The sequence below is a fragment of the Mus caroli genome, unplaced genomic scaffold (genome assembly GCF_978045245.1).
Source record: "Mus caroli unplaced genomic scaffold, Mus_caroli_1 scaffold_9, whole genome shotgun sequence".
In the NCBI taxonomy this organism is placed as follows: Eukaryota; Metazoa; Chordata; class Mammalia; order Rodentia; family Muridae; genus Mus; species Mus caroli.
In genome coordinates, this window is record NW_028227264.1 from 95,257,838 (window position 1) to 95,402,016 (window position 144,179).

General features: G+C 43.1%; 3 long non-coding RNA genes across 8 annotated transcripts; 1 reads left to right on the top strand and 2 right to left on the bottom strand.

The window, feature by feature from the left end:
* The first annotated feature begins 37,748 nt into the window (after positions 1 to 37,748).
* On the top strand, positions 37,749 to 84,038 carry LOC147002720 (uncharacterized). The gene is made up of 3 exons (XR_015048546.1): positions 37,749 to 37,890; positions 45,124 to 45,258; positions 83,936 to 84,038. It is a non-coding gene; the product is annotated as an uncharacterized LOC147002720 (long non-coding RNA).
* On the bottom strand, positions 46,547 to 53,140 carry LOC147002721 (uncharacterized). 2 transcript variants are annotated; one of them, XR_015048545.1, is made up of 3 exons: positions 53,002 to 53,140; positions 50,114 to 50,180; positions 46,547 to 46,967 (listed from the first exon to the last, which is right to left on the bottom strand). It is a non-coding gene; the product is annotated as an uncharacterized LOC147002721 (long non-coding RNA). The 2 variants fall into 2 exon arrangements; XR_015048544.1 differs by having other exon boundaries at positions 50,007 to 50,180.
* On the bottom strand, positions 59,312 to 77,671 carry LOC115032148 (uncharacterized). Of its 5 annotated transcripts, none has more exons than XR_003837793.2 (3): positions 77,435 to 77,671; positions 61,716 to 63,517; positions 59,312 to 61,036 (listed from the first exon to the last, which is right to left on the bottom strand). It is a non-coding gene; the product is annotated as an uncharacterized LOC115032148 (long non-coding RNA). The 5 variants fall into 5 exon arrangements; XR_003837794.2 differs by having other exon boundaries at positions 77,422 to 77,671; XR_015048456.1 differs by having other exon boundaries at positions 61,716 to 62,086; positions 63,424 to 77,671.
* Positions 84,039 to 144,179: the final 60,141 nt, after the last annotated feature.

Genomic DNA, 144,179 nt, shown 5'->3' on the forward strand with positions numbered 1-144,179 from the left:
ACCTAGAGCTGTGCACATGCTAGGCTGATGCTTCTTTGAGCTCCACCCCCCAGGTCCTTTCTCAGCATTAAGAACAGCACCGAGATCAGCATAGGGAAGATACCAGAGGCTCAGTTTGATGCTGGGCCAGGAAGTATTTGCTAACAGTTAGGAACCCAGTGTTAGATGGGTGATGTATCAAAAGCCAACCAGGAGTGTTTGTGTACACCCGGAGCGCCCCTCAGAGGAGGTTCTTGAAAGCCCTAAGGGTTAGGGTCACTTGTGAATTTAAGATTCTTGGTGTATGAAACTAACGTGTCTGTGATAGGACATTCTTGAGGAGAGGAAAGAAAGCCGGATACAACCTGACTGCCTCTCTCCCTGCTGATCAGAGCTAAAGGACTATATAATTAATTTATGGTAAAACTGAGATTTTTTTCCTGTTTTTATGAATAAAATAGGGTTTTGTTAACAATTCTGTGGGATAAAAGGAGAACACCAGCAACCAGAAGCTATGCTAGCTGTAGAAGAATATGAGAGAGAGAGAGAGAGAGAGAGAGAGAGAGAGAGAGAGAGAGAGAGAATATGAATGGAGAATGACTAGAAATAGCAGAACCCCATGCTAGTCCATTCAACTTCTTGAGGCTAGACCTTCAAAGAGGTTCTGATTGTGATGGGTTTTGGTGACAGTTGTTGGAATCTGATGGGCAGGGAGAATGCTTGATTCCCAAAGACAAGTGTGTGGCACAGCCTGTGTGCCTGGGTCTTCTCTAAATGAGTCACGTTTAAGAGTCATGAGCCCAGCCCAGCTCAGCCCAGCTCAGCCCAGCCCAGTCTAGGCTAGAAACAGACCTGTGTTTGGACACACTGAACAGTTTTCTCAACTTTTTAAAAAGTGCCCCTCTGGTTTGCTCAGTAGCCTTGGGAAAGTCACACCCTCTTTGTGTGGCTTGATTTTTGCCTCTGATGGAGATAAAATTAGAAGTGAGTAGTTATATGGGTCAGGAAAGACGATTCAAGATCTTCCAAAGACTCCTCACAGATGCAAGCGATGTTATGTTTATGGCTGTTATTAGTGGAGCTTGTCTCTTGTCCTACCCGCCTCTCATTAGGCCATAGGGCATGGCATAAACAGGTTTGGCCCATGACCGGTATTTGATGATGCTGGCATGAGAACTGAAGGGCGGGGATTTCTCTCTTGGGCTTGCAGTTCACCATTAACCCGCTGTTGCCTGAATCTCAATGCCGTTTTGTAAGGAAGATGGAAACAAGGGGTGTCATGGGTTCAGGTTCTGCTCTATTCAGTAAGGACTGACTGAGCCCCTGTGTGCCAAATTCTATTTCCCCACCAGAGACAAGATATAATAAGCATTAGGCCCCCTTGTGTCTATTAGCTCAAGGGCTCTTGGAGAGCTCACCTGTCACAATTTTGTGCCTCTTGTGTGCACCTAACTGACAGAGGTAAATGTCAAACTGCTGTCATATCCATTTCCATAGGGAATGAGACCAACATCCTAGGGTTTGGCTCAGGGTTTGGTCAGGCTCATCTCTCTGCCTCATGCCGCACCACGTCACTCTTAGAACTACCGAGTCCTAGCCGTTTGGACTTCTCTACAGCACACACATCTTGTTTTTCCGTTCCTGTGGGCAATAGGCTGGCAGAGGCTTTCTGTGAAGGGCCAGACCACACTCGTTCTTAGCTTTCTATAGCATATATCTCTCTGTTGCAACTTCTCAGTGCTCTTGTTATCACAGGGAAAGTGCCATAAACAAAATGTAAATGACTGCAGAGGGATGTGTCCAAATAAAACTTTATTTATAAAAACAGGCAAGGGTCCAGATTTGATGGTTAGTCTGTACTCTGCTGTGGTCTGTTCTAGACCTTTGCTTCTGCGTTGGGCTTCTACAAATCTGCATTGAACACTCCCTCCTCTTCACTCATCTGGTCACTACCGGTTCAGTTCTTATCAAAAGTTTCAACCCTTTTGTTGGGAGAAGAGTCTGGTATTATTTATTCAGATATTGAGAATATCTCTGTACCCTGAGAACTAGTCAAAGTCTGGACATGGGTGTTGTCACGAATTTTGTAAGGAATCCTCCTTAATTATCTCTGATTGGTTAATAAAAATCTGAATAGCCAATGACTGGGAAGAAGAGATAGGACGGAAGGACTCCTATCCCAGCCAGGGGTCCCAGGGAGAAGGAGTTCTCCATGGGGCAGGTGAAGGTCCAGGAGAAGAAGGGCCACCAGGTGGAGGGAGAAAACGAGTCGCCATGAGTATCAGCATGAAAACAGGTTGCCAAGGGAGTTAGTTCTCCATGAGAACAGACAGCCACAGCAGAGCGAGCCAAGCAGAGACTAAATGCGAGTTACTCGGGGTATGTGGCTGGGAAGTAGCTAGATAGCGTAGAGGGTTAGGTGTACCTGCTCAGTTATTGTGCTTAAAGCTTGTTGAATTAATCCGTAGGTCTCCGACTCAATTATTTGGGAGCTAGCTGGGGTAGAAAACACTGCCTCTTTTAAATTCCATCCTATTCTCTTCCAGGTAGGGGATTAACTGGGAATAACAGTTATGCAAGAGAAAAAAAATGTACCTTGCTCTATACATGAGAAACAGAACCTGGCAATGAAAGCTCTCTGTCACTAGTTACTGAATAGACCATCCAAGGAAGGCACATATATGATGTTTTGGAAAGAGTGTGTGTGTGTGTGTGTGTGTGTGTGTGTGTGCTGCTATGTAACACGCAGCTGTAATTTCCACTTGTTTTCAGTTCTCTATTAACCTTGTATTGTTCATGACACCCCCCACAAGTTTTAGAAAGTTCAGCCTGTGCTTTCTTCCTTAACCCAATGATTACCTCCCCCCCCCCACTCGTGTATTGACAGATCCATCCTGCTAGCAATAGTAAGTGTGCGTCACTACAGGGCAGAGTCAGCGGTGTTTTAATTCCCGTGCAGTGCCTAGAAAGTCCGTCCCCTGCGAAACAAGGAAAGACAAAGCTGAACAAAGATGTCCATTGTCACAGATGCATTTGCTTCCCTGCTGTCCGGGTCCCATGGTGAAGAGTTGTCTTTCAGGATTGATGCCAGAACCACTGTTCTGCTGGGGTGTGGTCAGCAGCTCTCTCCAGCCTGCAGTGGCCTCATCTGGAGTCGTCTGGAGACTCCCACGCATCGTTTGCTTTTCCTATATTCCAGGATCACCTGATTTCTGGTGCTTTCTTGTTTGTTTGTTGGTTGGTTGGTTGGTTGGTTGGTTTTCGAGACAGGGTTTCTCTGTGTAGCCCTGGCTGTCCTGGAACTCACTCCGTAGACCAGGCTGGCCTCGAACTCAGAAATCCACCTGCCTCTGCCTCCCAAGTACTGGGATTAAAGGTGTGTGCCACCACTGCCCAGCTTCTGGTGCCTTCTTAAGGCAGGACCAAAAATTGTTACACCCATTTCCTAACTTCCACCTGGGTAGGTCATGCGACTTTGTGGGTCACCAATCGACCTTGTGTAGAGTGCCTCTTTTTTTTTTTTAATGTTAAAAAGTAAATGTCTATGGATTTTTTTTTTTTGTTGTTGTTGTTGTTGTTGTTCTTGTTGCCCCAACCTCACCTCCATCACCCAGTTCGTCCTTGAGGGAACTGTGCTCTCACAGACAGGATGGGGATATTGAAATAGTTTCCTTGCAGAGTCTAAACTTTTTTCTTTTAAGTATTTATTTCAGTTTATTTCTTTCTGGGTCTCTGTACCTCTGTCTCTATATGTCTGTCTCTGTTAGTCTCTCTGTCTCCTTATCTCTGTCTCTCCATCTCTCTGTCTTTCTGTGTCTCTGTGTCTCTATGTCTGTCTCTGACCGCCCCCCCCCCCGCACCCCCCATCTGTATCTTCCCCTTTAATTGTTCTGTTTGCCTTTCCCTATCTCTGTCTCTCTCCCTCTCTCCCTTTCTTTGTGTGTGTGTGTGTTTCTACAAGAACCAGAAGAGAATATTAGGTCCCTCTGAGCTCGAGGACCTGCAGAGTATTAGATCCCTGGAGCTGGAGGTACAAGCAGCTCTGAGTCACCCACTGTGGACTCTAGTCCTGTGAAAGAGAAGCAAGCACTTGTTAAGGGATGAACCACCTGTCATTCAAACCTTTTTTCTTAAACAGCCAATCTCTGGCCCTTTGACAATAACTTTGAGATAAATGTAAATATGAAGTTCCCAATAACTCATATTATTAATAATATTATATAATATTATGGAAATTATTTCTTAGATTCATGGAACCAAAGAATATTATAAGTAGGGCTTAAGCCAGTGGTTCTCAACCTTGGGGTTGCAACCGTGGACCTAAGACTACTGGAAAACATAAACATTTACTTTACAATTCATAACAGTAGCAAGAGTGCAATTATGAAATAACAGTAAAAATAATTTTATAGCTGGGGTCATTACAGCACAAGGAACTATATTAAAGGGTCTCAGCATCAGGAAGGTTGATAACCACTGTCTTGAGGCTTAGAACGCTTCTAAAGCAAGCAGAAGTAACTGATTTTCAATACGGGAGTAAAATGACCTCACTCAGTTTCAGCCTGGCAAGATGTAGCTTTTCAGTGGTAACTGGGAAGGTAACGAATGTGTTTATGTCAGCAGCGGAGAGAAGAAAAATGGCTACATCTGGCTACAAAACAAACACCAAACCTGCACAGAGCTTCTCACCTTACCGGAGCAAGTAGCAAAGTCCGCAGTCAGGGGCTGACCACAAGGTGTTGAGTAAACAACAGGGAACCTAGAACATTCTGGATCTGCTTCCTCCCCCCCCCCCCCCCCCCCCAGGACATGATTCTGCTGCCAGCAGAGGGAGAGAGCCCAGGACTCTCTGACTCTCCCTGTGGTCACTTACTCACCCGCCATCGCTAACAGGGAGCTAAAAGTTCCCCCTTGCCCATGTCTTCCTCACAAAGGTGTCAGTCCCTTGCTTGAGCTCAAGCTGTAAGAGTGGCCACTGCGGGAATCAACCAGAGAGGAAATGACTGCCTGCTTATGGAGGAGGGGGCAGGGTCCCAAGATGACTTTTGCTTGTAAAAGAAGGGTAAGAGATGCTAGGGGCAGGGACCACAGATGGTATAAAAGGGAGGAGACAGAGGGTCAGCATGTTGTATCAGTCAGCTAATCTACTACAACAATCATTCATGTATTTTGGTGGTAAGAGACTTCTGGCATGTTCCTTGTCTGTGAGATCTTGCCACAGTACATTTTGAATTTATATACTGTGTGTGTGTGTGTGTGTGTGTGTGGTGAGTGCCCTGTGTTGTGTGTGGTTAGTGGTGTGTTGTGTGTGTTTTGTGTGTTTTATGCGTGGTATGTGGTGTATGTGCCTATGTGCTTAGGTAGGCAAGACATTGACAAATAAGCTTCATAACTTGCTATTTGTGTGCCTGAACTATTGAAGTTCAGAGGAAGAAGAGGAAGAAGAGGAGGAGGACGGAGAGGAGGAGGAGGAAGGAGAAAAGAAGATGATGAAGAAGGAGGAGGAGAAGAAGAAGAGGAAGAAGAGGAAGAGGAGGAGGAGGAGAAAGCAAGCAAGCAACTCCAGTTTAAATCACCTGTATATTTTATGATCTATATGTGTATGTGTGTGCAAGCTTAGGTAGGCACGACATTGACAAATGAGCTTCATAAATAAATGTGCTGTTTGGGTACCTGAACTATTAGAGTTTAAAATAAAATACTGTCTTATTGTCTTCAGTCCTGATTTTGGAAAGAACACTTTAGCGGTTTGTATCGAAGGTCAAGTGTTGCCATCAGTGTATAACTGAACCCCATCCACATGTCCTTTGACTCAGAAATTTCACTCTAAGGAACTGATCTCCCAAACCTAGTCACACAAAAGAATGTAAAAAAACCTGAAAGCAACCCTTGTCGGTCAGAAGGGGCTAAGTAGATGATGATATACATCTTAGGGTATTTAGTGAAGATGTGAGACACAGAGAGGATGTGTCACAGCACTTCATGGCATTTTAAGCATCACTAAGGAATCCAAGAATACCCGGAAGGGGTGGGCGTAGGTAGACACAGAGGATTGCACCATAGCCATAGACTACTTCTAGGAAGTTATTCCAAAAATGTAACACTGGATGTCTCCGTGCACAAGATGAGAAGACCGGTTTTCAAACGTCTCCAGGTGGTTGCCTTTCATCTCCTACTGTTTTGCACTGTTTGAGAATCCTGATTGGCCAGGTGTGTATGTCATTTTCAAAAAGAATTTTAATGAAAATGTCACTCTTCCCAATTAGTTGGGGGTTTCCCTCCCAGTGACACCAGTGTTCTATGGAATAGAAAACAATGTCCTGATTTTTTTTTTTTTTCCTGACAGTCTGGACACTTGGATAGCTGCCTTGGAATCTGGACTTCTCCCCTAGCAAGCCACACCAAAGGCCTTTTCATATTGAGGGGTGACCCTGCCTCCCAATCATTAGTTATTGGCCTCCTACCTCCTGACTATTCCAATTTCTCAGCTCTCAAGTGTTACCAATGCCTTCTCTTTGTCCAGGATGATGAAGAATGTCTGAAATCACTCACTGATCGATTTACAGTAAATAAAATAATACCCTGCTTCCTCTCAGTGGCCTTTAGAGAGCAGTCATGTGACAATGACCTAGCAATGTTTGTTTGCTATCAAGCAGTGTCCAGGAGAGGCCAAAACAATTTTCTTTTGTGAGATTTACCACTTGTTCAGCACTGGGTGTCTGGAAAAAGTAATATGGACAATGTCCACATTTAACAGTTTGTTATCCTGGGTTTTCTCCTATAATGCTTGGTTCATTGTAGCTGAATCCTCCATTTGCTTAAGTCTTCTGTCTTTCCTCTGCTCAGACTGGAAATTCCTTAGGCCAGAGGTAGTAGCGCATGTCTTTAATCCCAGCACTCTGTAGACAGAGACAGGATCATCTCTCCACGTTCCAGGCCTTCCTGGTCTTGAGTTACAACCTAGCTAGAAATATATAATGACGTTCTGTCACAAATAGGCAAACACCACCTGTGCTGGTTGGTTTTGTGTGTCAACTTGACACAGCTGAAGTTGTCAAAGAAAGGAGCTCCAGTTAGGGAAATGCCTCCATGAGATCCAACTTTAAGGCATTTTCTCAATTAGTGATCAAGGGGTGGGGGGGCCTTGTGGTTGGTGCCATCCCTGGGCTGGTAGTCTTGGGTTCTATAAGAAATCAAGCTGAGCGAGCCAGGGGAAGCAAGCCAGTAAGGAACATCCCTCCATGGCTTCTGCATCAGCTCCTGCTCCCTGACCTGCTTGAGTTCTAGTCCTGACCTCCTTTAGTGCTGAACAGTGGTTTGGAGGTATACGCTGAAATAAACCCTTTCCTCCCCAACTTGCTTTTTGGCCATGATGTTTGTACAGCAATAGAAACCCTGACTAAGATACCACTAAAACACTAAAGGCTGTATAAGTGTGAGACCAGTGTCATCCAATTATGCATGTGTCCATCCATCCATCTGTCCATCCACCCACCAATCCACTCATCCACCCATTCACTTATGGAACAAATACTTAATACTTGTGCATGTGTGGTGCTTCGCTATGCTCTAGGGATGCAAATGAATCCCTAGAATAAGATATATTCCTTGCTTTCAAGATGTTCATGGCCTCCAACTATCTTCGCAGTGTGTTGATCTTTACAATAATATGTGTCTAACTAAGTGCTGAACACAGATCCATGAAAGTGCCAAGGAAGGCCAGGCAGCTTGAGAAAGTTCTCAGACCGTGAACCCGGGAGGTTGCAATGATGTCTATTCTAGTTTTTGCTGAAGGGTGTTTAGAAGAAGCACCGGTTTTTCAAGACCTTTTAGCAGTAGCTTTCAGGAAGGCAATTCTTTCTTAGAACAGACATTTCTGGACCTGGAACCTCTCCTGAGGGTGACCCTGAAGACAATACTTAATCTGGTCTAACAATGGTCTGGGCTGCCTTCTCTTTAGGAACCAGGCTCACTTTTTACATGGACAAATGACCACTCAACAAGAAGGGACATAGGAAGAAGGCTGGGAGAGGTAATATTTACAGTGTGCTGCTGAGGGCCAGGACCTTTGCACCTTTCCCTCACATAAGTGAGCAGTTACCCAAAGGCATTGCGCATTGGTAGGCAATTCACACCTCTGTCCTTGTGTGTTTTTACAATTTTAAATTAAATGATTTCTAACACACCGTGTCCTAAGCTAGTTCCCTAAAGAAGCATAGCCCCATCATTGCCCCCACAGAGGTGAAAATTATTAAACACATACAGAATCAAACAATCACAGAAAAATAGAACAACAATTGCGGAAAGCATTTTAGGGACCCAGAGTTTCCTAGGATGCTACGGAACATCTGTAGGTGCAAATGGTGTATGCATGTGAGCGTGTAAGATGATTTTCAGTCATCGTGCAAATGTTTTAAATTTTCGATTATGAATTAGAAGATTCTAAGCGTAATCTTTGAGTACAAAAATACTATTGCGCACTCCAAGGATCCCAATGAGCTGATTTAGGAACACGTGTCGTGAAGCAGCCATCTACAAGGATCTGAGCAGGAGCATGGCATGGAGTCAGCGTTATTTGAATGGTCCGAGGGACTGAGAAACGAAGTTTATTCTCCAGGAGACAGAGAAGTTACGTGAGTTAACCATGCTCAGAAGAGATCAGAGACCAGAACATGGTCACCTGACTTTGCCCCAACATCCTTGGTCAACTTCCCACTCTATGGACGAGGAAACAGCAGCTTGGCTAAGGAGCCATCTGTTTTTGAATAGAGACTCCAGTGAGAATCTGGCCGCAAAGCAGAAAAGCATAGACTGTTAGTGTAAAACCAAAGTCGGTATTTATAGAGTGCTTACTATGCACCTCAATCTTATGGAGATCTCATGCATATTAATGCATATTAACACCCTTTTAGATACAATTAGACATTTCCATTGTCTTTCTTTTCATGGGAGACAAATGAAGGAATGAAGATGGTTATGGTTTATATATGCTCAGCCCAGGGAGTGGCATGATTAGAAGGTGTGGTCCTGTTGGAGTGTGAATGGCCTTGTTGGAGTAAGTGTGTCACTGCTGGTGTGGGCTTTAAGACCCTCATCCTAGCTGCCTGGAAGCCAGTATTCTGCTAGCAGCTTTCAGATGAAGATGTAGAACTCTTAGCTCTGCCTGCACCATACCTGCCTGGACGCTGCCTTGCTCCCACCTGGATGATAATGGACTGAACCTCTGAACCTGTAAGGCAGCCCCAATTAAATATTGTCCTTTATAAGATTTGCTTTGGTCATGGTGTCTGTTCACAGCAGTAAAATCCTAACTAAGACAAAGATCAAGTGCTTTTTAACATTTAATCTGCTATGCTGAGACTCGAACCTACCTCGTCAATTCAGCTCTAGAGTGTGTTCCCTCACCCACTACACACTCAGGTCACCAATACGTGAGGATGTGATGGAGGTGTCTTGATCTCTGCTGGGAATGGAACAATTCTGCTCATTGTGGGGCCTCCTCTCCATTTCCCACCTCCAACTGGCCGGGAGTCCTGGTTCATTCTGTAGAAGATGTAATTTTTTCTGGCCATCCACTTTTTCTTCTTCAGCAAGCTTCCACTCCATAGTTCAGGCTGTCCTAGAATTCACGATTCTCCTGCCTCAAATCCTCTAAGTGCTGGGATTGCAGAAACCCCCAGGAACAATGTACAGTTGCCATTGTTTCCTAGGAATAATCCATTCATATGCAATGATGAAAACAAAGACTCCTATCTCCAAGGCTGAGATGGACAGAACCACAGTTGGTGACTAGGGTAGCATAGTGCGAGTCATGTGGATTCATGGCAAACCTGACAGACATGGGTAGAGGCCCAGGGCACTACAGGGGGTCACCCGGTGCCAAGGAAGCCCTGCCTATTTGCTGCCTGGTGTTTGGCACAACACCTGGTGCCAAGCAGGTGTTCAGAGCGAGAACGATTAGAAGCCCGGATGGAAACAGCTAGGTCTCGACATGGGCAGCGCTGTGGTGATTGGAGGTGAGAGGGCAGCAGACCCGAATTTGACCTAATTTACTATCCTGCTGCAGGTAAGCTAGGAGGGAAGCCGAGTGCCAGGTTTCCAGTCCACAGGGAAGAGCACAATGCCCAGACCATGCAACAGTGTGCTGTCATAGCTAAGGTTCCTGGCTTAGAGGGAATCCTTTCACCTTTGTCTTCCATCACAGCAGGCTTATGGATTCTGCCTCCTTAAATAAAGGGACCTTGGTCTCCATCCACGTATGGGGGTTTGGTGGGGTGGGGAGGGGGAGGCCATCTGGGTCCTGTCACTAGCCTCCTCCGTATTGGTGCTCACCGAGGATCAGGCTATGGGTGCTTTCCTTTATCTCCCCAGCAGGTGCTGACAGCTGAGCCATTCCACACACCTTTGGGGCAAAGAACTGCTGGAAGCCCGGGCCAAGTTCAAAGACCGAACATTCTTTCCAAGGCGACCAGAAGCACCCTGGAGGGCTGGCTCCTAGTTACATAAGCCACAGGGCAGGTCCCCCACTGATGTACTCAGCCTGAGCCTCTCTGACTTACGCAACTATTACGCAGATGCACTTGTTCTGTGTGGCAACAGCCGCTATGTTGCTATCAAGTATGTGGTGTATCCGCCCATACTCACTTAGACAACACTAAAGCTCTTCACCACCAGGTGGTTAAGGCTGTCTGATCGGGCTGGCAGGAGGAAAAGGCATGACTTACTGTAGCTCTTGGCCCAGGCCACCGAACACTCAGTACCTTGTACCCCGTTAGCCTTGGGCAGTAAACCCTCTGATAAAATGTTCTCTTTTGGTGTTTGTTTTTCCTGGCAGTCTCATTTTGGGATATAAATGGCTCATTATTTCCACCCCATAGATCCATTTTTGCTTTCTGAAGAAAAAGGAAAAAAAAAAGGAAAGATTGGTTTAAAAAAAAAAGTCATCACTGGGGCGACCCCTCCTCTTCTCAAATGTTCTGACCTTGAATAGAGGCCGAGTTTCCACACTGCTCTGGGCCATCTACAGCCAGGCCAATGTGGGAGAGGTTGACTTAGGGAAGGCAGCCGTGAACAGGGGATATAAATATATTACACTAAAGCGCTTGGTGCCATTAAATGCCAGGAAGCGGCACAGACCTTCTCCCCCCACCCCCAGCCCCTGCAACCTTTTCAGAGGATACTTGGTGAGCATCAGCAGTTAGGAAGTTGGAACAGGGTCCCTCCCCAGCTAGGTCATTTTCCCTGCAGGGCATCTTGGAGGCAAATTTTATTAAGGATCAAGTAACTGGCCCAAAGCAGTATAAATAGCGAGAGCATATGACCAGCCCGGCAATGAATGTGGCCCGGGCTCAGGCAAAGCGCCCGCCCGCTGTGTTGACTGCTACGCTGCAAGCTTGCATGGAGCAGTCTTCCAGGAAGGTGACCAGAAAAGTTGTGCGCAAAGGTGAACGCAGACTTGCTAAGGCTTAGTATTTAAAAAAAAATTTCAAAGGGATGCTTCCTTAGTTTTTGGAACTTGGCGAGCCACACAGTTAATTCAGGAAAGGAACCTAAGGCTGGAGGAGATTAAGTTTGGAAGCAGACACTGTCCCAGATTGAGTTTCCCCAAGTCCTTCAGGTACTGCTAAGAGCAAAGCCTTAAAGCACATCGAAATACTGTGTAGGAGCTAACATGCCAGAGTAGACAAGGAGGACCTCAGACTTACATGGACAATCTGGAGTGAGTTTAATGTAGCTCATTTGTTTGTTCTACTGATCTCCCCCTTCGCTTTAGAGTAGACCCGGGGTGTAAACCAAGCTTCAGCGAAATGGATCAGATAGCTGAGCGACGAGAGCCACAGGGTTATGACAGAACAATTTCTTAAACTAGCTGTCTTTTGTTAGTCCTGTCCCCACTGTCCAGAGCTGTTGACACCTCTGAAGATAAGCGTGTGTCCTCCACTGGAGGAGACTCAGAGGATTGAAATAAAGCAGAACACTCCTGCTCGTATCCAACACATTTCCAAGGGACCCCTGGCTTCCGGGACAACACATCTGCTTCATTTTGACCTAAGTTCTAAATGCACTTTGAGAGATGGCAGTATTGTCAGCTCCCTACCCTTCTGAAAAGGACAGTAGCCACCTGAACATACCACACTCTTGAATATTTATAAAAAAGCAATATCTATACTTTGCCTCTAGAACTTAGATAGAGAAAGCCACTCACATTTAGGAGCCGGTGACCACAAGGAGCGGATGCTTTCAGAATCGCCCCCAGAGGGTGTGAGGACATGGAGGAAGCCCTGTTGCCTTCTTCCTGACAAAGACTATTGGCTCCTTATTCAATATTTACTCTATTTATTTTCCTCTGAAAAAACAATTCTAGCATGGCAAAATTCGTGTCTAAGAGATGGCATCTCCCAACCTCTCTCATAGTAAGAGTGTCACAGGACAGGGTGCTTACATAAATTTGAATTTTGGCAAACAAAATAATTTTTAATTACAAGTATGTGTGTGCGTGCATCTGTGTGTTGTGCTTGCTATAGTATTTTTATATTTCTAATGGTTTGTTGGTTTGTTTATTTTTATCTTATGTGTGGGGGTGGTTTTATTTTTTTCAGATTTTTTTATTAGATATTTTCTTTATTTACATTTCAAATGCTATCCCTAAAGTCCCCTATACCCTCCCCTCACCCTGCTCCCCAACTCACTCACTCCTGTTTCCTGACCCTGGCATTCCCCTATACTGGGGCATATGATCTTCGCAATACCAAGGGGCCTTTCTTCCCAATGATGGCCGACTGGGCCATCTTCTGCTACATATGCAACTAGAGACGCAGCTCTCAGGGGTACTGGTTAGTTCATATCGTTGCTCCTCCTAGAGGGTTACAGACCCCTTTAGCTCCTTGGGTAATTAGGGGTGTGTAGGGGTGTTTTGCCTGCATGCATGTATGTGCATACTTGCTAGCTGTGGAGGCTAGAAGAGGGTATTAGGTCCCCTAGAACTGGAGTTATACTATTGTGAATTGCCATGTGTGTCCTGGGAGCTGAACTCAGGGCTTCTGCAAGAACAGCTATTACTCTTAACCGCTGAGCCATCTCTCCAGCCCCCAGGAGTTTTGTATTTTCATTTGCCAAATATGGCAATTCTATGCACATGGCTTTTGGAATGAAGATGCACGTTCTCTCTGTCCCTTTTCTCCTTTCTCTCCTGGGAGGTAGATGGGATAGCTGGAATTTCAGCAGCCACACGGAGACATGAGGGAGCAGAAGTAAAAGACTGAGGACTTAGGTCTCTGGTGACTGTATACCTTCAGAGCTGCTTTTGTGTGAGAACAAGCCATTGGTCCACATTGGCTACCATGCTGTCTCTGTGATTTGTACCTAACAAATGTTAGATACCATAGATATTCCCATGTTATGGCCTTAGCATATTTTAGAGTAGTGTTACTTTTTGTGTATGGCAGAATCTGTTTTACTGTGTACCATTTGCTTTAGTTTTTATTTATTGTATATAATTATCTCTAGTATCTCTCTCTCTCTATAAACACACCATATCATGTTATAAAATAATATACATTATTTATTACCTATTATTATACATTAAATATACACTACACTACACATACACACACATACACACAAACATGGGCATGCACACATTATTTTTCTTCTTGTGTATCCCAAACTGGCCCTGAACCTTCTGTATATCCAAGGCTGGCCTCAGACTCCTGATCCTCCTGCCTCTGCCTCCTAAGCACTGGGATTACAGTTGTGTATCACCACATCCAGTTTAGTTACTATACTTTTAAGGTCTCTGAGGGAGGTAGAGAGTACTCCTTCCATCCTTTGGAAAGGCAGCCATCAACATGAGCCTCACACAATGCTGGTGCCATCTTTTACCTGCTACCTTTGGTCTTTTGAGCACTTGTTTCAGATCATGACATTTCTAAAACAAGGTGATTTTTTTTTTTTTTGTAACCTTCACACAAGCATTCTGCCCGAAACTTAGTTCACCTACACTGATAAGCCAAAACCTCCGAGTCAGAGTCATATTTCAAAAAGCTATTGACAGATTTCCTCCTATGCCACAAAGGTTAGCTAGGGATAGTCACGTGTTCAGGCCAAGTGCATCAATGACTTAGAAAGTAGGTGATTTGTGGCACATTCCTCTATTGCCAGCACTCAGAAGGCAGAGGCAGGAGGATGTCAGGTTTAAGGGCAGGATGGGGTATGTAGTGAATTCAAGGCTTAGCTGCAGCTATGTGGTGAGAACACAAAGCAATACTAACAAAAATCAGGATATCAGTGTTATAAAATACACTGCCTTCAGCAGGTCACGACCTTCATGACTCACTGCTCAACATTCTAGTAAAGTGAAGGGGTCAAGATGTCCCTTTGCATCGAAGCCTGAGCTTTCCGGTTATGAAGAGCAAGAGCAATTAGCTGGACTGACAACTGTACAAATAGCTGGCTCCCCTTTTTTCACTGAAATCTTTTGAAGGTTATGTGGTAGTAAATAACCAACCATGCTTCCTCAGATTAGCTGCATTTATTTTATTTTTTTCTCCCTAAGACGCCCACCCTCGCCCTCCATGGAGACAAAGCAACCTCGAAAAGAGAGCAATATTTCCTTATAGGACTCCCTCTTGGAACACTCATGGAACAAGATCAGGCCTGGTCCAGCTGGCAGAGACTGCCCCGGGGAGATGGCTAGACTTTGTGATGTGGTGAGGGAGGAGAGTTAGAATTTAACAGGCGAGAAAGGGAAAGGCCTCTCACACCATCTTGTAAGTTTCTATACAAAATAGAAACTTCCTGTTGTCAAGGAAGGGTGAGATCAGGGGTATGAGAAGTTGGGGAGCCAAGCCTCTGGACACAGGTAATGTTACAAAGAACAGCAATGAATAACCCAGAAGAATGCGCTACACGCAAACACAGAAGGATCAGCATTAGTTCGGAGCATCTGCTCTGGGAGTCTGGTGAGAGGTTATGACGTCATGACTGGCAGCCCTAGGAAGATGACGGATGAGGTGTCCGTAGGCATCTAACCCACAGACGTAAATAAAAGTTGTACAGAACTGAGTTGGACAGATAAAAACCACATCACATGTTAATTGGTATTTTTCTTATCATGTTAAATATGGAGAAGGAACATATCTAACAGTCATTCAGGGCCAGACATGTGACACATGCCTTAGCAGGCTGAGAGGCCGGAAGATCATGAGTTTGAGGCCAGCCTGAGCTATGAAATGAGTTCCAGGCCAGCTTCGACTTGATGGTAAGAATCTGTCTCTGAATGTATATAATATATAAATATATAACACAACACAACACAACTCAGGACTGTTGACTGAACATCTGTGAGGTACCAGGCCGCATGGTCAGGACTGCATCCAGTTTTATAATGCTGTTGAGGCAGGGTAACAGTGCCTTTGAACTTCTCAGAAATGAAAACTTTACAAGCTCCTTTTTGTCTCTGCTCTAAGACTGCGGCTGAAGTCAGCCACCTCCTCTGTACTGTGATCTCTTTAATGACCGCTCCTTTAACCAAGTGTTGTAACAAGCTGGTAGGCACGTCTATGGAGCACTTTTAGTTTTAAAATAGGCTTACGGTAAGACCTCTCATAAAAATCGGCAGATTGCTCTACGTTCAGCTTTTCTCTGTTACTAAATAATCTTTTGCTTTTCTTGACAACTAAGCTTAAACATTTACCAAACAAGCTCTAGAAAGTAGGACAGGAGACTTAGTTGACTCCGGGGTTCGTATAGGCAGGGAGCAGAGGCGTAAGGCTGAGATCGGCTTCCCTAGAGCCCTTCAAACTGGATGGACCTGCACTTGTTGCTTAAATGTCTTGAGGCCTGTGTTTCCACATCTGGGAAATGGGGAAATTGTGGTGTTTGCTGTGAAGATAATTTTATGAAAAGATTAGGTTAGTGGTTCATGGCCACAATATGCCCTAGCAAAGGTAGCTTCTTTTGATGCATGTGTGTGTGTGTGTGTGTTTGTGTGTGTGTATGTGTGTAGCTATTGATACATCAGTTCATCTGTTTATCACCATGCATAGCTTGGTGAATGCGTAATAGGGAAATCCAAACATACTGGGGTCACAGTTGTAAAGCATAGATACTTTCTCCCCAGTAACACTGCTATATGTCTTGTTTGCAACTTTTAAAGGTAAGACCCAAAGATGTCCAACTTTCATCTGGCTCCTAGGTTCCCTGCTCTCTTCATCCCATCTCACTAGCTCTAGCTCTCCGTGTTGGGTCAGGAGGAGGAGGGAGAAGGGAGGGACTGTATCACGTACCTCATCTTGCCCATCCACATCTATAGTCCAACCACACTAGGGTGGTTGTAGCACTGTTGAGTGTTAGGGACAGGTGCCTAAGCTAAGGGCTGGTGGTACCCGGTGAGTCATTGGAGGGGCTCCTGCCTGATAGACCAGTGCCCAGGAAGACGTGGTTATCCACTAACTTCTGATACTTTCCTTGGCTCCATCCAGAGCCTCCATCCTTGCAGCCTGATGATGCATTGTGGCTCATCTGTCTGGTATCTACTGACTCGCCTTGATACTTATGTGCAGTTTGCAGATGTTTTCTTGGTACTTTGAGATGTGTTCTATGAAGTCAGTTGCCTTTAGAAGCTCCTAACTGACGTAAACAACCCCCATGACATTTCCTTGCTTCTCTATGGCTGGCCCCTCCACCACTAGATGTTGTTTACATGCATTGGGGGATTGCTACATCAGACAGGAAGCTCTTCTGGATTGCATTTTCTGTTTTCTCAACTGTACTGTGAGTACCTTGAGCTAAGGGCTGGGTCTTCTCTTGCTGAGTGACTTGAAGACAGGCTTATACATTTTTAACAGGTGATGTTTTTGTCATCAGTTCCCAAACCTGTCTGTGATTGCACCATTGTGTACACGGGACCAGCAGTGGCTCTCACAACATTGCCCTCTGACGGAGCTGGAGATGAACTTGCGATGGTGTCTGCCCTTGCCGGAGGAAAATCCTCCGTTCCATTTCCGGTTCCTTTCCTTGTCTGCTCTGTATCAGGATGGAACGCTTAAAGAGCAGAAGCTGCTGTAATGGAAACTTAAACATGAACAGGAAACATCTTTAACACACTTACTCATTTTAGAGTAGGAGCATGGCAGGGTCAGGGTGGAGGGCCAAGGACAACTTGGGAGAGTCATTTCTTTCCTGCGGCTCTTTACTTACTGAGCCGTCTCACTGGCTGACTCCCCGTGTAGCCTTCGTTTGACTGTAGAACTCCAGTTGCATTACAAACCCACCCCCACCCAACCTCATTTCTCTCCCCTTTTACTTTCTAGCTTCCTCATTGGCTGATGAACTCATCTGGTGTTCCTAAGACCAACACCTTCAGTCCCATTTCACAAAGTCCAAATCACAAAGGAGGAAACAGTATTTATTTGATGAATGCTGTATTGAAGGTGCTGGGTGCAATAGATACACTGAAGAAGACCCGCTTGGGAAGCTGAGGTGGAAGATGGCAAGTTTGATGCCAGCCTGGTCCTGTCTGCCTGTCTGAGATTGGGGTAGAGGCTTCGAGAGGAGAAGGAGAAAGAGGAGAAGGAGGAAGAAGGAGAAGAATAAGGCTCTCCTTTCACTGATAGGGTTTTATTTTTCCACAGATAGTGACGAGTCTTTTTTGGAAGAAAACATCTAGTGTTTTCTTTACGTCAAGACTTTTCCATCTTGTATTTTGGCTAGAACAACTAGCTATTATCACAGGATAAGAGCTCTGATCATTGCCTCTCCCCAACCCCCTCACCCCACCAAGGGCAAGCCACAGTGCCTGGGCCGGCAGCCCACTCAGCCTACAGCATTAACCTCCTTTCTGTCAAGCTCTTCCAGAGATGTGGTCTGCACCAGCAATCCTGTGGTCTGCACAGCTCACTACTCTGCTTTCTGCACAGTTAATCAGAGCTGTGCCTGTTAATACCACAGATGGCTACTCACCACTCACCAGCAGCCACATCTGGTGTGTGACTGTTAGTCCTTCATTTGTTTACCTATTGATGATGATGATGGTGGTGGTGGTGGTGGTGGTGGTGGTGGTGGTTTTACATCACTCCCGCACCCCTCTTCTAAATCCCATTACAATATACGTTTCTCCTATCTTCTGCTGAAACGAGGTCATTCCCCAGTACCCCAGACTTGGTTCCCCATTCTATACTTGGTTGCCAGGAAGTCTCTTTTTGTGGTCATGTCTTCAGCTGTACATATTTTGTAGTTATGGCAGCAAGCTTAATCACGCCACAATAGCAGAGACCTCACGATCTAGTCATCTCTGAAGTGGACCACTTTTCAATGCCATTGCATTGGAGTGTGTCTTTGTTTGCTTCCTGTTGCTGTAATTGGACGCTAGACACTTGATAACCTGTAAAAGAAACAAGTTTATGCTGACCCACCGTCCGAGAGTCCAAGAAGTTGAAGTATTGGTCTGTCTGACTTCTGTGGAGGGCCGCCCCATGCTTGAACACATGAAAGCAGAAATACAAAATAGTACACTTGGGATACAGAAAGGGGAGCTGAATTCATGAATGTGTACACACACACACACACACACACACACACACACACACACACACGTACGTACGTACGTATGTACGTACGTATACACAAAGTCTGCCCTACAGAGCCGCCTTATTCCTATTATTCTGGATGTGTGTTAAATGAATGTTCTAGAACAGGAGTACATTCTTTCATTCTAGGAAACATTTAATACATCTGTGATGTTTTTAACCCTGGAAACAATACAGAATATCTAGGTTAGAGAGATGGCTTAGTGGGGAAAGTGCTTGTCTCAAAAATCCCATGACCAGAGTTCCAACCCCGGAACACACATGGTGGAAGGAGAAAAGAAACTCTCATACTCTTCCTTTGACCTCCACAGGAGTGTTGTGGCATGCTCAAGCCAATACACACACACACACACACACACACACACACAGAATAAATAAATTACATTAAAACATGGTATATTTTTCTTAAAGCACACACATTTTACATGTGTACCTTAATGCATTTTTATGTATGCATCTGTCTTAGGGTTTCTATTCCTGTACAAACATCATGATCAAGAAGCAAGTTGGGGAGGAAAGGGTTAACTCAGCAGGTAGCAAACAGGAGCTGATGCAGAGGCCATGGAGGGAAGTTACTCACTGGCTTGCTTCCCCTGGCTTGCTCAGCTTGCTTTCTTATAGAACCCAGGACCACCAGCCTAGGAATGGCACCACCCACAATGGGCCCTCCCACCCTTGATCACTAACTGAGAAAATGCCTTACAGCTGGATCTCATGGAGTTATTTTCTCAATGGATACAGATTTGAAGTATGTTTCCTTTGTACTAACTAACAACCCTAGGTCCTTAATGTTGTGTTATGGTTTGTATATGCTTGGCCCAGGGAGTGGCACTATGAAAAGGTGTGATCTTGTTGGAGTAGGTGTGGCCTTGTGGGAGTCAGTGTGTCATTGTGGACCTGGGCTTAAGAACCTCATTCTAGCTGCCTGGAAGGGAATCTTCCATTAGCCTTCAGATGAAGATGTAGAACTCTCTGTTCCTGCTGGAAACTGCCATGCTCTTGCCTTGATGATAATGGACTGAGCCTCTCAACCTGTAAGCAACTCTAAGTAAGTGTTGTCCTTGTAAGAGTTGCCTTGGTCATGGTATCTGTTCACAGCAGTGAACCCTAGCTAAGACATGTTGTCATGGTCATTATTTTAAGATATAGGTTTTGGTGTGTTTTCTGGGCTCACTTTCAACTCCCAGGTCCAAGCTATTGTGCTGCTTTAGCCTCCTAAATACCCAGAACACTGTGCCCAGCTCTATACCTTTAGGTTTATGTTAATTTTTGATTCTACCTTGCAACCTTCTAGTTAAAAATTCTGTTCTTGTTTCTATCAGGACCCTATCAGGACCCTGAATGCTGAGAGGAGGAAGGTGGGTAGTGACCCAGCTTTACTCTGGGATATTGGTTCCTCCCTAAGGTGAGAATAACGGAGTCAATCATGGTATCCTCACTTTATAGACGAAGAAATTGAGTTTCAAAATGGCTAAGTACTCTGTCCATGGTTGTATAGTTAGACTGAGTTTGAGACTCTGTCTCTGTGGTACCAAGGCTTTAGTCTTTCATTTAGATGATTAGCAAGATGCTATGGTGTGCTTTCTTTTTGTTTGTTTGGTTTTTTTTCTTTCTTTCTTTATTTTTTTTCGAGACAGGGTTTCTCTGTGTAGCCCTGGCTGTCCTGGAACTCATTTTGTAGACCACGCTGGCCTCAAACTCAGAAATCTGCCTGCCTCTGCCTCCTGAATGCTGGGATTAAAGGTGTGAGCCACCACCGCCTGGCTATGGTGTGTTTTCTTAATTTTAGCTCTCCTGAAAGCAAAGCCTGAGATATTTTATCTGGAAAGTGATCCCAGAGAAGAAGAGTGGGGAGCAAGGGGTGTGAGAGAGAAAAGCCGGGAAGCTCACACACAGATGGCCTATTGGTTTGGCTCTAACTGCAGACAACTTCTGTTCTTTCTCCCTTAACCCTTCTGAGGAGACTTAGGAGGTGTGTCATAACACCACCCATCTAGAAGACCCAAGAACTGAATACCCAGTAGCTTTCATCATTCAGTGGCCAAAAGCACCACAACCTTTGATGTCTTCTGATTTCTGAGTTGTAATGTGTTGGTATCAAGGAGGCTCTTCTTCCCTTTATACCTCACGATGGTCCAAAAGAAGACCAGATACAGAAGAAAAAGATTCAAGGCGAAGGCCTCTGTAAGACTCAAAGTGCTATTTAAGGTAAAACTGGACCAAGATGACATGGAGTTGAATGCCACCATGGTGACTGTAAGAGGAGGTGGGGCTGATTGTGGGCAACATGGTTGCAGTGGGGGGGGGGTGTCGGGGGCTGGAGTTGGTGGGGGGGGAGTAGCTGAATAAAAAAAAATAACAAAACAGAAAGGAAAGACAGGAAAGGACATGACTGCTCCTAGGTAGAGTAGAGGAGAAAGTTTATTACAGATATTTGGGAGTGCACAGTCAGAGTCAGGGATATTGGGAGAGTTCAGAGTGGACATGAAACTGAGCCATTTGAGGAGGGGGGAAGGGGGAGGGGAGAGAGGGGATCTAGGTGTGGCAGCCAGGAGGCTCAAAAGAGAGGGTAATCAAAATGGCAGGTTATATAGAGAAGGGAATCTGAGGGAAGAGCAGCCCAGTCCCTGGGCTGGAGAAGTTTCCGGTAGGGGGCGGGGTATGCCAGCTAGAAGGACCCTGTAGCAGGTAGAGACTAAGGAATGCTGGGAGAACTTGGCGGCCATGTCTGCTTTGATACGTTAAATAGGCACCTTAACCTTTTGTCCCAGGTTTGAGACCTCATGGTAAAGCAACCGTAGTCTGTATAGGGACTGAGAATAACTGGGTAAAGTAGATGTAGAATGAGAAACAATTTGCCTGTAACACGCCTTTTCTTGGGGCAGAGATTTCAACCTGCACCGAGGTCTTTTCTGCTAGAGATCACATCCAGGCATATTTGAAAAGCTGATGCGGCAGACTAAGAAGATATTTGTATGCATTTAGTTGCATGAGTTCTCCTTTCTCAGGGTCTATAGCTTTATTCATAGACCTGTAAATATATTCATATTTCTGTATGTAAGAGAACAGAGAAAAAAAAAAAAGAAAGCAGTGTGAGAGAAATAAAAGGACCACGGATGGTAACAAGACTGGAAGTCAACGGGAAGTGAGACTGGGGGTGGGGGTGGGGGTGCTTTATGAGAGCCACTGCCTCAGTCCCCAGCAGGACACACTCTTTAAATGCCTGGTGATGAAGTGTGATCTAGACTCAGGGCAGCTGGGCATCCTTCCCATTTCTTCATTCAGCAGAGAAGATCAAATGTTTATAATCCAATAAACACAGTACAGGCGCTCCCCAGGATTCTGCTCCCTGTGGCCTGGTTATCTTGTGTGTTTAGAGACTGTGGAAGTACTTTTAGGAGTATTCCTTCATATTTGGAGATTAGCTGGCACAGACTGGGACTTGGAGTCTGAACCAGCTTTTGGAGATGATGTGGAGTGGTCTAAGCAGTTGGATCAAATAGGAGGAAGGTTTCGTGAATGAACTGAGGGTGGGTAGGATCACATGTGCTGGTGGCCATTCTGTGAGAGGAGAGAGAGAGAGACAGAGAGACAGACAGAGACAGACAGACTGACAGACTGACTTATAAGGCAACTGACTGGTGTTAGGTTCCACTTCCCCTGCCTGGCCTGGGTCTAAGAGGTAAAGCACCTCTTTGCTAGCTAAACCTGCAAGTTGAGTCAAACAGGTCTTCACTGTTGAGTTCTTTTTTTTCCCCCAGGGCTTAGGATGGACCCCTGGGTCTTGTGCTGAGCCAGTGCTCTAATCACTGAGCTACATTCCCGAGGCCATACTTGAATTCTCAATAACTCTCAGATATCTGAATCCATAAATAATGAGACAGTTGGCAAATAAAGTCTGTTTGCCACAGAAGGGTAGGGTCTCTGTCTGCCTAGGATCTTTGCCCTGTTCTCTGTACAAAACTATCTTAAATTTTTTTATTGCATTTACTTGTTTACTGTGTGTATATGAGTGAGTATGCACACACATGTGCATATGTGCACATATGCTGAGGTAACAACTTGTGGGAATTGGCTCTTTCCTTTCATTATATGGGTCTCAGGAATCAAACCCAGGTCCTTGGTCATCCATCAGGGTTGAGAGAAAGCACTCTCACCTGCCCAGCCATTCTGTGAGCTCCAGAACTACCTTTTTTTTTTTTTTTTAAATGGAGGAATTTCCTAGTTTACCAGAGAATCTTACTGTGATGGTTTGTATACTCTTTGACCAGGGAGTGGCACCATTTGGAGGTATGGCCTTTTTGGGATAGGTGTGACCTGGTTGGAGTAGGTGTGTCACTGTGGGTGTGGGCTTAAGACTCTCACCCCAGTTGCCTGGAAGTCAGTCTTCCACTAGCAGCCTTTGGATGGACATAGAACTCTCAGCTCTGCCTGTGCCATGACAGCCTGGATGCTGCCATGCTCCCACCTTGATGATAATGGACTGAACCTCTGAACCTGTAAGCCAGCCCCAATTAAATGTTGTTTTTTATAAGACTTGCCTTGGTCATGGTGTCTGTTCACAGCAGTAAAACTCTGACTAAGACACTTACCAACATACTATCTATGTCCAGATGAATCAAAGAAATCAATTCTCTTGACTAGGCATAAGTATGGAACTCTAAAGAGGCCGATATAATTTTCATGAGATTTGATATTGATGTGTTTACTGAGGGGAGTGACTCTCCACTCTCCATAAATTTCAGATCATAAACTCTACAGGTGATATAAACTGGGGTTTCTTGCTTGCTTTTTCTCTTCTTTTTCCTCCTCCTCCTCCTCCTCCTCCTCCTCCTCCTCCTCCTCCTCCTCCTCCTCCTCCTCTTCTTTTGGAGTTGTTTTCTTTTATCTTTGCAGAATGCATGGAGAGAGCTGAGTCTTAAGCTAACAGAGAAACACAAATAAAGATGGGGTGTGGATGGAGAGAGTCAGGGTTCTAAGAACATCATTTGGACCTTGAATCCTGCCATTCCTAAAGTCAAACACATTCTTTTTCCCACAGTGAGTTTCAATCCAATTTCATTTTGGGGTTTTAAAACTTGCAGAGTAAGGAGATCAGCTGAATATTTGAGTCTGTCTGTTATTAGCAATAAACATCTGTGGTGTCCTTGCCGGACTGAAATTTAGAGTGTATGCTGGAAATGTCTGCTCAGTTCTGTTCTTCATAAAGACACACTGGCCAGAGGACCTGGTGACACAACATGTCACCCTTCCCCTTTCACGAGGTGGGTGAAACCCTCAGCCATATCCATTTTGAATCCAAGCCACAGCTTGATCCTGGCCTTCTGAAACCAATATGTCTGCCGTAACTTGTTAGTTGAGGATTCAGTAGTCAGCTCATATTTGACAAGGCTAGCCTGGTACCCAGCAACCTCCTGGTCTTCCTGGTATCATGATCCATGGGATGCCATTCATGGGTTCCGAAGGCAATCAGGCCAGGGCATCCCCAAATATGCTACTTTGGTATGATGAGTACTTTGAGCACTTGAAATAGCAGAAGCAGGAAGAGTTTTATCGCCCACCGCCTCTCTTCTACCTTAAATAGACCACAAAGCTTCCCACTCGCTAGATATTCTCCCTAAATGAACTAGAAAAGAACATCTTTATCACTAGACATTGTGAACTGACTCTAAAATGGAGCCGTACAAATTAACCCACTGAAAGAATCCTCATCCTGTGTTAGTTCATCACCCTCGTAGGTATTTCCTAGTGACTTTGCCAGAGTTCATTTGAATTAGTCAAAGACCGGAAAAGAAAATACAGAAAAATTTCTATTTCCTCCCTAATAAACCCTTAAAGATCCCAAATGAATTGGGCCCTGTTTCTTCTCCTTGTTCTTTTTCTTTTCTTTTCTTTTTTTTTTTTTTAAGATTTATTTATTTATTTTATATGAGTACACTGTCGCTCTCTTCAGACACACCAGAAGAGGTCATTGGATCCCATGACAGATGGTTGTAAGCCACCATGTGGTTGCTGGGAATTGAACTCAGGACCTCTGGAAGAAGAGTCAGTGCTCTTAACCACTGAGCCATCTCTCCAGCCCCTTCTCCTTGTTCTTTATGTGTGCTAAGTTATAGGACTTGATTCCTTTCCTTCTACTGTTTACACTTGCCAGAAGCTGTCTGACGAGCTGAGGGTAGCACAAAACACACGCAACGTGTTTGTGACTCCAAGAGTGTACTACAGTAGGAGCAGACTGCTGAATGCTAGAACAGGGACAGCCAAGGAAGGGCTGCAGGGACCCAAGTGAAGACATAGTTCATTCAGGTTATGGGGATCATGGAAGATTCATGGGAGATTTTCAATAGTCTGTGAAGGAGGAATGGAATTATGAGAGAGTGGAGCCATAGATCAATGGATTAAAGTGTTCTTGGATGACAACTTCAGATTCCTGGAGCAGAGGAGCAGGTAGGGTGGGCCAGCTGAGGTAGATGCTATGAGCTGATCATTCAAAAGTCATTGATGGAGTTCTTTGTTCTTTTTCCATAATATGGAATCAGAAAGTTCAAACGTCAGCTTTCCCAGCTTCCCTTGCGGTTATGTATTACTGAATTCTAAGAGAGCACAGAGGGTGTAACAGGTGGAAGTCATAGATTTGATGTGTAGATAGACTTATCTTGGATTTCCCATCTTCCACTTCTTGCACAGAAAAGCACAAGAGTATTGATGGACATACCAGCCATAGTAACACCAAGAAAGATGGTGTTAAAAATGGCAGAAAAGGCAGAAAGAGCTTGTTCCCTCTGGCACAACACCTGGTTCCTATGAAACTCTGGACCACTGTCCTGAATATCCCTTAGTGTGTGTGACTAATAATAACAAGAATAATCCTATGTTAGTGGAGCTGCTCTACTGGTAAAAAGTCTGCTTAGCACATGTGAAGACCTGGGTTCAGCTCCCAGCACCACACAAACTGCTTAGTAGGACACACCTGTGATCCCAGAACTTGGGATAGAGAGGAAGAAAGATCAGAAGTTCATGGTATGTGTGGTTACACAGTAAATTTTGGCCAGCCTGGGCTACATGAGACTCTTATTTTAAAGAAAAAAATTCTTATTTTAGTAAAGTCTTAATTAGTCAGGTTTTCCATTGCTTATAGCTGATCAAGCCATATGCTGAAAATAACTATGCTACAGAGAAAAAACTAAAGTTTACTCTAAGTCCTTTTTACATGGAGGCAAGGGAATGTCATCCCATAAGAAGTAGCCCTGATAGCTTCTCACTGTTGACACTCATCAAAACTCAGTTCAGAGCTGACTTCTTTGTAGACACCTTGGTCCCTGTCTTGGGCTTCTCTAGACTCACTAGTTGGCTGTTGGTCAATTCCCCCCCCCCCCGCCCGGTCAATTTTTAAGTATAAATAAGTGAAGTGTATTTGGTACTGGTGACTGGTAGATATATTTTATTCATCTCCAATCACACTTTAAGCAATAGTTATTCAGTATTGTTACCAATTCTTCATTTATGCTATGAACCACACACACCTCCCCATCCCCAGAGGAAAATAAGTACCTTGCAGGAGGTGGCTATGTCTCAGAATAGCCAGTCTGGAGAGTCACACCGTGGATGACAAGCACAGAGTCTTGGTTTTGAACCTTGGCCCCATCGCCTTAGACCTTACACAAGTTTTCTAACCTTTACATGCTTTCAATTTCCTTACCTGAAGAATGGAAGTTGGTAATAAAATTTACCCCTAAAGGTTATTAGAAAATGCAAATGAAATGTTTTCATAAATTGACTAGCACTGTTTTTATTATCATTGCACATGGAGAGGATAGACGATGCTCCTGACCATCCCTGTATCCATGGGTTTTCCAGTGTGATATTGCAACCCTTCCCATTGTGAAATGGATTCTGCTGTCTTACTCTTGCATCTGCATGGGTCTTGTGGAATTCTTTGGATGATAGAGTGTGGAAAAAATTAATACTGCATTTCTTCTCAACCTAGGCCTCAAGAGACCTTGTACATATCCTTTTTCCAACTTGAGACCCCATCCTTGCCATTAGAACAAACTAGAACACTGTCTGCCAGAGGATTCAAGTAGCTATATGCAACTTTTCAGTGCTATATGCATGTGGATGAGTCCAGCCAGGTCAGGAAACTCTTTCATTAATGAGCAATAATAAATCCTTCTATTATTATTATTATTATTATTAGCCAGGATCTCAAACTCACCACATAATGGAGACTGACTATCTTCGGATCCTCCTGTCTTCTCATGAATAGTGCTGGTATCGCCATGTCCCATTTTATTAAGTAGTGCTAGGAATCAAACACAGGTTATTGTGTGTGGCAGGTAAACACTCTGCCACCTGAGCTATGCCATCAGACTGGTGCTAATTATTTGAGTCAAGTACATCTTTGGAAGTGTGGTTATATGGTGGGAACTAATGAATGAAAGGTACTTTACCTAACAGACAGAGGGTTGTCACCTGTTCCATTCTCTGCTTTATTTGAAAGACCCTGAACAGTGTGTGACATAGGCAAGTGTAACATAAGTGAGTTCTAGCACATACATGGCTAGCACTCCTGAATATTTAAGTATTTGAGGAATGGATGAAATAACAGGTGGGATTTGGTACCATTGCTTCAGGCATTTGGTGGAGTTCAATAAACATTGGCACTCAACAGGGTACCAATGCTTATTAATGGGTTGACATCTTTTTCATTCATATAAAACTAGGTAATTCATAGGTAATGCCACCTTAAGACCAGTTAATGAAGCAATTCTGGCTTTCAGAAAACCCAATGCTAACAACAGTTGGGTTTTTGCTTGTACCATAAAATAAAAAACGAAAAAATAAATAACTAAAGCCACAGATGAATGTTTCCAGGAAATCTGGAGAGTCCAATAAAAATGTCTCTCCCCCGACCCTCTCCCCCCCGCACCCCCCCCCCCCCCCGCCACTCCCCAGCTCTGGAGTGTAGCTGTGAAGAAGTTATCCTCAGATCAACCACCAGTGTTGTTCTGGTTTCCTTTGCTCTGCTATCTTCTCAGCACCATGCACCATGAAGGGAGTCCCAAGTCTTCCCAGTGTTTGGTTTTCTCACTTTGAGTGGGGCATCGTACCCCACTCAGGAAAACCTCTCCTTTGTGTCATTGCCCACGGCATGGTGGGGATGGGGGTGGGTGTGAAGCTCAGTGTCTCCCACTGATCCCGCTCTCCCACTGTAGAAAGAGGTGTTTGCATTTTCACCCAGCAGAAGCTTCGATGTCTATCAGCTCTTGGTGACCTCATTAGTTCCCAAATTATATTTGGCTCGCTGGAAAGACGAACACACTGTACCTTCTCTGTGGGACTCATTATTTCCATTCTGGAGACTGTCATTTAGGAAATTTTGACTGTCTTTCATCCCGTATTTACACTAAGCAAAGCTGAGAATATTGTAATTGTCTGCGATGTTTTGGAAACGCTTGTCACAAACCGAAGCCAAATGCTGATTAATGTTAAATGTTATTAAGGAACTCAGCTTTTGGCTCGTTAACTGGACCCAAATGGCATTACCCATCAGCTTCAAGTTCTGATAATTGCTCAGCCCAGACTGGTGCTAATTTAGTAATAATGGTGCTAACAGATTTTGATGTTTCCCTTTGAGTGAATATTAGCTTGTATAAAAGCCAATGGGAAAGGCTTAAGTTAGGAGACCCAAGCCCCACATTTGCTATAATGAAACCGTGGGCAAATCTGTTACTTTCTCACGTCTCCATTTCCATATCTGTAAAGTAAGAGGTTTAGGCTGCAAGATCTTCAGTATCCTTCCGCACTGGGAATTCATGCCGTCGACATTATACAACTTGGTTTTGAACGACGTGTAAAGCAGAGACTCATTTAGGGCCATCCTAATTATGATGTGGATATGAAAGGGGGCTGGGTAAGGTTGCCAGGGTATCCCCCTCCTTTTCTGCATTTCCCTTCTATATTCATAGAGAAAGACATGTTCTCTGTTGCCTTGCAGGATAAGCCCATAATCAAATGCTCCATACCATCTGTTTGAGAGAGTTTTTTGGTAAGTCATTCTTAAGTAGCTATAATCACTGTGGAATCCCAAACCATTTCCTGTTATCCTGTCTGATTTTTGAAGCAGACAGGAGATTGTCTAGCTGTGCAAACCCCGCACAAAGCAGTAATAATGGAAGGAAGAGAGGTTTGTTTTTGAGACTGCTCATTGAATCTGCTTAGCTTTTTCCTCCTTGTTTTCTTCCCATTTGTTAAAGGTTGAGTCTCTGTCTCCCTTTGCCATTTCTGCCCACTCTCTTCCTGTCCTGTTCCTGCAAAGTTGAGGATTTCAACATACATGTTGATCATTTTTAACCTTGGCTTTGGAAGAGGGCAGCTTCAGGGGTGTTCATGATTGGCTCATGGTTACATTGATGGCTCATGCTAGACATGCTCGATTAAGACTGGTAATATCAAATCAGTTTGGTGATTCCTCAGGAGACTGGATATAGTACTACCTGAGAACCCAGCTATACCTCTACTGGGCATATACGCAAAAGATGCTCCAACATATAACAAGGACACATGCTCCACTATAGCAGCCTTATTTATAATAAGCCGAAGCTGGAAAGAACCCATATGTCCTTCAACACAGGAATGGATACAGAAAATGTGGTACATTTACACAACGGAGTACTACTCAGCTATTAAAAACAATGAATTCATGAAATTCTTCAGCAAATGAATGGAACTAGAAAATATCATCCTAAGTGAGGTAACCCAATCACAAAAGAACACACATGGTATGCACTCACTTATAAGTGGATATTAACCCAAAAGCTTGGAATACCCAAGATACAATTCACAGACCACATGAAGCTCAAGAAGGAAGAGCAAAGTGTGGATGTTTCGGTCTTTCTTAGAAGGGGGAACAAAATAATCATGGGCGAAAATACTGAGACAAAATGTGGAGCAGATACCCAGAGACTGCTACACCTGGGGATCCATCCCATATACAGTCACCAAACCCAGACACTATTGTGGATGCCAGGAAGTGCTTGCTGACAGGAGCCTGTTTTAGCTGTCTCCTGAAAGGCTTTGCCAGAGCCCGACAAATACAGAGGTGGATGCTCACAGCCATCCATTGGACTGAGCATGGGGTCCCAAGTGGAGGAGTTAGAGAAAGGACTGAAGGAGGTGAAGGGGTTTGCAGCCCCATAGGAAGAACAACAATACCAACCAACCAGGTCCCCAAGAGCTCCCTGGGACTAAATCACCAACCAAAGAGTACACTTAGAGGGACTCATGGCTCCATCCACATATGTAGCAGAGGATGGCCTTGTGGGACATCAATGGGAGGAGAGGCCCATGGTCCTGTGAAGGCTTGATGCCCCAGTGTAGAGGAATGCCAGGGTAGGGAGGTGGGAATAGGTGGGTGGATGGGTGGGTGGGGGAACACCCTCATAGAAGCAGGGGGAGCGGGGATGGGATAGGGGAATTTGGGGAGGGGAAACCTGGAACGGGAATAACATTTGAAATGTAAATTAAGAAAATATTCAATAATAAAAAGAAATTTAAAAAACACAAAGGACTGGTCATATGATGCCTATTAAGGGCCCCTGATGGTTTAGGTCTCTTACCTACTCCCAGCAGGTGTTAGAATGCAGGTCCCTGTCCTGTTCTCTGTTGCCCTCTGGTCTGACCATTTATTTCTTTCCAATTTTAAAAGATCTATCTATCTATCTATCTGTCTATCTATCTATCTATCTATCTATCTATCTATCTATCTATCTATCTATCTTTATGTATGTATGTGGGTGATCCATCTGCATGTGTATCTGTATGCCAGAAGTAGGCATCAGATCCCATTATAGACCTTTGTGAGCTACCATGTGAGCAGTCAGTGCTTGTAACTGCTGAGCCATCTCTCTAGTGCCTTACTCCTTTCAGTTGAAGACTGTGAAAATGGCTTCTTAAAGTTGACATTTCGCCAGGCCATGGTGGTGCACACCCGGAATCTCGGAATCTTAGGGGCCAGAGGCAGGATGATTGCCATTACATTTGGTCTCCATAGTGAGTTCATGGTCAGCTAGGGCTGCAGAGTGAGATCCTGTCTCAAATATGGAGGGAGGGAGAGCTGTTGAGAAGGTGTGGTGGATCAAAGTGCTTGCTGTGAAGACACAAGGACCTGATTTGAGTCCCTAACACCTGTGCAAAACCTGAGCCTGGCCACCTATGTCTGTGACTCCAGTACTGGCGGTAGAGACAGGCCTATCTCCAGGACTTGGTAGCCAGTCAGTCTGGCCTAAGTGGATAGCTAGTTACAGGTTCAGTGAGAGATATTATCTTAAAAAGTAAATTAAAGAGCAACTTAGGAAGACACCTCATATTCTCCCATAGCTTCCATACATGTACATATAGTCAGCTACATTTGCATGCTTATGCATGTGCACGTGTGCGCACACACACATACACATATATACACAGTGTGCATGTATGTACGTATCTTTATCTGTCTGTCTGTCTGTCTGTCTGTCTATCTATCTATCTATCTATCTATCTATCTATCTATCTACCTATCTACCTACCTACCTATCATGCTTTCTCTGTCTGTCTGTCTGTCTGTCTGTCTACCTGCCTATCTATCATCTACCTACCTACCTATCAAGCTATCTCTCTTTTCAACACAGAACATACTTTCTTAAATGCTCCTTTCTCTTGCAGTGGCTGGCTTACATTCAACACGCCATCTTTTTTCTATTTCAGAGACTGGGATCACTGTCTGGAACCACTGGCCGCCCTCTGAAGGCTGGAGAGGTGGTGACAGCTGAATAAATGATGGAGCTACGAGTCCATGGGTTAGGTTACCTGGGCATGGGAATCCCCATATAGCCAATGCCTTCCTGGGTATTAAGTGTCAGATAAACACAGCTCCTCAACTGCTACCCTGTGAATGTGTGTCATCGCCTGCTGGAAGCCGATGCCATGTGCTGTTTACTTGGTGGGGAGGACAGAAACTATATCTTTCTGGAGTATTTCAGATTCCAAGGTCTAATCCTGGACAGCAGGGTCACTGCACTATCTGGATCTCATTAAGAGTCTTGATAGGGACATGACCTCCTAAGACTCACCTTGGGGCAGCCAAATGCTGCAGGAACCAGTGAGGCTTGGGTTGCAGGCGCTCAGATTGCCTTTCCATGGTCACAGAAAGGTCTTAGGGTCTGGTCTTTTGTCTCATAGTCTACTTTGTGTCAGGGGGGAAGCTATCCTTTAAGCTAAAGCCTATAGAAAGGGGAGAGGGTCCAGAGACATCAAGCTATAGATCCGCCCCATCTTGAAAGGTCTTATGGGAACGGGAAATAAATCTAGGGTTTCATTTCTGAGTCAGCTTTCTTTACCTATTAAAACTGAGGGAGAAAGCAGGGTGTAGCTAGGTGACAGAATACTTGCCTGGCGTGTGCAAAGGCCCTGAATTCAAGTCCCAGTACCATAAAGCAATAACACCAGTGAAATCAAAGGCAAGGAGACAAAAGTCCCGACTGCTGGCCAGCGGTTCATCTCTCTGGTCTTTAACTTGGTTTTCTCACTGCTGGGACAAGGAAGTTGCTTGTTTTGGCCTATTGTTTTGTTGTGTCTTTTTCTTAGGAGGAAGTTACCTTATTTCCTGGCCCTGACCACTAGCTGGAGTCAACATTTGGATGCTGCTCCATGCAGATGACCCCTGCCAAGCAGATCAAGTCTTCATCATGTGGTTAGCAGCGGCAACCATGAGTCGGACATGATCTCATGTTCAGGGGATGTAGGGAGAGACAGGAGCTGGACTCTGAAACTAGAATATAGCTTCTCTGTGGCTCAATTTCCTGGTTTTTAAAAGGAGTTAAATGTATTGCTTAAAAAGTAGATGACTTCAGAAGGCATCAGTGGCATAAAACAGTTATGTGACAATTGTGAGTTATTCTCTCTCTCTCTGTTTCTCTCTGTGTGTATCTGTCTATCTCTCTCTGTTTGTTTTTTGTTTTTTGTTTTTGTTTTTGTTTTTTTGAGACAGGCTTTTTCTGTATAGCCTTGGTTGTCCTGGAACTCCTCTGTAGACTAGGCTGACCTTGAACTCACAGAGATCTGCCTGCCTCTACCTCCTGAGTGCTGGGATTAAGGGCATTTATCATCACCACACAGCTCTGTTTCTTACTTTACATGCACGATGAACTCAACAGCCATTAAAAAAAAAGTGTTGTGTAATCCAGGAGGTAGTGGCGAACACCTTTAATCCCAGTACTGAAGGCAGAGGCAGGTAGATCTCTGAGTTAGAGGACACAGAGAAACCCTGCCTCAAAAACAAACAAACAAACAAACAAACAAACAAAAAAGTGTTATAGTGTTGTACATATGAAAATGTCACAATGTAACCCATTACTGTGTGTCTTATTTAGGGTTTTACTGCTGTGAACCAACACCATGACCAAGGCAAGACTTACGAAAGACAACATTTAATTGGGGCTGCCTTACAGGTTCAGAGGTTCAGTCCATTATCATCAAGGCAGGGACATGACAGAATCCAGGCAGGCATGGTGCAGGAGAAGCTAAGATTTCTACATCTTGGAAGGCTGCTAGTAGAAGAATATTCACTTCCAGGCAGCTAGGATGAGGGTCTTAAGCCCACGCCCACAGTGACACACCTACTCCAACAAGGCCACACCTCTTAATAGTCCAGTCCCTGGGCCAAGCATATATAAACCATCACATTATGTGTAATTAATTTGTGCTAATGAAATATGCCCACCATATGGAGCTCTTTGGTTTAATTTCAATGGCCATGTTTGGGAGAGGTCACAAAACTAGCAAGCAGACTATGAGAAAGGAAGAAGAGATCTAAAGAATGGGGAGGGGCAATAGGGATGTGAAATACATGGATTGAAAGTGAACGGGGCCTATGAAGGGGAAGACATTGGTCCAACAAGAGGGGTGGGGGACACAGGAAGAGGATGGGAGAGTGGAACCAATAAGAGCAGGGCTTATGTGAAAATGCCCTGAGGAAGTTATTGCTGTATGAGCTAACCTAACAAACGCAGAACAAGGTAAATGAAAGTGGGAAAGGCGGCATGTTTAGATCAAACCAAGTGAATGAAAAAAAATTGGCACAACTTAGTTGTTTAGGATTAATGTTCCCGCATATTAAATACTGATGTCCCGTTCACGACTCCCGAAGTGTGGATGGAAGAAAGCTTGTGTTCTTGGTGTGGAGACACAGGATGGCACAGCACCCTTGGTTTCTGCAGAAGCTCTGAGATGCAAGGAGTCCCACAAGGTCATGAGTAAAGGAGATGTTGATCCCATTTTTCTTCCACCACCAGGATGTGGAATCCAAAAGGGGAAACATCCTTGATAGAAAAATATTCAATGGCCTTTCAATACTAATAATTATAGAGTTGCACGCTTCCATGTATGAAGCACCTGCCCTCACATAGGAGTTTTATGGCTGAGAATTAATATACTTAGAGATATAACCCTAGAATAGACTGTTGCCTTTAAGTGAAGTCAGTTTGAAATGTGCCTGCGATGCACAAAGTTTGAAGCCATTATATTATACTATAATTCTGTTTCCTTGTTTTGCTTACCTGCTTTATGGTCCACAAAAGACACTAATTACAATCTTCCCATGCATGCAGAGACTGGTGCAGGGAGGAGAAGAGAGCAGATTAAGAGCCTGCTATAGAACCTTGTTCTCCAGGGCCATGAGTCTGGCCAACCCTTACACTTTAGCATCCCGAGTAAAGCTGGCCAGGGAAATGTCTCCCTCTCTGTAAACATATGACCTGCAAAGTTAATGGGAAGCCGCTGATGTTCCTCCCCAGAATAGAATCCTGGGTTATTGAAAGTAAGTAGGCATTCCTCCCAGATGTCCGAAAAGAAATGGAAGTGTCGTCGCTCTTATTTTAAAAGCTGCAGATTAGGAAAAACTAGTTTAAAATTATCTAAATGATAACTAGACACTAATTTCAGGCAGAAAAACACAGGCCTCCTTTCCAAATCTGTTACACGAGCCTCTCTCCTAGGTTCTGCAGTTCCAAGTTCTCACTGGTATTTAGATGGGGGTTACAGTATCCATGTCGTTCTGGATATGGAAGGTGACACTGTGCCCATCAGCTCTGTTGATGGATATATTAAACATCATCAGACTAGCAAGTGTCCCATCTAGTCATACTGCTCCCAGCTTATTAACCAGGTGTTGCGTAAGAGAGAGGATAAGGATGTTCCCAGTGTGCTGACGGTAGGACACGAATCTCCAGGTGACTTTTTTTTTTATAAAAAAAATTAACTTATTTTATTTTATGCATTTTACCTGCATGTGTGTGTATACATACACACACATATCTATCTATCTATCTATCTATCTATCTATCTATCTATCTATCTATCTATCTATCTATCTATCTATCATCTATCTATCACATGTGTGCAGTTCTTAAGGAGGCCAGAAGGGGACATTATCAGATCCCAGGGAAATAGAGTTACAGACAGTTGGGAGCTGCCATGTGGGTTCTGGGAACCGAATCAGGTCTTCTGCAAGAGCAACAAGTGTTCTTAACTGCTGAGCCACTTTTTCAGCTCCATTGAGCTGCATTCTCAAATGGATCTACTTATTCATTTACTCATTGTCTCAGTCCTTCAGCCTACATATATGCCTACCACAGTTCCGATTCTACATTAGAGGCCATGTTTCAGGGGTTACTGTGATGCCACAGCTCTTCTAGGTGGCCAATAGTGTAAGCAAGATTCCTTTGGATCTTTAAATCTATAGTGCATGTGAAGTTGGGCTTAGGGGATCTAGAAATCCCTTGAAATTAAGTACACTAATGGATCTGAATGCACATAGAAACATGTTCTAGAAACAAAGATCCCTATCTTTCATCATAATGTTAAGGAACTTGGGACCCAAAGATGATCAAAGAGTATTGATGTAGAAAGAAAGAAAACCTAAGCTATCTATCTACTATCTATCTATCTAGTTAGATAGATAGATAGATAGATAGATAGATAGATAGATAGATAGATTGTGAGAGAGAGAGAACAAGGAGAGAGAGAGGAGAGAGAGGAGAGAGGGGAGAGGGGGAGAGGGGAGAGAGAGAAGAGAGAGGAGAAAGAGGGGAGAGGGAGGAGAGAGAGGGGATAGGGGATAGGGGGTGAGAGGTGAGGGGAAAGAGAACAGGAGTTAGTTGAATTGGGCTGAAAACCAGAGAGAGAGAATTCTGGCTCTGACTCCCATCCCTTACTGGTTATATAAGCTTGGGGCAGCAATTTCAATGCTCTGAGCCATAGTCTTTCGTTAATTTAAAATGAGGTATTAAACCCACTCGGTGTGTGGTTGTCAGAAGGACGAAATAAGATATAATACATGTGAAAATGCTACACTGTAAATTTCTAAAGCAAAACAAGGCTTGCAGGAATGACTGCTTTAGTTTGGGGCATTATTGGGAGAACAGAACCATTCATTAGCAACACCGCACTTTCCTATCATTAAATATGTTGTTTGTCCTCTCAAGGTCTTTATTCGTGCATTAAAAATAAATCTGTTATGCATTTTGTTTCAAAGGGCATCTGATAAGGCTTTGAAAGTTTAAAACTATAAACTGAATAATAAAAGGAGCATCTAAAAGTTAATGGAGCAGGACTTGTCGGGAGAGAGAGACTATATGCTGAATTCGAGATAACACCCATCTCATTTGCAAGGAGGAAATCTCTAACCCTCAGAATTATGCTAGAAATTTCCCAAGGGGTTGATTGGTACAATGCCCATGGTTTGATTAAATTCTTCACAGGACTTTTGGCCATGGGCACCCAAGGTTCCGGAACAATTATGATTAAAATAATTTACTCATGCCAAGTCAGTTACAGGAGCGAGAGCCTGGTGGGATGATTTCTGTGACTTGGTCTTTCACATAGCAAAGTAGCACAGTCTCCCTTTGGGGTCCTCTGACATACCGTGCATCTAGATTACTAGGCTACTCATGCTTGAACAGTTCATCCTCTTGAATATTTCTGAACTGTTTGCTTCCACGGTCAGGGTTAGGGTTAGGGTTAGGGTTAGGGTTAGGGTTAGGGTTAGGGTTAGGGTTAGGGTTAGGGTTAGGGTTAGGGTTAGGGTTAGGGTTAGGGCTAGTGGGCTCCTTGAGAGTTTAAACCCATATTTTTAAAATACAGCTCTGCAGTGGACAGTTTAGAAAGTGGCCTAGCCTCCTCACCAAGGTAGAATTCTGAACAGGAAGAACCTATCCAGGTTTCCTTTCTGGCTTTTAAAGTTTGGCAAAATCCAGTGTGATGGGTTGTCATCTGTTGGGGAGAAATACTTGATGTGATTGCTTAACTTCAGATCTTATGAAGCCAACGGAGTGGTGTGGTGATGACTATATTTTAGGCCCATTATCAGATTCTTATTCTTTTTTTTTTTGCAATAAGAACTACACACCCCCTCCCCCCCAGAGCTATATTCATGACCCATTTCATTTAACTAGGGTTTTGGAGATAATGATCAACCAACATGGTGAGTAAAGACTCTGGCGAGGCTTGGATCTGAATCTTAGCTTCACTACTGACTAGCCATGACCTGCTTCAAACTAATTTTGCTGAGGCTCCAATTTATAGCCAGTACAATGGGCTCAATGATAGCACCCCTTAGTAGAGGGTATTGAGAAGACCGAAAGAAGCAGAGGGCTCTCCGTTAAAGTGTTAACAGGGTACCTGGAGCCTGAAGTGTGATCAGTGCCTTGTAACATTTGGTGTTAGCCAAGGGAAGAGTGTGGGACCAGTTCCAGGCTGCAGCCTATTTGATGTGTTCCCTGTCATCCTGTGGCAAGGGCTCTGAGCTGAGTCTTTGTCCTTCTCCATGCTTTATTAGTCACTGCAGACTGTCATTCTCTGTTTAAGCTTCAAGAACGGCTGCCTAATGCAGGTCTCTTTCTTTACCCTGAGTTGGAGTTGGGTTCCTATATCTGGACACTAGACTCTATATCAAAATGATTGTGCATGACATGGTGTTGGAGGCAGAGGACATAAAACCCTCAGAGACTCTTTTTTTTTTTTTTTTTTGCTGGCGTTGCAAACTGGAAAACAATTTCCCAGCCACCCTTGCCTCACGCTGCAGCAGAGGCTCAGACTTTGTGCTGTAATCATTTCATGCCCAGAGCTATGCAGCAGAAGGCAATTTACTGTTGGATCCTGAAACGGCTCCATTAAATGAACGCCTTTTGATTTAATAATCATTAGCGTCACACAAGACGCTGACTCTTAAATATGGGCTTGGGGGAGAGGTGAAGCCCGGAATGCACTTTTCACGCTCTGTATTTTCCAGGTAGGCTTCTGTCTGAATTGACATCTCTTGAGCCAGCTCAGAGGGAGTGTGCTTTTTCGGTTGCATGAGAGATCATGCGCTTCACAAGAAGACTGGCTTCTGGTTGGGCTGGTGTGCTACTGTGAATAGAGAGGGTCTGCCAGAGCCTCACTGTGGGCTGGGAGGTTCCTGCTGAGCTGGATTTGCTGGGCCAGCTAGCAAGCTGGGGAACAGGGAGGGTGAACTATTTCTGGAACACTTGTAACCAGGCCTGGTGCTAGTCCCAGGGTCTCTTGCTGCACTAGAAGAGGGCAGAGCTCTCTTTCTCTGAAGTCATGACTCTTTTGGACTTGGGTTCCTGACTTCTGTCCATCTTCTCCCAGTCTGGTTGTATTTGAGTCCAGGAGTTAATGAGAGTCATACCCAATCCACTAGATCAGTGGAATACATTTGTCACAGGGAATGAGGAGTCCCCAAGAACTAAGAATTTCAGTGTAGCTTGAAATGTTAATATGCTGTGCTTTTGAAACAGGCACTTAGAAGCTTCGGTTGTTGGAAAAGCACCGACTCCTCACTTGGCTCAAAAGACAACTAAACATGGGGTAAACGCCTGGTTCCTCTGGTTCTTTTTCTTGTCATCGCTCTATCTCTTTCTGTTTAACTGAAAGCACAGAGATAGCATTGCTTTGGTTTGGTTTTGTTTTGTTTAGCTTTGTTTTGTTTGATACAGGGTTTCTCTGTGTAGCCCTGACTGTCTTGGAACCCACTCTGTAGACCAGGCTGGCCTCAAACTCAGGGAGTTCATCCACCTTTGTTTCCCAAGTGCTGGGATTAAAAGCATGAGACGCCATCACCTGATTGCTCTTAACCTTTCCTCTTAAGTCCCATTGGACTCTTGGAATAGCAGGACCATACAGAACAGAGCCCTCTCCACATGAAGGCCGTTATCCAGGAAAGGGAGGTAGCATCACAGAACATCACAGTCATGGCAGGGATAACTGAGACATGGCCAACCAGAACATCCTGCTTAGTAAATCACACTCCTGTCTGTGTCCAGTTCTTCCTCTGCTCAGCAAACATCATGTCAACAGCCCAACACTGGACTTGGGGGGGGGTCACTGGACCCCTGCATTTGTCTCTCTTCCCACTGTGGCCCACATTGGATAAGTCCCTCTCTGCTTTGCACTGCTACTCAGACTGTCCTGGAACTCTATAGATCAGGCTGCCCTCGAACTCAGGGTCTTTGCTTGCCTCTGTCTCCTGAATTCTGAGTGCTGAGTTGATTGGCATACTGGGTGTGGGTGGCTGAGTCCAGCCAGTTTGGGCCACTGAATCCTGAGGCTTTTGCTGTAAAAACTCCAACTAGATCCCATCTTAGGGTTTTATTACTGTGAAGAAAAGCCATAGCCACAGCAGCTCTTATAAAGGGAACCATTTAGTTGGTGTCTTAGTCAGGGTTTCTATTCCTGCACAAAACATCATGACCAAGAAGCAAGCTGGGGAAGAAAGTGTTTATCCAGCTTACACTTCCACATTGCTGTTCATCACCAAAGGAGGTCAGGACAGGCAGGAACTCACACAGGGCAGGAACCTGGAGGCAGGAGCTGGTACAGAGGCCATGGAGGGGTGCTGCCTACTGGTTTGCTTCACCTGGATTGCTCATCCTGCTTTCTTATAGGACACAGGACCACCAGCCCAGAGATGGCACCACCCACAATGGGCCTTCCCACCCTTGATCACTAATTGAGAAAATGCCTTACAGCTGGATCTCATGGAGGCATTTCCTCAGGGGAGGCTCCTTTCACTGTGATAACTCCAGCTTGTGTCAAGTTGGCACACGAAACCAGCCAGTACACTTTGGGGCTGGCTTACAGTTCAAGAGGTTCAGTCCGTTATTGCCTTGGCAGGAAGCATGGTGGCATGCATGCCAGACATGGCACTGGAGAAGGTCTACATCTGATTCGGCAGGCAGCAGGAAGGAAGAGTGACACTAGGCCTGGATTGAGCTTCTGAAAATCTCAAAGCCCACTCCCATGACATACTTCCTTCCAACAAGACCACACCCACTTTAATAAGGCCACACCTCCTAATAATACCACTTCCTCTGACCCTTATGGAGGAGGGGGGGGGCATTCTCATTCAAACCATCCCAGACTCCATACTGGTGGATGCAGTGTTAATTGGACTCAATGAATTAAAGAAAAAGACATGAAGGTATGTGGAAATGGGGCTTGTTTGGGGGCAGCTGTTAGATACATTCTCTACATATAAGAATAAAAAAGTTGAATTATTTAAAGACATTTTCCAGATATATTTTCATGGACTGCTTTCTGTGTTCAGTTCTACCAATTTGGGCAAAGGGAGATCCATCATAGCATTTGTTGAGTGAATGCATGACTGAAGCATGCATGATGGGCTATCACGAAGGTTCTATAGTATATGTTTATTGGAAGAGTATGTGTTGTGTTTTGTAAAAAGATAAGGAGAGAAGGAATTTGTTTGGTGGAGGGGTAGTCAGGTATGGGGGAAAGGGGTGCCTCTAAGGGCCCACGCTGAGGCATCCCTTCCTCCTGAGGGACCAGCCACATGATAGTATAGTATAGCATAGAGTTTATTCGGGGCATGGGGAGGGGAGCTAGGAGGGGAGTAGAGACAGAGAAAGGCAGAGAGAGAGGAGAGGAGTAGAGGCTGGCCATGAGCTCCTGGAGAGAGTGGGGCGAGGGGAGTGGGGAGAGAAGGGGGAAGGTTCTAGAGGACAGAGTGAGAGCAAGAAGGCAAGACAGCAAGAGAGTGAGGAGGGGGCAAGCAACCCCTTTTATAGTGAGTCAGGCACATCTGACTGTTGCCAGGTAACTGTGGGGCGGAGCTTAGACAAAATGCTAACATTACTGAAGGGAATGAAATGGCTTTCAGTAAGGACAGTATATACCAGGAAAGTATCATGGAACTGTTAAAGGAAGCTGAGGAAGGAGACTGTAGAGCTGATGACTGTAATAAATTTGATAAAACAAAGAGAATCATTACTAACGACCAAGTGGGACTGTTTAAAAACAAACAAACAAACAAACAAACAAACAAAAACAAAAAGGGGAGGTAATTCTTTGTGTTTAAAAAAAAAAAAAAAAAAAAAAAAAAAAAAAAACCTCTAACATCATAGATATTCCTTTCATGAGTCAAAACGTTTTTGTCTCTGTTTCAAAATAGTTCTTTCATCTGTGTGCTATATTTTGGGCACATTCATATCCTATGGGAAGGGAGTGGGTGAGCAGATGATCTTTTTGCTGACAGCTTCTCAACTTTTTGTATCTGATCATTAGAAGCAAGGTTTCCAAAGTGACATATTCAGGCCATACCATAATAGACTTCCCTCAAAGCAAGTATGCAAATGAGGGTTTGAGGTAAATTTGGTCCTTGAGTCTCACAAGCTCTAATGTTCTTAGAAGAATTTCACTACGTTCTAATAAGTGAGCTCCTGGAGGTACCTGGTCAGTACTTTCAAGAGGAAGACTAGCTTTCCTCTCGGCTTGGAGCAACTTCTCCAAGATCACAAGGGACATTAAGCCTTCATTGATGGTGGCCCTTGAAGATTCTACGTCAGAACCATCAATTACTTTCAATCATACCTTAGAAGTATTAGGTGAAAGCTATCAGGGAATGCTTATAATTACAGATTGAAAGTGCTGACCAGGTACCTCATAGAGCCTTTCTTTTTTTTCTTTTCCTTTTTCCAATTTTTTATTAGGTATTTTCTTCATTTATATTTCAAATGCTATCCCAAAAGTCCCCTATACCCTCACCCCCCTGCTCCCCTACCCACCCACTCCCATTTCTTGGCCCTGGTGTTCCCCCCCTGTACTGGGGCATATAAAGTTTGCAATACCAAGGGGCCTCTCTTCCCAATGATGGCCATCTTCTGCTACATATGCAGCTAGAGACACGAGCTCTGGGGGGGGTACTGGTTAGTTCATACTGTTGTTCCACCTATAGGGTTGCAGACCCCTTCAGCTCCTTGGGCACTTTCTCTAGCTCCTCCATTGGGGGCCCTATGTTCCATCCAATAGCTGACTATGAGCATCCACTTCTGTGTTTGCCAGGCACTGGCATAGCCTCACAAGAGACAGCTATATCAGGGTCCTTTCAGCAAAATCATGCTGGTGTATGCAATAGTGTCTGCATTTGGTGGCTGATTATGGGATGGATCCCCGGGTGCAGCAGTCTCTGGATGGTCCATCCTTTCATCTCAGCTCCTAACTTTGTCTCTGTAACTCCTTCCATGGGTGTTTTGTTCCCAATTCTAAGAAGGGGCAAAGTGTCCACACTTTGGTCTTCATTCTTCTTGAGTTTCATGTGTTTTGCAAATTGTATCTTGGGTATTCTAAGTTTCTGGGCTAATATCCACTTATCAATGAGTACATATCATGTGAGTTCTTTTGTGATTGGGTTACCTCACTCAGGATGATGCCCTCCAGATCCATCCATTTGCCTAGGAATTTCATAAATTCATTCTTTTTAATAGCTGAGTAGTACTCCATTGTGTAAATGTACCATATTTTCTGTATCCATTCCTCATTTGAGGGACATCTGAGTTCTTTACAGCTTCTGGCTATTATAAATAAGACTGCTATGAACATAGTGGAGCATGTGTTCTTATTACCATTTGGAACATCTTCTGGATATATGCCTAGGAGAGGTATTGCGGGATCCTCCGGTAGTACTATGTCCAATTTTCTGAGGAACCACCAGACTGATTTCCAGAGTTTGCAATAGATTGGCAGCATCAATATAGTAAAAATGGCCATCTTGCTGAAAGCAATCTAGAGATTCAATGCAATCCCCATCAAAATTCCAACTCAATTCTTCAATGAATTAGAAAGGGCAATTTGCAAATTCATCTGGAATAACAAAAAACCTAGGACAGCAAAAACTTCTCAACGATAAAAGAATCCCTGGTTGAATCACCATGCCTGACCTAAAGCGTTACTACAGAGCAATTGTGATAAAAACTGCATGGTACTGGTATAGCTACAGACAGGTAGATCAATGGAATAGAATTGAAGACCCAGAAATGAACCCACACACCTATGGTCACTTGATCTTTGATAAGGAAGATAAAACCATCCAGTGGAAAAAAGAGAGCATTTTCAACAAATGGTGCTGGCATAACTGGCAGTTATCATGTAGAATGCGAATTGATCCACTCTTATTTCCTTGTACTAAGGTCAAGTCTAAGTGGATCAAGGAACTCCACATAAAACCAGAGACACTGAAACTTATAGAGGAGAAAGTGGGGAAAAGCCTCAAAGATATGGGCACAGGAGAAAAATTCCTGAATAGAACAGCAATGGCTTGTGCTGTAAGATCGAGAATTGACAAAAGGAACCTCATAAAATTGCAAAGCTTCTGTAAGGCAAAAGACACTTTCAATAAAACAAAAAGGCCACCAACAGATTGGGAAAGGATCTTTACCAATCCTAAATCAGATAGGGTACTAATATCCAATATATATAAAGAACTCAAGAAGGTGGACTCCAGAAAATCAAATAACCCCATTAAAAATGGGGCACAGAGCTACACAAAGAATTCTCACCTGAGGAATACCGAATGGCAGAGAAGCACCTGAAAAAATGTTCAACATCCTTAATCATCAGGGGAATGCAAATCAAAACAACCCTGAGATTCCACCTCACACCAGTCAGAATGGCTAAGATCAAAAATTCAGGTGACAGCAGATGCTGGCGAGGATGTGGAGACAGAGGAACACTCATAGGACCTTTCAAAAGTGCCAGAAGCTCGCTTTATTTCCTGAAGCAATTGGGGGAATTGTACAGCCATCAGGGAGCAAATAGTCCTCAGAGACGGGAGGGGGACAGACAGGAGGTTGGTTTCTAGAACGCATTTTGATTTGAAGGTCATCCCCAAGCTGCCCCGAGAGACACTTGCCTGTGAAAAGTCTATATGGTCAAATTTAATGATACTCAGAAGTCTATATCTGTATCCAACGTGGGATACGGAACAGAGAAGTTCAACTCTACTGGGGAAAAGGGCAGAAGACTAGTTAGCAAATGTTCATGTGGGAGTTATTTTCTGGTATGAAGAATTAATAATAGCACCCATGAATATGCCTCTGAACATGTGGAAAGCTCACTATAGTTTTATCGGGTGGCATGGTTTTTATTTCTGGCACCCTCCATAAGAAGCATGTGGTTTTCAGCACATACAGTCTAGAATTGAGCACACAACTGTGTATAGAGGGTATTCTGTGCTCGAGGCGCTCTAATAGGGCTGGTACACACTAGCCTTATCCTCATTCAGTCTAGGCCTAAGGGGAGGAGGGAGATGAATAAATAGGAAGTGAATATGGATATAAAGTGGAATCAGAGGAGAGAGAAAAGTGTCAGCAGGGGAAGAGATATTTAGCTTGTGCAGACACTGGCCTCCTCGTTGGGATGAGAGAGAGTAGACAGCAGTAGTTAGGTCAGGACCTGATCTCTTTATACTTATTTATGTTTTGATAAAACACAAACTCTTTAATAAGTCACACTACCCAGAAAAACCTTGCTGAACCCTACGTGAGAGTCAGTGGCTGCCCACCAGTAAACACAGAAACGCAGTTCCCACCGTGTGGAGCCTTGTCAGGGAGGGATTTGTGTGCAGAGATGATGGAAAGTCTTTCCCCAGGGCTGAGTGACCATAAAGGAAAAGTGGTGCCCTGAAAGGAAAACCAACCGAATTCTAAACCAGCAGGAGCTGGTGGTAAAGTCAGAAAAGCAAAAAACAAGGCAAAACAACAACAACAAACCCAGAACAAACCAAAACCACAAACAAAACAAAAGCCACACAATACAAAACAACAATAACACACCATCAAAGACTGAAGAAGGCTTTCCCTTCCACAGTGTTCTTTCCCCCTTGCAATCCCAGGACGCTCTAAGGGTTCTCTAGATGGCATGCATCTTTCCACTCATGGAGAGCAGACACTAGGATACAAGGTGTTCTTGGCTTGTGCCCAAATTCCTCAAACTGTCACTGTTGGTTTTGAAATTCTACCTTAGTGGAAGAAAACAGAGCCGGGGTAGAGGGTGGGGTAACAACAGTTGGAAAAGAGGCAGAAAGAAGCTGTCCTGGTCCCATAAGTGTTGTGGGACAAGAAGGAAGAGCAAGAAAACAGCCCTGTCTCAATGTATCAGATGCTTCTCAGCATTAATGGAGGGCCTGCTTTTTAAAAAATTAATGATGTAATTAATTCCTTTACAGACTCATGCTGTACCAACTGAGCTTGCAAGACACCATTTAAAAATGAGCGTTTGGCCTGAATGCATGTCTGTGCACCACAAGCATATCTGGTGCCCAGGGAGAGCAAGAAGAGTGCATCAGATCCCCCTGGAACTGGTGAGATGGCTCAGTGGTTAAAGCATTTATTACACAAGTCTGACAGTCTGAGATTGATCCCCAGAACCTAAGTGGACAGAGAGAATTAACTCTGGATAATTGTATCTTATCTCCACATGCATGCCTGCATGCTCTCACTGACACACACACACACACACACACACACACACACACTACACAGACATATATCACACACAGAGACACATGATATACACATTCATTTCACACACATCACACACATAGAAAGACACATCACATACATAAATCAGACACAGACACACACAGAAATATCATACATATTAAGACCCCTCTCTGTCTCTGTCTCTATCTCTGTCTCTGTCTCTCTCTTACACACACACATGCTAGACATTCCTTATATAATTATATAGTCCAGAAATTAATGCCTTGTCAGATCAATATTTGGCAAGTGATTGATTTCCCTTGCTCAGAGGTATGTCTTTCATATTTCCGATTATCCTCTTTGTTGTTCGGAAGCTTTTTTAGCATCTATGAGAAGAACAATCCAACTCCACTGGCAGAGATGCATTCTTTTTTAGTATGATGCTTTAAATATATACACTTCTCATGGTTAAATATATTATTTCAAGATTTAAGACATAGTAAAAATTATTTTCTTAGAGATTTTTGGTTCCTTCTCCAAAATACTTAGGACAAGTAAAGATTATTATCTGTACTTAGCAGCATTGTAAATAAAAGGAAGGGTGGGAGAGATGGCTGCACAATTTGGAGTCAGTGGGGAACATAAACCGTTTTGTTAAAAGACTGCAAGGGGCAGGGTTCTCTTTGCTCTTGCTGTATGGCTGTAACAGAAGAAACAAAGAGATGTTTTAGAGGCAGGCTAATAGAAAAGCTGTGCTTCTGTGGCTTCCTGGACTTGGGAAAGGGATGCGCTTTGAACTAGCACTTTGTAGAACAATCCTTTTCTACCCCAAATCACCAAAGGCCTCTAAATCCTTCTGGAGGCAGGGAACAGTAATAATCAGTTATATTTAAAAATTCACCCAAAAAGTGAGATGTATTGCATCAGGAGCATACCACCACAAAATATTCTGCTCTAAAAAGTGGTTAAAATGGTATATTTTATGTTACATACATGGCAGCACAATTTAAAACAGACAAATTAGAAGTAACCTCTCCACCCTCAACATCAATATATAAATCTTTTGGAAAAAAAAAACCCAACAGGGTTAATGTTATTTAATCAAGAAATGTATTGCATATACATTACATAGGCTATATACATATGTATCAATAATAACAGTAGAAGCAAAGTTGCCAGAGCAAATAGAAGAGAGTATGGAAAACAAGGAATCTTAGGGTAAGGAAAGGATTTCATCAGAGGCCACTGCTCCTTTAGTTCAGGAGAGGCTGCCACACAATCAGGGCTGGGAGGACCATTGTGGAGCACCAGGGATGGAAGGCCAAGGAAGAGAAAGCTCCCAGGACAGGATCTGATCGGTCACTTGGGCTGCAGCAGATGTCAGGTTAGCAGATCTCTAGAGGGGCCCATAGGAAGCAAACTGACATCATATTTCACCCACTGTTTACAGATGAGCATCTCTGAGGTCAGGATCCATCCTAGGCTTCTGGCGTCAAGCTCCTGTCATGTGGGAGCTGTCATTGCTGGGCATGTGCAATCTGGGTGCTCATACTGTGGCTCTGTGCTATTTCAATAAGTCGTTGTATCACTTAAGTTGAGCATAGAAAGAAAGAAAAATTTCTAATGAGAATGCATGGTGTCATGGCTTAACGAGTGTTTTTCTTGATTAAATCATGGTCTGTTTTGTGATCGATGATACCTTAGTACATAGGCATCTCATATCTTAGTACATATTAACTAGTAATGTGGATCCTCTTTACCACCAGCTTAAGGTCTTTTTCTAGTATTTTTGTTGAATCAGAAATGTGCATTTAAGTTGAAGTGCAAAAAGCAAGTGCCCCCGCAGTCACAACTCTGCATTCAGAAATGGCCAGCTGCAGACTGAATTTGCTTGTTCATTGGTGACATATAGCCATCCAGGTGTGGAGATGAAACACACTTATAGTCCCCAAACTTGGAAGGTAGAGGCAAGAGGATCTTGCATTTAAAACTAGCCCAAGCCACACAGTGAGTTCAGGGCCCTGTGAGGTGGTGGCACACACCTTTAAGCTCTTGGGAAGCAGAGGCAGGTGGATCTTCGAGTTCAAGGCCAGCCTGGTTTACAGATTGAGTTCCAGAACAGCCAGGGATACATAGAGAAACCCTGTCTCTAAAAACCAAAAGCTAACCAAACCAACACAACACAACAACAACCCAAAACAAAGTAAGATCTTTAAAACAAAACAAATTTAAATAAATAGATACACATACCCATGCCCAAAGACTATTTGCCATGGTTCTGATATTTGCTTAAGGCTATAAAGAATTGTAAATAAGTGAGTTTCTGGAATTTTCCCTCACAGGCTCAGGTCACCTCCAATGGGTAACATGCACACTGACACTCACACTTAAATTGGGGTGTGTTGAGTCTTTTGTTAAATGGAATCAGTAAGCTGAGGAGGAACAAGAAGCTGCCAAGGAGAGAGGCAAAGTTCTTGACAAGTTTTCTCTAAACGACTGGCTTCTGTTCCAGCTGCAGAGTTGAAGAGCGCAATCCATTTCACAGCTGGGGGCCTCTTTTCATTCTGAAGGAAACAGAGGTGGAACACCTCTACTGTAAGGCATTGGGGATCAGTGGGGCAGGGGTGGAAAGAAGTCGCCCTAGTTCGTTTTTGTCCCTTTCACTGAGTCCCTGAAAAAATATAAAGGGAGGGTTTATTTATTTTTTCTTGTTTAGGTTTATTTTTATTATTTTTAAAATTGTGTGTTTGTGTAATTGTGTGGAAGATTTCGAGCACAGGTGCCAGTAGAAGCCAGAGGTGCTTGGATCGCCCTAGAGCTAGAATTACAGGCTATTGTGAAGCATCTGACACGGATGCTGGGAATTGAACCCAGGACCTCAGTAAGAACAGTCTGTGCTGTTGAACCATCTCCCCATGCCCTCCTCCTCCTCCTCTTCTCTTTCTCCTCCTCCTCTTCCTCCTTCTCTTCCTAAATGAAGAATTTAAATGCAGTCTTTACATCTCTCTCAAAAATGAAAGAAAGAGAGAAAGAAAGAAAGAAAGAAAGAAAGAAAGAAAGAAAGAAAGAAAGGAAGAAAGGAAGAAAGGAAGAGAAAGGAAGGAAGGAAGGAAGGAAGGAAGGAAGGAAGGAAGGAAGGAAGGAAGAAGAGCTGAAGCAGCAATTATATTAACGTTTACTGTGTTTTGCTCTTAGGGGGTAATATATTTTTAACTATGGATTCCCAGCTTTGAGAATTTCATTGCTGTGAAAATTCCGTTCAGCATGTGTTCCATTTTCTCTCTTATGAAATACATTGTGGACGGGGGTGGGGGGCTGTCAGCATCTTTAAAAGACCCAGGCTGAGCTGAAGCTACAACTTCCCCAAAGCCATTATCCTCTGTGACAAGCTGGGTGTTGCTATGATTTTTTTTTTATCCTTCTTTGATGAATAATGTTGTTGGCAAAGAGCAGATGCTCTGTGGCTCACTGGAGTCTGGAGCACTGTGCAACTGAAAGCCAGTGATATGGAGCCAGTGGGAGTTTTTATTAGGTGGAAGTAATCACAGGAGTAATGTCAGTCATTAAAACTGTGTTGCAAACGGCCTTGGGCCCTCAGACCACAGTCGGCTCAGAATGTATGAAGAATGTGTAACTCCTAAAACTTATCTAGAGGGGCTGGTGAGATGGCTCAGTGGGTAAGAGCACCCGACTGCTCTTCCAAAGGTCCGGAGTTCAAATCCCAGCAACCACATGGTGGCTCACAACCATCCGTAACGAGATCTGACTCCCTCTTCTGGACTGTCTGAAGACAGCTACAGTGTACTTACATATAGTCAATAAATAAATCTTAAAAACAAACAAACAAACAAAAAACCAACAACAACAAAACTTATCTAGAAAGGGTTACCCAACCCTCCCTCTTCTTCCAAAAAGCCAAGAGTAGATGTAGGGAGGGTCTCTCACATTTACACTGATTCCTTGTGTATTCCCAGGTCTTCCCTGGGTGAGAATCAGAGAATCCTTAAGAAGACAGTCGATATTCTTGGGGTGCTTCGCATCAGTTCAATGTGCAGAATGTTTGCAATAACTGGCTACAGACACAATGTTTACAAGTCACAAGCAGTTTGGAGAGCACGGTAACTACTCTTCCATATTAGAGCCATTTGAAAACGTATACCCAGGGTACAGAGAAAAAGAAATACATGAATTAGGGCTGGAGAGATGGCTCAGCAGTTAAGAACACTGACTGCTCTACCAGAGGTCCTGAGTTCAATTCCTAGCAACCACATGGTGGCTCACAGCCATCTGTAATGGGATCCAATGCCCTCTTAAGACTTTCCTATTTCTTGAGTCAAAGAATTCAGAGGACGGCTCAAGAACAAATCGAAAATCTATAGGTCTTTAACTCAGGGAAAATGTTATATATAATAGATAGTCTTAATGCCCCCAAAACTCTCTCATAATTTGGTGTCAACCCATAGGTTCTACCCACAGAAGCATAAATATTTGTGGAAAAAGGTAGGAGAATAAATGGACAGCATACAATTAAACTAAATGAAAAATTTAAAATAATGGTGATCTGTTTAGCGCTGTGTGGTTTACAGAACACCTTTTGCATTTGATTAGCTGTGTGCTTGCCACTAACCTGGGAGTGAAGCGCCTGCTTTGTGAGGCTGCTCACTTTCCTGATGCATGGTGATAGGTGATTTGCTGTGAAAACTACAAACAACTTCTGTTGGATTTGGACCTCACCTCTGGACTCTCTTGTCAAAGTCCTTCTGAGCATAGTGCCTTGAGATCAATCCAGGAGCCAAAATCTCTAAAAAAAAATTTTTTCAGAAAGAGGTTCAGAGAGATGATATGATTCGGTCTAAGATCCTTAGGTAAGGGCTAGGCCACACCTCTATCCAACTTCTTGTCTTACATTCTTTAATATCAAGTCATTAAAGTATCCAAGTTTGAACTAAAAGCATGATAAAATTCTTGCATAGATGGTCAAGAACACATAGCCAGAAAATGGTAGGCTGGTTACAACTCAAGTAAGAAGACCTGTGTATGCACTCGAAAATGATGCCAAGAGAGAGAGAGAGAGAGAGAGAGAGAGAGAGAGAGAGAGAGAGAGAGAGAGAGAGAGAGAGAGAGAGAGAAATGTTTGTGATTCTAAACAAGTGAAGAGATGGAACTCCATCTGCTTAGGAAAGCCTTTTAACAACTCAACCAGTTGGAAATAGTATAATAATGTAAATGTTCAGGTCAATTGAGGCAATAAATAATGAATGTCTGTCTGTCTTCATTATTTCACTCATTGGGTAAGTGCATACATCTACTGTGTGTTTGCCAAGACCACAGCCGTCTTGGAGTTGACACGCTATGACATCTTTAAAAGCGCAGTCTAACTGGTATGAAATTGTCAAAGAATAGGCTGGGTACTCAGATGGAATGAAAGGGGAAGTCAATTAGTGCAGGCATAGGCAGTCTCTGTCTGTTTGTCTGTCTGTCTGTCTCTGTCTATCTGTCTGTTTGTCTCTGTCTGTCTGTCTCTCTCTCACACACACACCACCACCACCACCACCACCTCATCTCTCCTTCCTGGCCACCACATTGTGAGTTCCTCTGCTTTGCTGTGCCTTCCCACAAGAATGGACTAACACCCCAGAATCCATGAGCCACAATAGATCTTCCCTCTCTGACATTGTTTGTGTCAGATGCTCTGTCACAGCCATGGAAAGCATAGCCACAACACCTTCCATTCCTCAGGGTAATAGTAATTTTTTTTTAAAAATTTTTCTGAGCATAGTGCCTTGAGATCAATCCATGAGCCAAATTCTCTAAAAAATTTTTTTTTCAGAAAGAGATTCAGAGAGATGATATGATTCGGTCTAAGATCCTTAGGTAAGGGCTAGGCCACACCTATCCAACTTCTTGTCTTACACTCATTATTATATAAGAGTCAGGTCAGACACTGTTCAAGCACGTCCATGGAGCTTGTGCAGAGACCGGACAGGTTTAGCTTCTTCTTATGAAAAAATCTTTGCTAATTAAACCAGCAGCACACATAGTGAATAAACAGGCTCCCCCGAGTCTCCATCAAGTGTTGTGTTCCCCTATCATACACCATCTTTTCAAATCTCTGCATGTGTGAGAGATTTGTCTTCCTAAGATGTGCGGCTTAGAGAAGCTACTCAGGAGTCCTTGAAGAAATGTAAACAAGCAGCCAGTTAGGATCAAAGCATTGAGGTCTCTGCACTTTCAGTTTTTAATCCCTCTTTCCTTGTAAGTGTGAATTCCTGCAGCAACCAGCTCCTGAACCACAGGAAGCCTGAAGTCATGGTTTACTGGTATTCCCTGCTTCCCAGTACTGGACATTAGACCCAGGGCCTCATGCATGGGAGGCAAGTCCTCTGCTACTGAGTTATTTACCCAGGGGGAAGCTTTTTCTTTTGCTCTATAATTTACCAAGACTAATTTTGAAAGGTTGAGGGACATGAGATTTTCTACCTACTTTCATCTTACCTTTCAAAGTAAATGAACAGGGATAATGCTGTTAGGTCACTGACTATTTAGTCCTTGATGTGTGTCAGAACCATGATCTCGGAAGTCCTAATAGCAGCTGCAGAAATTAGGCCTTCCTATCTTAATCACTATGACATCTGCCATCAGCATAACGTAGAGATTTGGATTCAGAATCGAGACCACCTGTGTCAATATGACTTAACTATCTATACCATGGAAATCTGCTTAAGATAAAACTGTCTCTGTTTGCTCCTGGAAATTCCTGTTGATCCAGGGTCTGAGACAGTCTGGTCCAGGTCCAGGTCTAAGAGTGTTCTCTCTTGAACTCATTAGACACTAACATCATCTCTCTAAGTAGAACAGTATTATCACAGTCACACAGGTTAGTGGGAGAATGAAGGGTAATATATATATATCAACTCATATTCTAAAAGTCCACACAATCAGACAAGCAGCTCCTTAGTGAAGGGAGAGAACATTATCAGTCTCCTGACATCCCCATCCTTCCACCTCCACCACCCTCAGTGGGGATTCCAAGACCAATAGTTTCCACTGGCTTTCTAACGTCCTACACCGAAGTCACACAGCATTGATTATATTGTAGATAATCACTCTGTTCAACATTAGATTTGTAGAAAAGTATCTTATTTTAAAGAAATGGATATATATGTACACACAACATATGTGTATGCACACATACATGTGTATATATGTATATATGTATACACATGCATACATATATACATACATATATGTGTTCACATATATGTACACATATATATGTGTGTGGACATATATGTATATACATATATGTTCCTATGTATACCTATATAAACATATGTGCATACATATATATACATACACACATGTGTGTCACAAAGGTATCTCTATGTATGACAATGCTTACAACTGCTTCCATTTTAACATTTATAATCCACTGTATTAAGCATGTATTGTTTCGCAGCCATCACAACTGTTCACTGCTAGCACTTTGCCAACGTTCCAAGCAGAAACCTTTCTGCTCACTAAGCAACCACCCCTCATTTCCTGTCCCACTCCCTGGCCCCTGGAACCTCTATTCTGTTTCCCTTTTTTGTGACCTTGCAGATTCTGAGCTGCTTACATACACGAAAGCATAGGGTAGTTGTCCATTTCTGCTTGGCCGTTGACATCCCCCTTCTATGGGTAAGCAGGCAGTGGTGAATCAAGGAAGAAGCAAATGGGGGAGCTGGCCTTTAAACACAGGCAGCCTGGCCATAGAGCAGAGCACAGCAGAGCCCTTGACCCACATTTAGTCAATTATTCAAAGCACGGGCCAGGGGAAGGCACCACCTATTTCTCAATAGGCTGCCTACCCAGAGCACTACTTGAAGTCACATTTCTTTCCCATGTTGTAAAGAAGCGCTCTGCTTTGCCTTTTGTGTGGAGCTGACGGGACAGACGTCCCCTTTCACAGGGACCTCTCAGGTTGTCTGTGCCTCAGCAGCTGCAGCTTGCCCTCCCTCTCCTGTGATTGCTCGTCTCTCATCCCTGATGCTGGCCAACGTCTGGCAGCCTCCCCAGAGCCACCATTTGGCTGTCACACAGGTCCTATTGGTAAAACTCATCATCCCGTGGCTCCTGACTTTGTATGGTTTGCTCAAATGATCAGTTTAGTGCAGAGCCTGCTGTCACTTTGCAAACCAGAACAATCCCTCTGGAACCAGAGATGTCAGAGTGACTCTTGTCAGGAGTGGGGAGGGGACACCTGAAGGGCACCTGCCAACAGGACAGTCTCATCTATAGTGAATCCATGAGGACAGACACACTGTCTCAGCTTCTGTCTTTCAGCAGCCAAGTCACACAGGGCTCTGTACATTTATAAACAGTTCATATGCATTTGGTGTATCTCAGGCTAAAGTACTGAATTCAAGCATTTCAAGAAACTGGATGCCAAGAGAAGGCAGAACACCATGGCCGTCTGGACTGTCATGACTCTGCAGTACTGGTTATTCTGCAAATGCCAATACCATGATATGCTAAGGCAGGGGCATTTTAATTTGGTGATTAAAAATAAGATACAAGAGAAGAGAGAGAGAGAGAGAGAGAGAGAGAGAGAGAGAGAGAGAGAGAGAGAGAGAGAGAGAGAGAGAGATATTACTAAGCCTAAAGCCCTCTTTGTACTTATCACCCAGTTTCAGATATTCACCAATCCTTTGCCAACAGGCTTTTTTCCATGCAACACATCACCTTCTGTTTCTGACTTGGTTGTGATCTGGGGTTAAAAAATCCACTAACACAAACCTGCCTCTTCCTCTTCTAATTCTTACAGTTTCCTCTCAGGCTCATCTAGGTTTTGTCCCCTCATGTGATCCCATCCATCCCAATAACATTGGAACAGTATCAGGCTCTTGGTTGTTGTAAGTACCGGACTCTGCCAACTCTGAAATGATATTTGTTGGTCCACATAATATGAGATCTGCTTCAGGACTGATGATGTCATGGGACCCAGTTTCTCTCTCAGAGCCTCTCTCTCTCTCTCTCTCTGTTAGTTGAATTTTATTTGTTGTCGTCATCATCATCATCATCATCATTATGTTAGCATCATTTTAATTAGACTATGATGCTAAGATAGAGAGGAAAAAAAGAAAGTAAGCCCAAGCTTCAACAGAACCAAGTTCCTCTTTTATTTCTGCTTGTCCCATCAAGAGGTCTTTGGTGGGACCTGGATGGTTTAACAGTTAAGAGAACTTGCTCCTACTCAGAGGACCTTAGTTTGATTCCCAGCACCCAAGTCAGTGTCTTATAACTATAACTTACCTGTTGCTCAGCTTCAGGGGACTAGCACCTTCCTCTAACCTCTGTGGACACACACACACACACACACACAGAGAGAGACAGAGACAGAGACAGAGACAGAGACAGAGACAGAGACAGAGACAGAGAACAAAATAAATATCAGAGAGAGAGAAAGCATTGTTCTTTAAGAAATTCAATCATTCTTCCTGGACTTTTTTTTTTTTTTTCTTTTGAGACAAGGTCTTGTTATGAAGCCCAAGCTAGCTTTGAACTCATAGCAATCCCCCTGCTTTAGCACTGAGATTAGAGGTATGAATGACTGTTTTTACTAATTCTTACTGAAATGATTCAGGGCATCTGTCATTTGCACACCTCAATCACTGAGGCCTGATTGCTGTCATATTTTGCCTGTCCAACCCTGAGACTTTCCTTGTACCTTGGTCAGATTGTTCAGTTAACAATCCTATCACCATCACTACACAGAAAAGAGGAGATTTACCTAGCACAGCATCACCTCCCGTCTCCTGTGTGCAGACACAAGTTGGAGGTAGAAGTGCTACAAGGTGGCGCACGCCTTTAATCCCAGCACTTGGGAGGCAGAGGCAGGCGGATTTCTGAGTTCGAGGCCAGCCTGGTCTACAAAGTGAGTTCCAGGACAGCCAGGGCTACACAGGGAAACCCTGTCTCGAAAAACCAAAAAAAAAAAAAAAAAAAAAAGAAGTGCTACAAGATGGCAGAAGACTGGGTTCAAGTCATTGGGAGATGATCCACACACCCACAAATCCACAGCTGATCTGTGCTTTGTGTAAGAATATGTTGGATATGTTAGCTCCTACTCTTTTCTGAATATGATAGTGGATGTTGAAGGGATGCAGATTATTAAATACAGTCCATGAACTCAAGTAGCTTACAACCAAAGGGAAGAAATAGATGCACTCGCACACTATGGATAAAACACTAAATCACGAAAGATGGCCAGTATTCCTTATTCTGTTCCTAAGGGTGACACACTCATAGGTTTCTATCTAGTACAACTACAGGCAGAAGCTAGATTTCTCAAGTCCAGTTCCAGACTCCCTGCATGAACATAGAATCTGTACCCTTCACGTGGCTCCCTGTCCTCAACTGCAGGCTTTACTGTGGAGTTTGCTTTGGACAATGACCTCCTGATAGAGGCAGAGACTTCAAATGTGTAAATGTGCTACATAGTTGGGGGTTTTGTTTTTACTGGGTTTTTTGTTTGTTTGTTTTGTTTTTATGTTTTTTGTTTTGTTTTATTGTTGTGTTGTTTATTTGTTTGTTGGCATTTCTGTATGCTGTGTGAGTTCCCAGGTGGCCACTGTTTGCTGGGCCTGGAATAATAGATGCTTTATCTTAGGAGAATTCCCAAGACAAGAAATCCCTTTTCCATCTAATTGTTTGGGTCTGAGTGCTGTCTGGGGCAGCTATCATGGGGTCTTTACAAAGGCCTACCTTAAAAAGACAAGCCATGCTGATTTCTAAGTTTGAGGCTAGCCTGGTCTACAGAATGAGTTCCAGGACAGCCAGGGCTACACTGAGAAACCCTGTCTCAAAAACCAAAAAAGAAAAAGAAAAAGAAAAAGAAAAAGAAAAAGAAAAAGAAAAAGAAAAAGAAAAAGAAAAAGAAAAAGAAAAAGAAAAAGAAAAAGAAAAAGACAAGCCATTGTACATGGGAATGGAGAGGCAAGCTATGAGAATTGTATGTCCTGGTCACATCACAGAGATACTCAGTTCACTAGCTCTGACTTCCCTGTTTCTACATGTCTTGCTATATAAGATAGTAAGCCTCATTTCTAAGCTTCTTTGAGTTTTCTATTACTAGCAATTGGTACCATCTGGATGCATTAATAGGAAATCATGCATTCTGTAACTTTTAGTAGAGATGTCTAAGACTGGGGAAAGTTCGAAGCATTTTATTTTCCCTTTGAGACCAAGTCTCAAGTAACACAGATTGGCTTTGAGTTCACTGGGTAACAAAGGATGACATGAACTTCCAGTCCTCTCAATTCTACATCTTGAGTGCTACGGTTACAGGCAGGAGCCACCACCCCTGGTTTATGTGGCACTAGTGATTAAACCCAAGGCCTGCTAGGCCACATGCCCATTCCTGTATTAAAAATTAAAAAGGACCCTGATATAGCTGTCTCTTGTGAGGCTATGCTGGGACCTGGCAAACACAGAAGTGAATGCTCACAGTCAGCTATTGGATGGAACACAGGGCCCCCAATGGAGGAGCTAGAGAAAGCACCCAAGGAGCTGAGGGGAGCTGCAACCCTATAGGTAGAACAACAATATGAACTAACCAGTACCCCCCAGAGCTCGTGTCTCTAGCTGCATATGTAGCAGAAGATGGCCTAGTCAGCCATCATTGGGAAGAGAGGCCCCTTGGTCTTGCAAACTTTATATGCCTCAGAATGGGGGAATGCCAGGGCCAAGAAGTGGGAGTGGGTGGGTAGGGGAGTGGCGGGGGGGAGGGTCTGGGGGACTTTTGGGATAGCATTTGAAATGTAAATGAAGAAAATACCTAATTAAAAAATAAATTAAAAAAAATTAAAAGGTAATTTTTTTTTCTTCTTACAGCTTTGTTGGCCTTGTACAGAGGATACTAAAAAGGGCCTTTTGGTGGATTTGATGACATCTGACATTTGACTAAAATCGGTCATTGTGGTTCATAATCAAACTTCACCTTGTGTTAGCTGCACACTGTTGGAGTACCATTTCCCCAGTGGAAGGAAGCAGACAGAGATGTAGACAAGCTGTGCATTGCGTATTTCATTGACCAGGGATTAACTAATGAAGCTAATTCACACTTAATGTCCATGAACAGCTCGCTCTTCTGTTTTTGCTGTAGGTAAAAAGTAGCACATTTTGGGGTACGTCAGTAATGAGTTAAAGTCTTAAATACCCAGGTAGCTTTGTGCACGCCATTTAATGCCTATCAGCCTTGGTCTCCTACTACATGAAGTAGGAGTGATGGGTGGGCTTTATGTTATGTTTACAGAAAGGATACAATATATTGAGGGTCTGGTGTATACAGTTTGTTGTCATCTCTCCTCTCAACTCCCAGAAAAAAAAATCATCTGCTGGTATGAAGAGGACTGGCTTAAAAATTACAAGTGGGGAAGTTCACATGTGTGCAGGTAAATTCAGTAATAATCATTTTCAAAAATCTGAAGAGAGACGGAAGGAACTGTGTGTTTCTAGGAAGAAAGACAGGATATTAATAGCAGGAAGTATTACAGCTCCCTTCACTTCTATTTCTCAACTTACACATTTATTATTTTAGTGTAAAATAACATGACAAGCAAGCTAACTTTGAATACGCTGAGGTATTTTTAGATTCTTCTGCCATTCAAATGCAGGAACCACACTTTTTTTTTGTCTTTCTGAATCCCAGGTTTTCCATAATGTCTCTTGAAGTTAAGGCTGTTTTTGTTTGTTTGTTTGTTTGTTTTTGTTTGTTTGTTTGTTTCAGATTTGGAACATCAGTTCTCCCAGTGTGTATATGTACACTGCTCACAGGCGCAGCTCTCTCAGTGCACATGCATGCATGATCACACACACACACACACACACACACACACCCTTCTGCTAATGGTGAGAATCCAAGGCTTTCTCAAGGAGTCCAAGCTGTGTGGGTAGAATGGAATTTTCTATGTCTCTTGGAATGCTTCACATGAGCTCACTGGGTTCTTGGAACCTTTCTTTTATTTTTCCTAAATCAGAGATTGCCTTTGGAAGGCATGATCTGACAGACCAGGTAAGAGCTCATGATGTCAGGTACACAGTTCAAAAGCTAAAATGTGGCCTCTGGATGAAAAGCAGACCTGGTATAAAAATCAACTCTTTGACCTTCCGAAATGGAAAAGATTAGGCATAGAAATACCCCACACATTCATTGTATGCTGACTACCATTCTCAGCAAGGTGGGGTCACAGCTATGATCACAGTCCTAACTTAAAGAAGCATTGAGGTGGGGATGTGCTTGAGAGAAAGCCGGGAGGCTGGTAGACTACGGCAGCAGGGGGAGGGGTATTTTCAGATGGTATCTGGGAAAGAAGGGGATCCAGATGGGTTACAAGTGTCACAGTGGGAAAGGACTTGAGCTCTTATTCTGTATAAAATGGTAGACTGTTGGTAATTTTGAGCCATGAGATGACACTATTTGACGTGTTCAAAAGATCCATTAGATACTGTGGTAAGAACAGATTTCCTTATCTGTACATTCCCAATGAGACATGCATGTGGTCTGGACCAGGATGGTGGCTTTATAGAGGCAAGAAGCATTACCATTCTGCCTTCCATTCTCCAGGTAGAATCAAGACAGCATCTTGCTAGATTGGTTTAGGATGAGATAGAAGAGTTGAGTATGACCCCAAGGTCTTAGCTGAGAGACTAGAAGACTGAAGCTGCCATTCATTGTCCAGAGTAAGAAAGACTGAGGCTGGGATGTGACTTGGGAAGCTCGGTTTGGGATGAATGAGATGTCATTGCACACCTAAGTGGCGATGTTAGGTGGGCAGCTGTTTGTAGCCAGGGAACAATCAGTAGTTTCAGTCAATTATTCCTGCCTGTGTAATCCCTCCCTGTCTTAGTTAGGGTTTGACTGCTGTGAACAAACACCATGACCAAGGCAAGTCATAAATGACAACATTTAATTGGGGCTGGCTTACAGGCTCAGGGGTTCAGCTCATTATCTGACCTGTCCAGCAGGTCCAGTTATTCGAGGGTCTCAAGGGGACCTTCTCCTAAGAACCAAATTGGGGGGGGGGGGGTAGAGAGAGACGAGAAGGACACACGGAAGCAGTCTGAGTAACATCAAGGACCCCCTGTATTGAGAAAGGCCCAAGGCTTAAATGCACAAGCAAAAGGGGAAGTGCCTTTCAGCAGGAGGTGTGGGGCAGTAGAAATGCACAAGTAAAAGGAGAAGTACAAGTACTTATCAGCGGGAGGGGTGGGGCAATAGAAATTTTTCTTTTGGCAGCTACACTGCGAAGCAGGAACTTGGTGGTATCAGGATGTGGTCAGGACATCTGGCGCTGACTTAGGGCTGGAACATTCTGTGGTTGTTCCCGGAACGGTGCGTCAATGGCCCACTTTTGACCCCCTTTTCTTCTCACGGGGAGAGGCCCAATTCAGAGATCAGGACAATTGTGTTGTCTTAATGGCTCCCAACAATTATCCTCAAGGTGGAATCATGGCAGCATCCAGGCAGGATGAGAGAGTTCTACATCTTCATCTGAAGGCTGTTAGCAGAATACTGGCTTCCTGGCAACTAGGAAGAGGGTCTTGAAGCCCATGCCCACAGTACCACACCTACTCCAACAGAGCCACACCTTCTAATAGTGCCACTCCCTGGGCCGAGCATATACAAACCATCATACTCCCTAATCTCCTTTAAAGAACTGTTATTCATTTCCAGGTCCTCCCTGCTCTTCAGTGCTTTCTTCTCTCCTGCCCAGAAGACTAGAGAGTGCTAGAGAGCCAAGAGTTTTACATCTTGATCTAAAGACTGTAGGAGGAGACTGTCTTCTACAGGCAGCCAGAAGAAGGCTCTGATTCCACACTGGGCAGAACTTGAGCATAGGAGCCCTAAAGCCCACCCCCACAGTGACACACTTCCTCTAACAAGGTAACACCTCCTCCAATAAGATCACACCTCCCAATAGGGTCACTTTCCATGGGCCAAGGATATTCAAACCACCACAGGGTGGAATATAGTTTCTGGATTCCGGAAATTTGGAAATGGGAATACCTGGTGGAGGAGAAGTTGAGAGGATGTATAGAAGTCTTCATGTCTTCTGATTCCTGCGCATGTGACACATGTAGAGTTAGTGAGGGCTGCTGGCCTCTTTCTCTCCTTTTATGGTTGGTGTGAGCTCTGGGAGGCCCCTGCTTTGTAGGGTTAGCTTGAGGCTCTTGATGTTTCCTGAATTGGCTTTTACATGGCAGGCAAGTCCTAGAGACAGGAATGGCAGGTAGCTCAGGTGTTAAGATGAATCTCCCACTTATTCTTTGCCACCATAACTGATTCACAGATCCGTGCTTTTAAGTGTCTAGAAAACTGAGCGTGGAAATAACCTTTCCTTTGTGCAGTAAGTAGTAGACACACAGGTGAGGCTAGCCAGGAGCATGACCAATTCCCTTAAAGGAGTGTAGGCAGAGGCTATGCCAGCCAGAGAGACAGGAGACGGGCTGAGGAAGTGCAGCCGCCAGTGCCTCCAGCCAGCCTGGCATCTTCAGTATCTGGCTCCAGCCCTCTGACCCTTGTCTTATTCCGTTCTTCCTGAGGATTCGTGAAGAGTGTGTAGGGGAACGCAGAAGGCTTTTTATAGGCATCCTGGTTCAACCTCTGATGGGTTGCTGAAAAAAAAAATATTTCTCAGCGGAAAGAGCTTTAGAAATGTCCTTGCCAAGTGTTTTATTTAGTTCTTCGTCACGGGACATAGCTATGCAGGGAGATTTTCCTAACACTTTCCAAGCTCTTGGGCTATGGGACAATGAGGATGTCTCTACATCAATATGGGAGAAGCAGGGCACTTTGAACCACCCTAGATTTCTGGAATCCTTAAGCTGTTTACATCAACAGCCCTAGCCTGAACCTGCAGAGGTTGTATAAGGAATCTTTAAACACGTCCCTCCCACTCCCTCCTCTGTCTGTGGAAGAAAAATCTCTGATGGAAAAATAGAAGGCAACCCAGGGACATCACCCCTGTTAAGGACAGAGGGCTGGTTTTCACCCCTGCTTTTCTTGAGCCTTTCCTGATGTTTCCTTTATGGAATTTGGAATGGGGAGCCTAAGGGCCTGTCCTTAAGGGGAAGGGAGATATCCTTCCCCTGTGTGGAGGAGGGAGCCCAAGGCGACAAGTTTGGACTAGCTGCTTCCCCACCAGAGACCCCACACCAAGTTCATTTTGATTTATGTCCCCCCACCCTTCCGTGTTTCCTTTCTTGTTTTCTGCTGGGACTGTCTGGACTTATAAATTGCAGGGGGAACAGCTGGAAAAACAGAAGAGTTGCTCTAGTCTGCTCTCTGGCCTACCTCAGACTCCAGGAGTTGTGAGTGGCTCAAGGTTTCCAGGGTGACTTGTGGGCTCCTGTGGATCTGAATAATCCAGATGAGATCAGGAGGAAGGGCATGGACTGGGAACATTTGTGAACAGGAGAGTCTTGATCCCTTTTGGGTTCAATGGAATGTCACTGTCTGTAAATCAGCCACCTCCTCTTTTTTCTCTACCTCAGCACCAGAGAGAGAGAGAGAGAAAGGGGGATGGGGAGGGAAGGGGAGAGGGAGGGGGAGAAGGAAGGGAGGGAGAGGAGGAAGAGAAAGAGAATGCAGCTGTTGTGGTCCTGATTCTGTGTCTGTGAACTGACAACCTGGGATGTAGAGTTACCCTTTCTTGGCTTTTTCATCTACTAGACAAAGAAAAGGAGATCATTTTTAGTCTTTGTTGGTTTTTTTTTAAATTGTGATATAACACACACATACAACATAAAATCTTCAGGTTTTTTTGCTGTTACATTGTGCTTTGAGTTTGGGGTGTGTAACCTTGACTGCCTGGGAATGCATAGCCCCCTGTACTCAGCAACCCCACCCACCCACCGCGCGCGCTGTGCTGGGCTTACAGGAATGTATGGTCATGCTTGGAGTGCATCAGTGGTGTTGTGTATGCCCCCCACTAATGAGAAACAGATTTCTAGAACATTTTTATACTTCAAATCTAAAACTAAATCGATTAAACCACTTGCCTTTACCAAAGAATCTGGTAACCACACAGTACTTTCTTTCTCTTTTCTGTGAACCTGACATTGGACAGTTTATAGAGAAGGAATCGTACAGTGCCCATCTATTTGTGACTAGCTAATTTCATTTACTGCAGTGTCCTCGGGGTTCGCCTGTACACAAACCACCTGCATGCCCAGTGCCAGGGAAATCAGAGGAGAGTGCGGAATCTCTTGAAACCGGAGTTTAGATTTTTGTGAGCCACTGTGTGGGTGCTGAGAAGTGAACCTGGGTCCTCTTTGAGAGCAACATACACTCTTAATTGTTGAGCTAGCTCTTCAGCCTCTGACTTGTTTTTGTTTTGGGAGCTTGTTTTTGTTGTTGTTGTTTAGCCCAATGTAGTCTTGAACACATTGTGTATCTGAAGCTGACCTTGAACTGCCTCTACCTTCAAATGCATAAGAAACTAAATCTACCAGGAACTCAGACTTTTTTTTTCTTTGCAAGTTGGACTTTAGTTCTGTGTGACAAGAAGATAATATGCTCTCTTTTTTTAAAAAAAAAAAGACTTATTTATTTATTTTTATGTATATGCTCTATCTGCATGAACACCCATGTGCCAGAGGAGGGCATCAGATCCCATTACAGATGGTTGTGAGCCACCATGTGGGTGCTGGTAACTGAACTCAGGACCTCTGGAAGAGCAGCCAGTGTTTTTAACCACTGAGCCATCTCTCCAGCCCTGATGATATGTTCGTTAGGGCTTGTGTGACTGGATGTTTGTGACTTTGGGGGAAAGTGTGACCTGGTAATGTTTTTCCCTCTCAGGTTGACACTTCTTCAGATCTGACTACATGTTGATCATTTCTCTGAATGCCTTTCATGTGTTAACACAACAGCATCCTTATGACAAGTATGACCACTGAAGGCCTCTTTGAACAGTCTAGGGATGCTTTCTCTCTCTCCTGTCTGTCTCCCTGCCTTCTACTCCTCCCTGCCTTTTGGAACCCCATTCCTGCATTCTTACCGTTTCTACCAAGCTTCTTCTTTCTGCCCTCAGCTGGACCCTAATCTCCTGAGACTCCTGCTTCTCTTTTGTCCTGAGATAGAGAAGACTCATTCTAAAAAGAAGCAACAACAGAAAACAAAACAAAACAAAAATTGTAAAATGCTTGCTTATGTTTTCTGGGGGTGGGGTGGGGGTGGGGTGGGCATGCATGTGCCGTGTCATGTATGTCCGGACCAGAAGACGACCTGCGGAAATCGGGTCTTTCCATCCTTCATCTGGGTTCCAGGCACTGAACTCAAGGTTGTCAAGGTCAGCAGCAAGAGCCATTACTTGGTGAGACTCATTCTTATCCACCCTCTGCCCTCTGGGCTGGGTGTTGGGAGTTGATACCACCCTTACCCTTTAAAATTGTCTCCAGGCCATATTCTTCCCTCCACACATAAATTACCCTCACACCTTATCCTCTGTCAAACCTATCAAATATCATCAGCCACCGTCTCTAGAACTCACGTAGGGTTTTGGCAGCGGGCTTGTGACCTATCTCTCTCTCCCTCAGGTTTGGCAGGGTGTCAGCTGGATGCCTCATGGACAAGAGGGTAACCTGCTAACCCGCTGGCTCCCCATCTATCCTACCCTGCTGGCTTGTCTGCAGCCCTGCACAGCTGTGTCATTAACTCCAGATCACTCTACCCGAAATCCCTAGCCCTGATGTCCTTCCAAATCATTCATTCTCTTGTCTCCAAGACCCCATTGGTTGATGGTGTCCAGATCTGCCCTCCATCTCTTCCTATAGCCTCTGTCCTTACAAATTATCAGAACCATTTTCTCACTCTTGTCCTTCAGTCTTTAGGGCAAACTTCCCCTTCTCCTTCTCCTGTTTGGAGAGTGAAGCACTTTCCCTTTCTTCAGAACCAATGCTTCCTGCTGTGTTCTGTGCTCTCATTACTCCTCAGATGGGGCTTCTCTGACAATCTCTCTGCCTCTGCCCCGTATATTTGCCCTCATGTCTTCTCTCTTCAGACATGTCACCGCTCCTCATTCTGCATGGTTCTCTCATATGCAGTATATCTGGGGGCAAGGATGGAGGAGTGGCACTCTGTGCATCTTAATTGAAGTCTAACTTGCTTGGTAACTGGAGCACAGAGGAAGAAATAGAGTTTTCTTGTCCCTGCACTTCTGCTTTGTATATAGCATGAGATTGGACCAAATAAATGTTCAGTGAACCTCTTCCAGCAAAACCGTCTTTATCCAATAGAATTTCTCCTAGCAATGTCTTAAGTTTGTAACTGCCTTGGAGGCAAGCCTTCCAAACTGGCTTACAAAAATCCCAGTGTTCCTTCTACAGAGCATTCTAAGCAAATATATATATAAAAAAAAAAAAAGAGAGAAGGAAAAAAAAAAAGCTTCTAAAAGGCATTGACTTCATCTCATAATAACCTGTTACCCTACTGTCCCTCCCTTGAGGAAGCCAAAGCTGTGTGTGTTTATGGTGGTGGTGCCAAACCAGTGTGTGTTTATGTTTATGGTAAGATTGCTAGGTAATGTGATTTCCATCCAAGGTTGATATGTGCATTCCAAAGGGATCTTCAGATGGTAGCATGCCAACTTTGAGGGATAACTTCTATTCAGCTCAATTTAGGCCAAAGAAAGGCTGATGGTTTCCAGACAGATGGGGTCTTTTGTGGATGGAGCTGGACAAATGAAAAGAATGCAGAAATCAAGCAGACAACAGAGAGATTAGTTGAATTCAGCCTAGGCCAATGGCTGCTGAATTCCATCTACCCAAATTAAGCTGCACTGAAAAGGGCCAGTGTGTGCTATTTCAAGAGGGCCTGGCTTGTTGTGACTCCAGGAGATTGTCTTCATGTCAGTATAAAATATGAAACTTGTTTTAACCGTGGGTGGTTAAGTTAAAAGGTTACAAAAATTTTGATAAAGTCTGTAAGCAAAGTCTGTAGACTAAGAGAATCGCTTCTCTGGTGGTCTAGGGTTTATTTGATTAAGATTACAACAAGAGCTTTTTAAATACTAGAAAAGCTTTTGCTTGTTTTGGTTATAAATTTGTCCTGTTGAACATCTGAATATAGCAACCTGAATATAGCACATTTATAAATGCACTTGGAAATGGAGAATATTTAATCAATTAAACATGTAACTGAGATGGAGTATTTACAGTCTAATGTGTCAACTAGAATTTCTGGAAACTTGACAGAAAAAAAAATGGAGAGACTTTTTCTTATTTAAGTTTTATTCATTTTGCATCAAATCAAGATTTGAGTTAAAAAGTAACAAGAACCAGTTGGTTTCAAAGTCACATTTGAAACTTTGATAATGCAAATGTTAGCTTAAAAATCAACTGACTGAGGTTAGAGAGGCACCTCAGCAAAGAACTTGCCTTGCAAGCATGAAGATCTAAATTCAATCCTTCGATAGAACCTACATTTAAAAAATTTAAATAAATAGGGCTGGTGAGATGGCTCAGAGAGTAAGAGCAGTGATTGCTCTTCCAAAGGTCCTGAGTTCAAATCCCAGCAACCACATGGTGGCTCACAACGTAAAGACAGCTACAGTGTACTTACATATAATAATAAAATCTTTTTAAAAAACAAATAAAAAAAACCCCAAACCTGGGGGTTGATGAGATGTCTCAACAAGTCAGTCCACTGCTCCAAGACTGATAACTGGAGTTCAACTCTAGCACTCACCTGGTAAATGATCACACATTTGTATGGTGGCACACACAATAAGTAATTTGTTTTTTAAAATTTGGGTATGGTAGGGAAACAAAAAGATCCCTAGGTTTTACGGGCCAGGCAGCCTCCCCTACATGATGAATTAATTCTAGGCCAGTGAAAGACCCAGTCTTCCCCTCAAAGAAAAGATTGGCAACACATGAATACTTAGGAGACTAATCAAGGCCTTATCTTAACTTTTCGGTGTCCTCATTGAGCAGGTGATAGATCCGGATTAAGCTAGCTCAAGGCACCATCCACTTTGGATAATATACTGACTCAATGACAGGTATTTATCAGTTTCTCAGCGAGGGGAGTGCAATGTACATTCACTGTGAAAACTTGACACCTCTGGAAACTGGGAATCAAACGTGATAAGGTAACAAGCAAGGGTTCTTAAAATAACCGGTACAGCAAATGCAATCTATGTTCGCTCCCGGCATTCAGGGAAAATGGGAAATTGGCCAAATGGGAAAGCAGAGGAAAAGCATCGTTTGGGATGCCTGAGTCCTTGCTATCATTCTCCATCAAAAGCCATCCCTTTGTCTCCTCCACTCTTGCTATTGCTTGACACTCCATATGAATTTAAGCAGCAGTGACTGTCTTTCTCTAAGTCTAGAATTTAGCTGTGGAATTGACAGGAGTGTATCATGGTTAGGGTTTCATTGCTGTGAAGAGATACTGTGATTACAGCAATTCTGATAAAGGCAAGCATTTAATTGGGGCTGGCTTACAATTGCAGAGGTTTGGTCCATTATCATCATGGTGGGAAGCATGGCAGGCTGCAGGCAGACATGGTGCTGGAGGAGCCAAGAGTTCTACATCTTGATCCTAATGCAGTCAGGATCAATCCTGTCTTCTACAGGCAGGTAGGAGGGAACTCTCTTCCATACTGGGCAGAGTTTGAGCATAGGACCTCAAAGGCCACCCCATAGTGATACTCTTCCTCCAACAAGAACACACCTGCTCCCACAAGGCCACACCTCCTAATAGTGCTACTTCCCATGGGCCAAACTTGCTCAAGCCACCTTAGAGTAGTCCAAGGTTATTCTCATGGGAGTTCTTACTAATAGTGATTATTCTTAAATGTGTACCTACCAAGAATTCAAGAAGTTAGGCTCCAAACAACCAAATAACCCTATTAAAAATGGGGTACAGAGCTAAACAAAGAATTTTCAACTGAGGAATATCAAATGGCTGAGAAGCACCTAAAAAATTTGTTCAATATTCTTAGTCATCAGGGAAATGCAAATCAAAACAACCCTGAGATTCCACCTCACACCAGTCAGAATGTCTAAAATAAAAAACTCAGGTGACAGCAGATGCTGGCGAGGATGTGGAGAAAGAGGAACACTCCTCAATTGCTGGTAGGATTGCAAGCTTGTACAACCACTCTGGAAATCAGTTTGGCAGTTCCTCAGAAAATTGGATATAGTACTACCTGAGGACCAAGCTATACCACTCCTGGGCATATACCCAGAACATGCTCCAACTTGTAATAAGGACACATGCTCCATTATGTTCATAGCAGCCTTATTTATAATAGCCAGAATATGGAAAGAACCCAGATGTACCTCAACAGAGGAATGAAAATAGAATATGTGGTACATTTACATAATGGAGCTACTCAGCTATTAAAAATGATGAATTCATGAAATTCTTAGGCAAATGGATAGAACTAGAAAATATCATCCTGAGTAAGGTAACCAATTGCAAAAGAACATACATGGTATGCACTTGGTGATAAGTGGATACTAGCCCAAAAGCTCCAAATAACCAGGATACAATTCACAGACCACATGAAGCTCAATTAGAAAGAAGACCAAAGTGTAGTTGCTTCGGTCCTTCTTAGAAGGAGAACAAAATACTCACAGGAGCAAATATGGAGATAAAGTATAGAGCAGAGACTAAAGGAAAGGCCATCTAGAGGCTGTCCCACCTGGGGATTCATCCCATACACAGTTACAAAACCCAGACACTATTGTGGATGCCAAGAAGTGCATGCAGAAAGGAGCCTGATATGTCTGTCTTCTGAGAGGCCCTGCCAGAGCCTTACAAATACAGAGGCAGATGTTAGCAGCCAGCCACTGGACTGAGCACGGGGTCCCTAATAGAAGAGTTAGAGAAGGGACTGAAGGAGTTGAAGGGGGTTGCAACCCCATAGAAAGAACAACAATATCAACCAACCAGACCCCCCAGAACTCCCAGGGACTAGGCCATCAACAAAAGAGTACACATGGCTCCAGCTGCATATGTAGCAGAGGATGGCCTTGTCATGCATCAGTGGAAGGAGAGGTCCTTAGCCCTATGAAGGCTCGATAGATGCCCCAGTGTAGGGAAATCAAGGGTAGGGAGGTGGGAGTAGGTGGGTGGGTGGAGGAACACCCTCATAGAAGCACGAGGAGGAAGGATGTGATAGGGAGTTTCCAGGAGGGAAACTTGGAAAGGGGATAACATTTGAAATGTATATAAAGAAAATATCCAATAAGAAAAAAAAAACAATAAAAACTAACTAAATAAAAAGAGTACCCACCATTTTCTTGGAGAGAATCTTTAGGAGAGGTGGAGTAGTGGCAGGACAGCACATAACTTTATTCTTTTATTTATTTTTTGTTGTTTTAGAGATTCAGATATTAAATATTTATCTGTTTTGATGTCTTGTGGCATTGATTTAAAAAAAAATGGTGCACTAAAACAAAACCTGAAGACTTCAGATCATACCTTGCTATAAATAGCTATATTCTTTCCAACCAGATCACAAATACTGCAATTTGCAAAGACAGGGAAACACAAAGAAGGTAAGGATGAACTCTAGCTAGAGAAAAATTATTCCCAAATGTTTTGTGCACATTTCAACCTGATTTTCCTAACCTCATGAGTACATACTGTCACGGGAGCCTTACGCTTTACAAACATGCTTGACACTGCAAGATTATAGGATGTTTTCTACTTTATACTGCACTGGTTGTAGCGTTATAGTGCCTACATGGACTTAGGTTCTATTACCTCGCTGAGTAGTTAGTTTATTTCCTTAACCAGTCCTGGCCTGTTGCTTATTTTGTTTCCATTCTTGTCTTTAAAAACAAGGCAGTGCTATTTGCATTGTCCTTCAGACATCAAGGCAAGCAGTTTGAATCATGCAGGGGTTCAGCATGAATGCACTCATGATTCTTTCTGAGAAACCCATTGAACACTGAATGTACCTGGCCCAGGAGGGGCTGGAAACGGGAGCAGAGGCTTTGGTGGTGAGCACGGATACTCGTTAGCTCTATGTGGAAGAACAAGACAAAGGGGCAGCATCTATACATGGTTGTATATGTTACAGAATCAGATAAGTCAGAAAACTTTGACTAGAACATCAGAGAAGAGAAAGGGTAAATGTAACCATGCAGAGTGCGAGCGAACCCAGAAGATTCCTGTCTTAGGATTTCTGCTGCTGTGATCACAGAGCGTGGCCTAAAGCAACCTGAGGAGGAAATCCTCTACAAGCTCAGTCATGGTGTCTGTCAGAGCAGCAGGAAACTAAAACAAAAGATTAGGCTGGAAAAAAAAAATCCCAGTTCACTAATCAGTGGAAATGTCACCAACGGTGGCGTGAACAGGTCTAACGTCTTCTCTTGTCTGATGTAATAGGAAATACACAGAGCCCTATAAGCATTAGTAAACAGAATGGAACAAGATCCTGAACTCATTTGAGACATTAGTTTACAGGGCTGAAGGGACATTGAATGACATGAGCCGTCACGACTGACCAAATTCAAAACATGAGTAATATCTATGACATGACATGACATGACATGACATGACTTGATTCCTTCATTTGATAAATAAAATAACACAAAGGAGAGAAATGACCACATATTATAGAGACAAGCTATATACATATTAATTGGAAAAAAAGGAGAACTATTAATGAATCTGACCTGTAGAACTTTTAGATTTGTGTTGAAACAAATTGTAAGAAGACACTTTCAGCACTCTACTTGTATTTAGATGGTATTAAGAAATTATCATTGTACCGGGGAGGTGATCCAGCTAATAAGAGCTCTTGTGGCAGAAGCATGAGGACTTGAGTTCAGATCCCCAGTACCTTCGATAGCATGGTAGAAGCCAGGACTAGGAAGATCACTGGGGTTCACTGGCCAGCAGCAGAATTCCGATTCAGTGATGCATCCTGTCTCAGAGGAACAAGATAGAGAATAGGAGCACGGGCTACCCTGTACTTTTTCTGGCTTCCAGACAGAAGATGCACACTCCCACACCCATACACACACAAAGGAATTGTTGCTTACTTGGATATATAAAATCATGATATTAATGTAATACTAATTTGAAATATCACTACTGAATTTCACCATAAACCTGAATAAAAGGAGAAAAAAATTCCTTTCCCCCAGAGGTTTAAATTGAAGTCCCTATGAGTTAGTTGACTGTCAACTTGACATTTATTTTAAGCTATTCTAGTGAAAACAGAAAGGTGAATAAAGTAACAGGAGCTAAATGGAGAAGGAACTAGGAAAATGTTGACAACAAGTGAGATTTGGGCCCCTGGCAGCTGAGAGTATTCTTTTTACATGCAGGTCTGTTTGATAATTTGCATTATAAAAACACAAAGCTACAACAAAGTGTCAAGTAGGTCTAGTGGTACCTTTTTTTCTGATTATTAGAGATAAATTCTTGGAAGTGAAATTACAAAATCAAAGATTACACATGTTTTGAGAACTCGTTCTATTTGAATAAATAAACTTTAAATCAGAGTTATTTATTTTTAGCAATATGGAATTCATGTTAAAGTTCTAACATAGTGAGCCAAAAAAAAAAAAGATTTTTGTTTTGTTATTTGTCCAAGGATAACTGTTTCTTTGGATAACTGGCCCTATTCCTACAGAATATTAGTTGTGTCATTTCCAGCCTGTTGGATACCCAACAGGAAAATGTGTGAGGAGCAGTCTTTGTTAAATAATACTTCTGCTCATGTTTGGAAAAAGAACTGCAGTTGGTTTTCTGGGTTTTACTTTTGAAATGAAGAGAAGTTAAGGTTTATGTCTTTGGCCATGTGGTGAGACAGAGAGATGTCATTCCACAGTGTAGGAATGACTGAAGCATGATGCTCTGCAGGATGGGAGTTGGGGGCAGAGCCAGTGGTGTTTAAGCCCATGGAGAAGTAAAATGGTGAAAAGAATCAAGGCTGAAAAGGATGAGGGGGCAGATGTAGCTCTCTCTGAAAGGCCTCAGCAACAGGAAATGGCAGAGCTTTAAAACAAAAGTAACAGGTGGGCAGGCACGTTGGCTCAGTGACTTTTCCACATTGTGGACAAGCTGAAACATCTGGGTTTAAGCCTCATGCCCTACGTGGTGGAAGGAGAGATCGTGTTGCAAGTTGTCCTCTGACCTCCACATGGGTGTCACTGGGCATTTGTGTGTGTGTGGCACGCCCACAGGATAAGTGGATAAATGTACAAACATTTTAAGAAAGAAATTAAAAACAAGAGGGGGGAAAGAAAGAAATCCTTTTATATCATGTGTTAATGATTTGCCAGTCTTAGTCAACAGAGGAGTCTGGTAGGCTACAGGAGACAAGTTTCTCAGCAACGTCCCTGCTTCTCCTTCCAACCACCACTTTGCCCCTGACTTTTAGCTGGGGCTCCTCCTCTACCTAAGATAGAAATAGAGAAGTATCATAGGGGATTGTTCAGGTTCTGGCATGGGGGACGATGTATGCTCAAGTCTATATGATTTGTTAGGGGCTGTGAGTAAGATGAACAGTGGAGAAAGGACATGCGTATTGAGAAATAGTTTTGCCACAAAGTTTAAGTGCAAAGGTCCGTGAGTGTATTCTGTGACAAATGTGATTTCAAAAGGTGTTTTTTTTTAAAAAGGTGATAAAAACAGGACAAATGTCCAAAAAGTCACATTTTGTCTTGGTCAATGTCGTCATCTGAATGTGCTTACTCACTGTTCTAGATCATTCTTTTTAAATTTCCAAGTATAAACACCAAGATATATAGCATGGTTTAGAGTTAGATGCTATGAGGACATGAAGAGACAGACATATCCCACTGATCTGGGAGAATGGAGACCAAAATGCATGAAGTGTAGCATCTGCAGAGTTCAGTAGAAACGGCAGGAGTGAAAAATGAACTCAGGTCTGTTTGCAGAGCATGTGACTGAAGGAGGATCGAACCAGATCTTAAGAGACATCTGCACAGTGCTTCATTTCTTATAGAGTACCCTGCATTGAGGACAAGCATGGGGTCCGCCCGGCTCTGCTCGGGTAGATTCAGAGTGCTTTGTGAAGCTGAGAGCCTCATATGGCTGCACAGTGTTCATCAGTCTGTTCTCAGTTGTAATACAGTAAAATGAGCCTCTGATTAGCTTCTGGACATCAGTGCTAATTCTGAGCATCCAGGACCCATGACGCCTATCAGTATTTGGAGACATATGATAGATTCCTCCCGTACTCCAAACAGTTAACTACCTTCAACCATAAATCTTCTAATACTCTCCTATGGTAGCTCAGGAAATCTGTAAAGTTTCCCTTGACCTCACTCTCTTCATTTACATGTGCTATCTTTATACTTCTTCTATTAGGGAGCACCCTGTGGACAGTAGATGGGGTTAATGTCTACAACCTACAGAGGGACTGTGATGGGATGGTTCCTTAGGGTTGCTTAGAGTGATACCTCGTTTTTATAGACAGCGATTCTGGGACTCCCTGAAAATTAGCTCCATTTTGTTTTAAGTCAGACTTCTATCCAAATGATATCCAGTCTGATCTTTGACTAAAATATAGTTTATAGGCTACTTGTGTCTAAATTAAGTAAGATTATTAGAAATAAAGAAATAAAAGGTGTTGTGTACCTGAAATTTCGCTACTTGGGAGGTGGAGGAAGAAGAGTCAGGAGATTGAGACTACACAAGACCCCATCTGAAGAGAAGAAATGAGGAAGAGAGGAAGGGGGGCTATTGAATCAGAGTATCTGGGTATGGAGTATGATAATCTGAAACGCTATAATGCTTCTTACACAAGTTGGCATTTCAGAACTATCTATTTGATGGTTATTAATATAGACTTTTCCAGTTTCCAGCTGTGTGGCACAGCAGCAATTTATTTAACATCTCTGGGTTGCAGTCTCTTCCAGATTAAGATAATTAATTCTTCAGGATTATTTATTAAAATGATAACATGCTTTGGCTGTCTACTCAACTGCTATTTCCTAGCATAGTTGGACCATCCAGTGGAAACCAGTTTTATTTTGCTGGGGTGGTTACATTCCACATGTCAAAGGAAGGTGAGACAGAGGTCACTTAGGATGCAATACCCACCATCTCATTCTCCTGGATTAACATACAGATCCACTTTGGATTTGATCCTTGAAAGGAGCTGTGCAGGAGAACCTGAAGGGGGACCTTTTGGGTCAGCATTTCTTAAGCTGTAGGAAGGCACATGTCTTTTACTTTGTTGGCGGTTGTCTATGTGCACCTGGAATCATTGCATCCACTAGGCAAGCTCAAATAGAGACGATGACCTTACTCTGAGAATGACAGGGTTGGAAGATGAGTTCCCCATCATGGTGTTGAAGCACATATCAGTTACTTTTCTGTGGCTGTGATAAAACTCCACAGCCAAGGAAATGTATCCAAGCACGTTTATGTGGGCTGATGATTTCAGAGGGATTCGAGTCCGTCATAGCAGGAAAGTACAGCAGTCATTGGTAAGCATAGCAGGAAAGCACGGCGGTCATTGGTAGGCATCATGGCAGGAGCAGGTGCTGAGCAAGCGGCAAGCAGAGAGAGAGAAGTGAAGAAGAGAATGTAAACTCTCTAAGCTCTCTCCCAGTGACATACTTCTTACAGCAAGGTTCCATCTCCTAAAAGTTCCACAAGTTCCCCAAATGGGGTTATCAACTGAATACCATATATTTAGGTACAGGGACTATAGGAGGACATTTCTCATCCAAACCACCATAAGATACTCAGTCAATCAACACAGAAAGAAAGCCACTCATTGGCCAATAGTTACATGAAGTAGGAAACACCTACTGTATAAGCCACTTGATTTAAATATTAATAGGCATCCTATAAATCCCTTTTTGTAATGTCAAACATATTATTTACACTATTTTCACTTTATTATTAATTAATAAAAATATTAATCTTGGCTAAATTTGGGGCAGGATTTATAGTGTCACTATGATTAGAAAATATATCTACTCTAAAATATTTGATAAAATACAGCTTCTACTTTTTGTTGCAGTCCAATGAAAGTATGGTGGCTTCATTGTACAGAATCAGCCTTCCTTCTAACCCTTGACTTTGCTGTAGATATGATGGCTATTTAAACCTTCACTTAAATTTAGCCTTCCCTAAAGAGGGATTATAATTTGAAAGAAAAAGAGGGCTTCCAAGCTTGAAGGGAAAACACACTGTAGCTGAGAATTATTCAGGGAAAAAGCCTAAATTTATGATTTTCCGTAGGTGGCACCATAAGGGCATTTGGAGGGTAGTTAGAAATCAGTTAGTAGAGCCATGAACTTTCTGTGTCATGAGGTATCAGAGGGAATTAGCTGAAGTTAGGTGCCCTGCCCAAGGTCATTCAAGGACAGCATGAACAAAGAGGGCTTAGAATTCACCCTCACACTGCCTAGAATTCCTGTGCGTGACTGGACTTTGCTACGTGATGTTACTTGAGGGCAACGTTAATTATTGTGGCAACAATATCTCCAGAGGACAAGGGGAGGGACAATGGTGTCATTGACTTGTAGAGAGGCTCAACAGCAAGAGGTCTCTGAGATCATCCCGGCCAACATTCTGTTCTTACTGGGGATGAAACTGACATCCAGAATGGCATAGTCAGGGTCAACTGGCCAGAAAGGGGAAGGAGGAGCTTGAGAAAAGCATTGACCCTTGACATTCTCTCCCTCTTATTCTCATTTCTACTGAGGGTTTTTTTTTTTAACCCTTTGGAGAAACCGTGGACTGTATTCCTCATATTTCTTCACCAGATTTACTTAAATTTCATTTATTTTATCATCTAATTACAGCAGACTTCCCAGGTATCTCTTGAATTCTCAGATGTGCTAGGCCAGTGTTAACGTTTATGGCTGGTTTACCAAGCTGTTTTGGGAAGAACATCATAACGTACCTGTCTCTTCTGTAGCTCCGTAAGCTGGTAATTCTTCATTTCCAAACAGCATAAGTGGAAACCAGAGAGCTATTTCTCATGGCTAAACAATCATTATAACACATTAGTCATGTTAAGGGTTGGTCTTAGCATAACACACTGGACTTGTTCTTATCTTTTAAAAAAAATAAACTGAGGGATACAGGGGTGCTTTATAAATCTCTTGCCTTGTGGACAAGAGGAATGAAGTTTGATCCAGAATCCACATTAAAGTTTCAAGTGTGGTGGTGGACATTTATGGTTCCAGTGCTAGAAAAGAGGAAGCAGGAGAACCATTTTTATCCCATTGGTCAGCCATGAAAGACTATTGGTAAGTTCCCAATCAATGGCACAGTGCCTCAAAGGGAGTGGGTGGCACTCTGGAAGATGGCACTCAAGGCTCTCCTCCATCATCTAATGAAAAAACATGATTATATAGACACACACACACACACAAATACACAAATGAGAGAGAGAGAGATGAGACAGAGAGATGGAGAGAGCTGAGAAAGTCAGAGCTAATGATTGCCACCTTACAGAAGAGGAAATCATGTCATAGCTTATATAACTATACAGCTGGAATCAGAAGCAAGTCCGACGGAACGAAGCTCTTGACAGATTTCCAAACAAGACAGAATGGGAATTCTGATGTGTTTAGAAGCTCAGAGAAATAATTTAGCCACTGACCACAGAGACTACTGAGGACAGAGTGAACTGGGACTATTAAAGATACAGTGACCTCGGTCATTAACAGAAGTACCGAATTCTAGGAAAAGCAATCACTGGAGTCTAAGAGGGTTGCCTATTTCCCAATGTGTTTTGGATCTGAACCTTCTAAAAACCTACCAAAAGTATGTCTGGTTTGGAAAGAGCCTTGGCCCCATCTGACAACCAATAGGAGGTGCCAATTAGGAGTTGAGGTTTTCAGATGGACACATTATTTGCAAGGGGAACTGTGCTCTTGAATCCTGTGTCATGGGATAGAAATTGCCTCACTCAGCTTTGACAGATGCATTGGAGCAAGGGTTTAGACTTCGTCTGTCAAGTCTGAGGACAGTAGCATGACCTTGGATCGTTGTCTTTCACCCCTAACTTCTCTGCTCTGAAATGGGATAAGAATGATAGCCGAGTTCCTAGCTTTGCTGTGAGGGTTCAGTGGAGGATGGCTGTACCCCTCATATTTCTGGGGTACCCCTCACAGCGCTGGGCAGTCAGCCAATCAATGTTCACTGCAATATACACCAACAGTTGTCAGTGCGATATATGAGCAATTGGAAGAACGTTCAAAAAGGGGGGGGGGTGCTCTACTTTTTCACTGCCTTTATAGATTTGCATTACTGCCATATTCAATAGGTCACACACACTTTTTTTCTTTAGACTTTGATGTCCCTATAGAATGTCAACCCAAGAGTGCTTCAACATACACCATTATGCCACATGGCAACAGGAAGACTCACAAATGACATGTCTGGTCCTCATCCTAAGCTATATTTTGAGACAATGGGTTGCCTCTGAGCCAGGTTTGAAACCGAATGACCATCTTTCTCAAAAACACTAAAGGTTAGTTGCCTCATTTATACCTGTGGGATTTAATTTATGGACATGACTAAGTGACATGAAGAAGCTAATGCTACTGGGAAAAGAATTTATCACTTATTTTTTCTAAGAAGAGGATGAATGTCCATCATTCTGGGCTACAGGAAAATCACTGGGTTTGGTCAGGAGCCAGAAAGGAATGAGGGGAAAATCATAAACTATAGGCTTGTTTTTACAGAAAAGGCAAGCAGGGCAGTGAGCAGTTCAGCATTGGCAGGCTTGATGTTCCAGGGGGGCTTCAGGAGCCTGAGCATGCCTGCCCCTCACTTGGCCCTGGGGTGATATAGGGCATAGGTAATATTGGCTTAGTATCTGCGGGTGAGATGAAAAGTGTGTAGTGATGGGGGCTTGGGATTGGCTGGTTTCTATGAATAACACATTTATAAAAATAATTATAAAACACACTATAAAAAATAATTCAGTAGTTCTGGAAAGAGTGGTCTTTCTCCATGTTTAGAAGACTTCCTAGTGTGTTAGAACAGCGCAGAACACAATAAGCAAACATTTACAGTTAATATTCTCTACCTTCATTGCATACCTCTACCCTCATTCTTTGGTGCCTGCCGTCCGTCCTCCAGGTTCTCTGGAAATGCATGACGTCATAGGTGTCAAGGTTAAATGCACAGGACGAGCCCCTTGGGGTAAGAAGAGAACAAAAATAAAAATAAGTCATCCAAAACTATGGCAACTCACGGCTCCGTGACCAGAACCTTCATTCACTTCAGTTCTGCAACTGTCAATGCCTTGAAAGTGTTCAGACTGAGATTCTAGGTAGAAGTCTGGATTCTAACTGTGGGTTTCACCACGTCAAAGCAAACAGCACCCAGCTCCCGCCCACACAAGGGCATGCATGTGAATTATTCACCACATCTGATTCTCTTTTATGGGCAGCTATTTTTGTAGGCAGTGTCAAAGACTTAAATGGTTGAGGTGATTTGCATAGCACAGCATTTTTACAGCTACTTTAGGGAATTTTATGTTTACTGGCGCACAGACACTTGAAGCAAGAACAGATTGTAGAGGTATTGTTTGTGCGGATCTGCATTGCAGGTAGATAAGTGGAAAGTTCAGGCCATGCTCCTTATTGTGGTGTATTGTTAATGGGCAACTCTGATAAGTTACTGGGCTTTAGTTACAGTAAAGAAAATCTCAAGACCACAGTGTTGGAAGAACACCATATTCTTTGTCAATCATCCACATGCTTTGATCTCAGATATTTGATCTCTCTCAGTACTTACTGAGTTCTACTAGATTGTAAGCTCCTCCCAGTTCTACTTTTAATTTCCCCATTTCAGTATAGTGTGTGAGTGAGTGAGTGTGTGTGTGTATGAATATGTATATGTGTGTGAGTGTGTGAGTATGAGTGTGTGAGTGTGTGTGTATGAATGTGTATATGTGTGTGAGTGTGTATGTGTATGAATGTGTATATGTACATGTGTGTGTGTATGAATGTGTATATGTGTGTGAGTGTGTATGTGTATGAATATGTATATGTACATGTGTGTGTATGAATGTGTATATGTGTGTGAGTGTGTGAGTGTGTGTGTATGAATGTGTATATGTGTGTGAGTATGTATGTGTATGAATGTGTATATGTATATGTGTGTGTGTATGAATGTGTATATGTGTGTGAGTGTGTATGTGTATGAATGTGTATATGTATATGTGTGTGTATGAATGTGTATATGTGTGTGAGTGTGTGAGTGTGTGAGTGTGTGTGTATGAATGTGTATATGTGTGTGAGTGTGTATGTGTATGAATGTGTATATGTATATGTGTGTGTGTATGAATGTGTATATGTGTGTGAGTGTGTGAGTGTGCGCGTTCGCGCGCGCGCACGTTCCTTAGGAGCTGTCTTTTTTTCTTTTTTAAGACAGGGTCATGTTCCAGCTTCTCCTTCTTTGTATCATTCTTGTGGATGACGTGTAAGCTCTCAGCTAGTTCTCCAGGACCTGCCTGCAGCCTTGCTTCCCATCATGATGGTCAGACACTCACTCTCTAAACTCTACAAAAGCTCCAAATTCAATGCTTTTTGACATATAAGTTGTCTTGGTCATAGTGCCTTGTTTATGGCAATAGAAAAGTAACTAGTTGTTGGGGTACACTGTATGAATTTGTGTTTCTGTCCTTCCTCACCTACCTAAGGCATTCTCTGATTAGCTTTAATAAACATCTGATGGCCAGTTGGTTGGACAGGAAGCAGAAGGTGGGACTTCCTGGGAAAGAGAAAGGAACTCTGAGAAGAAAGAGAGGAAGGGCCTTTCACCAGGAGACACGAGAGGAGACAGAACAGAGGTTACTACAGACATGGACCGCATAGCTAGCCACATGGCTGGATGGGCTAGGTGGACAGATTAACTTAGATGAACTAGTTGAGAGTCTACCCAGATAAGGCCCAAGCTTTAAACTATTAAAAGGTCTCTGTGTGGTTGATTGGGGGAACTAGCTAGTTAAGAAATAAGAGCCACTGTATTAATTTCTAGCAGTAATTAATAATATAGATATTAATAATCATTTTTTACAACTAATGATATTTGTGGAGGCCTGCCCTTTTCTGAAGAGAAATGGAGGAGAAGTGGAGGGGGTTGGGGAAAGAGGAGAGAGAAAGGGGAAGGACTAGGAGGAGAGGAGGGAGGGGAAACTGCAGTCAGGATGTAGTTAATTAATTAATTAAAAGAAAAGTAAGACACCCACTAAGATAGATTGCTTACATGCAATGCTTGTCAACCCCGAAACCACTGTATAAGTCTACCCACCAGCAAACAGTTGTACAATCCACCATATTTAGAAAGTACTACCTTTCTTGTTACACATCCACACACTCATATCCATGTGTCACTCCTATCACTCACTCAGATCTATACGTCACAGATACTGTCTGGGGTTGGAAACAGCTCATTGTTGTTCCCCTTATCTGATTTAGATGTTACTTTCCAGTGCTTGCTTTTGCAGCCCGTGAATGGCTTTTTAACTTGGAGTTGGGTGAAATCTGTGGACATTGGATCTCTTGTCCTGCCTAGGGTATCTTCCATCAAAACATTCAGAGAGCCACGGCCTGGGATCGGTTTCCCATGTCTCGGCTGGCATGTTACTGCTAACCTTCAAATGTCCTTTGTGAATGATTTCCGTTTCTATGTAAACTCAGGAAGACTCACAGCTATTACTAGAATAATGCCATTCTTACTTTCCCCACATACTACCTGCAAATGCAGATACCCCATCCGACTCTTCAGTGTAGCTCACACTTACTGTCTCCTGCATGCTTACCCCGAATCAGGTATCCAGGTTAAAGTCCCTGTCTGAGGTACATAAGGGGCAGATGGGGGGTTCGGGACACAAACCTGAATCTTTCATCTTCATGTTCAGTATTCTGTCCCATTTCTATATTTTTATTAGATAGGCAGAATTGAATGATTAATTAATTGCTTTATTTACTTTGAAATATTGCCTTGAATAGTCATCCGTATCAAAGTGTGTTTTCCTTAAACATAATTATTTCTATGGCCTTTTCTTTCTAGCCCACTGGCCCCATACATTATGAGAAAGGAGACTCAGTATATAGCCCCCCCCCCCAGTAATGCACCACCAACTCAAGAGATTCCTCCTTCCATAAACTGGAGCAAGTTAACCATACAAGGAATAAACCAAAAAACCATGACAAGAGTCAATAGTGACAACACTTGCCTACCAGAGCAATGTCTGCCCTCTTACCCCCCAGGTAGAACACTTCAGATTGCCTGGAGATGTTTTCTTAGCCATTGGGCATAATGATACTGTGAAGGATTTATCGTTTTTGTTTAAGACAGTGTCTCGCTGTTTCAGAGGTGTGTTGTCTAGTCTGGCCTTGAACCCAGGCTAGCCTTGAACTTCTGATCCTTCTGGCTCAACCTCCCAAGTACTGTTATACAGCTCTAAAGCCAAGCTCTAATCAGTTCTGATGGAGAATACCGTGCTGGGCCTTTTCTGGTAACTCCATGGGAAAGAGAGTCTGTCTCCTGCCTGGCACTTGCTGATGGAGTGACAGGTTAACATGAATGGAGGGATACCACCAATTTTTTTTTTTCATAATATGGAAACCACAGTCAGAGTCCGAGCTGATCACCTTCTCCTTAAAAGGGTCTCAGTTTCTCTAAGAACAGAAGAGCTGGAGTTGTCTACACCTGAAGCCAAGATGCTCCTATCAACACTTTTTAGTTATAAAACCCAAGAATGCAGGTCAGAATTCAATTATTTCTTCTAAACTTAAAAATAAGATGTTTTAGAGACTGGAGAGATGTCTCAGGGGTTAAGAATGCTTGCTATCCTTCTAGAAGACCCAAGTTCGGCTCCCAACACCCATGTCAGGCAGCTCACAATGTTGGTAATCCCAGCTTCAGGGGACCTAACACCCTCTTCTGGCCTCCTCAGGTCCTGCCCCTGCCCTCATGACATATAGTTACACAATACACACAGAGAGACACACACACAATAGATGTAAAAATGTTTTGGGTTACCAATCTAGCACTAAGAGTATCTTTCATCTGCTTCCTTGTTGGTGTTTTTCAGTTGGCTACAATAGCAAAGAAAAGTGAAGGGGGTGGGGTTTATCTCCAAGTTGCCAAGAGAAAGACTTGTAATGGGTAGATGAAAGACTGTGTAAATAGTGCCCAGAATTCCATGGTGATGTTAACAGCCTGATATTGAAATTGGCAAAGAACTCAAACCCACATATCTGCAAAGAAAATGTGCAGAAGACCAAAAATCACTCAAACTGTGCTTGGCAGAACTAAACATTAAGGAAAAACAAATCAAAACCACAACAAAATACCAATTTTCTCTCTCTCTTATCTTTCTCTCTCTGTGTCTCTCTCTTTGTCTCTGTCTCTCTCTTTCACACATACACTTTCTCTCTTTTACACACACACACACACACACACACACACACACACACACACACACACACATCAATGACTCTAAAAGCAAACAGCAACAACAACAAAACCCCAGAAAGTCAGTAAAGGTGATGATTTGGAGCCGTCTGAACCCATTCACAGTGCTGATAGGAATGTAAAGTGTAGTCACATTATAATGGTTTCCCAAAATAAATAATGGTAATTACTACAAAACTCGGTGGTTTCACTTCTGGGTCTATGTCCCCAAGAATTGAAAGCTGAGACTTAAATGAGTATTTGCACACCTGTGTTTAGATCAGCACTATTCATAACAGACTTTGAGAGACATAACTGACTCTTGAATAGATAAACAGTGTGGGTGTGTGCACGCAATAGAATGCATTCAAACTTTGGAAGAAAAGAAACCGACACAGGCTGCAATGTGAATGGTCCTTGGGAACACTCTGCTAAGTGAAACAAGCCAGCCACAAAGACAAGTCCTGTGTAATCTCTCCTCTATGAGGTGCCTGGAATAGCCAACTCCATACAGAAAGAACTCAGAAGGGTGGTGTGAGGGCTGGTGGAAGGAAATCATGGAGAGCTATGGTTTACTGTTTCTGTGGAGGATGGCAGAGTTTAAGGAGCTTGATACTGGTGATGCTTGCACAAGAGTGAGCCTGCACTGGGCTTGCCACCGCATTGTAAACTTCAGAATAGTTTAGATGGCTTGGCATGGTGCTGTGCCTTTTGTAGCTTCAGCATTTGGGAAATAGAGACAGCAGAATTTGGAGTTTAAAGTCATCCTCTGCTACATAGTGAGTTTGAGGCAAGCCTGGGCTACCAATGTATTTCAAAACAACAGTGGAGTTAAATTAGACATTTTGGTTTTATTTTTTCATTTTAAAAATAAAATACTTAATAATTTTAACAAGATAAAATATATAATAATAGTTATTATTATTATTAATTATTATTCCTTCTATCTTCCAGAACGTATGGTACTTCTTTGAACAAACAAAAGAAGCCCCTCGACTTAATCAGATGATAGAAGACTAGAAAATGGAAGTGGGAAGGGCAATAGGTTACAATAATTTAGACTCATTGATGAAGCTAGGACTCTTAACTTCAACTCAACAAAAAATACTGGATCATTTGCAAGTGTGGCGTCTGACAGCTTGTCACATCTTGGTGAAGGAGGAGTGGTGGACACTGTGCACCAATGGCCCCCTTCCCTCCAGTTGGCATCTTCATTAGTTGTAGCAGAAAACAAAGTCTGCTGTCCTCTTTACACAGCCATAGTTTGTTAGTATTACTTGATTTAGTTGTAAACATTGTTCATTGCCTTTGGATGTTCCTAAAATAATCCAGTAGACATCATGATCAGTGGTTCTATGCCTCTATTCACATTATCTGTTTGTTCTTTCACACAGATCATCTTCAACCCTTGTGTATATTCTTCTGCTTGGGGTACATGTGACCTGAGACAGCATTCCCTGGGCTCCATCAGTCACCAGCTTCTTGTTGGGAGGAGCCACTTAGTAGTAGCAACAAGAAATCAACAAACTCAAGAAGGATAGTCTAGAGATTCTTGCTGCTTCACCTCACCATGGTTTGGGCATGATTGTATTCTCCTTCATCATGCAAGCTGAGGGTGGCTTGGCTCCCTAGACTCACAGCATCCTGGAAATGCTGCTTCTCCCAACTTACTCATTCAAGACTGTGGGAAGTAACGGCTCTGCGTCGTTGGGAGTCCCTGGACCTTCTTGAGCTCTTGTTGGCTTCCTTAATCAGCTAAATAGTTGCATGATCTCTTGGTCTATTGTTTAAACCTATCGCTCATTTATTCCAAGACTGACTTTTCTGGTGACTCACGTGTCACCAAGATAAAGACTGTCCTGACAATCTGACTCCACTAATGAATAAGGTCCTGCTCATAGAGAAGAGACCGAATGCCCAAGCTGTTGTTGATGTTTCAATATCCACATCTCCTAAATGCACTGCTTAACTCTTATCCAGCACGGTGCCTGGGCCAAAGTGAGCCCCTGGTAACAGTTACTATTGCTGTTTCGCCATCTTAGTAGCCAGAGAACACCTAAAATAATCCAGTCGATGTCATGATCGGTGGTCCTATGCCTCTAATCACATTATCTGTTTGTTCTTCCACACAGATCATCTTCAGCCCTTGTGTATATTCTTCTGCTTGGGGCAAATGTGACTCGGGACAGCATCCTCAAGGCTCCATCAGCCTCCAGCTTCTTGTTTAAAAGTCAATGATCCACCCATTTATTTGCTGCTATTTTATTATATTTGCTACTGAAGCCATTCACTGGGCCACCTAGCGACTGGATCTCATTTAATCATACTCCAGAAAGTGCTATGAGGAAAGGATTACAAAATCACTGTCTCTGTCGTTCAGACAGGGTACCGACGCTCTGAGGAGACTGATGTTCTCCCGCCCCACCCCGCCCCCTTCCCCCCTCCAGGATTACACAGTGATTGTTTTGGACTGAGACTGCAGGCAAGTAACCCAGAGCCGGACAGGACAAGCAGATATGTTCCTTCTGTTCTTGAAGCTGGAAACAATCGTTAAGTAAATGATGAAAGATACAGTGTGTTTTACAGGCAAACCTAATCAGACCCAGAGGAAATGACCAAGGGAATGAATGAGCCAGATGCAGAGATTTGGGCCAAGACCCTCACCAGTAGACTTGGGAACAAGTTAAGGCAGAGCCAAGTCACATTTTGGATTTAACTCTGAAGTGTCTACCATGTTGTTCTCGTGAACTCTACCCTAAGCAAGTGTTTTCCTTGACTACTGAAATACCGATTTTATTCTTCCCTGGTTGATGGCTGTTACTGGTAGAAATCATCCTTAGTTGTTGTTTCTAAGTCAACTTTCACAGTGCCTTGTAAGCTCACGGGACCATTTTTCCCAGTTCTGTAAGTGATACCCAGTCATTTTGTTGGGAGGGACATGTAATTACTTGAAGGGAGAATTTGGCTGAGGGGCTTATGGACAGCGCCAGCCCCTCCAAATGCACGTTTACATTTTGCAACCACTGTTTAAGAAGATTGCATGCCACATGAATTAGAGGTTATGGGATGAAGGCACCTATGTCTTTATTCATGCAGCCCTTATCTTCTCCAGGTATTGTTCATTTCAAATTCATACCAGGTTATCCTTTTTTTTTTCTTTCTGACATCCACTTTTGCAGATTTCAAAAGAATATCTACAGTTGGAGAGACACTTTGTTTGCCTAAAGATATGGGTCTTTTCTCAATTTGTTTGTAAGGAGGAGAGTTGTCTAATGGGAGTCCCTAGGGGTAGTTGGGAATTGGAAGTACTGTGTGTGATTACTGGATGGTTCTGCTGGGGTTTGTTGTATCCTGACCTCTGGATCCATTCTGTCCTATTTTCTTTTTCTTTTCTTTTCTTTCTTTTTTTTTTTAAAGATTTATTTGTTATATGTAAGTACACTGTAGCTGTCTTCAGACACTCCAGAAGAGGGCGTCAGATCTTGTTATGGACGGTTGTGAGCCACCATGTGGTCGCTGAGATTTGAACTCAGGACCTCCGGAAGAGCAGTTGGTGCTCTTAACCACTGAGCCATCTCTCCAGCCCTCTGGCCTATTTTCTTAGCACCATGTCAGGAAGGAAAAGAAATATTGTCCCCTGCTGAGGCTGCAGTTTGGGGGGGGGGGTGTCTGTGAATCATCGGTGTCCCTAAGCATTGTACAGGAAGAATAGACATGTGCATTCCATTCGGTACATGCTTCAAGACTGGAAACCAGAGGTACCAGGCTGAGAGGTATCAAAACCAGAGCCTTTCAAAGACCCTTCCAGCAATGCTCTTAAGTTCAATTCCTCCCCACCCCTTACTTTTCCTTTCCCCCCACCCCCTCTGTTTACTGCTGTCAGATTGGGTTATAAGAAAAGATAAACTAAAGTCATTTAGAAACTGAAATTCTAGATACAGTCCAATCTTGACTTTGGTGTTGGAACCCTAGTTCCTCCTTGCCTTAACTAGGTAGGTCATTGTTGGCAATCTGCCAGAAGCCTGATAAAGCTTGGGACTGAGAGATGAAGGGAACATTTGTAGCCTCTGCTTGCATGAGTTGACCTTTCCATAGGAAAATGAGTGATGACCACAAAGATAGAGAACCCAGCCTTGTGAGATGAAGTCTGGAGCATTTGTCTAGGTGTCTGTGCATGTGGGGGCTATGAAATTGGCCTAGGATTATACCTGCTTTACCTCCCAGACACTACAGAATCCTTTAAAATGCAGCCTAGGCAAAGGATGACTTTGTAAAAGAACAAAGGTGGGGACCTGCACTACCTGATTTTCAGGCTCGCTATAAAAGCTATAATCACTTGCCAATGTGGTAGTCATAAAGATAGACATGCAGTTCAGTGTGACAGAGCTGAGAGTTCAGAAAGAGACATTTCTGTGGCCAGGTGAGTTCTGATGAGCCATGGGGGTCAAAAGTAGAATGGAACTGGTATGGAACTGGTGCCTTGACTTTTCCTCACAATGCATTGAAAATTCAGTTGAAAATAGATCATAGGACAAAAGCTAGAAGCTAATATCATAAAGATTCTAAGTGACATGCGAGAATAATCCTTGTGCTGTTGAGTTGTGCTAAGTTTCTTATTTAGAACATGGAAACATGAGACTTAAAAAAAATACTTGTTCTAAAACTTTATGAAGTCAGATGTGATGGTGCACACATGTCATTTTAGCACTTAGGAGGCAGATGCAGGAAGATCACTAGAAATTTGAGGCCTGCCTGTTCTACATAGTAAATCCTAGTCTATCCTGGCCTTACAGAATGTGATCCTTTCTCAAAAACAAAACAAAACAAACAAACAAACAACAAAAAAACGGTCAAGCAAAACAAAACAACGAAGAAAAAATAGACTTCATAAAGTTTAGAATCATTAGCTTGTCAAAGCATAATTGACAAAATTAAAAAGTAAGCCATTAACTGAGAAAATAAAATCCTTGTGAGGTCTATCATTGACAAAGGACTCAGAGCTGGATAACATGCATACACCTTTCAACACAATAAAAAGATAACAATCCAATACTATTAGAAAGGGAGGAAAATATTTTTATACACACTTCCCCAAGGAAAATATATGGGCAAACAGCACATGAACAGATGCTTAGCGTGATGGGAAGTTCAACTTAACACCACAGAGATGCTATAATACCCACACTAGCATGGCTAAAGTTAAAAAGCCTGAGGATGATGAAGGCTGATGAGACCATGGTAATCTGGAAATCTCATTTATTGCCAGTGGGAATGCAAAAAGAACACAGCCACTTCAGATAGACTTATCGTGTGACCCAGTCATTCTACTAGTAGTTATTACCCAGTAGAAACAAACACTTGTCCACAAAAGACATATATGTATTTATAGTGCCATTATACTGTTGAGACTGCTGGGCAGCAAGCAGTCCAGTTTCCTGACAACAGATGTCTAGATAAAAAGAGACTGATGAGGAGCAATGGAATGTTTACAACTAAAAGGAGCTGAGTACTGACTGACCTATGACCCCGAGGAGTCTTCAAACAGCAGAGTAAGCAAAAGGTTGTCAAAAAAAGTATCTTGTATTGCATTATATTCCTCCATTAACATGAAATTTTTATATGCAGAATACAATACACATATATGCATATATGTCTACACACACATTAAACAAAGCCACAGGGAGTACACTCTGACAGTTTTGGGAGCTGTGGTTAAGAATAGTAACTGTGATGGTGTGTATATGCTCTGCCTAGGGAGGGGCACTATTAGAAGGTGTAGCCCTGTTGGAGTAGGTGTGTCACCATGGGTGTGGGCTTTAAGACCCTCAGCATAGCTGCCTAGAAGTCAGTATTCTGCTAGCAGCCTTCAGATGAAGATGTAGAACTCTCAGCTCTGCCTGCACTATGCCCGTCTGGATGCCACCATGTTCCCGCCTTGATGATACTGAACTGAACCTCTGAACCTGTAAGCCAGCCCCAATTAAATGTGGTCCTTTATAAGACTTGCCTTGGTCATGGTGTCTGTTCACAGCAGTAAAACCCTAACTAAGACAATAACCAGCTGAAAAAGAGCTCAAGGAAAATTGAGGGTGGGGGTAGGGTGACGGAAATATTCCAAAACATGTTTGTGACTGTTCACACTTCTAAAGGTGGATTTTATTGTGAATAAGTTATACTTTAATATAGCTTTCAAAAACATTATTTAGTACTGAGCAGTTGTTGTCTAGACTACAGGGGGCCTGGTTTCAACGTCTAGCACTGAAAAAAAAAGTATAAGCCAAAATAATATGTGCAAAGCCAGTGTCGGCAGCTAGGAAGAAGTTTGCAGACAAAAAGGGGGTGGGAGTGGGGGTGGGGGAGTTCTGAGGTTTTTCCAGGAGAAACTTTCACTCACAGCTACACCCCAGAAATCTGCCCACAGCTTCGGACGCCACATCTGACAGGACATCTGAAGTACTGAGCATCAGGAATACCTCTCTTATCATCCACGCAGAAACTTCTGTCAGAAGCCATCAGAGGTGGTGAGCTGTGGACTCCTGCTTTATCTGGAGAGATAAACTCTGAGGGGGATTCTCCTCAGCTGTTCCCTGGAGCCCTTGGGTGAGAGGGGAAAGACCTGTGTGGTGGCCCACCTCTTGCTGCGTTTGGCTACGTGTTAGGTTGTATGTTCTCTTAACTCTGAAGTCTCTAGTCCGTTACAATGCTTCTTCCTAGGGTATTGAGTTTCCTCTGAGGGTGCTGTCTCTGAAAGCTACAGCGAAGACATTTGATGTTCTGGGGAAGCTGGAGCCTCTAAGACAGTGGTTCTTCACCCCTTGGGGTCACCCACCCTAAGATTGTCTGCATATCGGGTATTTACATTATGATCCATAACAACTGTAAAATTACAGTCATGAAGTAGCAGTAAAAATAACTTTATGGCTGGGGGTCACCACAGCATTAAAGGGTTGCAGCGATAGGAAGATTGGGAACCACAGCTCTAAGGCAACCCAAGCAGTAGAAAGCCAAGGTTCATTTCTGTTAGAAAATCCGAGCTCATCTTCCCTCTCCAATCCCACACTCGCACATTTTTTATCAGCTTTTACCTAGCTGTGGTCTCTCCCAGGAGCCATCAAAGACAAATACAACTTTTTCCCTTAAATTCTCTCTGAGCATCTTTTTTTAAAGATTTATTTTATTATTTTACATAAGTACACTGTAGTTGTCTTCAGACGCACCAGAAGAGGACATCAGATCTCATTATGGGTGGTTGTGAGCCATCATGTGGTTGCTGGAATTTGAACTCAGGACCTTTGGAAGATCAATCAGTGCTCTTACCCGCTGAGCCATCTCTCCAGCCCCCTATCTGAGCATCTTATATTCTCCCTGTCTGAGCATTTTACACTCTACCTGTCTGAGCATCTTACAACCTCACTGAGGTTTTCTTTCCATATCGTTAGAATCATGTGATGGATCAACAAAATCTGAATGCTACAATCTAGGGCCGTGTTTTCCAAGATGTCTTCCTCAAGATGAAGGGGAGTTGGTGCTTAGTAGGAAATGGGTATCCTGGCCAAATGCATTTAGCAAAAGCCACGTCACCAGGGTTCTATACACTATGTATTCTGAGCAGGCTTGGCACACTCACCCTGAGAGCGAGCACAGATGCTGTGAGGTGGGGATTGGTAGAATGTGGAGAGGCAGTTATTTGATTTTCTTTCAGATTATAGAAGGACAATAAGAATATATCAAATAGAAATATCCCACCCATTGACATTTTATTTTTCTGGACAGGGTCTCGCTTTAGCCCAGGCTGACCAGGAGCTCCTGGCCATCCTCCTGATTCTGTCTCTTGAGTACTGGGATTATAAGTGTGAGTCATCACGCTGGGCTTGGCATGAACTTAGGTACATATGTAAATTTAAAGGTTCCTGCAGCTATCGTCAGAAAGGTAAAAACAAGCAAACAAACAAAAAACCAAAACAAAACAACCAACCAACCAATAAACCAAATCAAGCAGGTGAACTATTTATAAACAGGCTTCTGTTTTGTTTTCTGACTTAAGTCAGGCTCTCATTTTGTAGCCCAGGTTGGCCTCAAACTAGCAATAGCAATGTAGTTCAGGTTGGCCTGGAGATCCTCCTGCCTCTGTTCCAGAATGCTGCTGTTATGCTAAGTATGAGTTACAATGGCTGACTTGAGCATTCTTGTTTTTAAAGCAGTTGTAGGTTTTTGTAGCCAAACTGAACAAAAGTACTGGAGTTTACACATAGCCTCTGCCTCAAATCTGCCTTGCCTCTGCTCCTATCCCTTTTCTGATGATCTATTTTTATTTAGCTCAGTAGGTAAAAAGACCATTATTTAAACATCAATCGATGTAACATGATTGAAGGGATGTGCTGCATGTCTGTTTTGCCTTTTCTGTATACTGTTTTGGTCTCTTCATTTGAAAATGTAGCCCGAGCCCCACTGCAAATGCTTGCCAGTCACATGTGGCCACTGGCTCCTGTGTGACTGCAGGTGTAGAGGGCTAGAGTCTGGGAAACCCCGTTCCAGGAACAGGGTTGGGGAATGCTGGCTAAGTTTCATCCTGCAGTCACACAAATGTATTTCAGGACCCTGAAATTCTGCAGTGATTTTCTGTGAAATACAAGCAATGCTATACATAACGCGCAAATTTCATGACTCCAGTGGGGTAATTCATCCCACTACACCATGATTCTAGCACAAATCGTTTCCTTCATAGGAGGGAGAATTCCAGCTTCCTTCCTGTGCCCTTTGGGAGTACAGCTTTGGATTCCTTGTCAACTGGGTTAGAATGGGGCTTTGTCTAGGGACCCAGAAGACTGAGTTAGCCTGAATGCCTCAGCTTGCCATTCTACTTGGAGCTTTTTAGAATCATGTGCTGTGATCCTTAAGATTTGCAGGACTTCTCCAGACTAGCTTTTCTTGTTCACATCCAAGGCAGAGTGCATGAGGATTCCTGACCATAGACTGTTGTGATGGATGATGGTCTTCAGACCTGAGGGTAAAAAGGGAAAAGAAAAAACAAACAAACAAACAAACAAAACACGGAGTCTTGAAGATCCCAGATGTCTTAGTTATTGTTCTATTGTTGTAAAGAGAAAATATGATAAAGGCATCTCTTATAAAAGAAAAACACTTAACAGGGTAAAATGTTCTTGATTTAAGAAGGTAGTAAGAGTCCATGGCCATCACAGTGGGAAGTACACAGGTGTGGTGTTGGAGTACTAGTTGAGTGCTTTACATCCTGATCCATAGAAAACTGGCAGACACACACACACACACACACACACACACACACACACAGAGAGAGAGAGAGAGAGAGAGAGAGAGAGAGAGAGAGAGAGAGAGAGAGCCTGGTGTGGCCTTAGGCCATCCCTAGTGACACACCTCCTCCAACATGGCCAAACCTCCTGATCTTTCCATCAACTGGAGTCAAACATTCAAATATGTTCCTATGGGAACTGTTCCTATCTGTTCCAAACTACCACACCATGTATTCACAAATAAATGCTTACTGATCACCTACCAAGTGACAGTCCCTGTTACTGGTGCTGGGACACATCAACAGACAAAGTTCTATGGGTGCTGAAAGATAGATTCTAATGACAAAAGACAGATGAATTGCATATAAGTACTCATGGGAATAAAATGGTTGAGAGATGGCACCTCAAAATAAGACAATAAAGGTTATGGGTAGATTGGAGAGAAATAGATTAATTTATTCTTTAGTTAAGGCTGTAATTGAAGGAAAGAGGAAACCAACTCAAGGAGAACAGTCCTCTTAGCCTCTGTCCATTATCCATCGATATAAAATGGTACCTTTAATTAAATGATGCATCCTCCCATATGCTTTGAGTCGTGTTTAGGCTACATATAATTGCCAAACCGAATATAAATGTTGCATAAGCAGTTGTTAAGCTCATTGTTTGGGGAAAAATGACATATCAGTACAGATTATATGTAATAAATATTATATATCGATATATAGAAAGAGGAGCAGGGAGCCTTACTGTGTGACTTTGGCTGGGCTTGGAACCAGAGAGATCTACTTGTTTCTGTTTACTGAGTGCTGGGATTAAAAGCATGCATCACCAATCTCAGCTCAGACTATGCATATATAATATTATATATAATAAATATATATAACATATATTTTATAGTGCTGGGTGCAGAACTTATAGAGAGTTAATGGCACACATTTATAAGTACATATAAATACACATAATGCTATTTTCTTGTTTATTGTCACATGCTTTCATACCTTCAGTACTTTTGTGAACATGTGGTCTTTCTATGTAGATAATGAAACTATTGAATGACAACCAAGGTGTGTGTTGCTCACACAGCTCTCTACTGAGTACACGGCATGGGCTCAACCGTTTCAGGAGAAAGAGAGGCTTTGTCTCCGACTGTTCATCTTACAAGAGGTATCAGGAGCAAAACGCGTCAGAATGAGCTGGCTACTCACCCAAAGCAGCCCTCACTTAAGTCTTTCTCACTCTGCTCCAGTTCCTATCCTGGCCAGCAAGTCGTCACTGTGTTGCTCATAGCCTGGCTTATTGTCAGATACAACACAAGCCTGAGACAATGGGAAGCTAAATCAGTTGTTACACAGGGGGATTTGCCAAAATTTCTGGATTGTGTGGAGTTGGTGAAAGCAATACAGAAAAACCACTGGGATTATATGCCACGGACACCTGAGAACTGGATGATGGGAACAAAGACAAAGGTTTTAAAGGGAAGGGCTGGCTCAATATTAAGGGAACAGGAAAGTTGCTTAGAAACCCGACATTGCAGAATAGCTTTTTAGTGCATGTCCTATTAAAAAATCGAGCCAAGTGTGAAGTGAAGAATGTTGTATAAGCCCCATGGTGGCACATGCCAATAACCCCAAAATTCGGGCATCTGAGATAATGAGATGTCAACGTTAGCCTGGCTCTACAGTGCAAACTTGTCTCAGAACAAAACAATCCAGGGGCTGGGCTGGAGCTCAGTTGGTAAATTGCTTGCCTAGCAAGTATAGTGCTTTGAGTCTGATGTCCAGCACTGTGGAATTGACATGGTGATAGAAAGCATTAATCCCAACACAGAGTGGAGATGGGAGTCAGAAGTTCTGGGCCTCCCTTGGCTGCATAGCAAGTGTAAGATAAATCTGAGTTACATGAAATCCTGTAATTTTTTTTTTTAAAGAATGAGTGAATAAAAGAAGAAGGGGGAAGAGAGAGAAAGACAGAGAGAGAGAGAGAGAGAGAGAGAGAGAGAGAGAGAGAGAGAGAGAGAGAGAGAGAGAGAGAGAGAGAGAGAGAGAGAGAGAGAGAGATACAAGTTTCTCAAGGTCACAGAGCTGGTTTGAAAGACCACATCCCCACTACACAACACTGCCTCCTAGAGGAAATACACGTGTCAACTCTTAACAAGTTTGGAAAAAAGCTGTTGTAAAAACCCATTTTTTTGCAGCCCTCACAGAAATGAGTTTTTTCATTAAGCGTCTCATCTCAGAGAATTTTTGAGTGACAGATGAGTGTAGTATCTTACTGCCTTGCCACTGTATATCATACAGGCTAGAACTTTCAAAGTCTGAATATCCCAACTGCTGCTAGTTAGAGCCTGTTATCTTGTTTTCTTCCTGTCTCCAGGGCCTATTGGAGAAAATCAAGCACATCTGATAAACGTTCAGCCTCTAAATACCTTACCTTGTAGTTCAGCTGGGAGGCAGACGCTAAATAAAAAATAATAATAATAAGATGAAATAAAACCTTGCTGCTCACAATGATATGCTGCCTTTGTCTGCCTTTCAAGCAGAGGAAAGATAACAACCACGTATGGCTCTAGGCAAGAATGCTGATTTGCAGTCTCTTCAGGAAATTGTAGAGCTTCCGAAGAAGACAATATTCATAGTCAAAATAGATTAAGTTGAAGCCAAGGGCAGAGCTAATGATACTGTGTGTTTGGTTGGAAACAAGTAGCAGACGACTAAGCTATGATAGCAGACAGTCTGCCCTGTAATCCTCCTTTGTTTTTAGGTCCCTGTCACCCACGGGATGGAAAAAAAAAACATTTTCTATATGAGTACTTCACATTTTTGCAGATGGGTCAGAAAAAAAAATCATGCTCTATAAACAAATGGGAAGGGCAAGAGAGGCAAATGTATGTCTTAGGGAAAGACGCCTTCACGCCGATGTTTTCAAAAGATGTAAGAAAATCCTACAGCATTCTCTAGGCTTCCAGGGAGGTCACACAGCCTTACAGAAGGGACTAGAGAGAGTGGCTTCTCTAATAAAGATGGGGTATCAAGGGTAGTAGACTACCAGAAATTTGCTTTGTATTAAAATGAATTGTAGGCAAGGATTCATAGAAAGATGTATATATACACTTGTGTTTGTAGCAAACAAAACCACAATACATTTATAACCTGGGACCAAAAGCAGCCTTATAAAGGAAGGATTTTTTTTTATTATTCACTTATTTATTTTATTTATATGAGTACACTGTAGCTGTCTTCAGACACACCAGAAGAGGGCATCAGATCCCATTACAGATGGTTGTGAGCCACTATGTGGTTGCTGGGAATTGAACTCAGGACCTCTGGAAGAGTAGTCAGTGCTCTTAACTGAGCCTCTCTCCAGTCCCATGGAAAGGATTTCATTACTGAGATGCACACTTGAGTCTTCACACTGTGCTAAGCCAAATAAGTCAACCACAGAAGGAACGTGGTGTTGATGAGTTCCTACAAAGCCAGGAAATAAAGCAAGGATGTTTGATGAACACAGTGATTTTCTCCTTTTCTTAAATTTTTGTTTTGTTTTGTTTTGTTTTGTTTTGTTGCATTTTTAGACAGGGTCTTGCTATATATCTCTGGCTAAACTTCCATTTATGGCCATCTTCCTGTCTCAGTTTGCCCAAGTGCTGGGATTATAGGTGTGCACTACCAGGCCAGATGCACTTGGTGGTTCCACAATGTTAGTGTGCATCAGAATCCCCCGAAAGACTTGTTAAAGCAGTTTTCTGGGCACTCTCCTTAGCACTGCCTGTTGGGACACAGAATTATACTTCTAGAAAGTTCTCTGATGGAGCTGATGATACTACTTGGAAACCATGCTGAGAATTAACGAGCTAACCTGTGCTCTTATTTATTATAATGTAACAATAGGACTTGTTCTGTCTAAGGAAACTTGTAGGAACCACAGGGTAACTCAATGTGTTGAAAGGACTCAGGAATGGAGGTATAATGAACGAGTCACCATGTAGGTGACTTTCTTTGCTCTAGCATATGGACAGTTACTGATCTCTGTTAACTGAGTGTGGCCATTCAGATGTTTTCCACTGAAACATGTGGACAAAGACTCATAGCATCGTGACTCCTCATCAGCTTCTCTGGTCTATTCAGATAGTTTGTGAGGTCCCATTTAAGGATGATCCCTTGGGCCTTATAACTGAGGTTAGGTTAAACTCAAGGTTACGCAGGTTAGCATTTAATGATCCTCTAATTAGTTGATGAGAGGAATAAAGATATTTGGATATGGTTTGAGTGTGTCTCACAAAGATTTGTGTGTTTGGGATCTTGGTTCCTAGTGTGGCGATGTTAGAGTTAGTAAGACCTTGAAGACGTGAGATCTAGTGGGACATTGAAAGACTGGCCTTTTCTGCTTGATCGGCCTCCTGCTCAGTAACGTGATTTATCCTCACATACTCAGCTGTATTGAACAATGGTGTCCTCACCAGAGCTGAGCAACTGCCAAAGCCACATCCTTAAATCTTCAAAATATGAGATAAATAAATCTTCTCTTTATAATGACATCCTTCCTCAGGTGTTTTATTAACAAAAAAAAAAAAAGAAGCTACAAGTGGTGGCATGGGTCTGTGATCCCAGATTGGAGCAGAGGTTCAGTGCTGAATGAGGCTGCATGGCATGACCCTGCCTCAAAGTCAAGAAGACAAAAGCAAAACCATGCCTCCAAAAAATATACAAAGGAAGAGGAGAGGGAGGAGGTAGAGAAGAGGAAGAGGAAGAAGGAGAAAGAGGAGGGGGAGGGGTGAAGGGGGAAGAAGGAGGAGGAAGAGGAGGAGGAAGAGGAAGAGGAAGAAGAAGAAGAAGAAGAAGAGAAGAAGAGAGAGAGAGAGAGAGAGAGAGAGAGAGAGAGAGAAAAGAAAGAAAAAAAGAAAGAGAGAGAGAGAGAGAGAGAGAAAGAAAAGGAAGGATTAGTTCAAAACTGAAATAGTTGTTATTACATTGAAGGGCCTGATGATACATAGTAAAACTTTTGGAAATTTGTTTGGAAAAGTACCAGGACAGCATGAAAGTTCAAAGACAAAACATTTATGATGCTATCCAAGCTTCAATAGGACCACCTTTGTAGAATCTTCCAATGAATTGTCTCAGCCGTTCCACAGCTGATTCTGAATAGTTTAATCTCCCTTCCTGCTACCCAGGTCTCAGGTTTTAAAAATTCCACAATTTCTTCAGCATCACTTGACAATTTAGTCAAATCAAGACACTGGTCCTCTTTTTTTCTTTTTTAAAAACTTATCTATTTGCTTTACTCCCTGACCACAACTTCCCCTCCCTCAATTCCTCCCAGGCCTCCCTCACACTCCACCTCTACTCCCTTTCTCTTCAGAAGAGGGGAGCGCCCATGGAGATTGACTTGTCACATCAAGCTGCAGTAAGACGAGCTACATCTTCTATTGAGGCTTAGGTGAGGCAGCCTGGGTGTGTGTGTGGGTGGGGGGATCCCAAAGGCAGGCAACAGAGACAGCCCCTGCTCTCATTGTTAGAAGTCTCACATGACACCCAGTTTTCTATTGTGTGCCTGTATTTCTGAAGGCCCTCATGGAGATATGCTACATTAGGAAGAAGTTACTGTAGGAAAATGACAAAGGTCACTAGTGCTCTATTCTCTTTAAGAACACATTCACATGTTGCCCTAAAAATACCTATTTGTCCTTTGGCATTTGTGGCAGTCATCATGCTGTGACCGGTTGTGACATGTCCAAGCTCATGACACAATGGCCCTTCCTGTCACCCTTGAAGTAGCACTGACTTGCTTTGGCCCATGGAATATGAGGAGTAGGAACAGGCTAGGTAGCGATACCCTGCCCTCCCTCAAGAATGCCATTATGAAGTTTGGTGATCTGCAAGGACCTGACATGGCAAATTTGAAGACAAAGGAGAAGCTGGGCTAGAGATGCCTGTTAGAGTCTCCCAGGAAGTTAGACAGACAAACAGTTTTATGGTTTGCCTGAAGCCAACCCTCTGAAGCCTCAGAAAGGGAGCCCAAACTCAACTGAACCTTGTTTGAGTTACCTCGGGCTCTTACCTGGACACTAAAGTAACCATTTATGGAACACTTGTACTGCACACATTTCCCAAGTGCTTTATTGATCTTGTGTGACTTAATTCTCACAATAAACACAAAGAGTTATTCCTATCTTAAAGGTCGGAGCTAAGACTTAATAAGGTCAAACGGTTACTAAGCTGGGAATTAGGGCTCTAAAGCCATGGCTGCCTGGTGTCAACTTCTTATGCCATTAGCCACTAGGAAAACCAGCTGAGTTTATTTTACCTGTGTGTTAGGGTGTATGTTTGTAAAATATCTTTTTTCACTTTATCAAATGCTGATTCTATGACTCTTGGGTCATTGAGGGGTGGGGGGTGGTCAGATCTTTTTTATGCTGTCCATTGGAGGGAGGATAAAGGAAAAGGGTGTGGTTCCCAGGGAGTCTACAGCACACCCCCATGATCTCTGCTCCAGGATGCTCACCTTTGTGAACTGCTTGCTCAGAGTATAGGTAGGTAGAACCCATGGCTCGCCTCTAACCGCAGGAATGAGGTGTGACTCCAGTGATAGTATAAAGTCATTTGATACTCTTCCTTCCTAGTGGACCCACTCGGAGGTCTCAGAGGCAACAGCAGATTCCAAAGAAGTGAGTCTACTTACTATGACTCTAATAGCAAGGAAGTAAAGTCAATAACTTGGGGAATTACAGAGGCAAGTCCTTCTCAGCTGAGGATGCTAACTTGATCAGCTGCATCTTTGTTTTCATCCTGCTAAGGCTTGAAGAAGAGGTTTTAGCTAAGATAATGGACCCATAAGAGTTAAGATGTAATCAGGGAAAACTCAAGTGGCTGTTCGTGACAACTTGTTATACAATGGCAAACAAAAGCAGGGTCATGGGGTGGGTTAGCTCAGTTGGTAAAATGCTTGCTTCACAAGCACGAGGATCTGAGTTCAATTCCCAAACCAGCATGAAGCTGCTCTGGACCATGGTGTGCATTTGTGATCATAGCACTGAGGAGGCAGAGGCAAGAGGATTTCTGGAGCTTCCTGGCCAGCAGCCCGACCTAATCAGTAAAGCTTCAGGCCAGATACTTTCTCCAGAGTTTCTGAGGATGTCCTCTGGCCTTCATACTCACAACAGGCACACAAATACATCCACTCACATACACAATGCCATACATGTACATACATACATGCATTAAAAAAGGAAACAAAACCCAGGCCATCAGTTTAATACACACACACATACACACACACATATCTTACTCAATAAATTAGGTGGGAACTCGGGTTCTAAGGAGGATGAAGACCTGGTGAAGTCGGTTTAGGAAAACCATCCTCCAGGAGTGACAGGGAGAACCCATTTGGCCTACTTCTCTTTCTTCTCTGTCCAGCACTGCTATGCTCAGCTGGTCCCATAACTGATCCTGGTTCTCAAGCTTTCAGTGAAACACAGCAATGGGAGGAATATCTTCATCTTCTAGAGCTGACAAACTTCATTACACACACACACACACACACACACACACACGCACACGCACACGCACACGCACACACACACACACACACACACACACACACACACACATACTATAGATCACTATCCCAGGAGACCCAGTATCTGATGAGGGGCACCGCCTCTCACTTGACTTCCACAGTAGAATCATGTCTCTTTTATAAGAGTCTTATTTAGGAAAGTGGCTTCCTCACGACTTACTGACATCCAAAAGCCCCCCCGCCCCCAAATACCGTCACCTGTGTGTGTTTGAAGCGGGTGGGGGATATAAAGATTTCAGTATAAATTGGCAGGGGTATAGGCACCCAGTCATTACAAAGGGCTTGAGCCTTGTCCACTGTGATCCTTAGAGGAAAATGAAGGACCATCCAAGGCTATATGGATGAAGATAAACAAGACAAACCTGTGCCTTTCTTAAAAAATAAAATAAAATAACTATCTGGCTGTTAGAGTCTTTCTGTCTCCTCTTTGGTGTTATTCTCTGAGCCTTGGAGACATTGAAGTATGAGGTTTGTTGGAAAGATGAGAGGGGAATGGGGCACGAAAACTACCTAAAATCACTATATCAATGTATGAAACTTCCTACAATAAGTAAAGGGCTCTTAGGAACAGATGGAGAAAGAAAATAGTTAGATAGATTGGGAAATGTAAAAAATACATATGTGTACACACACACACACACCCTAAACTAAAGCCTGTTGATCCTGTTCTTTGTATGTTCTGTGTATTATTACACCAGGAGCTTCTGTTGTGTGGATATATTACCAGAGAGCCCTTGTGTTTATTTTAGTTGATAAGAATCGAGGTCCAAAAGACATCTCAGCGGGTTGCCTCACCTTCAGGATGAGAGAGAAAAGAAGAAAATTCCATCAGGCGGTCTCCTTATCAGAAAAGAAAGTTTGCTAGCACCAGGAGTTGGAAACTGCAGGTTAAAGGCTAAATTCCTTTGGATTCGATGTAACAATGAAGCTTTTTTATAAAAACTAAAGAACAAAGTTTGCAGTTAAATAAATAGGATGGGCTGATTGCAGCCTCCAGCCTCTGTCCCCCTTGCTGTGTCATGTCTGTGCTGGCTGAAGCCTCAAGTGCTTGCACACTGGTCTCAATGGAGATTAGGGTGGGGAGCACATTCCGGGCAGAGAGGCCAGAGAGAGACAGACAGCATTCCAGCTCCATGAGCCTCCTGCCACTCCAACACTCCTCTGAAGGGTAGAGGGCACAGGCTTCACACGCTCTGCGGCAGGAGGCAAGGGAGGCAAAGGTGGCATTCCTGTATTTTATTACATTGCTTTTGCACGAGCAACTTCACCTGTCAAAACACGATGAGAAAAATAAAATGGAAAGAGATGGAAGGAGAAAGAGGCTGGAACAGAGGGGCAAGGGGTGAACTGAACCGGGGCCCCAAACGCAATTGGAAATGTCTGAGTGTATTTCATTCTGCAGCTGTTCTTCTCTTGGATGGTGTGTGTGTGCATGTGCGTGTGCACACACGTGTGTATGTGTGTCTGTCTGTGTGTGTATATGGATGAATGTGTGTATGTAATCATGTGTGTGTGTGTGTACATGTGAGTGTGTGTTTATGTGCATGAGTGTGTGTATGCATGTGTATGTGTGTATGAGTATGTGTATGCCTATGCGTGTGTGTATGTCCACATGTGTGTATGTGTGTATGTGTATACCTATGCGTGTGAGTGTGTGTATGCCTGTGTGTGAGTTTATGTGTTTGTATGTGAGTGCATGCATGTGTGTATAAGTGTGTACATGCATGTGTTTATATGTGTGTGTATGAGTGTGTGTGTGAGTGAGTGTATGTGTGTGTGTTTATATTTATCTTCTAAAATTAGCAAGGATGTGCCTGTAGACTAATGTGCTTGTTAAACTACTGCCTTGGATAAAAACAATCAGAAGTAACTAATTTCTACACAGTAGGTATCAACACAGTAGTGTGGATTGAATGTGTCTCCTGAAGCTCACATTTTAGAAGCAGACATCAGTGGTTTTATGAGGTGGGTGGGTTCTTTGGAAAATAGGCTAGGATGAGCTCATGATTCTGAGGGCCCTGCAGTGGCAGAACAGCATGGGAAGAAGAGAGTTCTGAGTTAGCAGGCTTGCTCTATCTGACCCTGTGATGACTTCCAAAAACCACAGCAGGAAGCAGCAAGAGGGCTCTCCCATATACCAGCCCCTGCCTGGGGTCACAGCCTCCTAAACTAGGAGCCAAGCAAACCTTTATTCCTTCTAAAGTAGCCTTGTCTGCAGTGCGCAGTTAGCAACAGCAAGTGGCCTGAGATATATACTAACTTGTTTTCATTACTAGATTTACCTAATGATCTCCAGCTTTTTAAACATACAATTTTGGACCATTGAGATGGCTCAGTTGGTAGAGCGGTTTGCTGCACATGCCTGGAGACTTGAGCTCAATTCTTAGAATCAGGGTAGAGGTATAGAGAGCCAATTCTACACGTGAACCAAGCAAATGTACCCACCTCTGTCCAGATCTGTCTCTGTCTCTGTCTCTGTCTCTGTCTCTGTCTCTGTCTCTGTCTCTCTCTCTCTCTCTCTCTCTTACACACACACACACACCCTTCATCACAATATACACAATCATAATTTTTAAAATATAGTTGTATAAATGAAATCCTTTTTTATATTCTTCTCATCTAGTAGCCTGAGCATTTGTTCATTTCTTCTCTCTGTGAAGCTTCAGAACTTTCACTTTTTATTTATTTCTTTTTTCTTTTTTCTTTTTTTTTAAATTCATTTTAAGACGAGGGTTTGCTGTGCATCCCACACTGGCCTGAAACTCACCACCATGTAGCCCAGGCTGGTCTTGAACTTTCAATCCTTCCTCTATCTTCCCGATGCTGGGATTATTGGTTCTGTGCCACCATGGCCTGCTAGGGAGGAAGTTTTTACTTGACTTCGGAACCCCTGCTGTAGAAATTCCCAGCTTCCCACTCAAAGGCGAGGATGGCCATCATGATGTTGTCCGCTTGAAAGTGTGAAGCTACAGTGGGACTTCACGGGGAGCAATGGGATGACAGTGGGACTTCACGGGGAGCCATAGGATGACAGTGGGACTTCACGGGGAGCCATGGGATGACAGTGGGACTTCACAGGGAGCCGTGGGATTGTTCTCTGGCTTACCTTCCTCTGCTTACCTTCCTACTCGCCAAGTAAAGAAAAAGACTTGGGGACATGGGAGCTGATGTCTCTTTGTTTCTTAGCCTGTCTTGACAGTTTCAAAGGTATTAAAACAGTCGAGGTTTTCTCTCGGTACAGTAAGTAGAGCATCTGTCCGATACACAGTGTCAAGATGAGTATTTTTACTCTCGTTCAATGAGACAGAATTTTTTGACTTGTGCATATGTGTGTGTACAAGAGTGAGCACATTTAGGGAGATGCATGTATACATGTATGTATGTATGTGCATATTGAGGCCAGAGTCAATATTGGGTGACTTCCTCAACTACTCTCTCTATTTTTTATGTATTTATATTTCACTTTATTTATTTATTTTTGAGACAGAGCCTCACAGTGTAGCCTTAGCTGGAATGGAATTCTCGATATAGAATTCCAGGCAGGCTTTGAACTCTTTGTGTTTCTGTATTTATATTAAGCTATAATGACATTGTTTTGAACTCTCTGTGATTAACCAATGTATTTCTTGGGAAGAGCTCTCTCTTGTTTTGAAACTAGGAACTTCCCTTTTTATTGGTGTTGAAATACACTTTCCTCTCTGAAATGGTGGCCTTTTGTTATTGTTATTGTTGGCAAAATGAATACTTTGGTAACTCTGCTGGCTCTCTCGATCCCCCTGAGCATCCCTACTGCCCCACCATCCCCAACTGAAGTCTGGGAACCACTCAACAGAGACTGCAGTCATTCCAAATACAGAATAGAACAAGAACAAAACTCTGTGTACATTACAAATTGTTAATATTTGTTTGTGTCCCACATAATCAATGTGTAAAATGTTGTTCTCTTCAGCCACAGCTTTACTGGTGCTTTAAATACCAAATCTGGGAAGAAAGCTAGAATCCAGCATTGCTCTGTAGCAACAAATATCAAAATGCTTCAGAACCCGTATTTCTCATTGACCAGGTCATTGACCAGGAACCTATGGAGTTTTTTGTTGTGTTGTGGTTCTCCGTGTGTGCCTGTGTTTGTACTGATGTTTTTGCTCCTGCTGGGTCCCCTGTACAATAGTGAAGACTGCATGTACGGTCTGTAGTAGATCAGATGGTTCTTATGTTTTGTACCCATGGGAACGTGCTTCTCATGGAGTGGTTGTTTCCCTGTATGTTCTGTTATGAAAGGGAGCCATTCCATTGATGTGTGAAGATAATTTCCTTGTGATTTATGTATCCTACTTGCAAATGTTTTGAGCATATGTACAGTTTTGCTCTGCTCTAGAGCTTTCCAAAGATGCTCAACTGGCACAGATTGGGTCCTCTCCTTTCAGCCCATGCCCCAACTCAGATACATCTGATTTAGCCTCGTTAGAAGCAAATTCCTTTTCTTGGTCCATGCTGTCTCCTCTGTTTTAATGAGCTGTGTCATCAAAGCAATCCCCCTGACTCCCAACATTTCGTCTGCAGCAGGGGGTTTGTGTTGATGTGTTAGTGCAGTGAAGAATGGTTTGGGATGATCTGCACTTAGTCTGTAAACGGGAAGGCACAGCATTTACTGCATACTGAAACTTGTTTTGCGGTGGACAGCCAGGGCCTTCAGCCTTCACAGTGATCAAAGATTTTACTGACAGTTTTTGGAGGCTTGTCACTGAGACGTAGTTACGTAGTTAGATGAACTAACTACTGAACCATTGTTATGATTTAACTATTGCAATTTAACGTCATGTTGGTTTTTTGCTTGTTTATGTGAGCCAAGAGCTCACACAAGCCCGTAGTTCATGCTGTCGTCTGACTTGTGGTCTTTCAGCTTCAGCCTCCTGAGGGTTAGAGGTATAGGTGTGTACTACCACAACTGGGCACTCAAGATCTCCCTCCCCCCAACCCCTCCCCCTCTCCGGCTCCCTTCTCTCTCTCTCCCTCTCCCTCTCCTTTGGGTCCTCTCCTTTCAGCCCATGCCCCAACTCAGATACATCTGATTTAGCCTCGTTAGAAGCAAATTCCTTTTCTTGGTCCATGCTGTCTCCCTCCCCTTCCCCCTCCCTCTCTCCCTTTCCCTTCTCTCTCCCCCCTCTCTCTGTTACTTCTATTTATTTATTTTAACATTTTTTATACATTTAATAAGATAGTATCACATAAAATAATAGGATAGGCACAAACTAAGAAAGAAAAAAATCATAAAGTGTCATTGCCATTTTGGTTTATAGGACAGAGTCAGAAAATGGAACAAATTAAGATGACTAGGGAAACATTCTAAAACCACCCAACCTAGCTCAAGTTACATAATGTTAGGACTCAAATGCCAAATTAGATATTACCCACTTAATCTATAAGTGGAAAAGAGACTCCAAAACGTATTCTATTTAGTATAACAACTTTTACATGAAATATATAGCAATTTGTTTCTCAGATAGCAATACGGCGACTCTTAGGCGTTTCCTTTATGCAGTGACTAGAAAATCTTGATACAAGTAGGTAGCTCTGCTTTACCAGTGAGCTGCTCAGGGCTAGCACAGAACAGCTTAATAGAGAGCTACATCTCAGGTTTCAGAAGGCAGCAATAATTCTACTTTGGCTTTTATTCTAAATGCTTACTGTAGTTCAGGCGACAATTGACGCATATTAAATGAAGGTAGTTAAGATTAGTGACAATCATTACAGTCTCTTGCAACCTACACACAACTGTGTAATGCTTTTGTGGAATGAAAACAGTGTTGATTAATTGGAATTTTACACACTCACACAGAGAAAACTTAAAAAAATAACTATCAAAGGCACTCATTCTAAATGTACTATGCTGACATACTAAAGTCCAAGTATGCCACAGAATTGAAGCACATGACTAGCACTGTGCTTTGTTCTAGGAGAAAGCTGACCAGGTCTCAGACACAGCTAAGCCTATACCAGTCATCCTAATCACAATGGCTTATATAAAAACATCAGGTTCCCAGTAAAGAACCCAGTCTAGGAAAGTCAGTAAATCTTTTGAGAGTCTCACATCTGTAAAACCAGACTAAGGCTACACCCATCTTAAAATCTGAAGTCGATATCACATAGAGTGGGTTCCCAGCTATGAGAGAAGATAGAAAGGTCTCCATGCAGCATATTCTCCCTGGCTCTGGGAAAGCTTCATGTGTGAAATAGACAAGTTGCTAAAGAGGAAAACTGGAAACATTCAGCCGTGATGCATTGTACAAGGGTTTAAACTTCAGGAATGGTGTGATCCATAAGGCTTTTCATAATGCTGGGAGCCATCCATTTAATAATGTGTTCGAAGATAAAAGCAGGCATGATTGTGATGTGTGGCCTCCCTTCCCCCAGCCTGGAACCTGCCTGCTCAAGGGTGGAGCTACCGGCTCATTCGTCCTGCCACGCCTACCTACTGCTGGAACCTGCCTTTGCCGTCTGGAGGCACACACGTGTTCGTCCTGCTACTGGACCCCGAGTTACTTGGCGGGAAATTGGGTTCCCTCCCCCTTCCTTTATTAACTGAGTGTCTGGAATTAATAAAATTGAGTCTTGATCAGAATGTTTGTTGTCTTGACTCCATTGTTTCTTCCGCCCCGTCTAGTTACCTCTCTTTCAGCCTGAACTGCCATTTTCAGTTGAACCGTTCGTGTTGTGGACCGCGGGCGGGCCGCAACAGTGATGGTAAACACAGTCCCAGCTGTTGACAGTATATCTGCAATCTGAGCATCCTTCAAGCCAATGATGTTCTGTCCGTTGATCTCACAGATGTGGTGATCAGTGAGAAGGCCGTTTCTGGTAGCAGAACAATCTTTTAATATGGATGTGATTTTTCCACTTTTAAAGATAAAGCCAACATGTCCACTGCTGTCCTTATGCATAGTAACTGTCTGTTTAAAGGGCCTGTGACTCTGAATCGTCTTTCTCTTCCTCCATCTTCCTTCATTCCTTTCAGTTCTATTTATTTATTCTTTTTTCCATTCCAGTTTTTTACACCCCACTCAGTGCCCTTCCCAGTCACCTCTTCCCACAGTCCTTGCCCCCCCCCACTTCCTCATTCCCTACTTCTCTGAGAGGGTGGAGCTCCCCCTTAGTATTTCCCAACCCTTGGACATCAAGTCTCTGTGGCACTAGGCACATCCTCTGCCACTGAGGCCAGACAAGGCAGCCTAGCTAGAAGAACATATCCTATGGATAGGCAATGGCTTTTGGGATAGCCCTTGCTCCAGTTGTTTGGGACCCACAAGAAGACCAAGCTGCACATCTGCTACATATATGTGTGGGGCAGGGTGAGGGGCTAGGTCCATCCTATGTGTGCTCTTTGGTTCATGGTTCAGTCTCTGAGAACCCCAAACGTCTAAGTTAATTGACTCTGTTGGTCTTCCTGTGGAGTTCCTATCATCTTCAGGGTTACAATCCTTTCTCCTATTCTTCCATAAGAGTCCCCACACTCCATCCACTATTCAGCTGTGGGTTTCTGCATCCATCTGAGTCAGCTGCTGAGTGGAGCTTCTTAGAGGACAGCCATGCTAGACTGCTGTTTGCAAGGATAATAGAGCACCATTAATAGACTCAGGGATTGGTGCTTGCCCACGGGATCTGGGTCTTTAGTTGGGCTGGTTATTAATCAGCCATTCCCTCATTCTCTGATCCAACCTGCTTCCCTGCACTTCTTGTAGACAGGATAAATTTTGGATCAAAAGTTTTGTGGATGGATTGGTGTCCCCATCACTCCACTGGGGTTCCTGTCTGGCTACAGAAGTGGTCTCCTCAGGTTACATATCCCCAGGACTGTGAGTCACAGCTAAGGTCCCCCAACATTGATACTTGGGTGCTTCCCCTTTCCCATGTTTCTGTCATACCCTTGAGATGCCCCCACCTCCCCACCCCTATCAGTTGCAGATTTCCATTCATTCTCATAGCCTGGTCATCACTCCTGTCCCTGCCCACATCTGATCCTGAACCTCTGACCCAATCCCTTCCTTATCTCCTCTTCTGTCCAGTTCCCTCCCTCCCTCCATCTGCCTCCTATGAGTACTTTATTCTTTCTTCTAAGTGAGATTCAAGCATCCTTGCTTGGACCATCCTTCATGTTTAGCTTCTTTGGGTCTGTGGGGTGTAGCACGGGTATTTTTATGACTAATATCCACTTATAAGTGAGTAATTACTATGCATCTATGTGTGCCCCTTTGTGTCTGGGTTACCTCACTCAGGATGATACTCTCAAGTTCCATCCATTTGCCTGCAAATTTCATGATATCTTTTTGTTTTGTTTTGTTTTGTTTTGTTTTGTTTTGTTTTGTTTTGTTGTTTTTTGAGACAGGGTTTCTCTGTGTAGCCCTGGATGTCTTGGAACTCACTTTGTAGACCAGGCTGGCCTCGAACTCAGAAATCCACCTGCCTCTGCCTCTGCCTCTGCCTCTGCCTCTGCCTCTGCCTCTGCCTCTGCCTCTGCCTCTGCCTCTGCCTCTGCCTCTGCCTCTGCCTCTGCCTCTGCCTCTGCCTCTGCCTCTGCCTCTGCCTCTGCCTCTGCCTCTGCCTCTGCCTCTGCCTCTGCCTCTGCCTCTGCCTCTGCCTCTGCCTCTGCCTCTGCCTCTGCCTCCTGAGTGCTGGGATTAAAGGCGTGCGCCACCGTGCCCGGCGATATCTTTGTTTTTAATAGCTAAGTAGTATTACATTGTGTAGATGTACCACATTTCTGTATCCATACTTCAGTTGAGGGACATCTAGGCTATTTGCAGTTTCTGGCTATTATCAATACAGCTGTGACAAACATAGTGGAGCATGTGCCCCTGTGACATGGTGGAGCATCTTTGTGTATATGACCAAGAGTGGTATAGTTGGGTCTTGAGGTAGAACTATTTCCAATTTTCTGAGGAACTGCCAGATTGATTTCCAAAGTGGTTGTACAAGTTTTCACTTCCACCAGCAATGGAGGAGTGTTCCTCTTGCTCTGTATCCTCTCCAGCATGTGCTGTGGCTTGAGGTTTTTTTTTTTTTTTTAAGATATATTTATTTATTTTATGTATATGTGTACACTGTAGCTGTACAGGTGGTTGTGAGCCTTCATTTGATTGTTGGAAATTGAATTTTTAGAACCTCTGCTCACTCTGGTCAGTCCCACTTGCTCTGGTCAACTCCACTCACTCAGTCTCTGCTTGCTCCAGACTAAAGATTTATTTATTGCCTTCCAGTCCGACCAGCACCGGGGTAACTAGGGCGCAGAGTTGGCTGACACCCGCCAGCTACCCACGACACCCACCACGGGATCTTAAGACTTCTGGTGAGTGGAACACAGCGTCTGCTCCAATTCAATCGCGCGGGACCTGAGACTGCATTAGTAAGGGAAGCAGAAAACCCGGCCTGAGTAGGGGCACAAGCCCCTTCGGTCCGACCAGCACCAGAGTAGCTAGGGTGCAGAGTCGGCTGACACCCACCAGCTACTCACAACACCAGCCACGGGATCTTAAGACTTCAGGAGATCCCCACCCTCCCGGCCAGAGGAAAGTTCTCCGCCCGGCCCTGGAGCTCTTTGCCTCAGGATCAGCGGGAGCCATCTTGGTTCTGGGACTCCGCCGAACTTAGGAACTTAGTCTGCATAGGTGAGAGTGTGCACCACAGAAGCTGACAGCTTCTGGGATGGGCGGGAGCCACAGAGCCTCTGAGGCAGCGCCCTTTTTGGGCTCCAGACATCCAGCCACCTTCCTGGCCAGAGGACAGGTGTCCACCCGGCCCGAGAGGCTTTTGCCTCTAGATTGGCAGTAGCCATCTTGGTTCCGGGACTCCACCGAACATAGTCTGCACAGGTGAGAGTGTGCACCACACAAGCTGACAGCTTCTGTGACCTGCAAAAGCAAAACAGCTTCTGGGAAAGATCCTGTTTTGGGCCTTCATCTTCAGTGAAGAGGAGGGCCAAACACCAGATATCTGTGCACCTTCCCTGTCAGAGGAGAGCTTACCTGCAGAGAGTGTTCTGACCACTAAAACTCAGAGGAGAGAGCCTGTCTCCCAGGTCTGCTGATAGAGGCTAACAGAATCACCAGAAGAACAATCTCTAAACAGAGACAACTATAACAACTAACTCCAGAAATTACCAGATGGCGAAAGGTAAACGTAAGAATCTTACTAACAGAAACCAAGACCACTCACCATCATCAGAACCCAGCACTCCCACTTTGCTCAGTCCAGGGCACCCAACACACCGGAAAAGCTAGACCTGGATCTAAAAGCATATCTCATGATGATGGTAGAGGACATCAAGAAGGACTTTAATAACACACTTAAAGAAATACAGGAGAACACTGCTAAACAGATAGAAGACATTAAAGAGGAAGCACAAAAATCCCTTAAAGAATTGCAGGAGAACACTGCTAAACAGGTAGAAGACATTAAAGAGGAAGCACAAAAATCCCTTAAAGAATTGCAGGAAAACCAGACCAAACAGGTGATGGAATTGAATAAAACCATCCAAGACCTAAAAAGGGAAGTAGACACAATAAAGAAAACCCAAATTGAGGCAACGCTGGAGATAGAAACCCTAGGAAAGAAATCTGGAACCATAGATGGGAGCATCAGCAACAGAATACAAGAGATGGAAGAGAGAATCTCAGGTGCAGAAGACTCCATAGAGAACATCGGCACAACAATCAAAGAAAATACAAAATCCAAAAAGATCCTAACTCAAAACATCCAGGAAATCCAGAACACAATGAGAAGACCAAACCTACGGATAATAGGAGTAGATGAGAATGAAGATTTTCAACTCAAAGGACTGGCAAATATCTTCAACAAAATTATAGAAGAAAACTTCCCAAACCTAAAGAAAGAGATGCCCATGAACATACAAGAAGCCTACAGAACTCCAAATAGACTGGACCAGAAAAGAAATTCCTCCCGACACATAATAATCAGAACAACAAATGCACTAAATAAAGATAGAATACTAAAAGCAGTAAGGGAAAAAGGTCAAGTAACATATAAAGGCAAGTCTATCAGAATTACACCAGATTTTTCACCAGAGACTATGAAAGCCAGAAGGGCCTGGACAGATGTTATACAGAAACTAAGAGAACACAAATTCCAGCCCAGGCTACTATACCCAGCCAAACTTTCAATTACAATAGATGGAGAAACCAAAGTATTCCACAATAAACCAAATTCACACATTATCTTTCCACAAATCCAGCCCTTCAAAGGATAATAACAGAAAAAAAACAATACAAGGACAGAAACCACGTCCTAGAAAAAGCAAGAAGGTAATCCCTCAACAAACCTAAAAGAAGACAGCCACAAGAACAGAATGCCAACTCTAACAACAAAAATAAAAGGAAGCAACAATTACTTTTCCTTAATATCTCTTAATATCAATGGACTCAACTCCCCAATAAAAAGACATAGACTAACAGACTGGCTACATAAACAGGACCCAACATTTTGCTGCTTACAGGAAACTCATCTCAGAGAAAAAGATAGACACTACCTCAGAATGAAAGGCTGGAAAACAATTTTCCAAGCAAATGGTAGGAAGAAACAAGCTGGAGTAGCCATCCTAATATCTAATAAAAATCGATTTCTAACCCAAAGTCATCAAAAAATACAAGGAAGGGCACTTCATACTTATCAAAGTTAAAATCCTCCAACAGGAACTATCAATTCTGAATATCTATGCTCCAAATACAAGGGCAGCCACATTCATTAAAGAGACTTTAGTAAAGCTCAAAGCACACATTGCACCTCACACAATAATAGTGGGAGACTTCAACACACCACTTTCATTAATGGACAGATCATGGAAACAGAAACTAAACAGGGACACGGTGAAACTAACAGAGGTTATGAAACAAATGGATCTGACAGATATCTACATAACATTTTATCCTAAAACAAAAGGATATACCTTCTTCTCAGCACCTCACGGTACCTTCTACAAAATTGACCACATAATTGGTCACAAAACAGGCCTCAACATATACAAAAATATTGAAATTGTCCCATGCATCCTATCAGATCACCATGGACTAAGGCTGATCTTCAATAACAAAATAAATAATAGAAAGCCAACACACACGTGGAAACTAAACAACACTCTTCTCAATGATACCTTAGTCAAGGAAGGAATAAAGAAAGAAATTAAGGACTTTTTGGAGTTTAATGAAAATGAAGCCACAACATACCCAAACTTATGGGACACAATGAAAGCATTTCTAACAGGAAAACTCATAGCTCTGAGTGCCTCCAAAAAGAAACTAGAGAGAGCACACATTAGCAGCTTGACAACACACCTAAAAGATCTAGAACAAAAGGAAGCATATTCACCCAAGAGGAGTAGACGGCAGGAAATAATCAAACGCAGGGGTGAAATCAACCAAGTGGAAACAAGAAGAACTATTCAAAGAATCAACCAATCAAGGAGCTGGTTCTTTGAGAAAATCAACAAGATAGATAAACCCTTAGCCAGACACACTAGAGGGCACAGGGAAAGTATTCTAATTAACAAAATCAGAAATGAAAAGGGAGACATAACAGCAGATCCTGAAGAAATCCAAAATAGCATCAGATCCTTCTAGAAAAGGCTATACTCAACAAAACTGGAGAACCTGGATGAAATGGAGAAGTTTCTAGACAGATACCAGGTACCAAAGTTAAATCAAGATCAGGTCAATGATCTAAACAGTCCCATATCCCCTAAAGAAATAGAAGCAGCCATTAATAGTCTCCCAACCAAAAAAAGCCCAGGACCAGATGGGTTTAGTGCAGAGTTCTATCAGACCTTCAAAGAAGATCTAATCCCAGTTCTTCACAAACTATTCCACAAAATAGAAACAGAAGGTACTCTACCCAACTCATTCTATGAAGCCACAATTACTCTGATACCTAAACCACAAAAAGACCCAACAAAGATAGAGAACTTTAGACCAATTTCCCTTATGAATATCGATGCAAAAATCCTCAATAAAGTTCTCGCTAACCGAATCCAAGAACACATCAAAACAATCATCCATCCTGACCAAGTAGGTTTCATCACAGGGAGGCAAGGATGGTTCAATATACAGAAATCCATCAACGTAATCCAGTATATAAATAAACTCAAAGACAAAAACCACATGATCATCTCGTTAGATGCTGAGAAAGCATTTGACAAAATCCAACACCCATTCATGATAAAAGTCTTGGAAAGATCAGGAATTCAAGGCCTATACCTAACCATGATAAAAGCAATCTACAGCAAACCAGTAGCCAACATCAAAGTAAATGGTGAGAAGCTGGAAGAAATTCCACTAAAATCAGGGACTAGACAAGGCTGTCCACTCTCTCCCTACCTATTCAACATTGTACTTGAAGTCCTAGCCAGAGCAATTAGACAACAAAAGGAGATCAAGGGGATACAAATTGGAAAAGAAGAAGTCAAAATATCACTTTTTGCAGATGATATGATAGTATATATAAGTGACCCTAAAAATTCCACCAGAGAACTCCTAAGCCTTATAAACAGCTTCAATGAAGTAGCTGGATATAAAATTAACTCAAGCAAGTCAATGACCTTTCTGTACACAAAGGATAAACAGGCTGAGAAAGAAATTAGGGAAACAACACCCTTCTCAATAGTCACAAACAATATAAAATACCTTGTCGTGACTCTAACTAAGGAAGTGAAAGATCTGTATGACAAAAACTTCAAGTCTCTGAAGAAAGAAATTAAAGAAGATCTCAGAAGATGGAAAGATCTCCCATGCTCATGGATTGGCAGGATCAACATTGTAAAAATGGCTATCTTGCCAAAAGCAATCTACAGATTCAATGCAATCCCCATCAAAATTCCAACTCAATTCTTCAAGGAATTAGAAAGGGCAATCTGCAAATTCATCTGGAACAACAAAAAACCTAGGATAGCAAAAACTCTTCTCAAGGATAAAAGAACCTCTGGTGGAATCACCATGCCTGACCTAAAGCTGTATTTCAGAGCAATTGTGATAAAAACTGCATGGTACTGGTATAACAACAGACAAGTAGACCAATGGAACAGAATTGAAGATCCTGAGATGAACCCACACACCTATGGTCACTAGATCTTTGACAAGGGATCAAAAACCATCCAGTGGAAAAAAGACAGCATTTTCAACAAATGGTGCTGGCACAACTGGCGGTTATCATGTAGAAGAATGCGAATTGATCCATTCCTATCTCCTTGTACTAAGGTCAAATCTAAGTGGATTAAGGAACTCCACATAAAACCAGAGACACTAAAACTTATAGAGGAGAAAGTAGGGAAAAGCCTCGAAGATATGGGTACAGGGGAAAAATTCCTGAATAGAACAGCAATGGCTTGTGCTGTAAGATCGAGAATCGATAAATGGGACCTCATAAAGTTGCAAAGCTTCTGCAAGGCAAAAGACACCGTCAATAAGACAAAAAGACCACCTACAGATTGGGAAAGGATCTGTACCTATCCTAAATCAGATAGTGGACTAATATCCAATATATATAAAGAACTCAAGAAGGTGGACTCCAGAAAATCAAATAACCCCATTAAAAAATGGGGCTCAGAACTGAACAAAGAATTCTCACCTGAGGAATACCAAATGGCAGAGAAGCACCTGAAAAAATGTTCAACATCCTTAATCAGCAGGGAAAAGCAACTCAAAACAACCCTGAGATTCCACCTCACACCAGTCAGAATGGCTAAGATCGAAAATTCAGGTGACAGCAGATGCTGGCGAGGATGTGGAGAAAGAGGAACAGTCCTTCATTGTTGGTGGGATTGCAAGCTTGTACTACCACTCTGGAAATCAGTTTGGCGGTTCCTCAGAAAACTGGACATAATACTACCAGAGGGTCCAGCAATACCTCTCCTGGGCATATATCCAGAAGATGCTCCAACCGGTAAGAAGGACACATGCTCCACTATGTTCATAGCAGCCTTATTTATAATAGCCAGAAGCTGGAAAGAACCCAGATGCCCCTCAACAGAAGAATGGATACAGAAAATTTGGTACATTTATACAAAGGAGTACTACTCAGCTATTAAAAGGAATGAATTTATGAAATTCCTAGGCAAATGGATGGACCTGGAGGGCATCATCCTGAGTGAGGTAACACAATCACAAAGGAACTCACACAATATGTACTCACTGATAAGTGGATATTAGCCCAAAAAGTTAGGATACCCAAGATACAAGATACAATTTGCTAAACACATGAAACTCAAGAAGAATGAAGACCAAAGTGTGGACACTGTGCCCCTTCTTAGAATTGGGAACAAAACACCCATGGAAGGAGTTACAGAGAAAAAGTTTGGAGCTGTGATGAAAGGATGGACCATCCAGAGACTGCTGCACCCGGGGATCCATCCCATAATCAGCTTCCAAACACTGACACCATTGCATACACTAGCAAGATTTTGCTGAAAGGACCCAGATATAGCTGTCTCTTGTGAGACTATGCCGGGGCCTAGCAAACACAGAAGTGGATGCTCACAGTCAGCTATTGGATGGATCACAGGGCCCCCAATGGAGGAGCTAGAGAAAGTACCCAAGGAGCTAAAGAGATCTGCAACCCTATAGGTGGAACAACATTATGAACTAACCAGTACCCCAGAGCTCTTGACTCCAGCTGCATATGTATCAAAAGATGGCCTAGCTGGCCATCACTGGAAAGAGAGGCCCATTGGACTTGCAAACTTTATATGCCCCAGTACAGGGGAACGCCAGGGCCAAAAAGTGGGAGTGGGTGGGTAGGGGAGTTGGTGGGGGGGGGGAGTGTGCTGGGGACTTTTTGGATAGCATTGAAAATTTAAAGAGGAAAATACCTAATAAAAAAATTAATTCTAAAAAAAAAAAAAGAAAAAAGAAAAAAAAAGATTTATTTATTATTATACATAAGTACACTGTAGCTGTATTCAGACACACCAGAAGAGGGCATCAGATCTCATTATAGGTGGTTATGAGCTACCATGTGGTTGCTGGGGTTTGAACTCAGGACCTTCAGAAGAGCAGTCAATGCTCTTACCTGCTGAGCCATCTCACCATCCCACGGCTTGAGTTTTTGATCATTGTGGTTCTGATGGGTGTAAAGTGGAATTCCTCTGTTGAGAATTCTCTGTTTAGCTCTATACCCCCTTATAAAATTGGCTTATTTAGGATGTTGGTGTCTAATCCTTGAGTGCTCTATGAATTTTGGATATTAGCCCTCTGTCAGATGTAGAGTTGGTGAAGATCCTTTCCCAATCTGCAGGCTGCCATTTTTGTCCTATTGACAGTGTCCTTTGCCTTACAGAAGCGTTTCAGTTTCAAGTGGTCCTACTTATAAGTTGTTGATCTTAGAGCCTGAGCCATTGGTGGTCTGCTTAGGGAGTTGTCTCCTGTACCAATGAGTTCAAGGCTATTTCCTACTTTCTCTTCTAGTAGATTCAGTGTATCCAGTGTTGTGTTGAGGTCTTTGATCCATTTGGACTTGAGTTTTGTACAGGGTGACAGATATGGATCTGTTTGCATTTTCCTACATGCAGACATCCAGTTAGACCAGCATCATTTGTTAAAGATGCTTTCTTTTTTTCTTTTTTTCCATTGTATGGTTTTGCCTTCTTTGTCAAAAATCAATTGTCCATAGGTGTGGGGTCTATTTCAGGAACTTTGATTTGACTCCATTCATCAACCTGTCTATTCCTATACCAATACCATATAATTTTTATTACTATTGCTTTGTAGTATAGCTTGAGCAGGGATGGTGGGTGATACCTCAGAAGTTATTTTATTATTCAGGATTGTTTTGATACCCTGCAATTTTTGTTTTTTCCATATGCGATTGAGAATTGTTGTGTCAAGGTCTGTAAAGAATTGTGTTAGAATTTTGATGGGAAATGCATTGAATCTGTAAATTGCTTTTGGTAAAATGGCCATTTTCACTATGTTAATCCTACCAATCTATGAACATGGGAGATCTTTCCATCTTCTGATATCTTCCTCAGTATCTTTCTTTAGATACTTTAAGTTCTTGTCATATAGGTCTTTCTCTTGCTTGGTTAGAGTTACACCAAGATATTTTATATTATTCGTGGCTATTGTAAAGGGTGTTATTTCCCTAATTTCTTTCTCAGCCCATTTATCATTTGTGTAGAGGAAGGCTACTGATTTCTTTGAGTTAATTTTGATTCCAGACACTTTGCTAAAGGTGTTTATCAGCTGTAGAAGTTCTCTGGTAGAATTTTTGGGGTTGTTTATACATACTACTGTGTCATCCACAAATAGCAATACTTTCCAATTTCTTCCTTTCCAATTTGATCTGCTTTAGTTGTCTTATTGCTCTGGCTAGAACTTCAAGTACTATATTGAGTAGATAGGGAGAAAGTGGGCAGCCTTGATTTGTTCCTGATTTTAGTGGAATTGCTTTAAGTTTCTCTCCACTTAGTTTGATATTGGTTATTGGTTTGCTGTATATTGCTTCGATTATGTTTAGGTATGTGTCTTATATCCCTAATCTTTCTAATACTTTACCATAAAAAAAGTGTTGGATTTTGTCAAAGGCTTTTTTTAGAGCTTTTTTAAAAAAAGATTTATTTATTATTATATCTAACTACACTGTAGCTGTCTTCAGATGCACCAGAAGAGGGTGCCAGATCTCATTATGGATGGTTGTGAGCCACCATCTGGTTTCTGGGATTTGAACTCAGGACCTTCAGAAGAGCAGTTGGTGCTCTTAACCACTGAGCCATCTCTCCAGCCCCCAAAGGCTTTTTTAGCATCTAATGAGATAATCATGCCTTTTTGTTTCAGTTTGTTTATATTATGGATTACATTGAGGAATTTTTATATATTGAACCATCCCTGCATCCCTGGGATAAAGCCTAATTGACCATGGTGGATGATGTTTTTGATGTGCTCCTGGATTCAGTTTGCAAATATTTTATTGTTTCATCAATGTTCATAAGGAAAATTGGTCTGAAATTCTCTTTCTTTGTCGTGTCTCTGTGTAGTTTACATATCAGGGTGACTGTGGTTTCATAGAATGAGTTTAGTAGTGTTCCTTCTAATTTTATTTGTGGAATAGTTTGAGGAGTATTTGTATTAGCTCTTTTTTGAAAGACTGGTAGAATTCTTTACTAAAACCATCTGGTCTTGGGCTTATTTTGGTTAGGAGACTTTTGATGACTGCTTCTATTTCCTTAGAGGTTATAGAATAGCTTAAATAATTTACCTGATCTTGACTTGACTTTGGTAAGTGGTATCTGTCTAGAAAACCATCCATTTCATTAAGATTCTCCAATTTTGTGGAGCTTTTGAAGTAAGATTTAGTGATTCTTTGAATTTCTTCAGTGTCAGTTGTTATATCTCCCTTTTCATTTCTGATTTTGTTTATTTGGATGCTGCCTCTTTGTCTTTTGGTTAGTTTGGCTAAGAGTTTATCTCTCTTGTTGATTTTCTCAAAGAACCAACTCTTTGTTTCTAACTGATTGATTTCAGCTCCAATTTTGGTTATCTCCTGCCTTCTACACCTCTTTGTTGTGCTTTCTTCTTCTTCTTCTTCTTCTTCTTCTTCTTCTTCTTCTTCTTCTTCTTCTTCTTCTTCTTCTTCTTCTTCTTCTTCTTCTTCTTCTTCTTCTTCTTTCCTTCTCCTTCTCCTTTTCCTCCTCCTCCTCCTCCTCCCTCTTCCTCTTTCTCCTTTTCCTTCTTCTTCTAGAGATTTCAGGAGCACTTTTAAATAGATGATATGAGAACATTTTAATTTCTTTATGGAGGCACCTATTACTTTGAACTTTCCTCTTAGCACTGCTTTCATTGTGTTTCATAAATTTGAGTATGTTGTGCCTACATTTTCATTGAATTCTAGAAAGTATGTAATTTCTTTCTCTATTTCTTCAGAGATCATTGAGTAGAGAATTGTTCAATTTCTATGAGTGTGTAGGCTTTCTGGTGTTTCTATTATTGTTGAAGTCCATCTTTAATCCATAGTGGTCTGATAAGATACAGGTGTTATTTCAATTTTCGTCTATCTATTGATGCTTGCTTTGTGACTGACTATATGGAGAAGTCCATGAGGTATTGAAAGGAAAGTATATTTTTTGTTGGGATGAAATATTCTATAGTTGTCTGTTACATCCATTTGATTCATAATGCCTATAAATTTTATTATTTCTGTTTAGTTTTTGTTTGGATGACCTGTCAGTTGGTGAGAATCGAGTGTTGAAGTCTTCCACTATTAATATGTGGGGTTAGATGTGTGATTTAAGCACTAGCAATGTTTCTTTTACAAACATGGGCACCCTTTTGTATGGGGAATATATGTTCAGAATTGAGATATAATCTTAGTAGAGTTTTTTTTTTGATGAGTATGAAGTGTCTTTCCCTGTCTCTTTTGATGAATTTTGGTTGAAAATCTATTTTATTAAATATTAGAATGGCTATCCAGTTTGCTTCTTGGGTCCATTTGTTTGAAAAACTTTTTTCTAGCCCTTTATTCCAAGATAATATCTATCTTTATTGTTGAGGTATGTTTCTTGTATGCAGCAGAATGATGGATCCTGGTTTTGCACCCATTCTGTTAGCCTGTGTCTTTTGTTTTCTTTTGTTTTGTTTTTTGGTTTTTTTGAGCCAGGATTTCTCTGTATAACCCTGGCTGTCCTGGAACTCACTCTGTAAACCAGGCTGGCCTTGAACTCAGAAATCCACCTGCCTCTGCCTCCCAAGTGCTGGGATTAAAGGCATGAGCCACCACTTCCCGGCAGCTTGTATCTTTATATTGGGGGTATTGATTAAACCGATGTTGAGAGACATTAATAGCCAACAATTGTCAATTCCTGTTATCTTGATGTTGATGGTGTTAGTGTGTGTGTGTGTGTTTCCCTTGTTTTTGCTGGTATGGAGTTACTTATTTTCTGTGTGTTTTTTTTTTTTTTTTTTGGATGTAGTTATTCTCCTTGGGTTGGAGTTTTCCTTGTAATATTTTCTGTAGGGCTGGATTTGTGGATAGGTATTGTTTGAATTTGGATTTGTCTTGAAATATCTTGTCTTCTCCATGTATGGTAATTGAGTGTTTTTCTGGGTATAGTAGTAGTCTAGGTTGGCATCTGTGCTGCTTTTAGAGATTACAAGATATCTGTCCAGACCCTTCTAGCTTTTAGAGTCTCTGTTGAGAAGGTGAATGTAATTCTGATAAGTCTACCTTTGTATGTCACCTGCCCTTTTCCCTTACTGCTTTTATTATTCTTTCTTTGTTCTGTACATTTTATGTTTTGATTATTATGTGGCAGAGGATTTTTCTTTTCTGGTATAGTCTAACTGGTGTTCTACAAGCTCCTTGTATGTTTATATTTTGAGATAGAGCCTTGCTAAGTTGACCATGGGAGCCTTAAATACTCTGTAGGCAGACAGGTCTTGAAATGGAAACCCTGTTGCTTCAGTTTCCCAAGTAATTTGGATTACAGGTCTGTATGAAGTCTGGATTTTTGAGGGAGGGAAGAAAAGAAGAAGGGAGGGAGGGAGGAGAGAGAGAGAGAGAGAGAGAGAGAGAGAGAGAGAGAGAGAGAGAGAGACTGACTGTGTGCATCTCCGGTTGACGTTGGACTTTACTACCACTGCATAGTTCAGGCTGGCGTCAAACTCTAGGCAATCCTCTTGCCTCATCCTCCCAAATCCTGGGGTTATAGTGCCAAACTGGCACTAGTTTAGACTTTCAAATAATAAAACCCTTGTGATGGTTTGTATATGCTTGTTCCAAAGAGTGGCACTATTAGGAGGTATGGCCTCGTTGGAGTAGGTGTGCCACTGTGTGTATTGGCTTTAAGACCTCATCCTATCTGCCTGGAAGTCAGTCTTCCACTAGCAGCCTTCAGATGAAGATGTAGAACACTCAGCTCTGCCTGCACCACGTCTGCTTAGATGCTGCCATACTCCCACCTTGATGATAATGGACTGAGTCTCTGAACCTATAAGTCAGCCCCAACTAAATTATGTGCTTTATAAGACTTGCCTTGGTCATGGTGTCTGTTCACAGCAGTAAAACCCTAACTAGGATTTCTTTATAGGAACTATGGAAATGTCATGCTGGTGAGGACAAAACAGAGGAAAAGGGAATAACCATAAGCAGAAAATGTAGCATTATGGACATTCAGAGAAGGAAGAGGGAACAAAGATGTGAAATAAATGTTCAGAAATTATCTCAGTTTCAAACTTCCCCAACACTCAAAGCCACAGCTGTGTGCATGCATTGAGTTCTTGGTAAAGAGAAGAGGTTAATATTTGCAGGAAGAAATCATTAGCTAACCCACAAATCATACTTTTATTTATTCTTCCATTATGAAGGATGCACATTTGTTGGTTTAAGTCAGATCTCTGGCCTTACACAGTCTCCCTGTGGAAAAAATAATATTGACCAAGCTTCTGATCCTGCCTGACATGAAATTGATACACACTCAGAATCATGGAAATTTTTAGCTGGAAAGTACCTTTGGATGGAATTTAGAGGCACTAAAACCAGTTGTGACCTCCACATCAATTATCGTTTATAGGAAGTACTGATAAGTGCCATGGCGATAGAAAGTTTAAACAGTTCTGCAGATCAGCTGTGTGAATGAGGTCCCAGTGAGCATGTGCAAGATGAGAGTCTGTCTACAGGATATCGCACGGCTGAGGAAAAGAGACCATGAAAGGATTGTTGGCAGCACAGAGATCTCTCAGTCCTTTCTCAATATAGCCAAGTGCAGTGTGCAAAAAGCAAGCAAGCAAGCAAGCAAGCAAACGAACACTATAAGCATTCTACAAACAGAATGTCCTACCTCAGTTCAGGGAAACAGATGTTTGCCATAGACCAGTAGATCCTCAGGAGGGTGGGAAAATACTGAGCAAAAGGATCCAGACTAGACCTGACTCTGCTCTGAAGGGCTCTGTGGAAGACCAGAGTGTTCCTTCATAAAATATGAAGGATTGTTGCACTGAAGTTGCTAAAGAAAGATGCCAGACCGCTGTCTCACCTCCCTCTGTCCAAAAGCAAGACACAGAATTTTAGAAATAAAATCTGCCCCGCCTCCTTTCCCTCCAGCATATATGCATTACCAAAGAGAACAAAGCTCAATGATCAGAGACACTGTGAGGTACCGTGTGCTGGCTCATGTCTGCAATCCCAGCATCTGCCAAGTCTTCTTCAGAATACACATGGGGCCAGCCTGAGCTACATGGGACCCTGTCTCAAAAACAAATGAACAAAATGAAGAAGAAGAAGAAATATAGTTTGGAGAGGAGTATGACCTTTCTCTGAGAGTTGTTTGCTTTCCCCTGTAACTTCTCATAGACACACGAAATCCTTTTCCTCTAAATCATTAAGTCTATTACAATGTACTTGTTTGTTGTTAAGGATGCTGAATAAAATGGAATTCAAAGTCATCTCTCTGAAAACAACTCATTCCATAGGTGTCCTCCGTGTATACATGAAGCAGACATGCAGGCAACATGCCTATAGCTCCAGAAACCGAGACAGGAGGATGGGTGTGGGTTCAAGGCTAGCCTGGGTTACCCAGTGAGAGTGAGTTCCAGACTAGCCAGTATTACCTAGTCAGACGGGATCCCCAAAAGAAAAGAACAATAACCAACAGCTTCCATCTGATCTGTTATTCTCTGAACTCTAAAAACACAAATCCCAACAGCTGTGGTTTGAATATGCGCCTAGTTTTCATGTGTCAGAAACGTAGTGGTTTGAATGAGAATGGCCCATGGAGACTCATGTATTTGAATGTGTAGTTCCCAGTTGGTGGAACTGTTTAGGAAGGATGGGTAGAGGTAGCCTTATTGAAAGAAGTGTGTCACTGTGGTTGGGCTTGGGGTTTCAAACACCTACTGACATTCCCAATGCATTCTCTGCTTCCTACTTGTGGATGGAGAGACGTGAGCTTCAGCTGCCGCTCCAGCCACTTGCTGCCATGCCTTTGCTTGTCCATCATAACTCTAACCCTCTAATTAAACTCTTTTTTAATTTTTTTAAAAAATAAATTGCCAAAATAAATAAATAAATAAATTAGCTAGCCTTGGCCTTGGTGTTTTGTCATAGCAACAGAAAAGTAACTAAGACAGTTGATGTACTTGGACATTTGATTCCCTGTAGTTATTGCTTGGGAGGAACCTTACGGAGGTAGAGTATTGCTAGAGGAAGTAGATCACTGGGGACAAGCTTTGAGGTTTTCTAACCTAACCCTACTTCCTGTTCTTTCTGTTTCCTGAAATGTGATCTCTCTGGCTTTCTGATTTCTGGTTCCTGTGGTTCCTACTCCGGGGCCAGCCCCACAAAGGTGGCTTGTACCCACTTTGAAACTATTAAGAGAAAGCAAAACCTTCCCTCCTCTCAGCTCAGGAACAGAAAGAAACCGATACAGTGCAGCGGGGTGTGGAGCAGTGGGGATAACACACCCACTAACTGAGATCAGAAGATAGCGCAACTTACTCAAGGCTGAGGTAAATCAGCAGTTAACTGAGGCGATGAGGATACAAAGCAAGGATAAAGATTCCTCAGTGTAGAGGGTCAAATTGCCCTGGACTGAACTGAAAGTAATCCTCCTGCCCCACCCCTCTGACCGCTGTGATTACAGGAGTGTGCCTCTGCACCCAGTTACTTTTTTTTTTTTTTTAAGTTCCTGACACTTGGCATGCCTAAAGAGATCCACCCAACAGAACTGAACTAGACAAATCCAGACTAAGTAAGGGTAGCCTCATAAATTTAGCTTGCAGTTTTTAACTAATGACTCTGGACTTGTCCCTCTAACCTGCATCATTTCCTGAACCTCGATTTCATTTCCTGTGACCTCCTAGGCACCTTTAGTCAAATGTCCTACTGACACTCAAAACTCAGTACTGCTGCTTGGAAACACATCTGCCAGTGTTTCACCAGAAAGGCAAGGCAAGAAAGAGCACATACCTGCAGTCCTGGGCTGGGGCAACAGAGGTCTGAAAAATCATGGGTTTGAGACCAGCCTGGGCTCTATCAAGACTGTCATATGTCTATGTAAATCTAGATGTATATGTATATCATATATGTATATCATATATATATATACACACACACACACACACATATATATATGTATATACTTGATCTCACTTATAACCTTTACTAAACAGACTATATAAAAGCCTCTGTTTCCATGGTTATAAAAAGCTGAAATACTGGAAGCCGGGCGTGGTGGCACATGCCTTTAATCCCAGCACTTGGGAGGCAGAGGTGGCAGATTTCTGAGTTCGAGGCCAGTCTGGTCTACAAAGTGAGTTCCAGGACAGCCAAGGCTACACAGAGAAACCCTGTCTCGAAAAAACAAACAAACAAACAAACAAACAAACAAACAAACAGGAAATACTAGGAAAGGTAAGAAATGCAGTAGTATTGAATGCACAGCGTAGTATCCTGTTTTACAGTCCTTGCTCCGTGTTATTACCAAAAACTTAACATTTTTTCTCATGCCTTCCTTTTTTTCCTCCTCCCTTTTCCTTCCTTTCTTTCTGTCTGTCTTTTGCGATAGTATCATGAGGTCCAGGCTGGCCTCGACCTCCCTATAATAGTTGAGGATGACCCTGAATTTCTGATTCCTCCCGCACCTCCTCCATGCTGGGATTTGAGCTGGGCACCATGGCCCTCAGCAGCTCTTCTTTCTTGATCCTCAAATTCAACCAGTTGCTCAGCTGTGAGGGTCAAGACCCCACCCCCCACCCATCCCTGCATGCAGCATCCCCTGCCCTCAGCTGCTTCTCCCTCTTGGTCCTGCCACAAAGTAGAGGACAGTGGCTGATTATGACCTCCAGGTGCAAATACCTTGACTGCCACAAAGATAGTCCGTTCCCTGTCACTCTCAGTTCCTCTCCCTTCCGTTCCTGAGTTCTGAGAGCTCAGGATTCCTTCGGGTGGAACCATCTGGGTCCTATATCATTCCAACCATTCCCCAGACAACACTGCAGTGATGTATCCGCGCTCGTTGACATGAGAATCAGATTCACTTTCCTGCAAGACTTCTTCCTTTGCAGCGCTGACACGCACATTTAATTTGTTGCCCCATTTAACACAGTCCTCTGCTTTAACCCCAAAATACACAAAAGAGCACGTTTCCAGCAGGGGACAGGGAACCAGTCAGCTAAACTGGTTTTTCTTTCCTAACCCCAGGGCGGTATGTCCATTGTTAGCTTCCGTTGGATTGTTTACGGAGGGGCTGAGGGTGTAAGAGGCTGAGAATATGTCCTAGTTATGGGCTCTCCGTAGCTAGAATCCCTGTGATTTGCTTTTCCACAACTGTGCTGTTTGGGGGCATGCTCACAGATCAGCAACTGGTGCGCTTTTGCCTCCTCTGCATTCAACGCTCAATATCCACTGCAAGCAATTTCCCCAGCAGGGGGTTGGCGGGAGGGGGGAGAGGGAGAAGCAATGAACAGCTGGGTGGACGTTTTAGAGGTGATTTCATTTACCCTTGTTTTAGACACAATTCTTCTTGGGCTATTTAAAATAAGTAAAAATGTACGCTGTTTGAGTGGATCTTAATCGGCAACAGTCTTCAAAGATATTTTAGCCGTGTAAATGAGGGATGTGTCCCTCGCCCCATGAGGCAACCCATGCAATGCCTGTCTGAGAACCCCCACTCACTTTCTCTATGTGGGAAAGACCCAACGTTAAGAGTTTGCCCATCCTTCTGTATATGTCTCAGCGATTAAATACGGATCTAAGCTTGCGGGTAGGAGAGTGTAGATTTGTTTGTAACGCTATTTTTGTGACACCAGAGCTGAAACTCAGGGCAAATGTTCTATTACTGTGCTGTATCTGAAGCCTGGTTTTGGGGTTTTCTGACATAAAATGTGTGTGTGCGCGCGCGCACGTTGACTTCTGAAAAGGTTTCTACACTCCTAAAAGACTTAGCTATGTGTAGTGGTGCTCACTTTTGATCCTAGTACTCAGGAGGCAGAGGCAGGTGGATGTCTGTGAGTTCGAGGGCAGCTTGGTCTTTAGAATGTGTTCCAGGACAGCCGGGGCTGGAGGAAGACCAAGTTTTAAAACAAACAAACAAACAAAGACTCAATAGAAAAAGCAGTACTTTTAACTTGGGCATGATTCTTAGAACCCCCCCCCCCCTCAGGACATGGTTACTGTGGTAAAGACAGCAGAGCAAAAGTTAGGAAAAGAGATAAGTTTTTGATAATAAGATTGAGCTATGGAATAAATATGCCCACCTGAATCCACCACAGCACAGATTTCTTGTTGTGTTACATAATAAACTTGTCTTCTTTTTAATAGTTTGGTGAGTAAATTGGTGGGGTTTGTTTTAAATCTCTTTTTTTCCCTTAAAGACTGATATTGGACTCTCCATAACTAGGTAAAGCCATTCTGGGTAATGGATCAATACCTCATACACAAGCATATGGATAAAAGAAAAAAAATTGGGACCTATTTTGTAATCAGTAAAACCACCCATGTCAAGACGCACATTTTATTCTGGAAAATCAGTGAATTTCTTGCTAGGGAAAGTAGTAGACATCAAATGTGGGGCTTTAGCAAACAGCTGATCAAATGTCACCTGAGCTGTGATAGTTTTAGTCAAGATTCAGAATGGTTGGGGAAGATGTAATGATGAAGAAAGACAAGAAACTGGGCGAGGAGAGAACTGGTTGACAAGCACAGCCTCTGAAAGGTCCTGCGGCAAAACCTCAGAAAGAAATTCCAAGTTGTCATTTGTGACAACTTGGATGGACCTGGAGAGGGTTTTACTACATAAAGGAAGCAAGGCACACAAAGACAGAATATGCGCGACTTAGCACAATCTGCATATAAGAGGCCAAGAGTTGAAGGAGAGACAACAGTTAAATATGCAGAATAAGGCTTGTTCTTTGTCTTTATGTGTTCTTTGCGGAGTAAGGTTTTGAGAACACTTGCACCCATTGTAATGGTTTATCTTGGTTGTCAACTCAGTAGGATCTGGGATCAATTGAAAGTCACAATTCTGGGTGGGTGTGAGGTTATTTCCTGGAAGGATACACTGAGAGAGGAAACATGCACCACCTCGCCCCCCCCCCCCCCCCCCCCCCCGCAACACCTTCTTGTGGCAGGCCAAATAGAAAGGAGATGGGGGAAAAGCTGTCTCTTTTGCCTGGTGGCCTCTCTCCTCACTGGGGCTTGTATCTACTCCATCAAAGCCCAGCTCCTTCAGCCTTCCAATGTGGACAGAAACCTCCAGGCTTCCATCACCACATAGAGGGTTGCTGGAACCTCAGCTTCTTTGACTCAACAGCTATCAGTTGTTAACCTCTTGGATGTGTGCATGGCTGTTGTCATGCTACTCAGTTCCTACAGTGTAAGATGATCTAGTAAATCTCTGTGGTATGCTCTCATTCCATCCATTCCGTTCCTCTAGAGAGCCCTGACTAATACACCTATAATCCCAGCACTTGTGGAAACAGGAAGGCTGGAATTTCAAGGCCAGCCTCGGTTATGTACGCAGCAAGTTTGGCAAGGTTGTGGCCAGCACGAGACCCTGTCTCAAAAATCAATGAATAAGCAAGTGGATAAATAAACACATTGTTAGGTAAATGCAAAAGTCAGATATTCTTCACTAGAAAGAAAAAGTACATATTAGAGCTGAAAACCATGATAACTGACCAAATTATTCTACATCATATTCACAAATTATGCATCATTTGTATGTACTGTATAAAAACATAGAATTTATTATTAATATTATTATTATTACTACCACAATCTGCATACAGAGAGGTGACTGGTGACTACAAGAGGCCAAGAGTTGAACGGGAAGAAAATGTATGCAGAATAAGGCTTGTTCTTTTTTTTTTTTTTAAATGTTCAATGAAGAGTAAGGCTGGGAGAACAGTGGTGCGCCTATAATTGTTATAGGCCTATATATATTTTATCTATACTACATATATTATGTATATGTACTATGTATACTATGTATTATATATGTACATATTATGTATATATACTATATATTATATATATTATGTACTATGTATATTGTGTATATCTATTATATACTATGTATATTTACTCTCTACATACATACATACAGATATACATACATATATACATACATACATACATATATTATAGTATGATATTATGACAGATCCGAATAGGTAGTGGGCCACAAAATAAAAAGGATAATGGAGCAGAGTTTAATAACAATGTTAGGACATACCATAAATATGGACAGTGTGGCTAAAATCAGGTGCAAATAATGAAAGGGCAGGGTCAGCCAGTTGACAGAAGACCCACCAAGTTACAGGCTTCTAATGTAGTGGTTCTCAACCTTCCTAACACTGTGACCCTTTTAATACAGTTCCTCATGCCGTGGTGACCACAACTATAAAGTTATTTTCATTGCTGCTTCCTAACTGTAATTTTGTCACTGTTATGAACCATAATGTAAATATTTGTGTTTCCTGAGAGTCACAGTCAACCCCAAAGGGGTCATGACCCATAGGTTGAGAACTGCTGTTCTAATGTTAATGTCTAATGTACCCAGGGGCTACATCAAAGGACCTCAAGATTGAACACCCTTTAGTGTGCTCCAGCCATAAGATAACATGGATTAAAAAGAAAAAAAAATGTTTATGGACAGAGTAATTTAGAGGGCCCCAGGGCAAGAACTTGGCTGTTATCTATTGCATGAGGGCCAGTGTTCTTTTGGAGGGGTCCTGACCCAACGCTGAATTCTAGAGTTGTGTGTGGAGACCTTCCAATTCCTAGTATTGTTCCTGCATGAATATGAGGCCAAGTTCATAAACGGAGGTTAGGTGACCTCAGCTGCAAAGTAGGGATACAAAGTAGGGAATCAGGAAATACCTTCCCCAAACACTGTGGACTAATCAGCCGGGCAGTGTCAGCTCAATGGAAAAATTCTTAGTCATCTGTGTGAAGGCTTTCTCCATGACCCAGACTTATTCAAATATTTTTCACTGTGAGTTTGAATGAAAACAAAGATATGGTAACCGGATTTGCAAACGACAGACTTAGGGGAAGCAGATTTAATAATTACAAAAGTTGAATGTAGTTAAAGCCTGTGTGTGGTTATCATGTCCCTGCACAGATTCTTCTAACTTCATAATACAATACTTATGAAGACATAAAATCTTCACAGTCCACCATACCCTGTTCTGGGACTATATGCAAGGACGGGTCTATCATGAGAACCTTGGAGACATTTCTATGAGTGACCAAGACACAGGAATTGAAGAGGAAACGTGCTGTCCTTGTGTTCTGTGTAGTAAATTGTGGTGGTTTGAGTATGCCCAGTTCAGGGAGTGGCACTATTTGGAGGTGTGGCCTTGTTGGAGCAGGTGTGTCACTGTGGGAGTGGGCTTTAAAACTCTCATCCTAGCTACCTAGAAGTCAGTCTTCTGCTAGCAGCCTTCAGATGAAGATGTAGAACTCTCAGCTCCTCCTGTACCATGCCTGCCTGGATACCACCATGCTCCCATCTTGATGATAACAGACTGAAACTCGGAACTTGCAAGCCAGCCCCAATTAAACATTGTCCTTCATAAGACTTGCCTTGGCCATGGTGTCTGTTCACAGCAGTAAAACCCTAGCTAAGACAAAAGCAACCCTGCACTACTGGGTTTGTGGTTCCTGTTTTCTACCACTGGATTACCTCTGGATTCAATTCCCACAAGAAACAGATGACACAGTAGACTTCTCTCCCTTCATCCCTGTGTTAGTGGGAATTGAACCAAGGATTTAGTAGTTACTACACACTAAGCAGGCAAAGGACACACTGAGCTATACCCCCCAGTCTTCCTTTTGCTAAATTTACTGTCTGTCCTTATACTCACTCTGTGGCCCACACCAACTGTGAACTTTTTACCCTCCTGCCTGAGCCTCCTGAGTATCTGGGATGACAGGACTGCACCGCTGTGTTTGATGGCATCATTTTCAATAGATGAGGGTCACAGACCTCCGGGCTTTTTTTTTTTTTCTGCTTTTGATTTAAGTTCTTCTTTTGTGCTGGCACCAGCTATCTGTGTCAACAAGGGTGCCTTCTCCCCATTAGATAGAATGTCTATCAAAAGACAAATGACAACAAATTTAGTCTAAACTGTCTTTTATTGGCAGTTCCAAGAATCAAGCAACACACAGTATAAAAAAAAAGTATATTCTGAAGGGCTGAATGGAGATGGGTTAGGGAAGAGGCTAGGGAGGGTAGAAAGAACAAATCTGGGCCTTGCAAATTTACTTTCTTTGTAAGGTTACAGGAGAGACTTCTTTGTGCTGGCCTTAACACTGCCTCTCAGGATCTGGCTGCTGTCTGTCTCTATCCTTGTTTCTCAGAAGGTCAGATAAAGGGCTTAGTTTGGGCTTGGTGGTGTGGGACTTCTGTCCCAGTAGCCCCTCTTTGCTCCTATCGGTTGAACCTGGGCATGAGCTTGAAAGACCCACAACGTGCGGACTCCCCCACGTTCTGACTCAGGAGAGGCGACACCCCAAAATCACCCACAAGAAACGATCTTGCTGCAAATTGCAAGAGGATTTTTATTCAAGAGCGCTCTCGGGCCCACGGTCATACACCACGCAGGGGTAGAGGACCGTGGTGCTCCGAGTAGCTGGATAAGGGGGTATTTAAAGGAAGAAACCACAACTCAAGGAGGTGGGGAGGGTGTTGTTAGTCACAAGGAAGTATAAAGTCACAAATGTCACAAGGAATACCTGGTAATTGTGAGGGTTATTTCTCAAGACAGTTTCTAAGAGGCCCTAACAATCTAAAAGCCCCTAAAGATAGCACATTTGCATTGCAGGTTCCAGCAATGGTCAGGGTGGGTCAGGGTGACTTTCTTTGAATGAACACTCTTTGAACCCAGGAAGCGGGTAGGTGGAGGAAGGAATGTCGCTATCTGTTTTATGACCAGCACCTGGAGCACTAAGCCACAAAAGCCACACTCCCAAGCCTGGGCCCAAAAGCCTCGAATTTTGTTACTTCTTCAAGCTCAGTTCAGACAAGTGAGTGGCTCCTATAAATGTCACCTAGGTGCCTTAATATGTGACCACAGGATTTCCCTTTAGCTTGCTTAGGCTCTTTTTTTCTCTGAAAGTGCCCCACCCCATGTTTGTGTGCATGTGTGTTTGTGTGTGTGTATGTGTGTGTGTGAGTATGTGTATGTGTAAGAGAGTGTGTGTGAGTGTCAATGTGTATATGTGTGTGAGTGTGATTGTATGTGTATGTGTGTGAGTGTGTATATGAATATGTGTGTGAGTGTGTGTGTGTATGTGTTTGAGTGTGTGCCAATGAACACACGTACAGGCCCATGCATAACATCACGTGTGAGAGTTTGAGGGTAGCCTGTAGGAGCTGATTTTCTCCTTCCACCATGGATTTCAGGGAATGGGACTAGGACTTAGGTCATCAGGCTTGGCAGCAAGCACCTTTACCCATTGATCTGTCTGGCTATCCCTCTGTGTTTAATGTAACACTTAAGATGGTACATAGTTCATTCCATTTTGCAAGTCTTTGCTGTTTAGGACACTAAAATAATAACTAAGGGATTAGGAGGGATGGCTTAGCAATTAGGAGACCATACTGCTTTTGTAGATGGCTCTAGTTAGATTCCCAGCATTCACAGTGCCACACTGGGTAGCTCACAACCACCTATAACATTAGCTCTAGGGAAATCCAATATTTCTGACACACACACACACACACACACACACACACACACATTAAAAAGATCTTTAAAATGTAAGTAAATACTAGTCCTCTGTAGTACCGCTTCAAATCAGGAATGGTGATACTTCCAGAAGTTCTTTTATTGTACAAGATTGTTTTTAGCTATCCTGGGGCTTTTTATTTTTCCATATGACATTGAGAATTCCTCTTTCAAGGTCTGTAAAGAACTGTGTTGGAGTTTTGATGGGGACTGCATTGAATCTGTAGCTTGGTTTTGGTCAGATGTCCATTTTCACTATGTTAATCCTGCCAATCCACAAGCATGGGAGATCTTTCCATCTTCTGATATCTTCTTCAATTTCTTTCTTCAAAGACTTGAAGTTCTTTTCATACAGGTCTTTCACTTGCTTGGGTAGAGTTACACCGAGATATTTTATATTATTTGTGGCTATTGTGAAGGGTGTTGTTTTCCTGATTTCTTTCTCAGCCTGTTTTACCATTTGTATAAAGGAGGGCTACTGATTTTATTTTATTTTTTAGTTAATTTTGTTTGCAGCTACTTTGCTGAAGGTGTTTATCAGTTATAGGAGTTCTCTGGTAGAATTTTTGGGGTCACTTATGTGTACTATCATATCATCTGAGAAAGAGTGATACTTTGACAGATTGATCAATGGAATCAAATTGAAGACCCTGAAATAAACCCACACAACTAAAGACACTTGATTTTTGACAAGGAAGGTAAAACCATACAGTGGAAAAAATAAAGCATCTTCAACAAATGGTTCTGGTCTAACTAAATGTCTGCATGTAGAAGAATGCAAATAGGTTCATATTTATCACCCTGCATAAAACTCAAGTCAAAGTGGATCTTCACAAACCATCCATTTGCCTGCAAATTTCATGATGTCTTGGTTTTAAGTAGTATTCTGTTGTGTAAATGAAGCACATTTTCTGTATCCAGTTTTGGTAGAGGGATATCTGGGTTGTTTCCAGTTTCTGGCTACCACGAATAAAGCTGTTATGAGCTTAAGTGACAGCACATGCTGGTGATGATGTCAAGCAAGGGGAACACTCCTCCACTGCCAGTGGGAGTGCAAACTTGTACAACCATTCTGGAAATCAATTTGGCTGTTTCTCAGGAAATTGGAAATAGTTCTAACTCAGGACCTAGCTATCCCACTTCTGGGCATATAAAAGATGCTCCACCATACCACAAGGATGCTTCACTATGTTCATAGCAGCTTTATTTGTAATAGCCAGAAACTGGAAACAGCCCAGATGCCCCTCAACTAAAAAATGGATACAGAAAATGTGGTTTATTTACACAATGAAACATTACTTAAAAACTGGGACATCATGAAATTTGCAGTCAAATGGATGGAACTAGAAAATATCATCCAGAGTGAGGTAATCCAGACCCCAAAGGACATACATGGTATGATAAGTGGATATTAGCCATAAAATACAGGATATCCATGTACAATCCATAGGCCCAAAGAAGCTAAATAACAAGGAGGGCCCAAGGGAAGATGTTTGGATCTCACTCAGAAGGGGAAATAAAATTGTCATTGGAGGTGAATGGAGAGAGGGAACTGGGTGGGAGAGGGAATGAGCAGGGGATTAGGTGTTGCAGGGAGAGCTAGGGAGTAAGGGCCAAGAAAGTACATGGAAATTGGTGAGGTGGGGACATCTCTAGGATGTGGTGGAGACAGGGAATCTACAAGGGTGACTCTAGCTGAGACTCCTAGCAGTGGGAGATATGAAGCTTGAAGTGACCACTTCCTAGAGCCAGGCTGGACTCCCAGTGGAGGAATAAGGACACTAACCTACCCACAACACCTTGGACTCAAAATTTGTCTGCATGCAAAAAGTGCAGGGACAAAGAGCAGAGACTGAGGAAACGGTCAACCAATGACTGGATTAACGTGATACCCGTCCCATAGGCAAGAACCAACCCCTGACGGTGATACAGTGTTATTGCTTGCAGACAGGAACCTAGCAGAATTGTCCTCTGAGAAGCTCCACCCAGAAGCTGATGGAAGGAGATGCAGAGACTCATACACAAACATTAGATGAAGCTTGGGAAGTCTTGTGGAAGAATCAGGGGAAGGATTGAGGAATCAGGAGGGGATAGAGACACAACAAGAAGACCAACAGAGTCAACTAACCTGCAACCTTGGGAGGCTCCCAGAGACTGAACCAGCAACCAAAGAGCAAAGGACATAGGCCTTTGAAAGACCCACAACGTGAGGACTCCCTCACGTTCTGACTCAGGAGAGGCGACACCCCAAAATCACCCACAAGAAACGGTCTTGCTGCAACTGCAAGAGGATTTTTATTCGAGAGCGTTCTCGGGCCCATGGTCATACACCACGCAGGGGTAGAGGACCATGGCGCGCCGAGTAGCTGAGTAAGGGGGTATTTAAAGGAAGAAACCACAATTCATGGAGGTGGGGAGGGCGTTGTTGGAAAATACCAAAAATACCAGTTAAGAGTCACAAGGAAGTATAAAGTCACAAGTGTCAGGTTATCTCTCAAGACAGTTTCTAAGAGCCCCTAACAATCTAAGAGCCCCTAAAGATAGCACATTTGCATTGCAGGTTCCAGTAATGGTCAGGGTGTCATTCTTTGAATTGAACCCAGGAAGCAGGTGGGTGGAGGAAGGAATGTCGCTATCTGTTTTATGACCAGTACCTGGAGCACTAAGCCACAAAGGCTACACTCCCAAGCCTGGGCCCAAAAGCCTCGAATTTTGTTTTTACTTTGCTATACTTTTTTAATACTTCTTCATTCCCCCCCTTTTTTTTTGTTAATAGTTCTAATCTTAGAACTAGACACTATCTTTTCTCTGACATATTTGATCCTTTAGGGCATAGTACTGTTGTCTCAAAACTAAAAGCCGCACTGCACTAATTCTTGTTCTAATAAAGGTGACTTGTCTATTTAACACACATGCACCTATAATCAAAAGCAGAAGCAAAACCAAAAGGGGTCCCATAAAGGTAGAAAGTAGGGTGGTCAAGAGTACAAGATAAGGGCCTTTCCACCCGAGTCTCAAGGTTTTCTGCGTGGAGACGTCTAGCAGGTCTTCTGGAGCAGGCCTTCTGGAGCTGCTTTTTCACTCGCTGTCTCACTCACTGGAGCACCTTGAGCCTAGAGAACAAAGGCTGGGAAAGCAGCATGTCAGCACTATGTACAGAGGCTATTTTTACCAGTGGAGGGGGCCCCCTATAGAGTAATTCATAAGGGGGTCAGTCTAAACTGTCCAGGGGTGTTTTTAACCCTGAAGAGCAAAGGGTAGGAGAGCTATCCAATCATTAGCGCCAGTCTCCGCTGTCAATTTGGTAAGGGTCTCTTAATGGTTCTATTTATTCTCTCTACCTGTCCTGAGCTTTGGGGCCTGCATGTACAATGTAACTTTTAACTAATCTCTAATATCTTGGCCAGTCCCTGATTTACCTGGGCAACAAAGGCAGGTCCATTACCTTGGGAAGATTTCTTTTAGGATCTTCAGTCCTGGTAGGAAAAGCTTCTATCTATCTTGAAATGGTGTCTATAAACACTAACAAGTACTTGTTGCAATATCTAGCTGGCTTAATTTCTGTAAATTCTACCTCGTCATAGCACAGGCCTTGCAGCTTTTGACTATTTCTTCTGCCAAGTCAGAGAGTCCTGTAACATAGTAGTCAAAGGACCTAACCACACCTTTGAATTTCTTGGCCCCCAGGTGGGTCAAATACTGTCCAAACTTGATAGTGCTCAGGGGTGTATCTAAAGCTGGTCTCTCTGATGTCATAATAATCTTTAGGCTCCTTGACTGCCAGGATCATTGCTCCTTGAGTCACCTGTTTGGCAGTTAGATCTGCTATCTGATTTTCTTTAGCCACAGCATCTTAGGTCTTTCTCTGCAGATGTCAACAGCCCTCTTTGTCTGTATATTGCCCCGTACAGTGGCAAAAGCATACCTGCTGTCAGTGTAGACTTTTCTTTTGCCATTTATGGACCTTGTCTCAAAGTCACAAGTTCAGCTTTCTGGGCCGACGTCCCTTCAGGGAGGCTGCTGGCCTAGATCACTTGCTTTTTGTCCACCACCATACTGCTGTCCCCGCCTTCTGCTTACCTTTAACCTCGAGGCTACTGTCATCAGTGTACCAGCTCGAACCCTCAGGCCAAGGCTGATCTGATCCTTCAGATCATTTCAAGTACCAGTTTCTCAGCACAGTGATGAGTAGGTGCAGTCTCACGCAGTGGGACAGCAGGTGGAATGAAGCGAAGGTCACTCGTTCAGTCAACAAAAAGTTCTGATGTGTCACAGGAGCATTGGTAGTCATCCATCAGTCAGGGGGCTTTCAGATAATGCTTTCAAGAGCATGGGATGCCATTACAGCTAGTTGCTGTCCCAGAGTGAGCTTATCAGCATCCTTGACAAGCAGATTATGGCAGTAATAGCTTACAGGCAAGAAAACCACCCGCTGGCAACAGGGTGTAACTTCTTGGTTAGGTAAGCCACTGGCCTTTTTCAAAGTCCCAAAGTCTGAGCAAGAACTCTTCTGGCGACCCCTGATCTCTCTTCCACATAAAGAGTGAAAGGCTTGGTTAGGTCAGGCAAAGGCTGGCCATCAAGAGGGCCTTTTTAATTTTTTAAAGGCTTTCTGGCAATCCGGGATCCACAAAACACCTCCCCTTTCTTGGTTAGGGGGTACAACAGGGCAGCTAAGGTCGCCAACCCAGGTGTCTAGAGTCTGTAGAAGCCAGCAGTACCCAAGAATTTTCTTACTTGCCTTGGTGTAGTTAGCCACTACTTCCCGTCTCGAAGGGTGTCTCTCAAATAAGTAACTTCAGTTTGACACAGCTGAGCCTTTTTAGCTGAGGCTCGGTCTTCAGTTGCCCAGGTTTCCTGTCTAGATCCTGTCTTTTTCTTTCTCTCCTATCACTGTGGCCAAGATTCTAGTCAAATTTTTCTCTTGTCTATGATCCCTCCTGTTTTCTCTTTCTTCTGCCTCCCGCCTCTCTCTCTCTCACACACACACTTTCTCTGCCTCTTTCACTAGATTGTCTAACTGTCTCCCTCTTTTCTCTGAAGCTTCTTTCTGATATCGGGGGCCAACTGCCTTATGAAGGCCAGCCAGGCCACTGAGGCCTTCTGGGCTTCCGAGGTAAGATTAAAGGGAGTGAACTGCCTGAAGGCTTCCATAAGTCTTTCAAGGAACATTGAGGGAGGTTCGATCGGCCCCTGCATTACCTCTTACCTTAGCCAAATTAGTGGGCCCATCTTGAGGCACCTTGGAGACCAGAGCCTGGCGTTAGATTTTCAAGCTCTCCTTACCTTCAGCCATGCCGCAGTCGCAACTGGGGCGAGTCAAAAGGAATCCCATGTCTAACAGAATTCTCTCTCGCTCTTCGGTTGTTAAGAGCATCTGCAACAGCTGTTGATAATCATCTCAAGTAGGCTGATGAGAAAACATAAGGAACTCTACCAACCCTGTGAGGCGTTGGGGATCCTGAGAAAGGGGGTGGTTAGTTTTTCAGTTATAAATACCAACAGAGGAAAATGACCAGTACTGAAGGGTTTAAAGTTTGGGCGGGTCCACCAGAGTCCGCCCGGACTCTGTGCTCTGCAGTTCCATGTACCCGAAGCGGTCAGCCTCTTGACACCCCGAGGGGTTTAGGGTTCCCTCGGCAGCTGGGGTTGAGGCTGTGGATAAGGGGAAGGTTGTGGACTAGGCCACTCAGGAGGCTTCATACAACCACAATTTTGAGAAGCAAAACCAAATTTTAACAGTGAAAACAATCTAGTTTTTTCTTTAAAAATGAACTCTAAAAACATTACTTGCTATAAAGTTTGGCTGTCCGTTCCTGCACACAAACACAAGAAGGTGTAGCCGCCAATATATCTGTTACAAATCGGGTTTCTAGGATAAGAATTACATAGAATATTACTCAATTTAGGCGTATCTTTAGAGACCTGTTCCCATGGGTTGTCTCATGCTGCATGTTGTAGTTCTAAATTACTCTAACCCAGAGTTAACAGTTTTAAGTCAACTTTTTGTTACCAATGTTACAAATTTTTAATCATAACTGATAACTTATGAGCCACTAATCTATAACCAAGACATATAAAAACATATTTATACTTTTGAAACTATTTAGAAACAAAAATGAAATGGCCGCATACATTTGTTCATTTAAACCAAACAAAATTCTTAATTTTTCTAGCTATAATTTCAAGAGAGGAGCACCTTGTCACCTGATGAATCCAATAATCACAAGCACAGAGATTTTTGTAGGAAAAACAGCCATTTGTTCCCTTACCATAGAACTTAAGAACTTGAGAAGCTGGTGGTTCCTATAAGAGCAGCGTTTATAATCAGCTCCTAGCAGGGCTTCTCTAGCCACACTAGATTCCTAACTACAGGTGCAGGGCTCCAAAGACCAATTAAAACTGTTTATTTTATTTTATTTTTTACCAAATTATCCCCAGATAGTCGGAGAGTACTGCTTTTCTCAAAACCCATTCTCTCACATCTCAGGTGTAAACTATCTCTAGTCAGGGTATAAAGCACCTATGAGAATTACCTTTGTTTTTCTAGATTTTTACATAGCTCTAAACACATACACAAAAACACATAAAACAGAAACCAACAGATCCAGACACATTCGACCCTTTTTTGTCCTCCACAAGCAGGCAAAAGAATTAGACGATTTTGGAGGGGGAAGCTTCCGCTTCAACAGAACTCGGTCCCTCTGACCGATCCGGAGACGGCCAGGCGTCCCTGGCTCTCCTTACCTCCCAGGGCGTCCCCCGGGGCCACAGCCTGTGGTCCTCCTAGCACGTCTGCCGACCACAGTCCTCCGGTCCTTACGGCCCAAAAGGACAGCTGCAAATACCGACCGCGCGCGCATTTCAGACCCCATCACCCCATCGTCTACAAACACCAGCATCCATTTCTACCTAGACGACCAAAACCAGAGAAGCACACTTGTTCCTCACTCTGCCAGGTGTAAAACCAAGGCACGAGGTGGGACTCGAACCCACGATCTCGCAACCCGAAAACCAAGACACAAATTTAATAAACTCAGATGGATCCGAACTCAGACTTCGCCATGCTTCAGAAACATAGGACAAGACACAAACAACCCAACACAACAAGCACATGTTCCAATGTTCGTTTCAGAAAACAGACACTCAAAACAGAGACACCGGCCGGCACACACACAAGAGGGGATCCCCATACCTCCAAGTCGGTTCTCGGGTGTGAGGGGTGGTCGCGTTTCCCGGCCAATGCACCAAATGAAAGACCCACAACGTGAGGACTCCCTCACGTTCTGACTCAGGAGAGGCGACACCCCAAAATCACCCACAAGAAACGGTCTTGCTGCAACTGCAAGAGGATTTTTATTCGAGAGCGTTCTCGGGCCCATGGTCATACACCACGCAGGGGTAGAGGACCATGGCGCGCCGAGTAGCTGAGTAAGGGGGTATTTAAAGGAAGAAACCACAATTCATGGAGGTGGGGAGGGCGTTGTTGGAAAATACCAAAAATACCAGTTAAGAGTCACAAGGAAGTATAAAGTCACAAGTGTCAGGTTATCTCTCAAGACAGTTTCTAAGAGCCCCTAACAATCTAAGAGCCCCTAAAGATAGCACATTTGCATTGCAGGTTCCAGTAATGGTCAGGGTGTCATTCTTTGAATTGAACCCAGGAAGCAGGTGGGTGGAGGAAGGAATGTCGCTATCTGTTTTATGACCAGTACCTGGAGCACTAAGCCACAAAGGCTACACTCCCAAGCCTGGGCCCAAAAGCCTCGAATTTTGTTTTTACTTTGCTATACTTTTTTAATACTTCTTCACCTTCCACGTATATGTAGCAGGTGTGCATCTTGGTCTTTATGTAGGTCCCTCAACAACTAGAGTTGGGGCTTACCCTGGTTCTGTTGCCTGGCTATGGATCCGGCTCTCCATAACTGTGCTCTCATGTCTCAGAGTGGGAGAGAATGTAGCTAGTCCTGCAGTGACTTGAGGTATTAGGGTGGGTTGGTATGGGGGATCGGGGGTTCCCCCTTCTCAGAGGTGAAGGGGAAGGGGATGGGGAGAGGGGCTGTGGAGGGGGACTGGGAGCAGAGGGGGTTTGCAATTGGAATGTAAAGTGAAGAAGTAAATGGAGAAAAATGTAAATAAAAATAAAATAAAATAATGACTGAGTTTGAGAATACATTTTGTTTTTAATAGAATGTCCTTTGTTGATAGATCATGTCTTAGAGTTTTATTGCTGTGAAGACACCATGACCATGCCAACCCTTATAAAGGAAAATGAGGAGGAGTGGAGAGTTCTATATCTGGATTTGAGAGCATCAGAAGGTGTACTGAACTGAGCTACTGAGACCTCAAAGCCCACCCACTAGTGACACACTTCCTCCAACAAAGCCACCCCTACTCCAATGAGGCCACATCTCCTAATGGTGTCCTAAGAGCCTATGGCCTATGGGGCTATTTTTACTCAAAGCACCACAGCAGATATTGGCTAATTTGTTAGAATCATTGTAATTTATACTCAGAAGCTATCTGTCTGGAAGACCCCCTCAGGCACTCAAACCAGCAGTGAACATTGTTGTTGTTTGATATTTTAAACTTTCAAGAATTTCCAGGTTAGCTGCTAGGCATGGCACTTGCCATATCCTCTTCAAAGACAGTCTCCAGTTGTTTAGAATATAAGAAAGGGATAACCAATTCTGACGTGACGTGACAGAAATGAGCTCAAGTTCAATCAAAGGAGGCTCTGATGAGATGGGAAGGTAAGAGCTGTCCCACCTGTGCCCGGTGTCCACACACAGAACCCCACCATTGCTGTTAATGTAATGTGACAAAAATTTACCCCACAGCTCACAGCAACCTAACAACTGAAATGAAAGAACAAAGTAGCTAATAATTAAGTTATCTTTCCTCAAAAGGTCACAGCTGTTGTTTTCTTTTGTTGTTTGTTTGTTTGTATTTGTTGATAAATTGTATTAGTTCCTTGATGTTTAAAATGGCCATGGCAGTGACTAAGCGAAATTAAAAGGATCTCTTGTCCCACATTTCTTCTTGGCTTCCTCATCCTGAATTGGTTCTACTCATTTCCAACGTCTTTGGGGACCAGATATAGCCAGACTACGACCTCCGGTTACACCTGCTTCCTTGACCTGGGTGGGGTTCAGATCACTTCATAGTTCCATTCAGCCAGCCAGCCCCACCTCGCTCTGAGTTCCCAGAGCCCGCAGGGTTCTCCCCAGGAACCCAGACCATACCAGCTTCTTTCCTTCTGCTTTTTCCACAAATGGAAGGCTCAGCATCTCAGATTTGGGTTTTGATTGTATGAGTTTTTTTGCCAGAAGGTTAAGAAAATCCTCAATTCCTTTATGTTCTGGATAATTTCCTGTATGACTTAATGTCTCCCTAATTTATGTTATGCTTCAAACCCTGGAGAAATGGCTGAGGTGCCTAGTTAACATGACAATGCAGACCTGGCCTTCAGGTTCTCCCAGCAGAGCATCCCTCAGTCCCTACCTGTTACTGGGTATTGCTGGCTTACCCCACCTTCTACCCAGACCTTTCCAGCCCAGAGGCTGAGCTGCCTGTCCATCCAGAGGCTCTTCCCTATATAATACAGACATTTTGGTTACCTAACTGTTTTGTACCTTTGTTCTCCTGGTTCCCCTCCCCATCCCCTCCTTCCTCTCCCTCTCCTGGCCCAGCTCAGTCTGGTCTTGTCTGCTCTGGATTCTCCCAAATGTCCCTGCCTCTACATTCTCCCTTTTATCTACAATAAACTTTCTCCTCCACCACACCTAAGAGCACTCCTTTCCTTTCCTTTATATTTTTATTCTTTTTCATCTATTTACTGATAATATGGCTAGACCAAGACTGCAAAACACCAATTCTTGCCCCTGTGTATGATTATCTGACCCGCTTGTTCTAAACGATCAAACAAAATATGGAACAAAGTGTCTGTCAATCACATTAGTCAGCTTCCTGCTTCGTGGGGGGGGGGGCTTTCCAGCTTGGGCACACCCTGAACCAGCCCTTAGGGACCCTCCCCACGAACAAACTGTCCTTCAGCCAACCATTCTCTGTTCTTCCCGCACATCAGGTTTCCCTCTCATTCCACCTTTCCACTCCCATTTCTTGTTTATCACTCTCTCTGAAAGCAGCCAGTGTCCTCCGCCCACCTTTCTTTTGTGCGGTATATGCATGTGTGTATTTATATTGAGACCAGAGGTCCTTGTTGAGTGTCTCCTTTTATCACACTCAGTCTTATTTTTTTGAAATAGAGTCTTTGACTGAATCGGGAGCTCATTGTTAACTAGACTGGCTTCCTTGCGAGCCCCCAGAACCCGCCTGTCTCCATCCCTTCTACAGACTGCGGCCAGCTTTTAGATGAGGGATGTGAACATAGATTCTTGTGCGGCAAGGAGTTTAGCCACAGAGCCACCTCTCCAGCTCCTGTTTCGCGTTTTTGTTTTTGTTTTTAAAGATTTATTTATTTATTATATGTAAGTACACTGTAGCTGTCCTCAGATATTCCAGAAGAGGGCATCAGATTTCGTTATGGATGGTTGTGAGCCACCCTGTGGTTGCTGGGATTTGAACTCGGGACCTTCGGAAGAGCAGTCGGTGCTCTTAACCACTGAGCCATCTCGCCAGCTTTTGTTGTTGTTGTTGTTGTTTGTTTTGTTTTGTTTTTGTTTGTTTTTTTAAGATTTATTTATTTTATGCATGTGAGTATACTGTAGCTATCTTCAGACACCCCAGAAGAGGGCATCGGATCCCATTATAGATGGTTGTGAGCCACCATGTGGTTGCTGGGAATTGAACTCAGGACCTATAGGAGAATGGTCAGTGCTCTTAACCACTAAGCCATCTCTCCATCCCCTGATTTGTGTTTTTATGAAGGTTTATTTTTTACTTGAGAGAGAGAGAGAGAGAGAGAGAGAGAGAGAGAGAGAGAGAGAGAGAGAGAGACTGACTGTCTCTGAACTGGCCTAGAATTTATTATGTAATACAGCCTGGTTTCAAACTCATGGTTATGCTCCTGCCTCACATCTATGATTACTGAGGTAACAGGTACAACACTCCCAGCTGAGAGTCCTGTTTGCCGACCTTTTTGAGATGCTCACAGACTCTGGTGGCAGCGTTTCCACCGTGCTGCAGGAGCCTCCCCCTGCCCCTCAGTACCTTTCTACCCTCTGTGACCATCCTCTTGGATGCTCCGGCTTTGTGTTTGCCGGTTTTTTCAGACAATGTCGAGAATCCCTTCGAGGAGCTCCCGTCCCAGTCTGACTTGCGTCAGAACTTGGCACTTTGATGCCTGCTTCGTGCTAAGTTAGAGCAACGCTATTTTTTTTTTTTTTTAAGAGAAGAGAATTTTGCTACCCTTGTACACATTGAAAAGATCTATAGATGCAATTAGTCAGAAGCACGTGTCGGTAAGTATGAATGTTGAAGGCGGGGCGTGCTGGGTTCTGTGGAGCATGCGCTGTCTCCCCCACCTGCCATGCAGCGCCACGCTGCCACTTTGTTGACCCTGGCTTTCACCCCACTTGCAGACATTGACAAGTGAAGCCTTTGGAGCCTCAGTCACTCATGACTTGCCTCCTTTGTTACCTGCCTGATCTGCAGTCTTATGTTGGCCCTGATTCATGGTGGACAGCACATAAGGTTGTTGTCCCCGATGCCACGGGGGATGGTTGTGAGCCACCTTGTGGTTGCTGGGAATTGAATTCAGGATCTCTGGAAGAGCAGCCAGTACTCTTAACTACTGTGCCATCTCTCAAGCCCCTCAAACAATTAGTTTAATTAAGGCAGTCATTGGGAAAAATAGATATTTTCCTACTCTGTAACAATTAAAAATGTGTTTTGTTGGATTTTAAAGATAGGTGGGGGAGGTGGGTCATTGTTAAAACAAAAATATTCCTTGACCTTCATTGAGTTTTACAAACTCATTCATTTATTTTAGGTGGGGAGTGGGGGTGTTATGTGCATGACTGTGGACGTCAGGGGACAACCTGTGACAGTTGCTTCTCCCTTCTGACGCTTGCATTCCAGGGATTCAAGTCGGGCTATCTGGCTTAGCAGCCAGAGCCTTTACTGCTAAGCCGTTCCGTTTCCTCAACTGCAATGTACTGATCTGTGTTTCTAGTTTAGCCACTGAGCAGTACCACAAAATGGCTGTGACCTTGAACGGACAAAGAAGTCAGGAAGTGACAGTTCTGGGTGATGATAAGATAGGTAGGTCACAGCTTTAAGAATATCTCCCTCCAACTTTCCCTTGAAATGTGTGACCATCACCCTGCACCGTGATGGCTGGAGTACGTTTGTTTCCTGGTTAACTCACCTGCTTCATTTCTTCTCTGTGGGCTAAGCATGAACCCTAGCAAATTTCAGGGATGCAATGCCGGTCTGAGCCGCAGTTGGGGTGTGCCCGGTTCACACTGTCCACAGGCATCTCCCACTTGGTTTTAAAGTTCCAAGGTCCCCATTTCCAGGCATGACCTAAGGATGGAATGTGTGTCGCAGAGGCTTGTCAACGTTCTCTCCCTCCAGAACCTGCAGCCTCCCAGGTCCCAGTCTTCATGTTCACAGAGTACTCCTCTTGCTTGCTTCTCTTCCCTTCGCTCTTCTCTTTCTCATCGAAAGACCCAGACCCGATGCCAGTTCTTTTCCACAGGAGAGCACTTTGTGTGTCTCTAGCAGCTTCACAAATTGCTTTATGGTTTCGTTTTGTCCATTAACTTTGGTTTTGAACCGTGTAAAAACAAGCATCAAGCTTGTTACACCTCAGTGCTTGCCTTTCTTTTTCTCAGACTCCAGGGACAGCGCCCCTGCTGCTTTCATGTTGGTTTTTTTTTTTTTTTCAAAGTGAGCCAGCACCCTCTGTAGGCCAACCTGTGCAGAACGCCTCCAACCAAGTCAGCATGGGGTTTCTAATGCCGGAGTCCATTTGTCAAAACAACCGAGCCCATTTGTCAAAAACTATCCTGGAGAATCCATTCAACTCTCGAGGGACATAAAAGCCGAGAACTGGCTCTTTTGGTTGAGTTGCAACATCCCTAATTGGGACAGCAGACCACTAATGGGAAAGAAGGTTCTCCCTCTACCATTCTGTCTCTGCTCACACCCACATGTTAATGCTCGCTCCCCTTGTGACAGATTCGTTTATTCAGCGGCTCTTGGTACTTCCATTGGATGACAGCCTCCATCATAAGATCTGTCGTGTTTTATAAAAAGAAAGAACGCAGGGATATGTTTGGTGTAGTTGCGGTAAGGTGTGGGGGAAGGGGTGCCCCTGCGGACACATGCTGAAGCATCCCTTCCCCCTGAGGTACCAGTCACATATAGTATAGAATAGTTTATTCAGGGAATGGGGAGGTGAGCTGAGAGAAAGGCAGAGGTGGGGTGGAGAAGAGAAAAAAGAGAGAGGAGAATAGTAGAGGAGTAGAGGCCGGCCGTGAGCACATGGAGAGATTGGGGGGGGGAAGAATGGGGGGAGAGGGTAAGGAACAGGAACAGGAGTAAGAGAAAGAGGAGGGGGCAAGCAGCCCCTTTTATACTGAGTTAGGCACACCTGGCAGTTGCCATGTAACTGTGGGGCAGAGCCTAGACTAAATGCCAACAAGGTCTGCTGTGGGGAAATAGATTGTTTTCATTCTAATGAATGGGTAAGAACACTGACCTCTAGATCTTAAAGACGAAATGCTTGATTGGAGACAGTGTCACAGTAAAAACACTTTCCTAGGGGCTGGTGAGATGGCTCAGAGGGTAAGAGCACTGACTGCTCTTCCAAAGATCCTGAGTTCAAATCCCATCAACCAGATGGTGGC